Below are 144,179 nucleotides of genomic sequence, written 5' to 3'. Positions count from 1 at the left end.
GCCTTCGTTGTCTTGGCTTTTTGTGTCATCCCATGACATGGACCTTCTTGTGACGACTTCACCCTTTGGACCTTGGACTGAATCTCGACTTGGCTTATCTCTTCACTCCCAAACTCGGCTTGGCATCATTCTCATCTCCGTGGCTGTCTACTGTTGCTGACTGCTGGCTTCGTTCCTGACCCTGATGCTGTTTCCTTATCCCGACTTCGGACTGTCTTGACTTCGCTACAACTCTACGTTCCTTTAGCTCCTGGCCTGGTTTTCAACTCTGCAGCGGCTTGCCGCTAATTCCTCAGCATTTTCCAGTTTTGTTTGTTTGTGCTGTTTTCGGCGAAGAGCTTTTAGCCCGGTTTGGGTTTTCGCTTCAGTTTGGAATCGCTGCTGTACTCCTGGGTTTTGGGGAAAGTTTTGGGGCTTTGCAGTGATTTACCTTTGTTTGTTTTGCCATTTTAAGCCCATTTTGTGTCTTTGGGCTGAGTTCAAGAACTTTATGTTAAATCCGGATTATATCTCTGGTTAATCTGGATTATATGCCAGTTCATGTTTTTGGCGTTTTTTCTGTTTTGACTGCTTAATAACACTGAAGATTAAGTGTTTTAAGCCTGTGACAATTTACTGAGCTGTTTTTGAGTTGTTACTTAAATAAACTATATTTTGTTCTCAGTTGGCGTCTGACCTTTGACATGCGGTCTCCCCAAATTCAAACTGGCAACCTTCAGGTCAGCAACCCCACCTTCAGGTCAGCAGTCCTGCCAGAACAAGGGTTTAACCCATTGCACCATTGAGGGCTCACTATACATTTTCACTGTTTTCATCTCCTACAACTCTGGATGGATGTTTAAATTTAATAATTAACAAGGCGAACTGGTCACTCTTTTACCACACTGTTCAACACAGCTTCTTTCCCGAACAATGGTCGCTTTGAACCATGAGAACCCAAAAGGGACTTACAGGGCTTTAGATGGAAGGAAATACGTATATACTCGAAGATAAGCCGAGTTTTTCAGCCCTTATTTATGAGCTGAAAAAGCCTCCCCCGGCCTATATTCGGGTCAAGGTCAAACCAGCAGCAGAGCCTTGAGGCCACAGTACGTTTTCTTTTCCAAAACCTCCCTCCTCTGCTTCTCCTCCCAGTCTGGTTATCTTTTCTTTTCTTTTCTTTCTTTTTTTTTTTTTTTGAGATAGAGACAGAGAAGAAGTGAATGCTTTCAAAAGCGAAAGGAGAGTGTGAGAGAAACCCTTGCAAGCCAGATTGCATGAGTAAAAGGGGAAGAAAAAAAGATATTCTTGCAAATTTGCAGGATTCATTACTATTACTATTATTATTATTATTACTACTACTATTATTGCAAAAACATTTGAGTCCAAAGGGAGGGAAGGAGGGAAAAGAGAGCAACAGAAGGTGTGTATTTCTTTTTATTATTCCTAAGAAAACAAAAATGAGGTGGGCTTTTTTGGGAGGGGGAGAGAAGATTTAAAAAGCCTTTTCTGGCTACTTTTAGAGTTTGAAAAAGGGAGAAAGAAAAGAAGTGGGAAAGGGCGGGAGAAAAGAGGACAAAGTTGTTTTTAGGGGGGCTTTGCTTGCATTTCTTCCTTGGGTAAATGCATGCCCCAAAGCTTCTAAATATTTATATAGATGTTCCCCCTACAAATACATTAATATATGAATTTCCCCCTCATATGTTTACAGGTCTTTGCAAATCCTATGTAAATATAGAGGTTTCCATGTACCTGTATATCTGTTTCTATATGTATACATTAATTTTATATATGAATTTTATATGAATTTTACCCTCACATGTTTGCAAGTGCAGAGGGAAAATGCGCGTGCATGCGCGCGCACACACACACACAGATGTCTAGATAGATATAAACATTGATAAATCAGGCTTGCAAATATTGCAGGAGGAAAATGCACATAGAGAGAGGATTTGCAAAGGTTTCAGGGGGGAATACACATGTGAAATTAGTATATATAATGATAGATCTATATCTAGCTCTGCATTGTTTATGTAGGCATTATATGTTTGCCTGTTACTATGTTGGAAGCTGGCCTGAGTCCCCAGGGGGAGATAGATAGGGCAGAGTACAAATGAAGCTGTTGATGATGATGATGATGATTATAAAGTTATAGTTGCTTTTCCACTTATAGAGTTAGTTTACTGTTTTTCTTTGAAATACAGTAAATATTCAAAACATTTAACCCACTGATGCCTCAATTAATATAATTTTATTGGTATCAAATTTTATTTTTGAAATTTACCAGTAGCTGCTGCATTTCCCACCCTCGGCTTATACTCGAGTCAATAAGTTTTCCCAGTTTTTTGTGGTAAAATTAGGTGCCTCGGCTTATATTCGGGTCAGCTTATACTCAAGTATATACGGTATTCTCTAGAAACCTTTGTCTATGATAAAAGTTTGAATCATCTTGCTCTTTGTGAATTTTAGGTGAGGTTATTTTGCAGTCTTGCATAATTTGATTACATGTATTGGCCAGTCTGCATTTTATTGTGAGATTTTGTTGGAGATTTTTGAATGTTATTAAGATTATTTATTTTGCAATTGTATTGTGCAGTTTGTGATTTGTTATTTCCCCTTCCCTCTGTGTGTGTATGTCTATAGACAGCTTGTTTAGACTGCATGCCTTTGGCAGGATCTACTGTTTTTGGTTGTTTTACTATAAAGCACCATGTACATTTGATGGTACTATACAAAAGTGGTGGTGATGGTGGTGATGATGAGGTTAGTTTTAGTCAGCATTGAAGGAAATTTTATAAAGTAATTTGCATCTGTTCTCTGCCTATTTTGCTTACTTAAAAATAGCAATTCTGAATGGATTATTCTAGGAGTGGTGGAACAAAAAGGGAGAAAGTAGAATACTGGTTGCAATAAACACACATAGCTTGGATTCTTTAAAAAGGTCAAGACGTACAGTAACAGCTCTAGTGGGAATGAAGAGTGTTAAACATATGTTTCTACTGTGTCTGCATCAAGAGAGGGATGGGCTTGTCAAGAGCCTCAGGCGTTTTCTTTAAAGAGTTTATAGAGCAGACAATCTGTCACAGACTAAACCAAACCCTGTGTGGTGGGGGCATTTTAGCACTAGTTAACGAAAGAGGGAGGCACATATATGCAAGCAAATTAACCTTTAAGAGTTCCCCTGCCATTCCTGGTCTGTTGATAAAATTCAAGGTGGCTCTTTAGCTTTAAATGCAGCAGTATATTGCCCGAAACCAGAAGAGTTTCGTTGTTTTTATCCAACAGCCATGGCAACAGATTCCTATAACAAAATAAAACAGTCAAAATATTAACCTTTCCTTTAAAATGAAAGACAATTACGGCAATCTAGTTCACATTTGTTTTCATCAATGCTTTGGTAACCCCAGACAAAAAAAACCCCTCTTTAAACAAGTATAAGGAAACTTTGGCCTCTAATTTATTGGCCTAAATCCCACACAATTATTTGCTCTTAGGGATATCATTCTGTTTTGTCCTTGAATGCAAAGATAACTACTTATGGTAGTTATTTTCCCCCTGCTGCAGGAAAAAAACAGATACTCCAGTATTCTCCTTGTATTCAAATCCTGCAAAGTGTAGAGAAATGGTTCTCTCTGGGGAAAACAAAAATAAAATAGTCATTTTCTACAAAGAAAATGGGTTAGGTTGCACAAAAAAAGCATTTTTCTCCCAAGAATATTTCTACCGTAAAATGTAAATATCAGGAGGAAATTGCTCAAATCCCCTTCCGTTTTAATTAGTTTTCTGAACAATATTGCCTGTCAGGAAATCGCTCTGCAGTGTAGGAACCAATAATGAATATTCTTTCAGTTCCAAATTGACCTACTGGAGGAAGGTGATGGGGATTGTACACCACAACATCAGAAAGTTGCCTCAATACTAGCCATTTCTTCTTCTAGCATGCCATCAACTCACTATAGCAAGAGGAATAATTAGCAAAGAGAAAAATGGAAGGATCTTGTAGCAGAGTAAATACAGTAGAGTCTCACTTATCCAACATAAACGGGCCAGCAGAATGTTGGATAAGAAAATAGGTTGGATAATAAGGAAGGATTAAGGAAAAGCCTATTAAACATCAAATTAGGTTATGATTTTAGAAATTACGCAGCAAAACTTCATGTTATACAACAAATTTGACAGAAAAAGTAGTTCAATACGCAGTAATGCTATGTAGTAATTACTGTATTTACAAATTTAGCACCAAAATATCACGATGTATTGAAAACATTGACTACAAAAATGCGTTGGATAATCCAGAATGTTGGATAAGCGAGTGTTGGATAAGTGAGAATCTACTTACTAACAAATGTTATCCAACATAAGTTCCCGTGATGCAAACCACTTCTCTTCCCTTTCCAGCATGTCTGCCTGGCTATTTATTTAAAACGGGAGGACAAAGCAAAAGAAACCATGGGACCATTTTATCCTGCAGCCATGTGGACTTTTAAAAGCAAAGCAATCTCTAGTGGCAATCCCACAAAAAGAAAATATTTAGCTTTTGGTTCGGATGCCAGATGCAAAAGAGGACTGAGTTCCTGAAAAGGGGGTTACATCGGATGTTACTTGTCCTGCAAGTTGCACCAACTGAAAATTCACCTTATACACAACCATTCAAATGTTCATGAACTCTGTTCTGTTTTTCATTCGGCCATTCGTGACATGTTTTTAAAGGGGGCATTCAGAAATTGTGACATACTTTTGTGACAAAGTTCCAATTGTATGCATATAAACAAGAGGTTAAGATTAGAGTGAGAATATATTTGCAGGCTTTTAATTTAAAATGTACTTTATTTTACTTAAAATATGTAAAATGTTATTTTATATTTTCACAAAAATCAAAATGAGGCAAAGAGAAAAGCTTTGATAGTGGTTTCCTTTGCAATGATGGCTTTCTTTTATCTGTGTAAGTGTACATGGTGTACTTGGACTCTCTCACGTACAGAGGAGAGTATTTGTGGGACCCTTTCATAAAATACTGGCAGCAGAACATCACTGATACAACCATGATTTCCTGCAGCCAGTGCCAGCTTCCAAGTAAAGTGAATAACCTCCTTGGGAGAAACGATGGCGATGAGCAGAGGAATGGACAAGCTTCATTCTTGCTAACATTCCCAGAATGGTTTGAATGCTACAATAGAAAAGAATGTATGACCCCAATAATGGGACTTCATCCTTTTAAAGAGGTACTCTCCGTCTCAGGAATGTCAAAAGAAAAAATTAGATTTGTTCTTAGCAAGATGTAATGCTATATAAGAAAAGAAATTTTGAAAAAATTATTCTCAGTCTATATGCAAAAGGAGCCCCGGTGGTGAAGTGCATTAAAGCACTGAGCTGGAGACCGAAAGGTCACAGGTTCAAATCCCGGGAGTGGAGTGAGCGCCCGCTGTTGCTCCAGCTCCTGCCAACCTAGCAGTTCGAAAACATGCCAATGTGAGTAGATCAATAGGTACCGCTCTGGCGGGAAGGTAACAGCGCTCCATGCAGTCATGCCAGCCACATGACCTCGGAAGTGTCTACAGACAACACCAGCTCTTCGGCTTAGAAATGGAGATGAGCACCAACCCCCAGAGTCAGACATGACTGGACTTAACATCAGGAGAAACCTTTACCTTTACTATATGGAATGTAATCATCCAAACCATTTTCATTTTCTTTCTAGGTAATCTCGAAGGTTTTATCCTAGATATGTCACTATCAGCACTTTTTCTCTCTCAGATTTTCATATATAGGGCAAGATATAGATATTTAAATAGATAGATAAATTATAGGAAAATAGGAAGTTCCTTTCTCTGGGTTGTGTTACATCTTGGAGTGTTATATGACCAGCAACATATGTAATACTTGGAAGGAGTCTACATTTGATCCCTAAATCTAGAGTAATATATTGTTAAAACAGGAGGTCTTTTTTGTAGGCCAATTTGGGTTATCAACTTATAGCTACAATGTGGCTCAGGATATAATGGTCAGAAGAAACAATGTTAGTAATACTGAAATAGCAGCGGTGGGGAGGGGGTGAGAACTTGGAGAGGGAGAGTTTACCCTTCCCTTGTTCTCCACTATGGTCCAGCAGAGGCCTTCCATCTGGTACAAATACCAATTTTAGGGGGGCAAATTACACCTGGGCTATAGAGGGTGGTAAAGAGTTAATATTGCTGAGAAAACTCCAGAATGTGTGGGTTCTACTGGTTTGATCTGCAAAAGCCCTGCAACTTTCCCTTGCACTTGGGAAATCTTCCAGAGGAGGAGGAGGAGGAAATGATCTAGTATCTATTAATTGTATGCTGGATTTACATCTCTGAATTTGAATGGCTGTTTGCAAAACTGAACAGAGCATCTTGCCCCTTGAAGAGTTTAATCCCAGAGGGAATTTGTCTTGCAAACTACACTTGTTGAATTTCCCTTCTCTGTGCACCTTTTATGGGGCAGAAATTCTTCCTATTGTGTAACTAACTGCCTTATTACCTCTCTGCCTCTTACCATTTTGCTGCTGCCCCTGAAGTTTTGTATTTTAAAAATATCTGCATATTTACAATATCTATGCAGTTACCTTCATGTGTAGTTCAGTTTTAGTGAGCCTCAAGTGTACTCTCTCTTTGCACCCTTGAACGAAGCTCTCCCTATTAAGGATGCTTTTCCTTTCCCTGTGCAAGTCATGGGAGCTGTATTTACTGTACAGAGAGACTAGAAATAGAGTCAGCAGTCATAGAGAACAATAACATGACAGTTGTCCTATTATCGCCTTCTGCCCCACTAGCCAGACTCAACTGGGGCATCAGCTAATCCATCTACTTCCAGAACAAAACAAAATCCTCTTGTATTAATTCATCACCCCATCAGCTGACGCCCTGCTCTTTCTCCAATTGTTTGGCAGTGTGTACACATGTTCCCTCAGAACCCCTCCTTCTGTTAGAATCTCTTCAATTAAGACTAGAGAGTTCTGGGGCAACAGAGTGCATTTCAGCTAAAGCCCGTGAAAGATCTGTAGAGGCATGGAAATAAATGTCTGTATGCTGAACACTTCCAAAACCTATCAGCTTCTATAAATGTGGATGCCATTTCAGATTCCTTAATATAGACAGAACTAGACTACTTATTATCAGAGTATAGAAGGGTTTTTTTTCTACTACAGTACAGTTCCCATAATCTCTCAGTCAGCATTGCCAATAGCAACTGACCATTTTGGCTGGGGAAACCTGGAATTACAGTCTTAAAAAGGACTGTGATTCATACAGTTGCATGGCCACTTTTTGTTTATTTGTATACATCAGCTGATATCAAAAGTTTGACTTTCAAGTTGAAATAAACAGAAACCATGGCCAAATGACAAACAACACTGCAACCTTAGAGCCATTCTCATTTAAAAACAGCATAGAGATCAATAGTTTGACTCATTTCCCTTTTTGGTGGTTAGTCAGGATTTACTCCAGGTAAAGAAGTTTCTAACACATGTAAGTGGCTTTAAAACTGCTTTTGCAATAGAATTACACTTGAAGGGACAGTGCAGATAAGTCAGGAGGATCTGTGTTGGCAAATTAAAATTGATAAGAACTGTTAAATATAATCAAAGGAACTGAAAAAGTTTCTGTTGGCTTACTGAAGAAGAAAGTTTGGTTTGTATGAGGCAATAAGGCTCTTGAATGCATGACCATACAGATAGGCTAAAACCAATTAATATTAAAAAGAGTAAACCTTTACCTATTATACTAGACCAGCAGTTCTCAAAGTGTGCTCTGGGAGCCTTTGTGGCTCCACGAAGCATACTGAGTGGCTCCAGATGGCCTCTGGGGTTTCTGTTGTTGTTGTTGTTGTTGTTGTTACAAAGGCTGGATGGCCATCTGTTGGGGATACTTTGATTTTGCTTTTCCTGCATTGCAGGAGGGGGTTGGACTGGATGGCCCCTGGGGTCGTCCACTGAAATACTGTTAAGTTTATGTTGGTCAAAAAGTTTGCCCATGTCTGATATATATATTATATATATTAGAATATATAAACATTTATTGGGGCTCCACTAGAAACTTTTGCTTCAAAAAGGGCTCCGCAACTGAATAAATTTGAGAATCCCTGTACTAGACAATAACATTGAAACTTAACTCCTCAGTAAAAATAAAAAAATAGTTAAAATTAATACAGATTATAAATTACATATCTAGTACCAGACAATGTGGCAATTTTTTTATGAAAATCAGCATTTTATTAAGGACTTTCATAATAGACCTAATGCATATTTATGCTTTATAATATTCTGACCGATTTAATAATGCAATAATGTTTACTGTTAACATTTCAAATCTCTGCTTTTTCAGAAGAATGACTGACAGCTCAATATACGAATTACTGCATTGGTTATATGTATCTCCCAGGCCTCTGCTTAAAAAGGGACGTCCTCTTTCTCTCCTTCCCCTGTAGCCTCAATCTTTTAGAGAGACATGGGAGAAAGGATCCATGCCACTGCCAATCTCTATTCACTGTAAATTTTCAACAACCAAGTATGTTGATATACACGTTTCAAAAGATGAAATCAGAGAAGACACAGGAACAGTACTGAAAGAAAGGGAGAGCAAGTTCAACAATGCCAACTCAAAGCAATTCAATAAAATAAAGCATTTCCAAGTCATTCAGCAGGTAGTTCAGAAAACGATATGCTATGGAGCCATTATGATCAAGGTACAAATAAAACATGTTTGACTGCTAAAGTTAAGATACATGAATTAAAAACATTAGCTATTCCTTTTGGAATGGGATGGCTCAGAATTTCTTTTATATCCAAGAAAGCTTTGCTCATCATTGTTGATGATTGCCATCTTGAGCCCATTGGAGGGAAGGCAGGATTTACAATTTATTTGCCGTTTTTATTCAGACTAGATTCCAAAATTGTGGATTCTAAAAAATCCAATGCCCAGGATAACTAAGACATTTGAGGAATTATAGTCCTAAAACCTAATTTTCCCAAGTTTTGTTGAAGATTATTTATGATGTCTGATAGAAGATCCTTTGACTCAAACAGCTATGAACTTCCTCAATCATTCTTTGTGCACAGAATCCTGTCATGATGGAGTCTTTGAGTAATGATACTACTAGGTGCTCTAGAAGAAGAAGAAAGACTACTCGTGAGCAAGATTCCGATGAGGAGCAACAAAGGAAGTGGATCCGGGAAATACTTATGGAGCCTACTGATGATGACACATTTGAGGGCTTTGAGGGGGTTTGAGAATCAGGAGGATGGGATGACAAGTTCAGAGGATGAGGTAATGGACTGGACTAAGGTGCGGGAGATCCAGGACATCTTTAGAGAACCCACAAGTAGCAACACATTTGAGGGTTGGCACAGTGAGGATCCAGCTGGGTCTTGGGGAATTATGGGTTTGGATAAAAGATGGACTGGGTGGAGGGATCAGCAAGGGGCTTCAGCTGAAAGGAGGTCTGGTGGGGCGTTGTCTGATTCTAGCTCTGAGGAGGAATTGAGGCAACAGGCTGCAACTGCTAGCAGGGTGTTGGCTGATTCTAGTTCTGAGAATGAGTTGTGAATAAGAGTGGGTTTGGGAAATGGATCACCTTTGCAGTCGGCAAAGTGTTGTTGGGTGTTCGTGTGTTCATGTGAGCTGTTTGGGAAGACATGCCTTGGGAAGACTTCTGAGAACTTGCCGTGCTGCATTCTACGCTTTGGCTCTCTGTATGACCTGGACTGGATTTCGTATTGCGGACTTCTCCTTCTCTGACCTGGACTGGATTTCATATTGCTGAACCAGATTGGACTCAACGACGTCGACATTGTGTTTGGGTGACTTCAATAGACGTCTTCAGGCCCTGCTGGTCATCAATTCCTGCCTGCTTATGTCCTGCTGGGAATTGGAGTGCCTTCTTTGTTGTTTTACAAAGTTTGTTTTTAAACTGGATTATACTCCGGTTTAATCTGGGTTATTTTCCAGGGTCTGGGGTTTTGTGTTTTTTGCTGGGAATTCTGTGTTTCACACTGAAGATTAAGTGTTCTGAGCCTTTGAGTTTGTTTTTAGGCTCCTTTTGGTTGTGAACTAATAAACTGTATTTTTACTAACGTCTGGTCTGGTGCTTTAAGGAGTCTGTGTTGCAACAGAATCCACTTTTGCCATTCTCCTTGTTGAATTTAGCAAGGTGTATCTCCACCCGTCTTGATAGCTCTACTTAGTAAGAAATTGGTTGCCTTGAATATTATGGTGTCCATCAATATCAGATAAAGAGACAACTGATAGCCAGTGATCATAAGGCTGTCACTCATTGTGTGCCTAAGAGCTTGTTCAAAGTATTTTTAACTTGGGTCTTGGCATGGGCACTGAGGAATAATGCCACATATTTGGTGGGTAGTTGCAAGCAGGGGGTAGGTAGGATAAATTAAATCTAGTGAAGGGCAATTAGAGAGAGGCTGGATTGACAGTGCCATATAATCCAGTTTCAGAATGCAGATTAACTGCATTGAAGTTGATTATCTGAGTTTGCACTTCCATATAACCCAGTTCAAGCAGTTAATCTGCATTCTGAAACTGAATTATATGTCTGTGTAAATTCAGCCATGGAAATGAGCCTGATGGGGACCAGATAGGAACTCTGATTTAATGTGAGTTAAAAACATGGAAAGAATTCTGAGAAAAGTGTTGTTTTAGTTTAATTAAAATGCCATATTGCCATACATGTTTGGCCAGCATAACCCTAGATCAGGGGTCCTCAAACATTTTAAGCCGAGGGCCGGTCCACAATCCTTCAGACTGTTGAGGGGCCGGATTATCATTTGAAAAAAAATACAAACAAATTCCGATGCACACTGCAAATGTCTTATTTGTAGTGCAAAAACAACAACAACAACAGCAAGAACAATGAAAGAACAATACAATATTTAAAAATAAAAACAATTTTAACCAACATACATTTATCAGGATTTCAATGGGAAGTGTGGTCCTGCTTCTGGCCAATGAGATAGTCAAGTTAATTAGGGTTGTTGTTGTTGTTGTGTGCCTTCAAGTCATTTCAGACTTTGGGTGAGCCTGTCTAAAATTTATTATTTATTTATTTACTGCATTTATTTACTACATTTGTATCACACCCTTCTCACCCCAAAGAGGACTCAGAGTGGCTTACAAATTATATGTACATAGAATATATTATATTATTAGCATAGCACAATATTAGCATTATATATTACTATATTGAACTATAATAATAATAATAATAATAATAATAATAATAATAATAACTTTATTTTTATACCCCGCCCCATCTCCCCGAAGGGACTCGGGACGGCTTACATAGGGCCTGGCCCGATAAAACAAACAAATAACAGTAACAAAGCAATAAAACAACTATACCACTATACTGTAATATTATTAGTAATATTATATGTAATATAGAATATAATATTATTATATGGTATTATTATTAGTGTTATATTGTATTACATTATAATAATATTATCAGTATTATATGTATATACAATATATTATAAAACTGAGGGCGGGGGCCAGGTAAATAACCTCAGAGGGCCGCATCCGGCCCCCGGGCCTTAGTTTGGGGACCCCTGCCCTAGATGGTTAAATTATGTGTTTACAATAAATCTGCACTTCTTTATTTCCTAGATCTCTGTCTGGGTATATATTAATTTATTAATTAATCAATGGAATTGATTAATTCCACCAATTAACTCCACCAACATTCCTGCTTTTCAAGTGCAGTGACAACATTGGGGTCCAAGAGTAAAATCTGGAGAGGAATCTTAAGGGCAGAAGGACATTGTGGAGGAACTGTGTAGATTCCCAGAATCCATCACAACATAAAGAGATAGTTCATTTACTGTTTTGGCCTTTTAACACTTGAAATTGAGAATCTTCACTGCACAATATAATTTGCACGTTGCATTTTCATTTTGGCGGGAGTGGGGAGGTATTCTTGGCCTCTGGTGTGTCTGAGAATGTTTTTTCCCTCTCTGGTTTCTATATTCCTTCTAAGTGTGCTGAGAGTATAACACCCTCTATTTCCTTCTGTTATACTTCATCCTTTGCTTTGTCCCTTTCTGTGCCTCTCACATATGCTCTGTTTTCATTTTTGTGTTGATCCTTACAATGGAAATTGGCTGGAGTCTGAAGGTTTGTCAATGTAATCAAAGTACCCCCGTTTCTAAAGCCAGAAAATTCCCGTCTTTGCTGTTTTCAAACAGTCTCTTTGATTGTATCATTCATTTTCCTTTGGGGGACTCTGATCTCACACAGGTGTCAGATGTAGAGCATGTAACCCGATGAGATCATCATATCCATACATTAGCAAAAGATTCAGAAAACTTGTGTATATACTGTTCTACGATTATAAATTATATTAGCTTTCTAACATTGGCTAGAGTTCAATCCTGATGGCTCTTAAACAAACAACACATGATTTTCTGCCAACCTGTATAAGCAAGAATTTTAAATTTTGCAAAAAGATTCCAAGTGGGGTCTTTCCTTTATCCATGGTTTCAGATGGGCTGTGTGCATGCATGTGCACACATGGGAGTGATCTGAATTTCCCAGATGTCCTAAGGACTGAAATGCTGTGAGAACAAAGCATTTAGTTTGTGACAAAGGCATTTTGGATCCTTGCTAAGCAAATACAGTTCTGGATCATAAAGCTTTGGAGGCTTGTGCTTTTCTTTTTTCTGTGACTTTTCTAACGCTCAAGATCAAGAAAATAACTAGGTACGATCAAAAACTGTTACACTTTTTTAAAAAAATGAAGCCCACATGGGGTTTCTCATTTTCATGGGTCATCTCCAGGCAGGAATTAGGGTACACATTATCCAGTGTTGGTGATTTTCGCTCTAGGCAAAAGGAACGATATGCACAAATCTACAACTCTGCTAGTAGAGTAGGAGTTTGATACAAAAATGATACACTGAATTGCATGGCTGCTGCAACTTGCAAGGATTATCCAGAGGAAATATGTAAAAGTTTTCTCTTTCTCTCCTTGTTGTTTTGTTACCATTTTGTACTAAATCTGCCTCCTAGCCTAGAAGCAAGCAGGCCAAGTTAAATGCCCCTTATCCTGTCACCTTAAGCAAGTGAGAAGGGATAATCCATTCAAGTAGCAGGGATCTGTGAACAGCCCCTTTAGCTATTTCTTTATTTCCAAATTTCCAAACAGGAAAATGTTTTGCATGCAAGGAACGAAGTTGACACGTTGTGAGGAACTGTGATTGATACCTGAAACATAATACTTAATGACATAATTGGGACTATCCCAAAATCTTGGATTCTGATCCAGAAGCCTAACAGTCTGGGACAATCCTGAACTGGCAAACCCAAGAGAGTAATTGATAAGGAACCAAATTTGGCCTGACAAATTTAATACATTCTAGAATGAATGTGTCTTTTAAAAGAGGTGATGGTTGGTGCACAACATGAGCACAGTTTTGGAGAAGGCTTTCTTACAAAACCCTCCATACAATACTTTCCTTCTTCTAGTAAACCATTCTAGATTTCATTTCTTCTGCAGAAGTGAGGAAAAGCGGGGTGTTCCTTTTACAACTTGATCTTGTCATGGGCATTTTCAAGAGTTCTTAAAGGTGGTAAGATAATTTTGGAAACCTAAAGCTTTAAAATGTGGAATCCAGTTGTTGTGCAAGTTGATTGATGTTTAATCCACTGCCTATACAATAGTTCCTGGTCTAGGGATATGAATTTGCTAGTTTCTATCAACTTATATTATCTGTTTATCATGCCTATATCTTATTGGAGGGGGCGGGGAATCTTGTTCTTTCAGAGGCACCAAAATGCTATTTAAAAAACAAGCAAGAAAATAGAAGCATCCAACAGAACTCAGGTTTTAAACAAGGTGATTCTCAAAATTAACAGTTTTCTGCTGCAAAGGTACAATAATACACTAATTTGGGTGTTGTGGAGCCAGACTTCCAACTCACAATATCCAATGCACCTACTTTAGGACTATTGAATTGATTATGGATTATGTGATTTTAATGTTTAAATTAATATGTTTTTAACTTATGTTTTAATGTTATTGCATTTTTATTATTCAATCAATAGTTGTATTTTATTATTGTGTAGGCAATGAATTTTGTCATAATATGTTTGGAAACAGCTTTGAGTCCCCCATCCAGGGTGAGAAAAGCAGTATACAAGTGAAGTAAATAAATCAATAAATCGAAATTATCGAGCTTCTGTGTAACTAACATTACCCAGTTCCACATCTTTAATTCAGGGCAGAGGTAGAAATTATTTTAAATGTAGTAAGTGCAATAAGAGAATATGGAATAGTGCAATGACAATTTGGAATGGCCATGGACTATGATTTTGGATAACGTGATTTTAAATAAGTGGTTTTAAGGTTTGATTTGTTTTTTATGATAGTTTTAATGTATATGTTTATTTTACTATATATGTTTGTATGGCATCAAATCATTGCCTATATATGTAAGCTGCCTTGAGTCCCCTATGAGGTGAGAAAGACGGGGCATAAATATGGTAAATAAATAAATAGAAAATAAGAACTGATATTAAAAGCCTAACGTTTCCACTATGAGTATATTTAATGTATTTATTTCTGCAAGTAGCAGAACTACAGCACATTGATGTTTTTAAGACTGGTAGGGAGCAAGCTGCTCCATTGTCTTCAATGTGTGGTGAAAAGATGAAAATAAAACTGTTGGTTACTTCTTATGATTGCTGCTACCTTCCCGAAAAAGCATCACCCTAGAAAGCTCCACTGGTGAAGTTGTTTGCTCTGAGGTCAGAATGAGGAGTGGTGCAGAGGGTTAAATTGGCGAGCTGTGGAACTTGCTGACTGAGAGGTTGGCAGTTCAAATCCAGGGTGTGGGGTGAGTGCCTGCTGTTAGCTCCAGCTTCTGCCAACCTAGCAGCTCGAAAACATGCAAATGTGAGTAGATCAACAGGTACTGCTCGAGTGGGAAGGTAACAGCACTCCATGTAGTCATGCCGCCCACATGACCTTGGAGGTGTCTACGGACAATGCCAGCTCTTCATCTTAGAAATGGAGATGATCACCAAACCACAAAGTCGGACACGACTAGACTTAATGTCAGTATTGTAGCCCAGCCTCCATCTGAGCCGTCAGGTGAGCCTGAAGTTGGCCCCATTCAGCCTGTGATTGTCCCTGCACCTGCCTTGTCAGAGGTGCAGCTAGAGTTTGTTCCCCCACCTGCCTTGCCAGAGGACTCTGGGCTTGGGCCTAAATTTGGAGTCTTGTTCCTGCATTCCAGTGTACTTTTCCGTGTTTCCAGTTTGAATCATGCCTTGGAGTAATCCTTGAAACTCTTGTTTGGACTACAGTATTAGTGATTTCTTTCGTGGGACTTTCTTTGACATCCAGTTTGGACTATGTTCTTTGTGTGATTTTTATACTCTTGCTTCAAGTTTATTAAGTACAGTAGAGTCTCACTTATCCAACATTTTGGATTATCCAATGCATTTTTGTAGTCAATGTTTTCAATACATTGTGATATTTTGGTGCTGAATTCATAAATACAGTAATTACTACATAGCATTACTGCATATTGAACTACTTTTTCTGTCAAATTTGTTGTATAACATGATGTTTTGGTGCTTAATTTGTAAAATCATAACCTAATTTGATGTTTAATAGGCTTTTCCTTAATCCCTCATTATCCAACAAATTCACTTATCCAACGTTCTGCCAGCCCATTTATGTTGGATAAGTGAGACTCTACTGTACTTTGTTCTTATGGATTTAAACCTATTTTATTGACTCTGAACTTTAATGTGCTATTGCTTGCATATAATCTTCATTAAACAGCTTGCTTGCTCATATTCTGGGGCTCCAATGTGGTTTTGAGGTGCCTACACAGCCTAGGGGAGCAACAGTCAGGGAAAAACCTTTACCGTATTATCAATGATGGGCGGGGAGCTGGGATACTGGTCTGATGACAAAAATAGTCACACTGCAAACTGGGCTCTAGAGAGGTGTTTTGCCCTGGGAAGAAAGACACAACAAAGTGCTGCCAATTTAGATTTGGTGATTGGAACTGTATGGACAACAAGACTACTTCAGATTGCTTTATTGTTTGTGATGTGTCACAAGAGGTGAATCTGGGGCTGCTCCAGGGCAATATACTCTTTCTGCCCAGATAATATTTTTACTGCTCTAGACAAGCCATCTGTCTCCTACATGGTGATGCCCAGGCCCGTAGCCAGGATTTTGATTTGGGGGGTGCTGGGATTTTGCTTGGGGTGGGGGGGCTGAGTCTGGACAGAAGGAAATCTACCCTAGCAAACCTTTTGTATCGTTATCCCAATACCCCCATACATATGAGATATATTGAGCATGGTGATCAAATCATGATATGAATAAACATAACATAATAAATGTAAAGCCTTCTCGTGGACCACTCTCAGAATTGGGGGGGGGGGGGGGCTGAAGCCCCTCAAGCTACATGCCGGGTGATGCCAATAACTTCAATCTCCAAAAAAAATTATTGATATTTCATTGTAAGGAAAATGTTGAACTAGTCTCCATTATGGCATGTAGCTCAGTTCCAATTTGGATCCCCTTCTCCAGGGCAAATATTGAGGGGGGAGGGAGCATGTTAATAACATTCACACAATTGACTTTGCATTCTAGTCTGCCTGTCAGCTCCAGGATGAGATGGGAAACATTTCTCAGCTTAGTAGTGCTGTTATTTCTGAATTTTGTAACCACATAAATGGAGTTCTTTAATTCAAAAGCAAACCTTGTAATTTCCAACCCTGCCAAAATAAGACACAAATGAAAATAAACTCAAACAAACTTTGAAGTGCTGTTGAAGTGCTGTTATAGGGATGATCAACATTTGAGCCATCCTTATTGTCCTCTGAAGAGACAACAGTGATTCATCCGTTTTGTTTATATGCTGAATAATATGTGGTTAGGAGACTCTGAAGCGCAGAAGCAACATCAACCACTGTCTGCATCATTTGATCTTTGATGGGCTGAGGGAAAAAATCAGAAATAAAAGTTCAGAAGAATGTACACACAACTCTTTGTGTAAGTTTCTATTCTAAAAAAGAGATTGGCACATATTAGTAATGCCTTGATATCTTAAATAATGAGGTGAAACCATCACCGTACATTGCATAAAGCAATGTGGAAACTTTATAAACAAGAGAGGCTTTCAGCTACCAGTCAAGATGGGACATGTTTCTTTGTTTAGTAGTCCTATCAATTTGGCCCCAAATTGATCATTTCATCCTAGAAAGTTTCATGGTATAATGTTATTTGATGGGAGAGCACACATATGAAGGGTACAAAAGATCTTATAAAAGACTTTCTGATTTAAAAGGGTGACCTGCAAGGATGGAACATAGCTGATGCAATGCCCCCAGACCTGCCCAAACCTGGTGATGATCTAAAGCAAAATTGTAAGGTATGGTTTTAAAACTATTATATACTTGCAAAAAGATAGACCTCAGTTGCTTTAGTTGGGATAATCAGATATTTCTAGTGATAAACACAAATGATTTCTGCTGGGCAGTATGGTTGTTATTAAGAGCCATCAAACTAACTTCAATTTCTGGGGGTCCTATGAATGAGATACCTTCAAGTCACTATCACAGACACCCTCAAATTGCAGCCTGCCAGCTGTTTTGGCCTCCAACTCCCAGAAGCCCTAGGCAGCTTCTTCACTGGCCAGGAATTTTGGGTGTTGGAGACCCAAACAGCTGGAGGGCCGAAGTTTGAGGGTGCCTGCTCTGTGCAGATCCTGCAAACTCAGGGCCACAGCTTCTGTGACTGGCTCTATGCATATCTGAATCAAACATTATTGTCTTTTTTGTGAGCAATGCCTTCTCAGGATATGCCCAAAGCATGACAGGTTCAATGTAGTCATGCAAGCTTCTAAGGAGAGTTCAGGCTAAATTTTCTTCAGGAATCATTTATTTGTTTTTTAAGCAGTCCACGATAACTCCAGCACTACAGTTCAAAAGAGTTGATTTTTTTCCAATATCTTTCTTCACTGCCCAACTTTCACAATCATACATAGAAATCAGAAATACAATGGCATGTATTTCTTTAGAATTCAATTATATATCCTTACACTTCATGATCTTATTTAATTCCTTCATAGCCGATCTTCCAAATCCTTGTCTTCTAGGACCCTCCTTAAAATTAAAACTGTTTCAATGATGGGAGGGTTTCTGAGATTCCACACAGAAGGCTTTGATAGACTATAATTCTAATTTTTGAACTAAGGAAACACAGCAGGGTCATATCTGTTGCGGCATGAATCTTCTGGAATTATCTCCTTGTTTATTATTTTTTTATTTCAGATGAACTTTTCTTTTCTTTTGGCTCCTTTAGCTTTTTAAGAATGTTATCCCTTAGCTGTCTTTAAACATGGTTTTCAGCCTCTTGTTTGAGTTTCTTCAAGAACTTCTTGTTGGATAGATGCTTATATTATAGAAATAATAAATGATATTATTTAAAAGATAATGGAGCTGTCAATAATAATGTAGAACTGAATATAGTGCTATCAGGGAATTTTCTCATTCCACATTTTCTCATCACTGACATTTAGTGAAAATCTTAGATACATTCTTAATGTCAAGGAGGGTTATAATCCCCTCCACACACAATAATTATATCTTACAATGAACATATCCAACTGACCTTATGAACAGAACAAAATAAATTACCTTAGATATCAATCCTTACTTGAACCAGCAGAGTTGTTTGCCCATACTATTCATAGCCAATAACTTTAATTTGCTTGTTGTATATTTCAGTTCTTATACTGCCATCTAGTGCATAATCTGTAATAAGGGACTGAGGGATTTCAGACAGAATGCTGTTCTTTATCATTTAATCTGGCAACTGATCACAAGTGGACTATCAAAGCCAGGAATGTCAAACTCATTTTCATCTAGGGCCACATGAGCCTTATGGTTGAATCTGTGGTTATAGAGGGCCAACTATATTTTTATATAGTGGTCAGTGCTCTTGAGCTTTTACCAACTTTGGGTCCCCAGATGTTATTAAATGACAATTCCCATCTCTTTTGATTGTCTGCTATGCAGACTGGGAATCATGAGGATTACAACACAACAGCACTTGTGGCTCTGAGGTTGGGGAAAAGTTAAAGGGCATTTTAAAGTGAGACAACCACGACCGACCCTAGGTAATTTTCAAGTGTAAGCGAACAGAATTTTGTCGCCCCCCCCCCCCCCACACCAATAACTGAAAAATAAAAGCATTGGATAAGCTAAAATGTTGGATAATAAGGAGGGATTAAGGAAAAGCCTATTAAACATCAAATTACATCATGTTTTACAACAAATCAACAGAAAAAGCAGTTCAATACATGGTCATGTAATGTAGGAATTACTATATTTGCAAATTTAACACCAAACATTGAACTGGGATATAGGGCAGTGTCGACTCAGATAACCCAGTTCAAAGCAGATATTGTGGGTTATTCTGCCTTGATATTCTGGGTTATATGGCTGTGTTGAAGAGCACTGAGGGTCCTTCCACATATCCATATAACCCAGAATATCAAGGCAGATAATCCATAGTATCTGCTTTGAACTGGATTATATAGAAGTGTGGACTCAGATAACCCAGATCAAGGCAGATATTGTGGGTTATTCTGCTTTGATATTCTGGGTTATATGGCTGTGTGGAAGAGCACTGAGGGTCCTTAGGAATTCATAGGAATTAAAAGGCCACCAAAAGGGAATCTGGCCTCCAATATTAAAAAAAACCTCTAAAATCAAGACAGTAAATAAAGAACAAGACTCTGAAAACAGGGGAAATCCAGACAGGAAACAATCAGGGCCAGCCAACACCTCCCAACCAAGGATGCCTCCAGGGAGGAAACAACCAGGCTTTGAAGCTGCAAGGCCATTGCATGCTAATCAAGGTGGCCAATGGCAAAATCCACACCTGTCTCCAGCAGACAATAGTTCTTCCTTTTTCCCACCCTGGACATCATTCCATAGATATGTAACCCTCATCTCTATTCCAACAGACCTCACAACCTCTGAGGATGCCTGCCATAGGTGGGGTTAACCATCAGTAGAGAAAGCTTCTGGAACATGGCCTGGCAGCCCAGAGACCTGGCCTCGAGGAGGCGAAGGGCAGGCCACGGCCACGGAGGCAGCCCAGGCCGCAGCCGCTGAGACAGCCCAGGCCGCGGCTGTGGAGGCGGCGGGGACAAAGCAGCAGAAGGAGAGGAAGGCCATGCCTGGGTGGAGGGTGCTGCGGGTGGAGGACCAGGAGGGAGGCCCAGGCACGGCCTTCCTCTCCTTCCACTGCTTTGTCCCTACCAACCACAGTGGGAGATTCTATGAGTTTCCATCTAAAACGTAACTTTTGCAAACTCGGAGTTAGAACTGAAATTTTTTCTCCCTCTTTTCCCATATGAATGTGCTAAAATAACCCGGCCCAGACTATCTGCATTGAGTTCAGGCCTGCACAAGCATAACTGTATTTCTTCCCTCATTAGAAACTGACTTGTAATGTTATGGCATTCTTTTTGAGTTGCTAGGGAGCAGTGTACCAATTGCCACATCTTTATTTTTCTTTAAAAAATCCTGATGGCCAAAGGCCATGTTGGTAGACATGCCAAAGGCTATCAAGATTAAAACAAAAGTAAAGTACCCAGTGCTTTTTTTCAACCCTTAAGACTAATTGTATTATATCTTTGACATTAAAAGGGTTTTTTTTTTTAAAAAAAAACCCTGCCAGACTGTCACTTAAATGTGAAGGCAGGTCAAGCTGACTGGAAAAGGAGGTAGCAAGAAAAGGACATCAGTAGAGACTTTCTTGAGCTTGCCATATTGTTCATTCTTTGGTTATTTCAACAGTGTTTCCTGCCAAAGAGTCAATAAGCACATTCAGGGAGGCTTAAAAGGCCATGTTCTGTTCTCTGGGATAGCACCCAACTGATTCAACCTATGATGTCAGAAGACCTTTTCAAATCACTATCACATCACAGCAGTGTTTTTGGTTGTTTGGCACTTATTGTGTTAAGCCACAATATAAATTCTGCTCTAGATTTGCAATATAACAAGAATAATAATATTCATGTACAAGAGTTCTAAGAAGAAATTAGCCATTGGCCATGACGACTCGGGGAATCTGAGACATATAGTCCAAAAGGGTAACTTTCCCAAGAACTGATTTTATATACGATTCTATAACTGACTCTATATATTCTGTCTTGTATTTGCTATTGCTTTAAATCAAAACTTTTGCTACCTTTGTGACTTTTACAGTAAACAATATTGCCCACTCATTGCTAGTTTGTACAGTATATACTGAATTTGTAGAGACTTACTAGTAAATCCCACTTCTCCATTAGACAATGTGCCTGGATATGAAAACATTTTTGTAAGTAAAGTTACTTTTACGTTTTTCAAATACTAACTTTGTTCCCTTTTTTGTGAAATCTGGTGGGTTGGTAGACATCTGGGCTATTAATTCAGACAAACACACAGATCTGCTTTGCACTGAATCAGATTATCGATCCCGTTTATATCAGAGCTGTCATATGTTTGGCCCTCCAACTATATGGCTTTCCAATAAGTCCACCAAATGCCACTCACTTATCCATTCATTGTTATAAGGCCATTGCTGCCTGTCTCAAACTATCTGTCCATCTCCCTCCTTCATAGATCTAATGGACAGCAAAACACATATAATTTGTTATATGCCTTCAAATACTTTCCAACCTATGGTAACCCTACAATATATGTATGGAAAAGACATAGGGAAGGAGGATATTAATGGGGGTCAAATTGCAATGAAACATAGAAACGAAATAAATTTTTGAACACAAATAAAATAGTCTTGTGGCACCTTCACCTTAAAAACTAACCATCTTGGACTAGCAGAAAATTCTGTGGAATATCATCAAATGAAGTAGGTTACAGCCATGCCAAATCCTTTTTACTCTTTCAGTATCACAATCTTTTGTCTTTGTTGAAGAAGAGTCATGTTTCTTGGCAACTTGATCTTAAGCAAGTTACTGTCTTTTAGTTATACACAGGGATAAGACCCTCCCCCTCCCATATAGTGCTATTGAAAGGGCTTTTGAAATGCATAAAATGCTTTGAACATTCAGATATCTGTGTGTGGCAGCTGCTATAGGTATCTGATTCAAAGTGCCATGGAAAGGAATGGGAAAAAGGAGTTATGAAATTATTATTTTGCTGCTGGGAAAGTGAGTTGTGAAATCTTTGGCCTCAAGAGCCTAAACACTAAGCTGATTCTATTTGGGGAAGCTGGAATTTGTTTCTCCATCTTTGGTAGACAAATGTTTTGGGCCAGCCTTGGAAATTGGTGACAAGAAATAGAAACCTTTTAATTATGGTGCCCTGGAAAGATCTCTCATGGGAAACTCCCCTAACCCCAGTCACTACTTGACTATTAGCGAGATGACAGTGAACACTTGGGTCTTTATGAAGGCCTTTGAAATAGTCTCTTGTTGTATTGTAATGTTCTTTTATGTAAACATAGAGCATTGCTATGTTCTTTTACTGATACTACCATATTTTGAAAGTAATTGTAGTGTTTAAATATTTTGGGGGAAAGTACAGGGCAATGCAGTACAATACAGGTCCACACCAAAACAGCAGCAAGTAGTTCAGACAGGTTTAGCTGGGTATTGGCAAATAGCTAAAAGCTATTAAATCACATGGCTAAATTGTCCAATTTACGGAGATATTGGAAGAGTTGAACACATCTTTTATTGCCTCTTTATTCAATCAGAACAATGTGGATTCTGAAAATATTTCTGACCAATTAGGGTAGCACTGAGCAAAAAGATATACTAGTACCTTCCCAAAGGTGCAATTTGCTTTTTCTGATACATTCTCTCCAAACCTGTGCCAGTAGCCAAGTTAAATTCTTTTCTGTCTTGAACTGAGATTCAGGAAAGGACTGACACGTTTCTTGTGCTGTGGAACTTAACTTTTATCCTGTTTAGAATCTGTTCAGGAAATTACATAATAAGCACAACCATTTACCAAATCAACTCCGTTTCTCCACAGCAGACAACCACAATGACCAGCAGCTTGCGCTTGTCAGAAATGATATTGAATAATTCTGAGATGTGATCGTTCCCACATGCTTTGTAGCTTTTTAACCTGGAAACCTGGAAACCTACAGTGAAAACAGCTGTTAACAAGGGTTTTACTTAAAAGATGGCACTGAAATGTATAGAAATCTGCCACTGAAATGTAGAGTACAAGATAGACAAGGCTGCAGTTCTAGATATTTTAGAAATCGTAACTTAATTTTAGAGCAGACAATTTATGGTTTATATATTTACAGCATATGCTTACAATTTCAATCCATTAACATTTATAGGTAGGATTGGGTCTGAAATCCCAAACCTTCTAAATGTCCTGATTTGACAAGGACAGTTCCAATAAATTTTCTTCCACTTTTTGAATCTGTTTTTAAAATTCCTCAGTCTCGATTTCTTCCTTCCACTTTCCCTTTTGTCCTGGCTTACTTCAAAAGAAGCAAACTGAATTCAAAGTTTAAAATGATTTTGTATTTAGATAATTCAGCAGTGGTCGAAGGAACCAGCAGGATTAGACAAAAACTATCTGATGCAGCTTTTCCTAGCTCACATGTTCTTCCTCATTCATAATGCTATCATATTGGCCACATGTGTCCCAGTTTTCATCTCTGAAGTGTTTGTTGGTAAGTATAAAATCCCAGAATATCACTGCCAGTCAACTAGGCCCCTTCTACACTGCCATATAAAATCCAGATTATCTGATTTGAACTGGAGTATATGGCAGTGTAGACTCATATAATCCAGTTCAAAGCAGATCATGTGGATTTTATCTGCTGGATTATATGGCAGAGTAGAAGGGGCTTCAGTCAATCCTCTGACTCATTATTAAGCAGTTTCCTATGTACCTGGGAGCATGGAAAATATCTTGTATGAACTACAATTCCCAGAATTCTCTGTTATGTATGGTTTGACATAGAGCTAAAAGACGTAGTTATTCCAGTTATGTGCATGTCAGTTAGCATATTATATTATATCTTGCATATTAAATAAAAACTTATAAATGAGAGCACTGCTTCAAATATATTCTGAATCCAGAATTGAATGGGGTGTCTTTGAATTAAAACCAATATTTGAAATTAACTGAATTTCAAAGCTCCTGAAGACTGCTTATGCTCAGTGAGATAAAGACATAGAAAATATATCTCTAAAAACTGAAAATGTTTCTCCTTAAACTACACTTGCCAAAATGCCCTCTTCTACATAACCACTGATGGTCCAGGTATTGTCTTGTAGTCATGCTATGAAAATGATCCGTGATCCCTTCTAAGTGATTGCAGTCTGCAATCACATAGAAAGGAATGCTGTGCTCACTTAAAGTCAACATGTATTTCTCAAAATCACGTCATGCCAAACTAATCTTATCACTTTTTTGATAGAGTTACAAGCTTGGTAAATGCAGGGAATACTGTGGATGTGGCATATCTTGATTTCAGTAAGGGTTTTGACAAAATCCCCCATGGCCTTTTTACATGCAAACTAGTCAAACTAGTCCCCCTCGATGGATTGTCACCTTGCCGTGGTGAGGGGGCTTGCGTGTTCCGATGAACCTGTGGGCACTGGAGTGATGCACTCCCAGGAGTGGCCGCAGGGGAGGTTCCAGACCAAGCACAATCCGAAGACCCAAAGACCTCAACGGCGGAGCAGGCGGAGGATAACATGGTACATGTTACAACGGCTGTGAAGGCGGAAGAAGGCTGCAACAGACTGAGAAGCCACTGTCGTTGTGTTAACCACACCACTGCTGGAACCTCACTCTGTGAAGACTGTGTGTTGACCGGCCGTGCACCGACCTCCACACATTAAAAAAAATCACGCACAGGCGTCTTCCAACAAAAATAAAAACAAACCTACAAAAGTCCCATGGCGATCAGCGAGTGGCGACGGGGGCAGGACTGTGAAATCTGGAAGCCCCTAGTCACAGACTGGCACATGGGCGGTGGATATGGACTCAGTCGTTCTACCTCAAGGACCGAGGCAGTTGAGTAGTCCGGCAGCTGTATCCATGACTGAGCAGCCCTTTTTAGGATCCGCTCTGCTCACCCCACACGGGGAAGGGGCTAGAAAAGGTGCCCTAAACATAGTCTGCCTCTCCTACCCTGACTGGACTGCCGCGTCCAGAGGGGTCACCACTCTGCGGCCAAAAAAGAAAAATGAACTTTGGAACATGGAACGTACGGACATTGTTAGATAACACTGACAGCGAGCGCCCCGAACGCAGGACTGCTCTCATTGCAAGAGAGCTGGGACGCTTCAAGATCGACATAGCAGCCCTTCAGGAGACCCGGAGAGCAGGAGAGGGGCAGCTGAAGGAAGAAAAGGGAGGCTACACCTTCTTCTGGAAGGGACTACCTGAAGAAGAGCGAAGAAGAATACACGGAGTTGGCTTTGCTATCAGAAACGACCTGGTGAAGCACCTGACTGAAGCACCCACTGGCATCAACGAACGACTTTCAACCCTCCGAATTAACCTTGCCAAAAACCAACAGGCAACCATCATATGCGCCTATGCACCAACTCTAGATGCTGACGAAGACATCAAGGAAAAATTTTACTGTCAGCTGGATACCATCCTATCGGAGATACCTAAGGAGGACAAAATCATCCTCCTGGGGGACTTTAACGCAAGAGTCGGAAGGGACTCTGACCTGTGGCCAGGGATCATAGGAAAAGACGGGGTCGGAAACAGCAACTCGAATGGCATCTTGCTTCTCACCAAATGCGGAGAGCACAACCTTGTCATCACCAACACGCTCTTCCGCCAGAAAAACAAGCTCAAGACATCATGGAAGCACCCTCGGTCAAAGCATTGGCACCTCCTGGACTATGTTATCACACGTGCCAGAGACCGCCGCGATGTGCTTCTCACAAGAGCCATGACAGGTACTGATGACTGCTGGACAGACCACAGGCTAATCCGATCCACGATGGCTATCAAGATCGTCCCCAAACGCAGACTCCAAGGAAGAAAAACAAGGCGAAAAATGAACACCCAAGCCCTTCAGGAGCCCTCCAAACGAGCCCTTCTCCAAACAACACTCAAAGATCATCTACCCACAGAACACCCCGAAAATGTTGAGGAACATTGGAACAAACTGAAGACCTCCATCATCACAGCCTGCGAAGAAAGCATTGGATACCTAACTAAGAAACATCAAGACTGGTTTGATGATAACGACAAAGAGATCCAACAGCTGATTGATAACAAAAGGAAAGCCTTCCAAACATGGCAGAGAGACACCAACTGTGCTGCCAAGAAAAAGATCTATGCCAGTGCAAAAGCTGAGGTCCAAAGAAGGACCAGAGAACTCAAGAACATCTGGTGGACAAAGAAGGCTGAAGAAATCCAACACCTTGCAGATACCCATGACGCTCAGGGATTTTTCAAAGCCACAAAGATCATTTATGGACCAAGAAACCATGGCATACAGCCCCTACGCTCATCAGATGGAACCAAAATTCTGAAGGACAAAACATCAATTGCACTACGTTGGAAAGAGCACTACCAGAACCTGCTGAATCGCAGCTCCAATGTGGCCGAAGAGACCCTCTCACAAATCCCGCAACAACAAACCAGGGATGAGCTTGCAGCACTGCCTAGTTTGGAAGAAGTCAGCAATGCCATCAGCCAACAAAAAAACAACAAAGCTAGCGGACCTGATGGGATTCCCGCTGAAATCTTCAAAGAAGGTGGACCTGAGCTGATGCAACAACTCCACCAGCTCATTGAAAAGGTGTGGATGACCGAGAAAATCCCAGCAGACTTCAAGGATGCCACCATCATCACCCTTTTCAAGAAAGGGGACAGAACAGACTGCGGGAACTATCGTGGTATCTCCCTTCTAACCTCCGCCGGGAAAATCCTCGCAAGAATCCTTGCAAACCGCCTTCTCCCTGTCTCAGAAGACACCCTCCCAGAATCCCAGAATGGCTTCCGCCCCTCCAGAGGAACAGTGGACATGATCTTCACTGCTCGACAGCTCCAAGAAAAATGCAGGGAACAAAACCAACCTCTGTACATGGCATTCATTGACCTTGCAAAGGCATTCGACACAGTGAATCGCAGCGCTCTCTGGACCATCCTCCAAAAAATCGGGTGCCCTGACAAATTTGTGAACATCCTGCGGCTCCTCCATGATGACATGATGGCAACAGTCTTGGACAGCAACGGCTCCCAAAGTGACCCATTTAAGGTTGAATCAGGTGTCAAGCAGGGATGTGTTATTGCCCCCACCTTATTTTCCATCTTCATCGCTATGATACTTCACCTTGTTGATGGGAAGCTTCCCACCGGAGTGGAAATCATCTATCGGACAGATGGCAAGCTATTTAACCTCAGCAGACTGAGAGCCAAAACCAAGGTCACCACAACATCTGTTATAGAACTCCAATATGCTGATGACAACGTAGTCTGTGCGCGTTCAGAAGAAGACCTACAAGCCACTCTAAACACCTTCGCAGAAGCATACGAGAAGCTCGGCCTCTCACTGAACATCGAGAAAACCAAAGTGCTCTTCCAACAGGCACCAGCTAATCCCTCTGCAAAGCCAGGAATACAGCTTAACGGTGCAACATTAGAAAATGTTGACCATTTCCGCTACCTTGGTAGCCACCTCTCCACAAAAGTCAACATCGACACTGAAATACAACACCGCCTGAGCTCTGCGAGTGCAGCATTTTTCCGTATGAAGCAGAGAGTGTTCGATGACCGGGACATCCGTAGAGAGACCAAGGTGCTTGTTTATAAAGCCATTGTCCTCCCAACCCTGCTCTATGCCTGCGAAACGTGGACTGTGTACAGACGTCACACCAAACTCCTGGAGCGTTTCCATCAGCGTTGTCTCAGGAAAATCCTGCAAATCTCTTGGGAAGACAGGCGGACAAATGTCAGCGTGCTTGAGGAAGCAAAGACCACCAGCATTGAAGCGATGCTCTTACGCCATCAACTCCGTTGGACTGGCCACGTTGTCCGAATGCCCGATCACCGTCTCCCAAAGCAGCTCCTCTACTCTGAACTCAAGAATGGGAAACGGAATGTTGGAGGGCAGGAAAAGAGATTTAAAGATGGGCTCAAAGCCAACCTTAAAAACTGTGGCATAGACACTGAGAACTGGGAAGCCCTGGCCCTTGAGCGCTCTAATTGGAGGTCAGCTGTGACCAGCAGTGCTGCGGAGTTTGAAGAGGCACGAACGGAGGGCTTAAGGGAGAAACGTGCCAAGAGGAAGGAGCGTCAAGCTAACCCCGACCGGGACCGCCTTCCACCTGGAAACCGATGTCCTCACTGCGGGAGAATATGCGGGTCAAGAATCGGTCTCTTCAGTCACCTAAGAACACACGCCCAAGATACCAAGGTTGGAAGACCATCGTCCTCGAACGACGAGGGATCGCCTAAGTAAGTAAGTAAAGTAAGTAAGTCAAAGGTGGGTTAGGCAATGGTACTATTAGGTAGATCTGCAATTGGTTAAGCGACCAAACACAAAGACTGCTCACCAATGGTTCCTCTTCATCCTGGAAAGAAGTGACTAGTGGAGTGCCGCAGGGTTTGGTCCTGGGCCCAGTACTGTTCAACATCTTTATTAATGACATGGATGAAGGTTTAGAGGGCATGCGTATCATGTTTGCAGATGACATCAAATTAGGAGGGATTGTTAATACTCCAGAGGACAAAATCAGAATTTAAAATGAGCTTAACAAATTAGAAAGCTGGGCAAAGACTAACAAAATTAATTTCAACAAGGACAAATGTAAGATACTACACTTAGGCAGAAAAAAATCAGATGCAAAAATACAGGATGGGTGATGCCTGGTTTGACAACACTACATGTGAAAAAGATCTTGGAGTCTTTGTGGACAAGTTGAACATGAGCCAGCAGTGTGAATCAGCTGCTAAAAAATCCAATGGGATTTTGGGCTGCATCAAAAGGAGTATAGTGTCTAGATCAAGGTAAGTCATTGTGCCTTTGTATTCTGCTTTGGTCAGACCTCACCTGGAATACTGTGTTCAATTCTGAGCACCACAGTTCAAAAGAGATATTGACAAGCTGGAAGGTGTCCAGAGGAGAGCGACTAAAAATGATCAAAGGTCTGGAGACCATGAATCCCTATGAGGAGTGTCTTAAAGAACTGGGCATATTTTCCTGCAGAAGAGAAGATTAAGATGAGACATGATGAGGGCCATGTGTAAATATATGAAAGGATGCCATAAGGAAGAGGTAGAATGTTTGTTGTATGCTGACCTGGAAACTAGGACTTGGAGCAATGGGTTCAAATTACAGGAAAGGAGATTCCGCCTGATCATGAGGAAGAACTTCCTGACTAAGAGTTGTTGAACTCTCTGCCTCAGAGTGTGGTGGAAGCTCCTTCCTTGGAAGCTTTTAAACAGAGGCTGGATGACCATCTATCAGGGGTACTTTGTGCTTTTCCTGCATGACAAGGGGTTGAACTAGATGGCCCACATGGTCTCTTCCAGCTCTCTTATTCTATTATTCTACACTGCCATTTAATCCAGATTATCAAGGCAGATAATTCAAATTATGTACTTGGAACTGGATTATATGAGTTTACACTGCCATATCATCCAGTTCAAAGCATATAATCTGTATTATATATGACAGTGTAAAAGGAGCCTGTTTCTCATTCTCTAAAGCAGCTGACATTGGGGGGGAAAAATAATCTGAGACAGACAGAGGCTAGATAAAACACTGCATCACAAATTGTGATCTGTTTCACTTGTGCAAGCCATTATGCATATGATTCTTTCACTTGAAGGGGATTTAGATTATTTTGAGTTTATGTTCTCCTGATCGATGTAATACATAACAGCAACACTTGCTTTGTTACCTACAGGATTTTTCACTAGATGGTGCTATTATCCTAATGATTTAGCATGGCTAAATCATCACTGCCTCTTATAACATAGTCTGTGGTTCTAATGTAACCAGGAAAAACACTGAGCATTTCTATAATGTCTTATTCTTGACGCATTTATACAAGAAACATTAATTTTAGAGAGACAGTACAGTTTAATAGGTAAGAGTGCAAAGAGAAATGTAAGTTCAAATTCCTGTAGAGTCACAAACAATAAAGAGTTCAAAAGATTATGCAATACAGTGTTCCCTCACTACTTCGCGGTTCCCTTTTCACAGACTCACTGTTTCGCATTTTTTAATAAACACTAAAATATTATAAATCATAAAAATTATGATTTACAGTGGCGGTGGTCTCAGTCGGGTGCGGGTGGCGGGGCGGAGAAGGAGCCCAAATGGCAGTGGGAGGAGAAGGAGGCGGCACCATGTTCCCCTGCCTCTTTCTTCCCTTCTTCCCTTCCTTCCTCCCTCCCTTCCTCTTTCTACTTCCTTCCTAAGGAGAAGCCTAGTGTCCCTACTTCACAGATTTTCACTTATCGCAGGTGGTCCTGGAACATAACCCCCGCAATAAGTGAGGGAAAATTTATTTCCGATATTTCTACTCCGCCCTTCTCCCTGAGGGGACTCAGGGCGGCTTACACAACTGGCAGGATCACTACCAGTATATCATAATACAATAAAATAATACAACAATTAAAATAGTTAAATAACATAGTAAAATACAATATATAAAAGAAAACTGTATACCCGAGACAAGGAAAGATGGAAGAAACTGCTTGGAGGAAATCTGAGGCCCCTTCCACACAGCTGAATAAAATCCCACATTACCTGCTTTGAACTGGAATATATGGCAGTGTGGATTCAGATAACCCAGTTATTGTGGAATTTTCTGCCTTGATATTCTGAGTTATATGGCTGTGTGGAAAAGCCCTAAGACTCACAGGAAAAATCTACCTTACCTGTTTGTTCATCTATCCATTCATCCTCTCCTCATTTCTTCCTTTCTACATGGGGCCTCCCTATTTGGCTCTCATTTAGGGGAAAATGAAATTAAACTTAACATTTGTTTTTTGGAAAACCAGTAATAATTGGCATGATGGTTGCCACAAATGCAGAAGATTCCTTGGTGCCTTGAAAACATATTCTTTGGTTCTGTCATTTTCTTTCCACTGTATTCTGTGCCTATGTAAGAATTCGCCTGTGCTCTCTGCAAGCAACCTATGCTTAAATTGTAACATTAACCCAGCAGAGGGTCAATTTACATACCAATTAAACACCGAGGCATCATTCATTAGCAAACACGAAAAGGCTGAAGTAAGCACTTTCTTCACAAAACAATCGAGCTATATTTTCTGCCATCTAACCTTAAGGGCTAGATTATTTATTTATTTCCAGCATTTATACCCCGCCCTTTTCACCCGGGGGGACTCAGGGTGGCTTACAACAGTTGGCAACATTTAATGCCAAGAACATAATAATAAAACAAAAACAGTACATATAATCAATTAAAACTATAAAAATACATCATTAAAATACATTATAACAATTAAAACATATGTAAATTAGATTCATTTGTCTAAAAACCTCAAAAAATCTACATTTTTTTTAAAAAAAAGATAAAGCTTCAAGTTTGGGAGAGCTAACGGTCCAAGCAGGTACTAGGTAGACCAGAACTTTCCAAACCGTGTGTCGTGTGACATTAGTATGTCAGCTACAGTGTCTAGGTGTGACAAGTGAACACGAAGGTAGCGAGAAATGACAAATCTTAGAAATGTATGTTATCTTACAAATCATTTTTTTTTAAAAAACAAAAACAAATGAGAGGTTTTTCATGAGATATGTTGTGTCCCTATACATTTCCCTATTACAATTTATATGTGTGTCTAAATCTCTTATAAGGGGTTGGTTTAGTAAAAACTGAATTACAATGTTGTGAAATGATGCGTATCTTAAAAAGTGTGTCATAAGCATAAAATGTTTAGAAAGCTTTGAGAAACCGTTTAAAGTTCAGTTAGAGTCCAGCTATCTATTCATAGGACAGCTCTAGTTATAGAATACCCCAAACTCATATATAGAACACTATTATATAGAATTTTGTCATTTCAATAGATCAATAAAGTCTAATTTGTGTTTTCAGTGTGTCCATATAAGATGGTGTAGGCATACTTACCATGTTTTCCCGAAAATAAGACAGTGTCTTATATTAATTTTTGCTCCCAAAGATGTGCTAGGTCTTATTTTCAGGGGATGTCTTATTTTTCCATGAAGAAGAATTCACATTTATTGTTGAAGAAAAAAAATGAACATTTATTATATACTGTACAGTAGTTGTCATCACAAACCAGCATAACCAGACAAACTGTGAATCCTATCAAGAATTTCTTGTTACTACCATTATTTCCATGTAGAACTGGTATGTGCATTTACCAATCCTGCATGCTCTGGTGTTCTGTTTGGCAGACGCTGGGCATGCTTCCAAACAAAAACTTTGCTAGGTCTTACTTTCGAGGGTGGCCTTATATTTAGCAATTCAGCAAAATTTCTACTAGGTCTTATTTTTTGGGGATGTCTTATTTTCGGGGAAACAGGGTAAGAGCTTGGGTGGCTGCACTAGCCATTTATGGCTACTTCCAATAAATTATTACAGCTGTATTTTGGTGACCAGAGTCAGGGCCGGTTCAAGGCTATACGCAACTACGCGGCCACCGGTGGCGCTGTTGTCCCAGGGGTGCCAGAGGCGCCTGTGCGTGCGCATGCGCACGCGCGCACCCCTGCCTCCTCCTTCCAGCCAGGGTTTCAATCAGAAACCCCACACCAACATTCACGCACAGCACCATCGCCCAAAAGCGCCCTCCCTCTTCTCCCTCCCTCCTTCCTCTTTTACCTGGTCTCCCTTTCTGCCTTGAAGCCAGGCTTTGAGGCTGCGGAGTGGGCGGGGGCGGGGCCTAAGGGCACGGAGGGCAGGCACCTCCCAGGAGACCACGCCCCCTGCTTCCAAAGGAGTGCCTTGGAAGTGCCCTTCGGCCCCGCCCCCTCCGCAGCCCGCGCGTGGTCTGACCAAGATGGCGGTTCCCATGGGCAGTCTGGCCATGTTCCAAAAGCATTCTCTCCTGACGTTTTGCCTGCATCTATGGCAGGCACCCTCAGTGGTTGCGAGGTCTGTTGGAAACAAAGCAAGTGGGGTTTATATATCTGTGGAATGTTCAGGGTGGGGAAAAGAACTCTTGTCGGAGGCACGTGTGAATGTTGCAAATGGCCACCGTTATTAGCATTAAATATCCTTGCAGCTTCAAAGCCTGGCTGCTTTTTGCCTGGGGTAATCCTTTGTTGGGAGGTGTTAGCTTGCCCTGTTTGCGGATCCCCCTCTTCTTCCTGCCTCCCTCCCTCCCTCCTTCTTCTCTCAGTTGTTGTGAGGTCTCTTGGAAACTAGGCAAATGGGGTTTATATATCTGTGGAAGGTTCAGGGTGGGCAAAAGAACTCTTGTCTGAGGCATGTGTGAATGTTGCAAATGGCCACCTTTATTAGCATTAAATAGCCTTGCAGCCTCAAAGCCTGGTTGCTTTTTGCCTGGGGTAATCCTTTGTTGGGAGGTGTTAGCTTGCCCTGATTGAGGATCCCCTGGCACCGTCCCTCTTCTTCCTCCCTCCCTCCCTCCCTCCCTCCCTCCCTCCCTCCCTCCCTCCCTCCCTCCCTCCTCCTTCTCTCAGTTGTTGTGAGGTCTCTTGGAAACTAGGCAAATGGGGTTTATATATCTGTGGAATGTTCAGGGTTGGAAAAAGAACTCTTGTCTGAGGTACCTTGATTAGCATTAAATAGTCTTGCAGCTTCAAAACCTGGCTGCTTTCTGCCTGGGGTAATCTTTTGTTGGGAGGTGTTAGCTGGCCCTGATTGTTTCCTGTCTGGAATTCCTTTGTTTTCTGAGTGGTGTTCTTTATTTACTGTCCTGATTTTAGAGTTTTTAAAATACTGACGTTTCGCCCACACTTCAAGTAAATCACCCCAGCTTTGCCATCAGAGTTGTCAGAGATTGAAAAGAAGGTCTGCTCATCATTCTCCTGCTCAGCTGAGGACAAGTACCATAGTTATCATGCTGAGTATATTATCTAAAATGCCAAACCCTAGTTACTGTAGCCCTATTGAAGCTTCTATCTGAGTAAGAAGGCTAAAATTACCATATTTACATCAATCTCAGCCACACCTTTTTTGCCTAAATGACTATTCCAAAATAGAGGTGCACATTACATTTGTGTAATACAGTAAAGACAAGTGGGTTGCTGTGAGCTTTCTGGGCTGTATGGCCATGTTCCAGAAGCATTCTCCCCTGACATTTTGCCTGCATCTATGGCAGGCATCCTTAGAGGTTGGAAACTAATCAAGTGGGGTTTATATATCTGCGGAAAGTCCAGGGTGGGAGAAAGAAAGAACTCTTGTTTGTTGGAGGCAGGTATAAATGTTTCAGTTGCTTGGCTGCTTCCTGCCTGGGGGAATCCTTTGTTGGGATGATTTATTATTATTATTATTATTATTATTATTATTATTATTATTATTATTATTAGGCCTTGCTCCAGGGAAGGTTCTTCTGCTGTGGCTCCCTACCTACCTATCTATCTACCTTTCCACATATTTTCCACATTGTGTGTATGTGTATGTATATATAAGATGCACACACACACACACACATACAAACACATATGCAGGGACCATATGTGCCGTGTGTGTGTTCTATTCACCTCTACCTTCTACCTTTTATTTTTCAGTGATTGGTTTGTTGGGGGGGGGGGGGCACCAAAAATACTACTTGCTTACACTTGAAAATTTCCTAGGGCCGGCCCTGACCAGAGTTACCTTTTTGGGGATAGGGTGGGCTGAGTGGGATTTGAGGTGACACAATATGAACAGTCACTATTTTGTTTTCAAATAATAAACCCAACTGCAATGCCATAAATAATTCAGCATTAAGATTTTTTTTTAAAAAAAATTGCCATTTTATTTTGAAGGGTTGACACTTGTTGTGAGAAGTGGAAAAGTAATATTAACAATAGCACATGTCTTGCCACGATGAGGCAAAACATTACCTGCTGCCCTGTGCCTTTAAGATTCTAAAGGGGCGGAGCTTAGCCTTGGCTCCTGCCAGCCTGAAATTGCAGTTATTTTTTGTCAGTCAGATTTTGTCAGTTGTTGAAGCACTGGAAGGAAGTGTAGGAAGCAAAAAGGAGCACAGAAATTCACGTCACGTCGGTACTGTACTCAGATTAGATTAAAGAGCCATAGACTACAGCAATAAAGTCATGTCAACATTGTATTGAAGTCACCTCAAAGATACAAAGAATCCAGTCATGACAAGACTTCATACTGTGTGGCAATATCTATCCAGAACTGGACTTAAAGATTTCTTTCCTCACAAGAGACTTTGTAGTGGCAACAAGAGGAAAAGAGATCCATTTTGTCTATTAATAAAATATTTTGTTTTACCAAATACAGTCTCCGATCTGTCCTTCATGCTATGGTTCCTTCCAGTTCATATAGTTAAGCATGGAGGCAGAACAGCACATTAAATTTAATAGTTCTTTCTTTTCCATGTCAGGAGCAACCGGAGTTGCTTCTGGAGTGAGTATTGGCCATCTGCAAGGACGTTGCCCAGGGGACACCCGGATGTTTTGATGTTTTACCATCCTTGTGGGAGGCTTCTCTCATGTCCCCGCATGGAGCTGGAGCTGATAGAGGGAGCTCATCTGCGCTTTCCCCCGGTGGGATTCGAACCTGGCAGCCTTCAGGTCAGCAACCCAACCTTCAAGTCACAAGGCCACCGGAGGCTGATATCTAGCCTTCCCAAAATTACCACAGTATTACATATTTTAAAATTACTTTAGTTGTATTTTACTAGATCATCCAGGTGACAGCTTACTCCAATAGGAACATCTCTTAATGGAATTACATGTAATTTTGCTGTTTTACTTTTAATATTAAAATATGTCCCATCTGTACTGACTTGAAAGCATTGTTCTTATAACCTGAAGCTTTTTCTGCACTTTTAACTCCTTCACAACCTTCTTTTTGAGAGGCAGTAACTGGAACTGTACACAATATGAGAGGGACGTGGGTTTAGAAAAAGAATTTTCACATATACTAATGACTATAAGTCCCATATGTTTTGATTGACCTAAGTTGCAAAAGGCCTATGTTTGAGGAAGGCCTGCGCTTGAGAGAAAATGCTGGTGTTTGGGAAAAGAGTTGTTCCAGAGAAAAGAAGTTACTTTCAAATAATAACAATACATCAAGTCAGATGTTCCCATACGATTTGGAGCGTATACTTGCAACAAGTCAGGGTCAATAACATGAAAGCACCATTGTCTAAAGAATCACATGTTGTTACAGCATAGAAAACCAATGGGATTGCATGGTGGTTAAGATGCTTGTGACGTAGACAACATTAGACAAATGGGGTAAATGATCTTTGTAAGCCAATAAGGATATGCTTGCTAATTTCTGTGGAGGTGATAAAAACCCTTGCAACCATTTTGGAAATTCGGACAAATCCTTTGATTGCATGTATGCATGTATTTGTCACATTGCTATGGCCACGCAATAAATATTTATTTACAGCATTTATATTCTGCCTTTCTCACATACATAGGCTCCGAACGGGGCTCGAACTCATGACCTCCTGGTCAGAGTGATTCATTGCAGTTAATTGCAGCTGGCTTGCTCTCCCGTCTGCACCACAGCCCGGGCCTGTTCTTTTGCAGTTTGAAGATCCAACTTTTTGTGGTGTCTTTCCTCGCCCTCTCCACAGAAAAGGGGCCTCCTGCTTTTGACTTTGGATTAAGAGGAGTATTTTTTTTTTACATCTTTTACATCTTTGCCCCTTCAAATATACAAAATGTAGTAACAGCAGAGCTATGCATCAAGGCAGTACTCCAAAATGGTCCACATGAGTGGCTGAGATAGTGATACCTTTGGTTTCCAATAGATCAGTGTATACAAACAAATAGTGTTTGGTTTAATTCTATTTTAATGTTTATAGTCTTTAGTGTTAACATTGTATACTGCATTGTTTTAGCACTGTTTACTGCTTTGAGTCTTTTAAAGGAAAAAGTGGCATGCAAAGAAATATAATAGTCTCCCTTCATACACAAAATTATTAAAATATTATGTATAAAATTACCTTCAGGTTACGTGTATAACCTGCATTAATGAAACACAAAATGAATTTCACCTTCAAAAACAGCTTTAGCTAAAGATAGTGTGTCTCCTCTGAATGAATGCCTGGAGGGGGTAATGGGCTGGATGAGAAAAAACAGATTGAAACTGAATCCAGACAAAAGAGGTGTTTGTCATCAAGGGTCCTAATCTGAGGATGGAGGTGTGTCAACCAATCCAGGATGAGATTGCACTCCCCTGAAAGACTGTGTTCGCAGCTTGAGTCCTGAAGATGGTAGTGCATACACTGGTAACCTCAAGGTTAGACTTCTGCAATGAGCTTTACACTGGGCTACTTTTGTACCAAGTTCGGAAATTCCAATTAATTCAAAACACAACAGCCAGAGTAGTTGCAGGAACATCTAGAAGTGAGCACTCATACTACTGAGTTTCCTGCAAAATTACAAAATGTTGGTTTTGATTTTTAAAGTCTTGTATGGTTTGGGTCCAGGTTACCTTCGGGATCGCCTTCTCTGCCCGAACACTGAGGTACTCTGGGAGGCGGTGACCCCAGTCTGCCAGAGCCCCACTGGCAACAATTTCCATCAGCTGCTCCAAGACTGTGGAATGTCTTGTCAGAATGTAAGACACAAGTATCTCTTCCAGCAGGCCTACCCAGTCAATTTTAACTTGTGTACTTTAATCTTCATTTCATCTGTGAGCTTTAACTTGTATTTTAATTCTGTGTATTGTGCTGTACGTTTTAGGTGTTTTATTTCTTATTTTGATAATGTTGCATCCATCACAAGCCACAGGGAGAGATGGATAATACATGAATTATTATTATTATTTAGACTTGGGTTTTCCATCTCCAAGATTATTATATATGCAAGGGTTTAAAATTAAAAACAAAAAATCCAAAATACGGACCACGTCTTGTTGTTTATTTGTTCAGTCACTTCTGACTCCTCATGACCTCATAGACCAGCCCATGCCAGAGCTTCCTGTTGGCCATCGCCACCCCCAGCTCTTTCAAGGTCAAGCCAATCCCTTCAAGGATACCAACCATCCATTCATCTTGCCCTTGGTCGGCCCCTCTTCCTTTTTCCTTCCATTTTCCCCAGCATCATTATCTTCTCCAAGCTTTCCTGTCTTCTCATGATGTGGCCAAAATACTTCATCTTTGCCTCTAATATCCTTCCCTCCAGTGAGCAGTCGGGCATTATTTCCTGGAGTATGGACTGGTTGGATCTTCTTGCGGTTCAAGGCACTTTTCCTCCAACACCAAAGTTCGAAATCGTTGCAAAAGGCCTATGTTTGCGAAAGGCCTGTGCTTGAGAAAATGCTGATGTTTGGGAAAAGAGTTGTTCCAGAGAAAAAGAAGTTACTTTCAATAATAACAATACATCAAGTCAGAACCGGTTACCCACTACTCCCTAGGATTCCCATACGGTTTCGAACCTATACTTGCAACAAGGAGAAGATAAGGAGGTACTGAGATCAGGCTCAAAAACATGAAAGCACCATTGTCTAAAGAGTCACATGTTGTTACAGCATAGAAAACCAATGGAATTGCATGATGGTTAAGATGCTTGTGATGGAGCCAACATTAGGCGAATGGGGTAAATGATCTTTGTAAGCCAATAAGGATATGCTTACTATTTTCTGTAGAAGTGATAAAAACCCTTGCAACCATTTTGAAAGTGCGACAAATCCTTTTATTGATTGCATTGATGTATGCATGTTTTTGTCATTATTGCTAAGCTAGCAATAAATATTTCTTTTGCAGTTTGAAGATCCAACTTTCGTGGTGTCCTTCCTTGCCCTCTCCACAGAAAGGGGCCTCCTGCTTCTGACTCTGGATTAAGATGAGTATTTTAACGTATTTTTACATATTTTTACATCTTTGCCCCTTCACTACAGGGACTACCACTGTTTTAACTTTGTTGCCAGTGTGATGTCTCTACTCTTCACTATTTTATCAAGGTTGGTCATTGCTCTCCTCCCAAGAAGAAGACGTTATCTGATTTCCTGGCTGCAGTCTGCATCTGCAGTAATCTTCGTACTTAGAAATATAAAGTCTGTCACTGCCTCCACGTTTTCTCCCTCTATTTGCCCGTTATCAGTCAGTCTGGTTGTCATAATCTTGGTTTTCTTGATGTTTAACTGCAACCCAGCTTTTACACTTTCTTCTTTTACCTTGGTGATAAGGCTCCTCAGCTCCTCCTCACTTTCAGCCATCAGAGTGGTATCATCTGCGTATCTAAGGTTGTTAATGTTTCTTCCAGAAGTTTTAACTCCAGCCTTGGATTCATCAAAGTATGCATCCCCGCTGTATTCCTTTCCCAATTTTGAACCAGTTAGTTATTCTGTGGTCTGCTCTCACTGTTGCTGCTTGGTTGTTATGCAGATACCTCAGGAGACAGACAAGGTGACTTGGGGCCTTATCACACTTAAGCATTTATCCACTTTAAATTTGGTTTCTGCTTCCTGCAAAATTCTGGGGTTTGTAGTTTGGTGAGGTCCAGGAACCGTCTGGCAGAGCTGTTTAAGGGCTCCGCCCTAAAGTGGATTTAAAGTGGATACAAACTATAATGTGATGAAGTGGTTGGCATCCCCATACCACCAAGAACTTTCCATGAATTATTATTTTATTGTATTATTATTATTGAAGGCCCTGGTGGTGCAGTGGATTAAACTGCTGAGCTGCTGAACTTGCTGACCGAAAGATCGACAGTTCGAATCCGGGGAGTGGAGTGAGCTCCCATTGTTAGCCCCAGTTTTTGCCAACCTAGCAGTTCAAAAACATGAAAATGTGAGTTGATCAATAGGTACTGCTCCGGCGGGAAGGTAACGGTGCTCCATGCAGTCATGCCGACCACATGACCTTGGAGGTGTCTACGGACAACACCGGCTCTTCGGCTTAGAAATGGAGATGAGCACCAACCCCCGGAGTGGGACACGACTACATTTAATATCAGGGGAAAACCTTTACCTTTAACCTTTACTATTATTATTATTTAGACTTGGGTTCCACCTCCAAGATTATTGTATTATGTATATGCAAGGACTTCAAAAGTGGAAACAATTTTGTTTCCAAAATATGGACCAGTTTTGGTCCCAAGCATTTCAGGCCCCATCTAAACTGTCCTATATATAATGAAGGTTGAACCTGCAGTCAGTGTAGGCTCATATAACGCAGTTCAACAGTGTGTAGACCAGGGGTCCTCAAACTTTTAAAGCAGAGGGCTGGTCCACAATCCTTCAGACTGTGGAGGGGCTGAATTATCATTTGGGGGGGAAAAAACGAACAAATTCCTATGCACACTGCACATGTCTTATTTGTAGTGCAAAACAACAACAACAATGAAAGAAAAATACAATATTTAAAAAATGTAACCAGCATAAACCTATCAGGATTTCAATGGGAAGTGTGGCCCAGCTTCTGGCCAATGAGATAGTCAAGTGAATTAGGATTGTTGTTGTTGTGTGCCTAGACTTTGGGCGAGCCCAAGTCTAAAATTTATTTATTTATTCATTTACTACATTTATTTATTACATTTATATCCCGCCCTTCTCACCCAGAAGGGGACTCAGAGCAGCTGTATGTACATACAATATATTATATTATTAGCATAGCACAATATTAGTATTATATATTACTATATTGTACTATACCACTATACTGCAATATTATATGTAATATATATATCTATATATATAAAAGGATAAAGTTGCGGGCGCAGTGACTATAACAACAAAACTAAACATCCCAGAAATACGAAATTTGGCAACACAATGCAAAAGGCTTGCCTCCAGGTTACAACAACACAATCACACCACAAAACCACAATCCAGACCCACAACACTCACAACAACGCATCATGCGATAACAACACAACTAAACGCCCCAGAAATACAAAACTTGGCAACACAATGCAAAAGCCTTGCCTCCCAGTTGTAACAACACAACCACACCACAAAACCACACAGGACCCACAAAACTCACAACAACGCATCGTGACTATAACAACACAACTAAACGCCCCAGAAATACGAAACTTGGCAACACAACGCAAAAGCCTTCCCTCCAGGTTGTAACAACACAACCACACCACAAAACCACAATCCGGACCCATAAAACTCACAACAATGCATCGTGACTATAACAACACAACTAAACGTCCCAGAAATACGAAACTTGGCACACAACTAAATGCCCCAGAAATATAAAACTTGACAACACAACGCAAAAACCTTGCCTCCCGGTTGTAACAACACAACCACACCACAAAACCACAATCCGGACCCACAAAACTCACAACAATGCATTGTGACTATAACAACACAACTAAACGCCCCAGAAATACGAAACTTGGCACACAACTAAACGTCCCAGAAATACAAAACTTGACAACACAACACAAAAGCCTTTTCTCCCGATTGTAACAACACAACTACACCACAAAACCACAATCCGGACCCACAAAACTCACAACAACGCATCGTGACTATAACACAACAAAACGCCCCAGAAATACAAAATTTGACAACACAACGCAAAAGCCTTGCCTCCCAGTTGTAAGAACACAACCACAACACAAAACCACAATCCGGACCCACAAAACTCACAACAATGCATCATGACTATAACAACACAATAAACGCCCCAGAAATACAAAACTTGGCAAAACAATGCAAAAGCCTTGCCTCCCGGTTGTAACAACACAACCACACCACAAAACCACACCGGACCCACAAAACTCACAACAACGCATCATGACTATAACAACACAACTAAACGCCCCAGAAATACGAAACTTGGCAACACAACACAAAAGCATTCCCTCCCGATTGTAACAACACAACCACACCACCAAACCACAATCCGGACCCACAAAACTCACAACAATGCATCGTGACTATAACAACACAACTAAACCCCCCAGAAATACAAAACTTCGCAACACAACACAAAAGCCTTGCCTCTCAGTTGTAACAACACAACCACACCACCAAACCACAATCCGGACCCACAAAACTCACAACAATGCATCGTGACTATAACAACACAACTAAACGCCCCAGAAATACAAAACTTCGCAACACAACACAAAAGCCTTGCCTCTCAGTTGTAACAACACAACCACACCACCAAACCACAATCCAGACCCACAAAACTCACAACAACGCATTGTGACTATAACAAATACAACATTTGACAACACAACTCATCCACCTCCCCAATCCCTACATTCACACTTGGCCTCCAAAAAAACAATTACAATAATAACAATGACAACAACAACAACAACAATAAGAATCAACACCATCACAGGCAAGAAACAGCCAGGCACTGAGGCTGAGAGGCCAGTCAGTGCTAAACTGGGCCTCCAAAAAACAATACAGTAGCATCTAACTTATCCAACCTTCATAATCACTACAACAACAACAATAAACACCTACACAGGCAAAACAAAACAAAAAGACTATTGTACCACAATAAAAATATAAACCGCACTCAGCAGAATCAGACATTACAATTAACAACAAACCAAAGACAACAGGGATCTCAAGCAATTATCAATCAACACAAAAATTGAAGAAGGTAACAGACTTCAAATACTACTACTAATGTGAGTATAAAGAAGGGTGGAGGTCACAGCATCAATACAACCTAATGTAGACTGACCAACACCACCAGACTAAGCCACAGCAACGCGTGGCCGGGCACAGCTAGTCTATATATATAAAAGGGTAATGAAATTTTGGCCTAGGACAAAACAACAAAACTACACATCCCAGAAACACTAGACTTGGCAGCACAACCCCTCATCCATGCCTCTACGTGCATACAACAAAAAGAAAAGAAAAATAAAGTCCTAATTAGAGGGAGAGGAATAATTGTTTTTATCCAATTGCTGCCAGTTAGAAGGCTAAGCTCAGTCAGGGGAAAACCTTTACCCTTTACCTTAACTACCACCAATACCTCAATACTTTATTTCCCATACCACCATACTTCGCCACAACAATGCATGGCCGGGCACAGCTAGTAACATATAATTTATATTATTATATGGTATTAGTATTATATTGTTTAACATTATAATACTATTATCAATATTATATGTAAATACAATATATTATTTAAAATGATATAAAATATTATATTATAAAACTGAGGACGGGGGCCAGGAAAATGACCTTGGAGCATCCGGCCCCCGGGCCTTAGTTTGGGGACCCCTGGTGTACACTGACCATATAACGCAGATGCAAACTGCATTATACTGCAGTGTTAGATGGGACCCTGAATAAGAGATGTTCAACCTGCAAACTAGCTCTGACGTTCTTACTGTCCTGCGCAGAACAGTTATTTCGGAACTACAGTAGTCTCTCACTTATCCAACGTTCTGGATTATCCAACGCATTTTTGTAGTCAATGTTTTCAATGCATTGTGATATTTTGGTGCTAAATTTGTAAATACAGTAATTACTACATAGCATTAATGTGTAATGAACTACTTTTCTGTCAGATTTGCTGTATAACATGATGTTTTCGTGCTTAATTTGCCCAACGTTCTGCCGGCCCGTTTATGTTGGATAAGTGAGACTACTGTATCGCCTTTCTGGATTATTGCCGGGGCCTCTCGCTGCAGTGCGCCCTCCCTCCTGCGAGGGGAGCCTGTTCCCAAAACTCCAGCTCTCCTCTCGATCTGATTCCGGAAGACGCTCTGCCCTCTCGGGCGCTGCTGTTCCTGTCGCCGGCTGGTCTGTTCGTTGGTTGTCCCGCTAGGGGCCGCTCTAGCCGACGTCTCGGCGGCGATGCGAGGGAACTGCGCTGTTGCTGCTGCTGCTGCTGCTGCCGCGGCCCGCCCGCCGCCATATTGGAGCTCGCGCCGCAGCAGAAGCTCTTGCGCGTTTGTCAACGGCGCCTTCCTCCCCGCCCCGTCCGCCATGGCGACGAGGCGCCTGGACTGGCCCTGAAGGAAGCCTGCGGCCCTCGTCGCAGCAGGGAAGCCGGCCAGGCCCCGCGACACCTCCGCGCCGCGCCCAAAAGCCGCCTCCTCGGCCACAACATGGAGGCCGTGAAAGCCTTCAACGGCGAGGTTTGTGGCGGGGACAGAGGGAGGCTGTGTATGACGAGGGAAGGAGAGGCCTCCTCAGGCGCCCTCACTGAGAGCGGCCTTCCTGGGCCTCGCGGGGAGGGAGAGAGGTTTCCGTGGCCGTCTTTGTAGGGGTTGAAGAGGGCGGAGAAGCGCAGGTGGGGGCGAAATAAATTCCCGAGTTGGGGCGGGGAGGCGAGGAAACACCTATAGCTTTCCTTCCTGAGCCACGCAGGCTCGTCCGCTTGCTTCCTGTCCGCTTTGCCGCCCCCTCGCCTTCTTCACCTCGCCTTCGCTCCTTTTTAAACGCCGCCCTTTGCCTCGCTTGCTTCCTCCTCCTTCCCGGCCTTCATTATTGGGGGAAACGTATGAGATCGCCCCCTCCCCCATCCGTCCCCCCCCCCCCCCCAAAATCCCTCCTCTTCTTCGGTGTGTTCCTTCCTTCTGCAGTGAAAATTAAAATCCACTGTGCCAGTCTTTGCCTCGTAGGTTTGCATTTGGGATCTCGAAGCAGTCACACTGCGGATGGTGGAAGAGGCCTAATTGCAAGGCTGCATCTCTGATTATCTGTTAGCACCACAGCATCCTGCTCAGGAGAGGGTACCTAATCGGGAGATAACAACCCTATATTGCCAATGACAAAGGAACCGCCTGTGTCTCAGAGGGCCAGTGGAGCATGGGTTGTGCTCGTTTCATTTTGAAAAATACCTGGTGTGGGAAAGAGAAGATACAGCTGCTAATTGGGAACCTGCATGGCTATGACACCCTCATAGAATCATAGAATTGGAAGAGACCTCATGGGCCATCCAGTCCAACCCCCTGCCAAGAAGCAGGAAAATCGCATTCAAAGCACTCCCCACATTATTAGATTCAGAACGATCCCTTCCAAATTAGGAGGCTGTGTATGTTTGCACTATTCCTCTATACAACACAGTACAGAATATTACACATTATGACCCCCTTATATAATAATATAATAATAATAAATGCTATTTTTACCCCACTTCTCTGAGTCTCCCAAAAGGGCCTCAGGGCAGCTTACAGAGCACTCGTAATGTAACAATACACATGGTGCAATAAAATACAAATGCATTAAAATACTAAAGTTAAAAAATATAATTTACATAATCAATATATAAAACAATAACACAATAAAATCAATCAACCCTAAAGTAAACATTGATCAAACATCACGATAATTATGGACATAAAATAAATGGCAACCAAGCAATCATATCAAGTGCTTTCAGTGGAAAAATCACTGGGTCTACAAATTTTTAAACCTTTTGGGCTCTATACCTATAGAAAAGCTTGATTAAAGAGCCAAGTTTTTAGATTAGACCAGAAACATTGGAGGGTGGGGGCTAGCCTAATTTCTCCAAGGGGCCACGACCAAGAAGGCCCTCTCCCTCACCCCCACCAACCATACTTGTGACAGTGGTGGGACCAAGAGGAGGGCCTCCCCGGTGGACCTCAGAGTCCGCACAGTCACTAAGCTAGGCTGGACTCGAACCATGTAGGGCTTTGTAGGTAGTAACCTGCACTTTGAATTTGATAAGGATTTCATAGCCATCATCTACCCAGACTTAAAAAAATATTCTCATTCAAAAGCGTTTCTGGGTATCTTTAGGTCCTCCAGCCTTATCTTGTGGTAAACTTTCAGCCATCACACAATCAAATTAAAGGGTTTGCTATTATTTGCAGGTTTTCAGGTATCCTCAAGGGCCTTGAAACATATTCCCTGTAAATGTCGGGGTTGTGCTTTATAATGTATAATACAAAAATATGTTACTTTCTTTCTAATGGCAAACCAATTTTCCAAATAAAGAAAGTAATGAATTTCTTTTGTGTTACAATAGGAAAGGAAACAAAGCACTGTTGCTAGTGAACGAAGGAGTATGCTGCTGGTTTCCCAGAATGTATGTGGTTAAAGAGCAAACCCCTAAAAATTAATCATACCTGTTTCTGTGATTATTTCATTACCTGGTTGTATTTTCCCAGCTAGCATAAATTGCATTTGAATTAAGCTTTGACCTAAAAGGTTCACAAATGGCAGAAATTAAATGCTTCAGCCCTTTTTTTCCTGAATGAGGATTCCCTTACTTTGTTCTCAGAACTAGACACCCTTCATCTCTTGATGAATGTAATGTTTGAATGCTATGCTATAGAATTCTAACTATACACATGCTTCAAATGTTGAAAATACTTAACATGAATTCATCCTATACAAAGAGGAAGGCTGTATGTAAATAAAATACACACATAGGTAACAATGTAGTTGAGTTCATGTCTACCCAGAAATAAAATCCATTCTATTTCAGAGGAATCAATTCCAAGTATGCATGCATCTTAGGGCCCTCTACATCTGGAAATTGAGCTCCAGCCATTTTCAGGTTTGGAGCTTGAAGTAAGTACCATTAAACAGAATGGCATTTACTTCCCAGAAAACATGTCTATGATTATACCTAATTAAGACTCATTGAAACTAGTGGGATTACAGCCGCATAGGTTGCATAGGTTTGACTAACTGAATTTGTTTCTCACCTTTCCTGATAATGAGAACCATCCTGGTATTGTGATTTGAACATTAAACTACACTTTGAGAGACCAGGGTTTGAATACCCACCTAGCCTTGGAAACCCATTGGGTGACGTTAGGCGATTAACACTCTTTTCAGCCTTAGAAGAGGACAAAAGCACCTCCCACTCCCCATAGATCTTGCCAAGAAAACCGCTTAAAGTCGCCATAAATTGGACATGACTTGTAGGCACACAACTGCTGTAGAACTCACTTTGAGGCCTTCCTCAGTGTGCGTCGTCACACTATCGTGTTAACGTCTACTACAGTGTTACTAATAGTTGCCTATCTTAAAGGGTTGCTCCATGGAATATAATAACACCAAAATGTAAAGATTTCAATTTTGGAATGAAAACTTTTTACATAGATTTATACACCTCAGATCTAAAGTTCCAAAATTTAGCGTTCGTATATGAGTGTATAACAAAATAGTGCTTAATTTTAAAGTGCCTCTTTGAAATTAACAAATACCTTAAGAAGAGTGTAATAAATCAAGATCAAAATTATTTATGCATTAGAAAGATTTAAATGGAAAATTTCAGAGGCAATTCACATGTTGCTGCTTGATGTATTGGTGCAGCTATAGAGTAGGAATAAGGAACTGGGTAAGACCCATCATGGTGTAATAGGTTGAGCATTGAGCTAAGATTCTAGAGACAGCGTTTGAATCACCACTCAGTCATAACCTGAATCACATTGCATTTTCTTATCTTCAGAGTAAAGAAAAAGGAAAAACCCTCTCTGAACAAATCTTGCCAAGAAAATCTTAGGTTTGCCTAGAGATTACCATAAATCAGAAATGAGTTGAGGGCATAGGACAGCAGGAACTACTGTATGAGGCCTTGGACAGCCTGCATTTTCACACTTTCATGGACTTACACTATAGTGATATTTATAATTGCCTACTTTACAGAGTTGCTCCAAGGAGGATAATACAATCAGCCTTCACCGGAATTAAGAGCAAAAGATCCCCATAAAAGTGGGAAAAAATTACTTGATTGAACAGCTTTCTAACAATCTCTAGGTTCTCCAGTTTGACTCTGTGGTTAACATCAATTAACCTGTTAATCATAGATTTGTGCTGGAGGACCTAGAAATTCTTTGAAAGACCATATTGATCAAATCCATGAATAATAAGTTCTACAAAAGTGAAACAGGTGTGAAGGGCTGATTTAAAAAATGCCGGGGCATTTCAAAACCATATGTCATGGATGTTGATTTCAGTTTTGGAATAATAGAGCCTTTTACAGAGATACATTAAAGTCTTCAGGAGAAAATGTATGAATGAATGCATAACAAGAATGTCTCTTATGCTGCTTAATTTGAAAGTGTCTGTTTGAAATTCACAAATACCTTATATGACATTTGTTAAGACAAAGAGGCATTAGAAACGGGTCATTCTAGTTATAATCATATTTTGATTCTAATTTTTTAAAAATCATTCACATGTTGCTTCTAGGTGTATTGATACAGCTATAGAGTGGAGCGAGAGTCAGCATGATGTAGTGATTTGAGCATTGGACTACAACTCCAGAGACCAGAGTCCCTTCTCCATTGTAGGAATCCATTGGGTTATCTTGAGCAAGTCATACTCTGTCAGCTGTTGAGGAGAGCTGAAGCAAACCTGCTCTGAACAGATTTTGCCAAGAAAACCCTGTGATAGATTTTCTTTTAGTGTCACCATAAGTTAAATAACTTGAAGGTACACAACCATACAAAAACTTGGTGCTATCCAGATTCTTTGATACCATCTCTTATCCATCCAAATCAACATTGACTACCATAAGAGATTATGGCAGCTGGAGTCCAAAACATACGAAGGGTACATATTTATATATATTGATATTGAGACTTTTACATATGTTGTTCAAAGATTGAAAACAAGTGGTACGTTGCTAATTATACAAAGTTAATTTGCAGATAGATACCACAGGCTTTCTGCTGTTTATTGGTAGATAGGCACAAAATACCATTTACTTCAGAATAAATCGTTTTAATTTAATAGTCCAAAAATAGCCGCCCAAAAGTGGTCAGTATATTGCGCTGCAGTTGTATTTTTAAAAAGTCTTGGCAGTACAATTCATCTATATAAAACAATTGCTAGTTCACAGCTGTGTTTATTAGTGTACTGGTGGATGACAACAAAAACTGAGAACTTTGCCCTTTTTTGTAGCAGCTTACTGCTTTTTGGTTCATTCTAAAGAGGAAGGGTCTACTTTATTCATTATTCATGTGGCTTGCTTGGCTTCTGTGATAAATCCAGAGTAGGAACAGTATTCATCTTTCCTCAGCTAGCCTGCTCATTTCTCTTCATTCATTTCCTGTGGTCTTTGACTACTGGGCTGTTGTCACGTTACATTCTAGAGGAAGATGTAAAAATCCATCATTTTCCCTAGGAGTGGGAATCAAAATGGCTTTTAAAAATCAGAGCAGATACAGACAATAAAGGCTTATCAGTGAAAACATACAAAATTATAATGTGGTTAAATAGAACTAAGAACAAGTTCAAAAATATTCATTAAAGAGCAAGAAATAAAAACAGTACAGCTCATCTTTCCTTGTAAACAGCTACCTAAAGCATATTTAACAAAAATAGGACACAAAGGAGAGCCAGTTTAACCTCCCTAGAAAACAGTAACAAAGTTTAAAAGCAGCAATTTAAAAGGTTCTCCTGCATCTCTAGCAGCAATGCTCTTAAGGGTGGCAGGACTGAGAGAAGGACCTTCCCTCACTATCACAGAGTGGAATGGAATGATTCTTCTGCTAATCTGCTAGTACAAGACAGTGCTATGGAATTCGAAGAGGCACAAATGGAGGGCGAAATGGGGAAAAACGCCTCACAAGGAAGGCGTGTCAAGCCAAACCTGATTGGGACCGCCTTCTATCTGGTAACTGATGTCTTCAATGCGGAAGAACATGCGGGTCAAGAATGGGTCTCCACAGTCACCTACGGACCCACCGCCAAGAAGGCCATCCTACTTGGACACGTGTGATCGCCGATGATGTCAGTGCAAGACAGCAGTATGAAAGGAAGCTGTAAACATTTCACATGTGTTAGTCTCTTTTATAGAAGAAGATAACAGACAAGAAATAAGCGGTTTCTGATTATGATCCTTCCCCCTCCCCCCCAAATATGGTCCTTTAAAATCATCCAACCTTCCAAAGGATGGCATGCAGAACATTACATGGGGAAAGAAACATCATCACATAGTGGTCTATCCCACAAACTGAAACTTTTTGTTACTATAGTCACTTACAATGCAGAATAAATACTGTGATATTGTTGGATATAGCTAAGATATAGCTAAGGTCTTGATCCATAAACTAAGAAAAAAGTAGTTGTTCCCCTTAATCATAGTTTGGACCACTGGCATATAAACAAATTCTCATTGATTCCATCTTTGTCCAGGTGGCATTATTACTTTTGCAGCTGTGCCAGAAGAAATAAAATTGATGTAATGTTCTTTCAATTTTTTTCCAAACAATGGGAGATGACTCCGTTATTCTCATCAGTTTGTCTCCATACTGGATTTTTAACATCTTTTACTTGGATCACTGTGTGTCAGGCCAGAAAAGGACTAATGTGTATGTAGAGTTTTGCTACACATGATGGTTCTCACACATTACCTTTTCTTTCTATTTTTTAAAGATTATGTCTGTCCATAGCCTACACGTGGTTAACACAAATCAGGTTAATCAGTACTTGCAAATCTGCTTGAAACCTGCATTCTGGATAACGTAACAGGTGTGTTTAACATCAACCTTTTGAAAGATTGGTGCAAACACTGGCATTAATGATAGTTACTTGCCACAAAGGGAACCTAACAAGTACCCACCATTTTGAACCACTACCCCTCCCCCCTCAAATCTTTTCAATCAGGTCATACATTCTGATCACAAGAGTGCATCTTCATCTCCCATGGTAACTCCTAGTTGTGTTTTGATCTCACATCCCTCTTCTGAACTTTTAATCAAGATCAGAAATTAGTCAGTCATCTTCTAACATGTCTACTGCCGATTCCTTTGATATGAAGGCGACTTACTCTAAGTAGAGGAACTCTCGGTGGTGCAGCAGGTTAAACCGCTTAGCTGCTGAACTTGCTGACCAAAAGGTCAGCGGTTTAAATCCGGGGAGCAGGGTGAGGTCCTGCTGTTAGCCCCAGCTTTTGCCATCCTAGCAGTTCACAAACATGCAAATGTGAATAGATCAATAGGTACTGCTCTGGCGGGAAAGTAATGGCACTCCATGCAGTCATGTTGGTCACATGGAACTGACTCTTTGGCTTAAAAATGGAGATAAGCACTAACCCCCAGAGTTGAACATGACTAGACTTAATGACAGGGAAAAACCAACTAAGTAGATTTTTCCAAGTTAAGTAATTTTAATTGCAGCAAGGAAGGCTATCATTTGCAGCGGCAAATTTGGAAGATACAGTAGCAGTACAGACTCCAGAGTACCATAAAAGTACCCCATGACTTTTAAAATGAAAAACAAAAGGACCTGTAGCTTTTGAATTTTTAATAGACTGACATAATACAGGAGCCTATGCATCTTAACATGATGCTTTGTGGTTTCGTTTTGTTACTTTGTGTTTTTCTCACATATAAGCATGAGGCTCTGATATGGGCTCTTTTGCTTTATTTTAGGAATTCTGATAATTAGAGCATGATTGAATATTGTCCTCTATTCCAAAGAAATGAAAGAAATGTCAAATTAACACAATGCAGATCAAATAATTGTAGTGCAGCATCAAGGGTATTAAATTTTCTCATTAATTTAATTCTCAACAACGTATTTTGGGATAGGTAGGATTTAAGATGAAGCTGTGAATGCTGGATCCAGATAATTTTAATTACAGTAGAGTCTCACTTATCCAAGCCTCTGGATTATCCAAGCCATTTTTGTAGTCAATGTTTTCAATATATCGTGATATTTTGGTGCTAAATTCGTAAATATAGTAATTACAACATAACATTACTGCGTATTGAACTACTTTTTCTGTCAAATTTGTTGTAGAACATGATGTTTTCGTGCTTAATTTGCAAAATCATAACCTAATTTGATGTTTAATAGGCTTTTCCTTAATCCCTCCATATTATCCAAGATATTCGCTTATCCAAGCTTCTGCCGGCCCGTTTATCTTGGATAAGTGAGACTCTACTGTATATCAGGCATACATGATATAGCAAATAGAAGTGCATTGAAACTTTCCTTCTATTAATCATTCTGGTTTATTCTCGTTGCTGCTTCTGTACAATGCAACAACATTCAAAAGTACTTTTCACATTTCCATTTACTACAAGAAATTTATTTTTTCACGTTTTATAATAAAGTAATATGATTGTGGCTGGATCTTCACTGCCATATAATCCAATTCAAAGTAGATAATCTGGATTCAGAAACCGGATTGTACGGCAGTGTAGATGGGGCCTGAAATGGAAATGCCATGGAAGGTATCCCTATGCTTTTCTATTTTTTTCAGTGAAAGGAAACTAATTCACATAAATAAGATTGATATGTTTGCAGCACTTAATCAATGCTTGTATTTCTCTAAAACTTAAAATGCATTATTTAGGATATAACTAGCATCTAAAATGGTGCTTTTGGAGAAATTTACGGGGGGAAATGAATATTAAAATATTTTCTCAGCAATCTGTAGGGTGGAAACTTCACCAAAGCAGTTTACATAAAAGAATCCTGTGCGTGTTTATTCAGAAGTACAGTGAGCCTTCAGCATCCAGTGGGATTTGATTCAAGGATCCCCTATGGATTACAAAATCTGTTCATGCTCAAGTCGTATGTGTGTGTATATATATTGATGAATTTATTTTTACTATTCCTGAATATTTTTGAGTTGTGGTTGGTTGACTCTAGATCCATGGTTATCAGAACTGGTTTGTGTGTGAAAAATTCATTCTATTTCATTCATTTTATTCCAAGTGAACATGCATAGGATTTGAATTTACAAATATAAGTAACTTAAGCTCCTCACATAAGAAAATTATGAGTGTACCTGACATTAGAGAGAGACAACTGCAAACTCATTTCCGTTTCCATCGGCCTAATCACCTGTAGTTGTTCCTGTCTGAGAATACAGTAGAGTCTCACTTATCCAAGGTTCTGGATTATCCAAGGCATTTTTGTAGTCAATGTTTTCAATGTATCATGATATTTTGGTGCTAAATTTGTAAATACAGTGATTACAACATAACATTACTGCGTATTGAACTACTTTTTCTGTCAAATTTGTTGTACAACATGATGTTTTGGTGCTTAATTGTAAAATCATAACCTAATTTGATGTTTAATGGGCTTTTCCTTAATCCCTCCTTATTATCCAAGATATTCGCTTATGCAAGGTTCTGCGGGCCAGTTTAGCTTGGATAAATGAGACTCTACTATATTAAAAAATATACATTGAACATAAATTCCTCAGAGTAATTAAAAAGTTTATTACTACTTACACTTGAAATTCTCAACTTTTGTTCTTCCAGATGTTTTGACCTCAAATTCCCAGAAGTTCAAAATGATTTAGACCAAAGATTAAGAACTATAAAGATTTTCGATAAAAGCTGGCAACATATATTTATATAAATTTTATATCAACAGTGAAAACACTAAACAGTTTTGTAAAGTTTGTTTCCAAAAGTTACCAAATCCAAAAGAATTGAAAATTGGATTATAGGTGGCAGCACATTTTTGGCTAGGAGTAAAATATGCACACATCAAAACTAACAAAATGTAACAAATCACTTTGGTACAGGGCTTGGAAAACTGCATTTTATAGAAAAAGAATGCATATCAGCATTTTTTTCTTTCATGTAAATTTGTTCAGGTGGATTTGATGCCTTTAGAAATTTGAAAATTCTTCATTCTGTTCCCTTTTATTTAGATGCATTTTGCTCTTTTATATTCTCATCTAGATTTTTTTCTATCATTAAATATCTTGATCTTTAGTGAAGGTGAAGTAAACTGTTAGGATGTTTGTAGTACCTTTTTCTGCATAATCTTAAGATGCTGTGTGTTTGTTTACATTTGAGACCATTAGGTATGCTGAATGGTTGTTGGAAATCGTAGGCCAGAAATATATTGAGAGCTATAGCTACGTAGCCATCTTGAGGTGTTTAGGTATGGATGATATAGAAGCCAATTATTACTCCTGTGGCAAGCTGCTCTCCCCTCTAAAATGTAATTAAAAACAAAACGGTCAGTAGCTTCTGGTTTTTTTTATAGAACTGAAGTATTTTAAAAGTATCTATCTTTTCTGGATCACCATAGGAGTGATCATTTGTCTGTGAAAGAAGACTTTGAGGTATATCTGCAGTGCATAAAAAGCCATTTTAGTGGCTGCGTGTAACCCTATGTAGAACAGTCATCCCACTTCTAGTTTAGATAATTACTGGATTTTAGTCCACAAGAGCTGTTTAGTATTACATTTTATGTGTACTGGATAATGCAAGTTGTTTAATTTTCACCATTTTAAATGGAGGAAAATCTAATGATCAGTTGGTATATTTTATTTTTGTACATGCCCTTATACATTTGATATGTAGATATGCAACATACAAATTCTAGAGTATTGATGTCTAATAAGGAAAGCAGGGATTTGTGTTTTTTAACTCTAGTTATAAAGAAATAATAGAAATCTGAAAATTATCTTTTGAGATAATAGCGAATTGATTTTGCTCAGAAAATGCAACTTATTTCAATTGCAACCTTAGAAAGACCCCTGTTACCTCCATTACATTGGAGGTTGCTTTTAATTATTTCTGGAGCAATGTATGATATGACAAATTTAGGATCATTATTATTTCAGTTATAAAATGAACAGTGATGTTTTAGAAGCAACACTACTGGCAATGTGATTTTTACACACACATATGATTAATAGATTATATTGCAGAAATGGAAAAGTAAAGCACAGGTTGTATATTTTAGAAAATTGTAGATTTGTGTGAAGCCCACAGGAGTGGATCGAGAACAAATTGGATAGGATATTTGACTAATAGATTATATTAATAATATGTATGAAACTAATAAATGATAATGCTCGTACACTGGGAGCTGACTTGGTTAACTGGTCATCCAGTCTTCCCTGTTTTTTCTGATCATGTGGTAAACATAGTGTAATAATCTTAGCAGGTATTATCAAACTTTTATGCAGAAAGGAAAGTGTAAAGTTAATTTTCACTAATTTTTGACAATGTCTTAGTATAACAGAATAATGGCAGTTGATCCTATTTGTTTTGCAGTTTGAGAGGGGGGTGGCCCACTCTCTTAAGTATAGTTTGATTGCTGAATAACAACACTGTGTCAGATGGTGTTATTTCAGACATACATGGTTATACCTCCTTTGGCTTTGAAGCTCTGTCTGAGATATTTATTTATTTATTTATTTTACAGCATTTATATTCCGCCCTTCTCACCCCGAAGGGGACTCAGGGCGGATCACATTACACATATTAGGCAAACATTCAATGCCTTTTAACTAGGACAAAGACAAACAACAACATAGCTCCAAGCGGGCCTCAAACTTATGACCTCCTGGTCAGTGATCCATTGCAGTTAATTGCACTGGTTTGGTCTCCTGTCTGCGCCACAGCCCCGGTCTTCCTCCTTCAGTTTTTCTTCCTCTGAGTGCTGCCATCTCCTGCAGTCTCTCACAGCGGATGTTAATGAACCAAAGTACCCGCTATATTGTTAGTGTGTGTGATATTGACAGTTAATGAAACTACTCATTTCATATTCCATATACAAATACGTCCCATTCATGCTGCATGAAGATGGAATAAAAATTATTATGTAGCTACCTTGGAAGTATCTAATTATGGAATTTATAAAATATGCAAAGGTATGATTTATAAAATTATTATATTTTCAATTAATAAATACGCTCATTTTATTTGGTGCTCTTTCCACCTCAGTATATTTGTAGGCTCTTGTGATATTTGGGCTGATGGACATTGACAGTTTACTTCTCCTGCTTTTATGTAAACAAATTAGGTAGGCATAGCTTCATAGGACATCTGAACCTAGAATTATGGTGAAAAGAAATCCATTTTTATAAATCGGGTTTCGTTGGTACAGTATATGAAACCTTGTTCATTTCAGCACAGTAAGTCATAATCATGGGTTTAAATGTCATGCTAAGCTATTTCTGATTATATGTTCACCTCTTGTTCAAGCATTAAAGCTGGATCAGATCATTTATATGAGCTTCATTCAAATTGTGGTTTACCACGTCAGGATATCTGCCTTAATTGTTATTTATAAATATAGCATTAGTATACATGTGAATAGATTTTTGTACACAAATTTTGTATAAACCACTCTCTATGCCTTTCTGTTAGGATTGGCTAGAGACAATGTGGCAAATGTGTTACAGCATACCCTAATCATTACTTCTAGTGTTGCTTATCATGACTGACATTCACTTTATGAGTTAAAGAGATGTAAATCCAGTTCATGTCTGCTTAACTTACATGTTTAGTTGCTGAATAAGTTGTAAACCTCCGCTTTCATCATTCAGTGATCAAAACGTCTATAAACACAGTCTTTGCATATAATGTCTGGTGGTGAATGGGGGTGTCTAGGAAGTGTCAGGGAATTACCTTGTATTCAAATGCGTAATTATTACATCATTATCAAACTTTGGGAGAATCCCTGGGAGATCCAGGAGGATGCCTTCACTCTCATTCATCTGGCAAAGGGACATAGATAGATGCTTCTTGGGCATCCCTACTCTCTTATCAGCCACCACATGGCCATGTCAGGGTGGGCAGCATTCAAAAAATGGGGGAGAGATTGTGTAGTTCTGGATCATACAGGATCTTGGGCCAAAAATTCATTTTGACAGAAGTTGTTTTCGTGTATGATCAGTCTTTATATTGACTCTTTGAAATACAGTAGAGTCTCATTTATCCAAGACTTGCTTATCCAAGGTTCTGGATTATCCAAAGCATTTTTGTAGTCAGTGTTTTCAATATATCAAGATATTTTGGTGCTAAATTCGTAAATACAGTAATTACAACATAACATTACTGCGTATTGAACTACTTTCTCTGCCAAATTCGTTGTATAACATGATGTTTTGGTGCTTAATTTGTAAAATCATAACCTAATTTGATGTTTAATAGGCTTTTCCTTAATCCCTCCTTATTATCCAAGATATTCACTTATCCAAGGTTCTGCCGGCCGGTTTAGCTTGGATAAGTGAGACTCTACTATAACTGCTTGCAAAAGTGCCATCCAAACCACTGTTTTTTCAAAGCTAGTGATTAATGGCATCAGTTTGTATTGAGTAGAATATTATTGTGGTTGTTTTCCTCTGGACAGTATGCCTATCATATCCTTTTGAGGGTTCACAATAATGTGTTTTTGTTTTAATTTGGAAATAACTTTAGGCCACTTTTTTCTTTAAAAAAAGGTCTCAATTAATCAGAAGACATGTTCCTTCAGATGTATTTTCTTGTGGCTAGTGATAGGGCAAATAAATTAGTCTTGGGCCCTGTTTGTGAATTTGATGTATGTGTGTTTCTGCCTTAAACACTGGGTTTCCCAGTTCTATACGTGAAACCTTAATCCTAACCTTCTAGGAAAGGTAATAGGCTCCGTAGCCTAAAGCATGAGTTCCTCCAGCTATTTTGTATTTCAAGTTTCAGAATCCTCTCTAGCTTGGCCAGTGGTGACAAATTCTTGGAGCTGATGTCCAAAACATTTGGTGAATCAAGCTACTTAGATCATTGAGGGAAAGGCACATTGCACACTTTTATTGGCACATTGCACACTGCTATTCACTGTCATGGTAAAAAAAGTTATTTTTCTGTTGATGTAGAATGAATTGAAGGCTCGTTAGAATTTTACATCCTCAAGCCAACTCATATTGGTATTCTCCTTGGCTTAGTTTAGACATTCAGACCCCTTGGGATAGCCATTTGCTACTATTATGCTCCTGGCCAGAGTTTGCTTTAAATTTACATTTCTGAAAATACCAACATTTATTGGTTATTTTGAGCAAATGCTGTCAGATATAGCCAGTTTGGTATAACATTGCTTTACTACTACTACTACTACTACTAATAATAATAATAATAACAACAACAAGTTTATTTTTATACCCTGCCTCCATCTCCCCGAAGGGACTCGGGGCGGCTTACATGGGCGCAAGCCCGGGTAATTGCAATGGTCAGCAGATAAAAACATATCAAAATAAAATACAATTGTACACATTAAGCACAATAAAAATAAAAATAGAATCAAAGTATAATTAGACATAATTTAAAAAACCTGAGCAAGTTCATCAAAACGAACTGGGCCAAAGTGCACAGAGTGTATATTGGAAACTAGAGAGTAAGTAGATGACCAGGGTACTACAATTAATAGGAGACTTGGGATGAGGTAGACGCTGGAATTATTTCTAACTGATGGAATAGAATAAAGTGCATCAAATGTAGTAATGGTCACTGGAATGGGACCTGTCATGGGGGTGAATATGCATTCTCCAAAAGCCTGCTGGAAAAGCCAAGTTTTAAAGCTTTCCCTAAAGACTAACAGGGTGTGTGCTTGCCTGCTCTCCCTGGGGAGCGAGTTCCAGAGCCGGGGGGCCACCACAGAGAAAGCCCTCTCTCTCGTCCCCACAAGCCGTGAAAAGGGCCTTCCCCAATGATCGAAGAGATTGCGCAGATAGCAGTTTTCAGGAGTTAAAATGTACGTGTTAGCCCATTAGAGATTTCAGACGTATTTTGCATATAGGTGAGATTCAGTTTTAAAGGATAACAACAACAATAAATGCATTACCAGCCTCTCCCTGTGGCTTGAGGTGGGATACAACATCATTAAAACAACAGATAAAACACTGATAAAAGACATACAACAAGATACAGAGTTAAAATACAAGTTAAAATCTACTGATGAATTACATATTAAAATGGAAGCAGGGAGAAATCATCAAAGAAGAATTCAAACGAATAGCCAACTCCTGTAGGGAAAAGGTTTGCAAGACTAAAGCGCAAAATGAGCTCAGGACTTTTTTGCTTATGTTGGTAGAAAAAAGAAGAACAAGGAGGCGATAGGGCCTCTGCGAGGAGAAGATGGGGCGATAGTGGCAGGAGATAAGGAAAAGGCAGAACTACTTAATTTCTTCTTTGCCTCAGTCTTCTCACAAAAAGAAAGTCGTCCATAACCTCAGCAACATGGAGTGGACGAAGGATTAAGGGAAATCCAACCCCAAATAGGGAAAGAAATCATCCAGGAATACCTGGCCGCTCTAAACGAATTCAGGTCCCCAGAGCCAGATCAACTACATCCAAGAGTATTGAAGGAACTAGCGGAAGTTATTTCAGAACCACTGGCAATCTTTGAGAGTTCTTGGAGAATGGGAGAAGTTGCAGCAGATTGGAGGAGGGCGAATGTGGTCCCTATCTTCAAAAAGGGAAAAAAGGACAACCCAAACAATTACTGTCCAGTCAACCTCACGTCGATACCAGGCAAGATTCTGGAAAAGATGGCTTGAAAACTTGAACTTGAAGAAAACTTGAACACGCCTATCTGTATTTTATAATGCGTTTTATGAATGTCTTATGTAAGTTAATTTTTTAACTGATTTATAGTGTATTGTACAGGTTTTATACGTGTGTTTTATTGTAAGCCGCCCTGAGTCCCCTGTTGGGTGAGAAGGGCGGGATATAAATATTGTAATAAATAAATAAAGCCAGGTAGATGCAGGGAATGCCGTGGATGTAGCGTATCTGGATTTCAGTAAGGCCTTCGACAAGGTCCCCCATGACCTTCTGGTAAACAAACTAGTCAAATGTGGGCTAGGCAAAACTACAGTTAGGTGGATCTGTAATTGGCTAAGCGAACGAACCCAAAGGGTGCTCACCAATGTGTCTTCTTCATCCTGGAAAGAAGTCATGAGTGGAGTGCCGCAGGGTTCCTTCCTGGGCCCGGTTCTATTCAACATCTTTATTAATGACTTAGATGAAGGGTTAGAAGACACGATCATCAAGTTTGCAGATGACACCAAATTGGGAGGGATAGCCAATACTCCAGAAGACGGGAACAGAATTCATAATGATCTTAACAGGCTAGAGAGATGGGCCGAAACTAACAAAATGAAGTTCCACAGGGACAAATGTAAGGCAGAAAAAATGAAATACAAAGATACAAAATGGGGAATGCCTGGCTCGACAGCAGTACGTGTGAAGGAGTCCTCGTGGACAACAAGTTAAACATGAGCCAACAGTGTGATGCGGCAGCAAAAAAAGCCAATCGGATTTTGGCCTGCATAAATAGGAGTATAGTGTCTAGATCCAGGGAAGTCATGCTCCCCCTCTATTCCGCCTTGGTCAGACCACACCTGGAATACTGTGTCCAATTCTGGGCACCGCAATTGAAGGGAGATGTTGACAAGCTGGAAAGTGTCCAGAGGAGGGCAACTAAAATGATCAAGGGTTTTGAGAACAAGCCCTATGAGGAGCGGATTAAAGAGCTGAACATGTTTAGCCTGAAGAAGAGAAGGCTGAGAGGAGACATGATAGCCATGTATAAACATGTGAGGGGAAGTCATAGGGAGGACGGAGCAAGCTTGTTTTCTGCTGCCCTGGAGACTAGGACGTAGAACAATGGCTTCAAACTTTAGGAAAGGAGATTCCACTTTAACGTTAGAAAGAACTTCCTCACTGTGAGAGCTGTTCGGCAGTGGAACTCTACCGCAGTGTGGTGGAGGCTCCTTTTTTGGAGGCTTTTAAGCAGAGGCTGGATGGCCATCTGTCAGGGGTCCTTTGAATGCAATTTTCCTGCTTCTTAGCAGGGGATTGGACTGGATGGCCCGTGAGGTCTCTTCCAACTCTATGATTCGATGAAAATTTACAACTGAAAATTGTGAATTGTTACTACTCATAACTGTTTATTCTAGGAATCAGTTATTGCCCCTATTTGCCATCACAGTCTTCCTCAACTTTTGTTTCCTTAAGGAAAACTTTGGGAACGAAACATCAGGAGAGAATACTTTTGGAACATGGCCATACAGCCCAAAAAACTCAAAGCAACCCAACTTAATGTTTAGATTACAAGGGACACCTGCATAAAAGTATATGTTCAGCTCAAAAAAAGAAAGTCACCCTACCCCCACCCTACTTTAGCCACTCTTTTGCAGAACCCTGGTTGGGAAACCATGCTGTAAAGCAGTGGTTCTCAACCTTGGGTCCCCAGATGTTTTTGGCCTTCAACTCCAAGAAATCTTAACAGCTGGTGAACTGGCTGGGATTTCTGGGAGTTGTAGGTCAAAAATGATCTGAGGACCCCAGGTTGAGAACCACTGCTGTAAAGGATGTAGACATAATGACTTCCAAGTATCCTCTCCTGCAGTAATGAACCTGATCAGCTGTTTCTATCTTGCATTATATTTTGGTTTGTTGGTGGTTTTTGGGAAAAGGCACTAAAATACAGGTGGCACAAGGCTTGATTAGATATGACCAACATAGTTTATTTTCCAGACAATGGCCTATACAACCTTCGGCCCTCCAGATATTTGAGTCTTCACTCCCAGAAGCCCTAGTCAGCTTGTCCAATGCCAGGAATTCTGGGGACAAAAGTCCAAAACACCTGGAGAGCTGCAGGTTGTGCAAGCCTGATCTAGACTATATAGCAGCAGGGAGCTTTCTATGTAGACATTTTAATAGAATCATAGAACCATAGAACAATAGAGTTGGAAAAGACCACGTGGACCATCCAGTTCAACTCCCTGCCATGCAGGAAAAGCACAATCAAAGCACTTGAAACTGTACTGCATCTTTAAAATGAAATATACCCCCCTGCTGTGCTTTGAGTGGATTCATGGTTCCATGCTTGGACTGTATTCAATACAATATGAAAACAAGTCCTTGTCTCTCGAAAGCTTACAGTGGTGGGAACAAAAGTCTTGACTTGGTTTAATTCTTAAAAGACACTTAATAAATGTGTCGGGCACAGAAGTAAGCTCATGCCTTTACTACATCCCTTGAACATATAACTGGATGGGAAGATACATCTGCTTGCTCTGTCTTTGCACCTGGCAACTGTTTTCTGTACACATCAGATGCAGAAAAAAAACTCAAAGGATTCTGCATTTGCACCTGTAATGATAGCACTAATCAAATTTCACACTTCAGCCAGATCAGCCACCCCAAGACTATAGTGACCTCCAGAAAGAGATTTGACAGCTAAATCAGTTGTCAGAATTCAACACACAACTGAAGCCTATTATTCACTATCTCTTCTTGCAGCCCTATCTAATAACTTTTAACTTATGGATTTTAATCTGCATTTTCCTGGGCTTCAGGAAGAAGGTTAGGACATGGCTTTGTGCGCAAGCATTTAATGAATAAGTACTATATTAACATGGTTTGAACTTAGGTTTATGTGCAGTGCTTCCTTGAAAGAATGGTATTAAGTAACTATATGTTTTAAGCTTGACTAATGTATTTTATTGATTATTGTTAATGGTTTTTAATGTGTTACTGTTTTTATTGATCTGTTTGGCATTGAATTTTGCTGGTTGTTGTAAGCCGCCCTGAGTCCCCTCGGGTGAGAAGGGCGGGGTAGAGGTGTTGTAAATAAATAAAATAATAAATTTTATTGGTGTTTGTCTTGTTTATATCTTGATGTATGTATTTTAATAGTGTTGTGATTTATTTCCCTATTTTAACCATGTTGTACCACGCCTCAGCCTGCAAGAAGAGGCGGCTAAATAATTTTAATAATAGTGTATATATTCCTGCCTTAGCCAACTTAGCCACTGGCAATTGAGCCATGCCCTGCATTACCTAAGAAAAGCTACATAGATATTCTGTTTAAATGGTGAAATACGTTTCTGTGCTTGGTCATAGTAATCTTTTCCCTATTCTTTCAGTTGTACTCATTGAATGACTACAAACCTCCCATTTCAAAGGCAAAAATGACACAGATTACCAAGGCAGCAATCAAGGCCATCAAGGTAGGAAGCTGACTGTACTTTTTAAAAAATCCTAAGATTACATATATATAAATACTTGGTAGTTCTTGTTAATGCAGTGTAGTGTATATCATTTCCTGATCTTGACTTCAGTTTCAAAGTTTAATAATGTCAGAAACAAACAATTGTAATTACTGTGTAAAATTCATTAAATATTATGGATGAATTAGGAGAACCAACATGATGTAGAAGTTGGGGTGCTGGAGTAGAACCCTAGAGACAAGTGTTTGATACCTGTTTGGATATCTTGGGCAAGTTGCATTCTCTCATGTTTAAAGTAGGGCATTGGCAAAACTACTGAACAAATATTGCCAAGAAAACTCCACCATAATTCAGAAATGATTTGAAGACATGCAATAACCAGCAGATAAATTAGTTTGACATTCTGCAAACTCATTTACCCAAATTCCAGACACAAACAAAACTTGAACTGCTTTTGGAAATTTATAGAGTTCTATGCACATTCATGCAGCCTAGCACCTCTAGTTTGTTCATCCATTAAACTATTGTTTTGAGAGAGAGAAACCAAAATTGAGGCCTGTTTCCCCTTTTTCTCTTTTTTCAATGACCACACACATAATAAATATGGGGATTCTTTTATGTAGCACAAGGGAACATTAGAAGTATTACGAACATAATCAATTTAATCAATTTACATATGTTGTGTTCCTTGTGCTGTCTCCCTAAATCACCTGGATTTATTTTAACATTTGAGGAATGTAGAAAGGAATAAAATGCAGTCTTATGTTGAGCCTTGTAAATACAGGCCATCTCACAGCACAGTGCTGTATACATACTTGAATTAACTGAGGCTAGCATGTTTATATGGAAATTATAAAGATAAAGGGAATATTGTTTGTATTGCTATATTAAATATAAAAATTCCTTTTTTCTTTCTTTTAGTTCTACAAACATGTTGTACAAAGTGTTGAGAAATTCATTCAAAAGGTATGGTATGAAACAAATATAAATGTCAGATTGTGTCTTTCATATTTTAAGTATATATAAGTCTTATCCAACATAAACAGGCCAGCAGAACATTAGATAAGCGAAAATGTTGGATAATAAGGAGGGATTAAGGAAAAGCCTATTAAACGTCAGATTACGTTATGATTTTACAAAGCACAAAAACATGTTTTACAACAAATCGACCGAAAAAAGCAGTTCAATGCACAGTAACATTATGTAGTGATTACTGTATTTACGAACTTAGCACCAAAACATTGCAATATATTGAAAACATTGACTACAAAAACATTGGCTACTAACAAATTGACTACAAATAAAGATAGTATTGCATAAAATGAACGTACAGTAACAACATTGTCGGAAATTAAATGTGTAAAAAGTTCAGTCCTTGCTGCCTATTAAACAGCTGTGGATCCAGGCAGGAGGCAGACTGCGTTGGATAATCCAGAATATTAGATACGCAAATGTTGGATAAGTGAAACTCTACTGTATGTAAAGATACAAACAAGTGCATAAGAAAAATTTATACTGTTGAATTCATTCATAGAATATGTCTAGTATCATGATCTAAAGTCCTGTTACCTGCCATTTGAGTCCCTCATGACTATGATTTATATCCTGAGACCTGGATAGCACCTCATACTGTAGCTGAAGAAATAGGTTTATGTCTACAAATAATCATGCTAAAATAAAAACCATTTATATTTAAAAGTACTGCTGCATCCCCCTTTGCTTTCTGCTTTTTAATTGTCACAACAACTAAGAAATTTTTCATATTAAGATTGATATTAACTTTACTTTGAGTGTGAAATAAGACCTTATTTATTAATACTAAATATCTATGTACCACTTTTTGGATACAGCCGTCTCAGTTTGACTTCTGGCATTATCATTGTGCAATGTGTTAACAGTACAATATTATGTGAGGCACCTTAAGTCCACATAATTCTCCAACATCTTGTCAAATTTGTTGTGGGAAGCAGTTCTGTAGCAGATTTGCACAACATTTGAAAGGTAGATAAATGCTTGAATATATCAGCAAACTGGAATAAATGTTTGAATATATCAGCAAACTGGAAATCAGGAGAATGCAAATTTATTTTGGATAAGAGTGTGCTGGCTGCTTTATCCTGTTTGCAGCAGGAGAGGCTGAAATAACAAGACCTTGGGTCCATGATTTGCCTATTTTGGTGTGTGAAGCTGGGGAGAGTCACCTTTTTGGCTGCTCTCCCTCACATACCAGAAAATTAGTTCAGAATTTGTTCAGTGATTATTCAGCTTTTGGGGAGAAAAATAGTCTGGAAAGATAGACATGCCACTGTAAGCAGGTGCAGTAAGAGAGAAGTGAGTGTTCCTGGGTTTTTTGGCAGGGTTTCCTCATTGTCATGGCCTCATGTGTTGGTCAATGCAGCCATTATTTATTGATTGTGCTTATAGGTATTTTTACCATCAGAATGACAGTAAGCAAAACCAAGAAAGAGTGGCAGCATGTGTGCACTGAGCATGTTAAAGCATAGTTAAATGACACTTTCTCAGTAGTGACATAGGAGCTTCATTTCAGGAGTGGCTTTTTTGCATTGTAATTGTTGTCTTTTGCCTAGTCATACTACAGTCAGTGAAAAATATCTCACGTTGAATGATGATTGGATTTGTTGGAAGGCTTAAACTTCAATATTTCATGTCTTAAACTACGGTAGTTCATGCTATCTTTTCTTTCTTCATAGTGTAAACCAGAATACAAGGTTCCTGGTTTGTATGTCATTGACTCTATTGTTCGACAGTCTCGACATCAATTTGGGCAAGAAAAGGATGTGTTTGCTCCTAGATTTAGCAATAACATCATTAGCACTTTTCAGAACTTATATCGCTGCCCTGGGGATGACAAGGTATAGTATCTTCTATTTATTTTCTCAAAAGTAATAAATTATCTTGCTGAAATTCAGTTTATTTCACTTTGCTTTAATATAGTAGCACACAGATATAGGCATACATTTATACATGGAATATAATTTGTACATTTTACAAATGTAGGTGTATAACTTCTTTACATATTTATACCAGGGCCCCCAAACTAAGGTCTGTGGGCTGGATGCAGCCCTCCAAGGTCATTTCCCCAGCCCCCACCCTATACTTTAGACTTAGGTTCACCCAAGTCTGAAATGACTTGAAGGGACACACCAACAGCGATCCTAATTACCTTGACTATCTCATAAGCCAAAAGCAGGCCCACTCTTGAAATACTGGTAAATTTATGTTGGTTAAAATTGCTCTTCATTTTAAATGTTGTATTGATCTATCGTTTAAATAAAAATCATATCAAATAAAATATGTGCCGTGTGAATAGGAATTTATTCATGTTCTTTAAAACTATAGTCCAGCCCCCCAACAATCTGATGGACTGTGAATCGGCCCTCTGCTTAAAAAGTTTAAAGACCCCTTGATTTAGACACTTCATTATTTAATAAACATAGTTGATCATAGTAAAATGCTTGTGCTAATTGCTCAGCATTTAAATAGCATTAATTTCAGTAATGTTTCAGCAGTCATAGTAATATTCCCTTTTTTAAATTTGTTTTTATTGTTGTTTTGTCATTTTATCCCACTCCCACCCTCCCCTCCTTGTGCATACACTTTATACAGCAAACTACAGAAGTTACATTTGAAATATCAATCTCAATCTTAATTTTTCCACTCCACATCTTATTACGTTCTCTAAATAGTTCTCAACTGGTTCCCACATCCCCTTGATTATTGCAATATTTTCAATTTTATCTATATTATTCCATTTGCAATTTGTGATTTCTACATTTAACATATCAACTGTATACTTATACTAATTCGTCAGAGTCCATTTTGTTTTCTTTCCAACCTCTCACTAAAACAATTTGTGCACATGCTATTAATTTGTCAATCATTTTTTCTTTTTGTATATTCTTCACTTCCGTTATCCTTGCATGTAGTACATTTCTATTGACTATTACTATTAGTAGTTTTAGCATTCTATTGATTTCTCCTTCAATCATTCTCCAGTATTCTTGCACCCGATCGCACTCCCATATCATATGATTAAACACCCCTCTTTGTTCACAACCGTGCCAACACCTATCTTTCGTCCCTGGTAAAAAAAACGTGAAAGTTGTACAGGAGTTCTATACCATTTTTGTAACATTTTGCTTTTTCTTCGTGTACTCTGTGAATGCACACTAATGGAGAACGCTGCGCCTGCGCAGGCTCCAACGGATACTCTTCCAAGCTAAAGTTTGAAATTTGGCGGTAACCCCGCCCCTCTCCCCAGAGGGTATAAAGGGCGCCCTCCGCGCCCGCTCTCCAGTTCCTTTTTTTCCGCCGCAAAGCTCACTTCGGACTCTTCGTTCTTATGTCAACCACGCGTTTTAAGCGGTGCACTCAGTGTGCCGCTAAGATTCCAGATTCCGACGGACACGCTAAATGCCTTTTCTGTCTCGGCGAAAGCCACGTCGTTGGTACCTGCCGTTTTTGCCTGGCCTTTACAGCTCAGGCCCGAAGAAATAGAGCTGCAAGACTCCGCGCAGCTCTTTACAAAAAAACTCTTGTTCCTGAGGCTTCTACTTCCACCTCGGCCTCGATGGCGTCCAGGCCTGCTCCGTCGGTATCATCTAAAACCTCGAAAACTTCGAGACCGCGACCGACCAAACCGCCCTGCACGGTGACCACCGCTACGGTATCCACCCGGTCGGGCAAAATGGGCCCTTCATCAACTTCGAGTTCGGTGGCTTCGGCCATTTCCACTCGATCCCGCCTGGCTTCGCCGCCATCTTCTTCCGCCATGAAGATTGCCTTCAAGAGGGCTCAGGAGGAATCCAGACGGGCTCAATCTGACTCGGCAGCTGTGTGCCCGATCCCCCCGACGCCAGGAAAATCGCTGAGGGTCGCGTCGAAGCAACCCCCAGCAAAGAAACGAATGATCCAGAGGTCGTCCTCCTCAGCGTCTTCGAAGAAGGACGTCCCCTCCTCTGGGCCTTCCTCTAGGAGATCCTCTCCTATCCAACCAGCACAACGCCTCCGCTCCTCTTCCTCTCCTCATGGTCAGTCCTCGGATGCGGACGCTCAAGCCTCCCCCGACCGGTCGGTCAGGACAGTTATTAAGGCTCCCCAGCCGGCACCATCTCGTCTTCCGGCTCGACAAGAACTCTTTCCCCCGGCTCAAACACCTGAGAGGGGTAGACAGATGACGCGTTTAGCCCGTGCCGCCCAGGCCTCCGCGTCCAAGGGCGTTGCTCCACAGCCGGCTCCCGCTGCTCCTGAGGTGATACCTCATCAGGACTCTGTGCTTGTTTCTCCTCCCCGGTCCCCTCAAGGGCCCGAGGAGGATGACCCCGATATCGAACGCCCCGAGTCGATACTCTCCGCCTCCGTTGTCTCTCTCGGTCTCGACCTCTCCCCGCCTCACGACGCCTACGAGGTCGACCCACCTTCCCCGACGGATAATATTCGGGCTTTCTCCGACCAGATGGTCAGAATGGCAGACGCTCTGGGGATGGAAATTAAACAAACCTCAAAGGCTGTTACCGACCCCGTTTTCAAGAGGGTTCAAGCCCAAGCCCCGCCAGCCACCTTGCTGCCTTTTCTTCCATACCTCCTGGACGTAATCCAGGCATCTTGGAAGACTCCATCTTCGATACCTCCAACCTCTAAGAAAATAGAGGCCTGGTACCGAACCGATGACGAAGCCTTGGAATGGCTCAAGCATCACCCTGACCCAAACCCCATGGTGGTAAAGGCCTCCCAATCGTCGGGTCGACACTCCCAACTCCCCTGCCGACAGGGAGGGTAAACGATTCGATGCGGTAGGCCGCAAGCTGTACTCCGGCGCTCTCCTCCTTTGCCGTATGGCGAACTACGGGGCCTGCATGGGCGCTTATCAACAGATCCTCTGTGAGAAAGCCCAACCTTTCTTCGCCAAACTTTCTGACGAAGACCGGTCAGTCCTTTCGACCCTCCAACAGGAGGCGGACTCTCTCGCACACCACCAAATTCAAATGGCTAAGCATACCGGTGATACCGCCGGAAAAATGATTGCCCACGCAGTCGCGATCAGACGGCATGCATGGCTTCGGTCCTCAGGACTCTCTTCTTCCTCTCGACAGGTGATCGAAGACCTTCCTTTCGACACCCAGGGCCTTTTCAATTCTGGTACTGATGACAAACTGAAGTCCAATCATGACTTCAAGATTCTCGCAACAAAGTGCGGGATCGATCAGCCTCAGACTCAGCGGACCCGATGGTTCCCGCAACGGTACCGTCGCTACCCTCAGCCTTTTCGTCACCAGCCGTTTCGACGCTCGTCCAGCTCGAGTCACCACAGTCATCAGCAACAACCTCGCCGCCAGCACCAGGTCCCGAAAGGTCGGGGCAAGGGTGCTGCAGCTATGCCACAACCCCAGCGACGGGCCTGACGCCCACTTTCTCGGGGACTTTTCTACCTTCACTACTACTGCCACTGCCATGCCGTTCCTAGGCCCCGACCAGATCCTTCCTCTCTGCTCTTTCCTCGATCGCCTAGCTCCTTTCTACCGCGAATGGGAGTCTATAACCTCAAATGCCTGGGTTCTTCGCATTGTCAGAGACGGCTATGCCTTGGAATTCGAAACTTTGCCCCCCACGGGTCGCATTCTCCACACCGACCCTTCACCGGAAATATGCTCCGAGGTCGACTCCCTTCTGGCGAAGGGCGCAATCCAGCCTTCTCCTTCCGAGCAGGACACTCGAGGTTTCTTCTCGAGATACTTTACGGTTCCCAAACGGGGCGGAGGTCTTCGGCCTATCCTCGACCTGCGGGCCCTAAACCTCTTCATTCTGCCTTCAAAATTTCGAATGGTTTCGGTGGCCTCCATTCTCCCGATGCTCCGACACAGAGACTACTTTGCCTCTATAGACTTACGCGACGCGTATTTCCACGTCTCGGTGCGTCGATCCCACAGACGCTTCCTTTCCTTCAAGCTCCTGGGACAGTCTTACCAGTTCACAGTTCTCCCTTTCGGCCTCGTCACGGCCCCAAGGGTCTTTACAAAGGTGGTCGCCGTGGTGGCAGCGCACCTCAGAAAACAGGGCATAATGGTCTTTCCTTATCTGGACGATTGGATGATTGTCGCGTCCGACCTCTCATCCCTTCAAAACCACGTCTCTCAAGCTCTTTCTCTTCTGCAACGGCTGGGCCTTCAGTTGAATGTCTCAAAGTCTCAACTCCTCCCAACCACAGAGATCCGCTTCATCGGAGCTCTCTTCAACTCCATCACGGAAACCGCCTCCCTACCGAAGGACAGGTTCCTAGCCCTTCAACAACACCTTTCTCTCCTCCTCCGCAACCGCAGGATCCGAGCCCACTCTGTCCAAGTTCTTCTGGGTCACATGGCCTCCACGGTCATGGTTACTCCTTTCACCAGACTACGTCTCAGACCTCTCCAAAGATGGTTTATAGACTCTTTCAAACCCCATCGGCATCCGAGCTCAATGTTTCTCACGGTACCGAACCACGTTCGCCTCTCCCTTCGTTGGTGGCAGGACCCAGCGAACGTTTGTGTGGGACTTCCCTTCCATCCCTCCCTCCCGTCAGTCACCATCACGACCGACGCCTCCAATTTTGCGTGGGGAGCCCACATGTGAAACCTCACCGTCAGGGACCTTTGGTCCATCCAAGAAAAGTCTCACCACATAAACTTCCTAGAACTCTTATCAATCTTCAAAGCCCTCCGGGCATTTGCTCGCTTTCTTCCCCACAAGACTGTTCTGATACAAACAGACAACGTAGTAGCTATGTACTACATCAACAAACAAGGGGGTATGGGCTCGAGAAAACTGATGACTCTCTCGATGGACATTTGGCTGTGGTGCATAGCGAGACACATAACCCTGTCAGCGGTTCACCTTCCGGGGGCTCAAAACACCCTAGCAGACTCTTTAAGCAGAATGACAACCTCCGCCCACGAGTGGCGTCTCGATCCCAAAATCCTGAAATCCGTCTTCGACGATTGGGGCTGGCCAGCTCTGGACCTTTTTGCCTCCCCCTCGAACGCTCAACTTCCTCGCTTCGGAGCGAGACTACCTCCAAACTCGACTCCGGGCTGTCTCGGAGATGCGTTTCTCCTCGACTGGACCCTCGAGCCCGTCTATCTTTTTCCTCCCTTCCCTCTCATCTCGAGGGTAATAGAGAGACTCTATCTAACGCCGACATCGGCCATCCTGATCGCCCCTGCATGGCCACGCCAGCCGTGGTACCCAACTCTACTCCGGATGTGTGCGGACCCTCCCCGCACTCTCCCAATTCTCCCTCATCTACTATCTTCACAAAAGGGACAGGTCCTCCACCCCGACGTCCTGTCCCTACACCTGACTGCCTGGAGGATACTTCCTTAAATTCTCTCCACCCAGACCTGCAGGCGATCCTTCGTGCCGCCCATAAGTCGGCCACGTCAAGAGCCTATGCTTACAAGCTTTCAAAATTCCAAACTTTCCTTCGGGACCGACACGTCGATCCCGCCTCTACTTCGATCCCGCTGGTCCTGGACTTCCTACTTTCTCTTGCGGATCGTCAACTCTCTCTGGCCTCGATAAAATCCTATCTCGCTGCTCTCTCCTGGCATTTCCAGCGTCAGGGACAACCCTCTCTTTTTTCTAACAATCTCATTAAGACCTTTCTTCGAGGTTACAACAACCTGCACCCTCCAGTTCAACCTCCAACTCCCGGATGGAGCCTCGAACTCGTCCTTTCTCAACTAGCTTCAGCTCCCTTTGAACCTATGGCCTCGGCAGACCTTCACCTTCTCTCTTGGAAGACTGCCTTCCTAATCGCTATCACCTCTGCGCGCAGGCCTTCGGAACTGGCTGCTCTTCGGGTGGACGAACCCTACCTCCGTTTCCACCACGACAGGGCTGTTCTTCGCCCGGACATCACCTTCCTACCTAAGGTGGTCTCTGCTTTTCACCTGAACCAGGACATAATACTTCCTGCTTTCTTCCCTAATCCTTCCTCTTCTTTGGAACGGAAACTTCATCTCCTGGATGTCAGGAGAGCCCTCCTTTTCTACAAGGACAGGACTAAGGACATACGTAAGTCACCTAGATTGTTTGTGGCTTACGCTACCCATAAGCTGGGCGAACCGCTTTCTTCTCAAAGACTCTCACACTGGATTGCTCAGACTATCGAACTCGCTTACCAGCTGGCTAAACGCCAACCCCCCTCTTCGATCCGCCCTAGATCAACGAGGGGCCTTTCCACCTCTACGGCCTTCCTGAGGGGCGTCCCTCTCGACTCCATCTGTCGAGCGGCTATCTGGTCCACTCCATCCACCTTTGTTTCACACTACAGGATGGACTCAAAGAACCTCAAGGACTCGGCCTTTGCCAGGTCTATCCTTTCCTCCTGCCTTGCCTAATGTTGTTGCCTTACTCAAAACCAGTTTTTGTGGTTTATCCTTCTTACAAGCTGACCGCTGTCATCCACCCTTTATGTACTCGATGGGTTCAGGGGTTCAGTACTATACTTACCCACTGCACTGAAATTTATTTCATGAATACCTCTACCTCTGTTTTCAGGAAATGGGTCTATACTTACCTCTGTATTTTCTTACAGACTATCGCTCACATACAATGTTGTGATTGTGTTCTGGGTCCTAATAACAAGGATCAGGTTTTTTTGCACTATATGCTGTTGCATCGTCTTCTTTGACTGTTGCACTTGCTTGTTTTTGCACCTTGTGCTCAATAAATGTGTTGTTTGGACACTAGACTGGTTATCGGGTTTGCTATCCCACCTACCTACACCTCAGCTTGCTAGTCTCCATTAGTGTGCATTCACAGAGTACACGAAGAAAAAGGACAGGTTGCTTACCTGTAACCGTGTTTCTTCGAGTGTACTCTGTGAATTCACACAATCCCGCCCTTCCTTCCCCACATGCAAACCTCTCCCTTTCTCGCTGCCTTTGCGGCGTAGGAACTGGAGAGCGGGCGCGGAGGGCGCCCTTTATACCCTCTGGGGAGAGGGGCGGGGTTACCGCCAAATTTCAAACTTTAGCTTGGAAGAGTATCCGTTGGAGCCTGCGCAGGCGCAGCGTTCTCCATTAGTGTGAATTCACAGAGTACACTCGAAGAAACACGGTTACAGGTAAGCAACCTGTCCTTCTTGCTTCCCTTAATACATTGTACTTTTCTTTTGCTATATTACTTATTTCCCTTTGTATATCTTCCCTCTCAAGTTCCATTTTCATTCTCCATGTTTGGAAAGTTTCCTCTATTATTTCTTCTTTTACCGTTATAATTTGTTCATACAGATCTCCTGCCACCTTCTTTTCCTATAGTAATATTCCCAAGAAAATAAAACATACACCTATTTTAGGGAAGAGGTGAAATATTACATATAGTTGAGCTTGTCTCAAAAAATCTAACCATTTTGGATTTTAGTTTTAGTACAGTTTTCAACAGTATGCTAAAGCAAAGATGATCACATCTAGTTTTTGTTTTTCCTTCCTTGTTTAACTTGATAGCAACTTTGTGAATCTATGTCATTCCATTACAGGGAGAGAGAATGGGTATGGAGTGAAATCCTTTTGAGTATTAGCATGAGTCATGGGATTAAACTGAGGTATTATGGTCTAAATTGAGTAGTCCCTTAACTGTGCTACATGGTCTTAGAGTATATGACATTGCACAATTATGGCAGTTTGATCTCATTTTAACTTCTACAGTTCCATTATAGGAATCCTAGGACTTGGGATCCTGAAAATTCTGGGAAAGGCCCCTCCTTGACTATAATTATGTTCAGAGGCAGAACCTGATAAAATTTCACACGTGCATGCAACCCTCAGAGAGCACAAGGGACACTTCACTATTTTTCAAAAAATGATTGAGTGGAAGTACAGGAAAGATGTTCATCTCTCAAGTGTAGTAGGCAACTAATATGCCCTTCAGTGTTCAGGGGGTTGTTTTACTTCAATTCTTGATTTGAAGTGGGTTTTTTAAATGATGATTTTGAGATTAACCATATTGCCTGATACAAAGGTTGTGGCAGATAGTGAAAGCAGCCTTGAAATGGAGAAGGAAATTGATACTCAAGTGTATAAGAAGTAATGTAAAAGCTTTACAGCATATTCCCCATCACCCAGATGATGTTTTGGAAAGTCATTCAGATCAGGCCAGATTAGGTTTTGTAGCAATCTGCTTAATTGACAATAGTAGAGATTTGTATAAAACCAGTGATAAAATGGTTTTATATTTTCTTCCCTTTAGAGTAAAATTGTTCGAGTGCTGAATTTATGGCAGAAGAATAGTGTGTTCAAAAGTGAAATTATCCAGCCTCTACTTGATATGGCAGCAGGAATTCCTCCTCCAGTTGTGACGCCTGTCTTGCCTGGGACAACAGCTACTATGAGTAACAATACTCCAGGTGATAGAGAATTATATAACTCTGTTGAATGCCATAGCTTGAATTTAATAAGGGAAGATGTGCGACTTCTACTGAATATTGTTATTGCAGTTGTTCATTAAATCCTGGTACATCCAGGTAGATGCCTGCTTTATATTTAGAAGTGTTTTGCTTCTTGTACAGGAAGTACTTTGTCTAATATGTTTATATTTTACTATTGGTATTTTGATACAATCTTATGATTTGTTATTATTATAATATTAAATTAAGAGAAAAACAGATCACTCTCCAGTTTGTTAGTTAACTTATGTTGGTAGAAAATCTGTAAGCAGTTTCTCATAAGAAACTTAGTAGTAAAATAATTAATGAAAGTAGTGAAGCATTACACCATTTGTACATTAAATAAAATTTAGCAAATGTTTATGGGTTGTGATTTAGGGAAGAAACTGCATGTATTTATAGCAGAAACTGCCCCGAATCATTTTGATTTTTTTTTCAAAAATATATTGAGGGTTAGAAAGGCTTTGGGGCATTGATAAGGATTCAGGAGCCACGACCGAAAGATCCAGGAGCCTCATTTTGCCCATCCCTGTCCTAGGACAAAGGGACAGGAAAATAATATAGCCATCTTTCTTGATTGCTGAGTAAATATGCTATGTCCTAGGCAATATTCCTATGCCTCAAGATGTCGTTTTTTTTTTTAAACTAATTATATGATGTATTTTGGAATCTGTACACACTGTTATGTACATCTTCCAAACAATATTGTTATTTAGGTAGGCATTATTCCTTGCACTTTGAGGGGGATTTGATTCCTAATATTGGTTTCTGTTTATTCATGTGTTTGAAAGCATATTTGAGGATAGTATGGTTTTAAGCGTTCACTTTGCCTTTATTACAATACAGGATGATTTGTGAATTGGAATTATGTTCTGAGATTGTAGCTTCACTGTATATCGCAAAATAAGAGAAATATCATTCTCTTCTTTTTGAGAGGAACATAATATATAAGCGTTAGATTTTCTTGGAAAATGAGATACTCTTCTGCTGATGCTAGAATAATACACATGGTTTTCATTGTGCTTCTCCTTTGTCCTCTGCTCTTTGTCCTTATGAGGGGAATTAGCAATAGGAGTAGTTTGGCCACCTGTGGAAGGCCACAGAGAAATCATCCCAGATGTTGAATGTGGCCTTATCCTACTGGTTGCCCATATATAGCTTGAGGAAGACTAGTATATGTGGTTTATGCATGCAAGAAATATGTAGTAATAGTATACATATTTATACTTGTTAAGCATTCAATGACTTACAATGGTGAAATGCTCTTTCTGTCTTGTGGTTTTCTGGTTGTATGGGACTATTGGAATAGAGAATATGTTCCTCTGTTATTTGTTAACATTTTCAATAATCTTAGTATGTGTCTCATCTAGATTATTCTGTCAGCCAAACTGATGGGAATCCTGGTTTTTACATGCTTCGTTGAAAAAACTTTCTGAAATAGATGTAAATGATTTTTGTTTAATTGCCTTGTTACCATTTGCTGCTGTTGTCTAATGAAAAGTATGGAAAGAGACCTTACTGCTTTTCTCTTATTTTCAGGAACTCCAGTGACGCCAGCTACACCTGCCAATGTGATCCAGAGTTTACCTGATCCTTGGGTGTCTCAGATAACTAATACAGATACTCTTACTGCTGTTGCACAGATTCTACAGAGTCCACAAGGCCAGCAGGTAAAACAGGTTCAGCTCTCCCATGATCCCATATTAAATAATCATGCTCTTGTAGTGATACATATACTGTAGTTATAATTCATCAACGTAGGGAATAAGATAAATAAACATGTAAATATTTATTCTCTTTTTAGAACTGGATTTTATACTTGGCTTGTCAGAGGTTGATTTGTAAGATGAAAACTGAATAGAATTTTTTTTAACCTGCTCTCATTCCCCACAGATATGTCCAAAAGCACTTATGGATCTGTGTTTTGTTTCAACATGCACATGCGGCATACTTGAATCAGTCTTGATATCACTATCAGAATTTATTTTTAAACTCAAATAGTGTGTATTACATTTTAGAAAAAAATGTTTTCTTCTTCTCTCTTCTGCCTATTCTAGCTTCAGCAGTTAATACAAACATTACAAATGCAGCAGCAGAAACCACAGCCATCACTGCTTCAGGCACTGGATGCCGGACTTGTTGTTCAGTTGCAAGCCCTCACTGCGCAACTTACAGCTGCCGCCACTGCCAATACCCTTAATCCTCTAGAACAGAGTGTCTCTTTTAATAAGGTAGAATTTCATTTATCAAACTTGAAGATAACATTTTACTCTAGTTAGAAATTTCAATGTATATTTTCATGGATTTTGTCCCAACACATCCACAAGGAGACGATCAGTATTAACATCAGGTGTTTGGTTCTTCAATTGCAGTACTTGATCCATTGTTGGGATCTGAGTTCTGGATAGTTGGATTAATATTACCCTCAAATCCTGTCTTCTAGTTATTTTCATCAGCAAGCTGTATTATGAGGGTTTTTTCTTGCATCTCTGGGAGTTTATCATTTGGTCTAAGTAGACTACCTTATAAGATTTGCTCGAACTCCAAAACCAAACACAATTCTACTTACAGAAAGTTACATGTGTTTGGTACCATATTTAAATTGGTTCAGTGGTGCCTGTACATTAGTACCAGAGGAACATGGAACGTGCACAGGTAATGCACTTTAATTACATATTGTTAACAGGTTTGGTCTTCTTTCTATTTTTACATACATTGGAGCAGTTGAGCATCTAGAGGACAATACAGCCAACCATCCACATTTGGAAGGGTTAGAAACACAAGATCATTTCAAAAGTGGAAACATCGCCAATTACAAGACATATTTTTATCTGAAAGTACAGCTCTCTAGGAATCTATAGGTCCTCCAGGACAATTCTGTGGTCAACTTCCACCTATACATTCCTAGCAAAGTGTTCTCTCGGAATCTGTAGCTTCTCCAGCCCAATTCTCCGCCTTGAGTCCCCACGGGTGAGAAAGGCGGGGTAAGTAAATAAATAAATAAATAAATAAAATTTAGTTGTTAGCTTCTGATGGAGCTGAAAATAGAGTCACATTGGAGGATGTTAAGGTTCTTAGAGCATACTACTCAAATTCGTGAATAATCAAAACTGCAAATGTCAAATCTGTAAATGTGAAGGGCCAACTAAATTGTAACCATTTTTTGGGGGAAAATTTGCATTCTGAATTTTTTTTAGCATGTCAGGCATGTTTCCATACAGTGGCATCATTCCCCTAGTGAAGCTCAAAACCACTTGTCAAAATACAATTTTCATCTTCTTGCAAATTTCCTATAATTCTGCTTGCACAAATAGCTTTATGGCTCACTAAGAGTTCATTATGTTACTTGTGTTAATTTGCATACATTGATATACAGATTAGACATCAAAGGGAATGTATATTCCTTTATGTAATTTACCTTTTCCTGTCACAACAGGATTTCCTTAAAGATAAGGGCCTAAGCAGTCAGACTTGTAAGTTCAGCATATGTTTTCAATTTCAATCATGAAACGAGTAATTTATTTATTTACTTATTTATTTATTACAGTATTTGTATCCCGCCCTTCTCACCCAAATACAATATGATAGGTAAAGAAGAGTGTATGCTATGTAATATAGGCTTCTTTTATTACATTTCTAAATAAGTGTTGTACATGCTACCAAATCTGACAACTGCTGGAGAGCAGCATTGTCTCAGTGAATACACGCACACATATTGAATATCTCAAACATTAAAAGTATTGTTTCTTGTTCAGATATATTCAGCAAGTGTGCCTTCTCTTTGTTATTGATCTTGTCTTTGAAAGAATTACTTCAGTGGTGTATATCTGGCGCATTGCTAATGCAAGTTTTGATTTCTCCTAGAAGCTGATGGATAGGTTTGGGGATTTTAGAGAAGATGCTGATATTAATGAAGAACCTAAAAAAGAAACACCAACTTCTCAACTGTAAGATTTTGTTTGTTTTTAATTAAAAGCATTTTAATCAGCACTTCTAGACTTATCCTTTGAGTAGAGTTCTGAAAGGTGGGCAATTAGTCTGCCACCGGAGAACGTATAAGAAGCAGAAACCCTGTATACTCTTTCTGATGCAGCACCACGTCTAGCCTTTTTGAATGCTTGAATGTGGAAATGGTGGCTGGACCCCTGTGTCAACGTTGGCACTTTCCCCGCTGTGTAGAAAGACCCTTGACATATCCATGGATCATACAAAAATCCATCATTTTGATCCCCAAATCTCTTTCTTATTGTAACTTACACATATATAACGCTTTTTTCCTTCAAAAATTGCTGTAATTGTAATTTGTTTGAAAAACTGATTTGTTTGTTATTTAAAGTTTTATTGTATTTATATATACAGTCGAACCCCGGTAGTCCGAGTTAAACGGGTGGACCTCAGCTCGGCCAACCCGGATGACTCGGATTACCCCTCCGGATCCACGCTGCCTCCCAACGGAGGAGAGGCCTCTCCATTGGGAGGCAGCTTGGATCCGGAGGAGCTTGCAGCCCCTCCGAATCCACGCTGCCTCCCAACGAAGCCCTCCCCGTTCATCCACCTGCCCATCCGTGCCTCGACTCTTTCGTTACGCCAGGGGCCGGCAGCACCGGCGCCCGGCGTGTTGAAGGAGCCAGCTGTGCGGGTTGCTAGGTAGCTTGCTATCTACCTAGCAACACATACACTCGCTCGGATTGCACGGAGGCTTGGACGAGCGAGGCTTGGACGAGCGGGGTTTTACTGTACGTGGATGTATCTGCTTTCTACACTCAGCAGGATCACAAAAATAAAATAAAAATGTAATACAGTATCAATAAAATATACCAAATAAATTAATAACTACAATTATAGTAATAAGAACTATTACTCAAGGCAGTTTAAATGTATCACAGCCACAGACCAGTTGAAATGAGGCCTGTCTGAATAAAACATGTTTCTTATCTGTGAATGGACAAAAATGAAGTATCTAATTCGGGACTAGCAGACAGATCCACATCTCTCCAGTGGATCAAAAGATGGGTCTTAAATCCTGGAAAGACATATATGCAGACTTCAGAAGGAACTGGTCTCCAACTCTGAAAGACTTTATAGGTTGTAGCCAGCATTTTAAATTTTGCCTCAAAGCATATCATTAACCAGTGAAAATGTAAGAAAGAAGTTACATGTTTACTCGCGGAAGTCTTGCCATAGCGTTTCAGACACGAATTCCACAGCAAGTGAAGTATCTGGACATTTTTCTATAACAATTTTGTTCATCATAACTAGGATCTAAAGAACTGATTTGGATAGGTGCATTTTGAATAATTCAAATAATAAATAAATGAAAGAGTCATGATGTGTTCAGAGCATGTACTTGGATGTGATTAATGCTTCCCCCTGTCAAGTGGGCATATGGGCAGCATGAGGACTTGTAACAAAAATAGACCATATATGAGACTTCTTATAGTCTAACTCCCCCATTTCTTCCTAATTACTATACTGTAATATAAAAGCAGTCATGAAAGATAATATTTGGAAAATATGCTCTTTTACAAATAGATACAGTAGAGTCTCACTTATCCAACATAAACGGGCCGGCAGAATGTTGGATAAGTGAATATGTTGGATAATAAGGAGGCATTAAGTAAAAGCCTATTAAACATCAAATTAGGTTATGATTTTACAAATAAAGCATCAAAACATCATGTTAGACAACAAATTTGGCAAAAAAGTAGTTCAATATGCAGTAATACTATGTAGTAATTACTGTATTTATGAATTTAGCACCAAAATATCACACTATATTTAAAACATTGACTACAAAAATGCGTTGGATAATCCAGAACGTTGGATAAGCGAGTGTTGGATAAGTGAGACTCTACTGTATACTGCTATTTAGATAATTTAATAAGGCATTTTCTTAGTTGAAACAGTTTTTACACTCAGTTAACTTTCAGAATATATATATATATATGATTAGCACCATTGCAAGTCTTCAAAAACTTCAAATATCTTATATGCCCCCCAAAACTGTGCTTCTGCTTTTCAGTGTGGATAATATATGTAGAGATACAATGCCTCTTTAAGTGGATTGTATGTCAAATGTTGCATTTGATATTTTCCTTTGTCCTAGAGAATTTGGGAACTATTGAGAATAACGTGAGATCTGGATTAGAGAAGTTACTATAAGAGTGAAATTTTAGGGTCTACCTTTTAGGGAAATTAAGTTTCTTCAGCTCATTCAACAGCAGAACGTTGTTGTTTTTTGTTTTTTGCAGAACAGGGTTGTTATTGTAAAGTATAAAACCATTGTGACTGTTTTGATTATATATTTTAGGCCCCTTGTACCTGAATCTGTGAACAACTCACTTTTTCATCAACTTGCTGAACAATTACAGCAGCAAAACCTGGAACATCTTCGCCAGCAGCTTCTGGAGCAGCAGCCAACAAAGGTATAATGTTTGGATAATGGAGAAATGAGATACACAAGAAGTAATGCTACCTTTAAGCAGATTTCCATCTGCTTAAGTATCTAAACTGGAAATATCTAAACTCAAATATCTAAACTGGAAAGCAGTTCACATTAGTGAGCGTTTTTCTTTTGAGTTTTAGGTGTCTCTTTGTAGCATTAGGAGCAGAATTGTTTTTTAAAGAATATATTCCTTTCAGAAGTGAATTAATTTGTTCTTGAGGAAAGTGAATCTATATATTGGGAGAAATAACAAGATTTCAAAAAAGAAAGTAAATAAATAAATATACCATCAGTTGTGTATTGGTGAAAAACATTTAACACTTTCAACACAAGATTTTGGTAGGAAAAAACCATGAAAAAACCACACAGCAGAAATTAGGTAATATAGCAATATGGCTAATAATCAAAATTATGCATAAGAAGTGTACATTTAACCAAACCAAAAATGGCATTGCAAACTTTTAAATGAAAGGACAGAAAATCAGATAAAATGCATAGGATGGTAATATGAATAGGTGGTTTTGCATACACATACCTGTATTCTTTATTCTAATTCTGTATTTTAACTTCAAAAGACTTTTCTTGAGGCAAAACATAAGATGTACCACTAGATGTCCCTCAAGCATTTCTGTTTAAAGATAGTGCTAAAATGACATCAATCTAGCCTTTTTCTACATACAAAAGGAATATAATAATTATTTAGTTAATTTAGCAAATAGCACCATTGTTAATTTTTGACATGAACAGGTTTTTTTCGTTAATATATATATTTTAAAAAATTAACGTTTGAGTATGTCCCTAAAGGTCTATAAATCCATGCTGTTGTTTTGCAATCTATAATACGCTATCAGTCAATAAAAATATCAATAAAACACAGTGTTAGTGAGTTTAGTGTCCTCATAAATTGTTACTTCAATTTTATGTGCAAAATAATTGCTGCTTTTCAAGAATTAGATGAAAAGGACATGATATCCTGATTACTTCAGTAATACAGTGGGCCTGCAAAAGTGTGTGGTGGTGGTGGGGGGGATTAAGAAACAGTATTTTTTAAACCTGAGAGCATATTTCTCTAGGAATTTCTAGATCATTTTGCATGACATTGTGGTCAGATTCCACTAGACACAGACTATAAAATCATGCTGGGGTAACTACAAATGCCTGGGGGGGGGGGGTGTTCTCTTTGGGAATCTCTAGATCCTCCCGCACAACTAACTTAATTGTCAACTTCTACCTAAAACTGACAATAACATTGTACTGGGGGAGGGGGAGGGGATCTAGAGATTATTTGAAAGAACATATTAATAAAATGTGTGAATTATCACAGCCGTAGAAGTCAAACCTACAAATGTAAAGGACCAGCTGTATCTGTCATTTGGAATACTTGACAGCTTACTAATAGTATTTATTCAGTGGATGTCTGAATTCTGTTAAAAAAACTTAGGAAAATGAAAGTTCTGCCTAGTTTTTAAAAGCAGTGTCACAGGTGAAATTAGGTTACAAACATGTAAAATATTCTAATAAAATGTTGCAAATGATAGAGAACTATGTCCAATTACACTACTACGTGTGCTGTCTTTTATTTAGATTTTTGAAGTAATTTTGGTATATTTTTACTTTCCAGGCCAGCCCTGAGGAAACGCAAGAAGAAACATTTGGTTCTGAGCATTCAGCATCCCCTTCACAAGACAGCAGCCATCAGCAGTTTTTAGAAGTAGAACCAAATATTGATAGTTCAATGGATGTTCAACAACAGGTGAAAAATAATATTTATGATGTAATTGATGAAGGATGAACTTATTGGTTATAGGTCAGGGTCCTCATGAGTGGTGTTTTGCTCAGCCTAGGATTTCTCTTCCAGTCACTGAATAATACATAGATGATGCCATCAGTAATAACAGTCAGGATTTCTTGGAATGTAGCAGGCACAGTGCAGATGTTATGTATCTTCTTTTCTGTGTAATGCGGCATCAAAAATAGAAGTCATGTATGTGCAATCAATTTTTTTGCTTTTGCTAGATTAGAAGAACTATTTTTCTACATCCTTAAGCAAACGTTTCATTTTCTCTATTCAGGATATGGATATAGATGAAGGCCAAGAAGTTGTTGAACAGGAAGTTTTTGAGCAAGAGGAGAAGAAAGCAGCAGTTATTTCAAGATCAAGAACACGTTCAAGATCTCGTTCAAGGTTTTGTAACTTTGAGTTCAGTTAATATTTTGTGTTTAAAAATCCATAGGTTTTGGGTTTTCCTTGCTTGCTTGTAAGTTTTTCTTTATGCTGTTTCTTTGCTTCTCTATGAATGTTTAAAAAATGAAATGAAGCGAATTTTATGGGCCTATTTGCTCTTCTTCATAGCTGTATTAATTTACTTGTTTTACAGATCTCCAAGAAAAAGAAGGTCCAGATCACGTTCTGGATCTCGAAAGCGTAAGCATAGGAAGCGTTCACGCTCTAGATCAAGGGAAAGAAAAAGGAAGTCTTCGAGGTCATATTCAAGTGAAAGAAGAGCTAGAGAGAGAGAGAAAGAACGACAGAAAAAAGGATTGCCTCCTGTTCGATCCAAAACACTAAGTGGTAAATAAATACCAGCTCTTTGCAGTTTACAGTTTCCAAGAACAAAATACAAAAGAAACAGTTTGAACAATAGCTTGTGAGAGGACACATTTCATAATGTATTTTAATGGACTTTTTAAGGGCTTTGTGTGGATGGGGATTCTTATAACATAGAGGCTGCAAGGGAATGTATGAGCCCTTCAGGCTCCTTTCTGTTGTGAAAATAGAAAGTGGTTGTTTGTTTTGGGACCTTGAGGGCAACACTTGGAACTGGAGAGAAATAAAGCCACAAACCTGCTAATCGTGCCTCCTTCGCCCCCTTCATAAAGCGTATATATATATATATCTATATATATATATCTTTGTACCACTGTGACTGTACAGTATAGAGCAGGCATGGGAAAACTTTGGCCCTCTCTCTGTGTTTTGGACTTCATTTATGTAATTTGTCTTGACAGTCTGCAGTACCACACTTTGGGTTGGTCAGGTGGACAAGAAAGCTACACAGCAGGATTTAACCAATTTATTTGAAGAATTCGGACAAATCGAGTCTATTAATGTAAGTGAAATACTCTCTTTTAAAAATACTTTTTGAAATGGATATATACATGTTATGTAAATGTGTATTTATACACAACAATTACATTCAAAGTATTACAACTGTGAAATGTAATTTTCTTGGATTTGAAGAAGTGGGAGTGCAGATTTCCTTGCAAAACTGCTTGCTTCACCTTTTGAAATGCTATTTTTGATAGCAAATGGCCGTTTAAAAATTTATTGTGTAAATAAAAGGAAGTAAGACTTACTGTTCATGGCAGAAGTTCTCTGGATCAGAGTTAATCAGTTATCATTTTCTTTGTTTCTTGATTATATAGATGATCCCTCCCAGAGGTTGTGCTTATGTCTGTATGGTTCATAGACAAGATGCCTACCGTGCTCTTCAGAAACTAAGCTCTGGATCCTACAAGATCGGATCAAAAATTATCAAGGTACTGCTCATCTTCAGTATAAGAATTTTTTTAATATTACTTAACTGTATACTTTAATATTTTAGGAGAATATTATGAATATTGAAGGCTTGGATGTTGAGGGAAATGTTTTTGAACGATAATCCTATGAAAGAATTTTCCTTTCTTGACAGTGATTAGATTCAAATGTTGTAAATATCCAAATTGGGGGGGAAAAAACCTAAATTTTAAATAGTGGAACATACAAAATGTCAAGGAAAATAGCAAGTTTGTTATGAGGACTAAAATAAAACTAGTGGTTGTACAGTAAAGTAATTTCATCTATACCAAAGGCAAACACTGTTAGTGATGGGGACTCCTTTAATGCTTATGGCCATTGTCCATAAATGGCAGAACTTTTAGATCAGAACAATGGATGTATTTTAGTCCCCAATTTGGAGAGGATCTCTGAGACTACATTCTAATGATGAGAGATACTAAAAGTATATGTTAGATATGTGAGAACTTATTTAATGTGTATAGGGAGATTCAATTCTTAGTGATTTGGATATTCCAGTCAGGCATTTAATAGTTCAAATGCAGACCAAAATCCAGGTGATAGTTCTGATGAGAGTAGGCTTGTTGAATCAGTTGCTGAATGATAAGCCAGTGCTTACACTATTCATGTGGATGCAGTGTATCCGTTCTGTTCAGCACATAGGGCACAGTAATTTAACTGAAACTGGAGAAAATCGGAATGCTTTCTGCCTGCTTGTGGTAATTAGAATGGATATAATTATGAGAAGTAGAAGTATTCATTTGAATACCAGTTCTCAGAATATTTGACAACTAAATGTATGTGTGTGTGTATATCGTTCTGACTAATAATGCCATTTTTAGTGGTAGAGAATTACTGCTATATGACCAACTTTTAGATGAATACAAGACAATTTGATTGCTGCCCTGGTGTGAGATTAGATTAGATGGCTCATGAGTGCCTTTCACTTCCAACTCTATGACCATACCTCTCATAGTTCGAAAAAAGGATCGAAAAAGTTTTTTCTGCTCTGGTGGCTTGGCAGTCATCTATCTATATATAGAAAAGGGTAATGAAATTTCGGCCTAGGACAAAACAACAAAACTACACATCCCAGAAACACTAAACTTGGCAGCACAACCCCTCATCCATGACTCTGCGTTCATACAAAAAAAAGAAAAATAAAGCCCTAATTAGAGGGAGAGGAATAATTGTTTTTATCCAATTGCTGCCAGTTAGAAGGCTAAGCTCTGCTCACTTGGTCTTCTAGCAACCCACTCACCCCAGGGGACAGGCAGAGTTAGGCCTCTTCCACACTGCGTATAAAATACAGATTATCAGATTTTAACTGGATTATATGGCAGGGTAGACTCAAGGCCCTTCCACACAGCTATATAACCCATTTATAATCTTATATTATCTGCTTAGAACTGGATTATCTTGAGTCCACACTGCCATATAATCCACTTCAGTGTGCATTTTATCCAGCTGTGTAGAAGGGGCCTCATATAATCCAGTTCTAAGCAGATAATATAAGATTAGAAATATACAGTAGAGTCTCACTTATCCAACATAAATAGGCTGGCAGAACGTTGGATAAATGAATATGTTGGATAATAAGAAGGGATTCAGGAAAAGCTGATTAAACATCAAATTAGGTAATCATTATACAAATTAAGCACCAAAACGTCACGTCATACAACTATGTAGTAATTACTGTATTTACAAATTTACCACCAAAATGTCACAATGAATTTAAAACACTGACTACAAAAACATTAACTACTAAAAGGCAGACTGCGTTGGATAATTCAGAACATTGGATAAGCAAATGTTGGATAAGTGAGATTCTACTGTAATATGAAATAATTACTATGGTAGAATAATACAGAATAATATAATCGCTAAAACCAGGACAGTAAATAAAGAGCAACACTCTGAAAGCAGGGAAATTGGGAATTCCACAAAGGAAAAAATCAGGGCCAGCTAACACCTCCCAAGAAAGGATTCTTCCAGAAAGGAAGCTCAGAAAGGAGAGAAGCAGTGTATATTACCAAAGTCATTATTATTACTATAATTACTATTATTATTATTATTATTGTTGTTGTTGTGTCGCTGTGAACCGTGAAAATGAATACAATCCGGCTCCAAGTATTCAAAAACACTAAAATCAGAATATATAAAAAATACTGTGGTATAATAAAACAGAACAATACAATCTCTAAAATCAGAACACTAAATAAAGGACAACACTCTGAAAACAGGGGAATTCAACATAGGAAACAATCAGGGCCAGCTAACACCTCCCAACAAAGTATTCCCATCATCAAAGTCTGGCAAATCTTCTGTTTTCTGAGGGCCACAGACAGTAGAAACACATAAAATATCGCAAAGAACACCACTTGAAAACAAGGGAATTCCAGACAGGAAACAATCCGGGCCAGCTAACATCTCCCAACAAAAAATTCACTCAGGGAGGAAGCAGCCAGGCTTTAAAGCTGCAAGGCCATTACATGCTAATCATTTTGCCTAATTGCACATACATACCTGCCTCCAACAGACAAAAAAAAAATCAGAAATATTGTATATTCACAAGCTTCGGGAAATAAAATCCCCTGGTGGCGCAGCGTGTTAAAGCGCTGATCTGCTGAACTTCTGGATTGAAAGGTCGCAGGTTTGAATTGGGGAAGCGGAGAGAGCCCCCTCTGTTAGCCCCAGCTTCTGCCAACCCTAAACTTCAAAAACATGCAAATGAGAGTAGATGAATAGGTACTGCTCCGGCGGGAAGGTAACGGTGCTCCATGCAGTCATGCCACATGACCTTGGAGGAGTCTACGGACAACACCAGCTCTTCGGCTTAGAAATGGAGATGAGCACCAACCCCCAGAGTCGGACACGACTGGACTTAATGTCAGGGAAAAACCTTTACCCTTTACCTTAACTACCACCAATTCCTCAATGCTTTATTTCCTATACCACCATACTTCACCACAGCAACACATGGCCGGGCACAGCTAGTATGATATATTTTACTACCACTAAATTTTATTTTATTTTCAGATTGCATGGGCATTAAATAAAGGAGTGAAAACTGAATATAAACAGTTTTGGGATGTGGATCTTGGAGTTTCATACATACCTTGGGAAAAAGTTAAATTGGATGATTTGGAGGGCTTTGCAGAAGGAGGCATGATTGATCAGGAAACAGTAAATAATGGTAAGAATGACTAAAATTAAGTTTATTTCCATTTTTGTGTGTGTAACTGAAGAATGTTTTTCAGTGGTATGAAATGACAGGTGTTTTCTTTTTGAATGAATTAAAAATAGGCATTTTGTTGCCGGTCAGGTTAAGTGATGACGTTCCAGTTTCTGGGTGAGATTTGTAGAAAATTTCGATCTTCAGTTGTTTTTGTTGGGCTGACTATTGTTGTAAACTCATTCACTGGGAGGTAGTATATATACAGTAGAGTCTCACTTATCCAACATAAACGGGCCAGCAGAACATTGGATAAGCAAATATGTTGGATAATAAGGAGGGATTAATGAAAATCCTATTAAACATCAAATTACATTATGATTTTACGAATTAAGCACCAAAACATCATGTCATACAACAAATTTGACAGAAAAAGTAGTTCAAAACGCAGTAATGCTATGTAGTAATTACTGTATTTAGGAATTTAGCACCAAAACATCACAATGTATTAAAAACATTGACTACAAAAATGCTTTGGTTAATCCAGAACGTTGGATAAGCGAGACTCTACAGTACTTGTGTATAAGTCAACATCATGTATAAGTCAAGGGCTTATCTATGACCAGACTTACATATTTTACTATGACCCATGGATAAGTTGAGGGACCTTCTGCAAAGAGAGAAACTGCACCAATATTAGTTCAGGGTCAACTGCCCTTGGCTGCTCCTGCCACCATTTTCCTTCTCATGCATTTAAAAAGGCCAAAAGCTGTGCTGTGGCAGAGAGAATGGAGGTGGGTCAATGTTTTTTTGGTTCTCCCAGGATGGAATAAGTGCTGAACTTTTCTCACTCAGAGTAAATGATTTATTTTTTTATAAGAGTTAAGGTGCACTAATTACATTGACATGTGGATAAGTCAACCCAGATTTTTTTAGGTCTATTTTCGCCTTAAATCTAGACATACTGTACATGAGTGTGTGTGTGTGTGTGTGTCATATACAGTCTAGATTTAAGGCTAGTAAAGGCCACCTAGTAATACCTCTTTTAATTGCTCTGTAATTCTTCCCATATAGACTTTGTAGGCTTGCTAAAATTAGGAATACTAGATAATACTGTTCATCAAACTATGTTTTTTCATATTCTTCCAAAATTATAATAGCAGCATTGAGTAATAACAGAATTGGAATTGGATATGGACAAACAAGATTGTTGTGGTATTGAGGAGTCAAAAATGGGGGGGGGGGTTCCTGTCAAAGAAAATACATGCATTTTTTTGATTGGGTAGAAAAGAATCTTACTCTATTTGCTTGATTTTTGTAGCATTTTGAAATGGGTTTGATAATCATCATGCCGAATAATAATTCCGTAACTGAACTGTCTGTACAAACATTTGTCATAAGTAGCCTTTAGATTTATTACATGCTCTAAATAAATTATAACATTTCTACTCTATTCTAGTAGGTTTTTTCTTTTCATACATACATAAAAGAATTTGTGATTGGCTGCTTATGGATAGTTAGACATTTCTGAATGTGTTTCCTCACCTTTCAATCTTTATGAATATTTATGTTTTCAGCATAGTAATTTTAAAGTGCTTATTACAAAATAATGATAACATCTCGTCATTCTGTATCCTTAGAATGGGAAACTACAAGAAGCACAGAGACTGTAAAGGAACCTGTACCAACAACGCAGAGTACAACTGTTGAAAAGACCTCTGTTGTAACAACACAAACAGAAACATTCACACAGTCTGTCGCTATGTTACAGGTTAGTATTACTTTCTGTTAATTACCTCAGAGATTAAATGAGTTATCATACATGTTTTATAGCAAAAGGCACGGCTTCGGAATAAATCTAGTTGAATTATTTCCAAGGAAATTAAATTTTCTGATCTAATTAATGCCTTGCTTCTGTAAAGTAACGAAATTATGTAAATGTTGTAGGTAACTGAATGTGCTTTCTTTTTTATTCTCCCTCTCAACAGCTTCCTGTAGCACCAGCTGTGCCAGCTGTGAGTTTAGTTCCACCAGCATTTCCTGTTGCAATGCCTGTACCTCCTCCTGGCTATAGTTCAATTCCGCCCCCTCCCTTCTTGAGAGCAAGCTTCAATCCTTCACAGCCACCTCCTGGTAAGTTACTTTTTAATTTAAAATATGAATGTTATTGTTATTATATTAATGTCAGTATTTGTTAAATATCTGTTTAAATAATATGCTTATTTTCCTTGCATGTCATTTTAAAGTTTAGTTAAGGCCAGACCTACAAAACCTGCAGGTCTCCCAAGTGTTTTGAACTTCAGCTCCCAGAATTCCTGACAACTGGACAAGCTGGCTAAGGCTTCTGGGAGTTGGGAGTCCCAAACTCTTGGGGGGGGGGGCACAGTTGAACAGGTCTAGTTTAGGCTATAATCCTTGCATAATGGAAGTATGATCAATTGGATAATGTTTCTGCTAGTGACTCATGTCCCCTTTGTAATCTCTTTTGTTCTCTGAAAACTTGCTCTGAAGTGTTAGAGGACAGAACATGCTTTGTGGTGCTGTGAAAGTGGAAGAGGAAGAAAAAAGTATTATAACTGTCCAGTGACGTTGGAAGCTTTAAACATACATTGCATTGGATTGTTCCAGCATCTGAACAGTGTTTAAACTATAACATTTATCTTGCTTGAAGACTGCTGCTTAATCATATTTAAAATTCAGTCATTACTTTAGTACTTGCTGATTTTCTGTCTTCATATAGTTTGATGTATACATAATATACAGTAAACTTCCTTTGATAGTCATTTTGATATTACTTATACTGGATTAGCCATTTATTGTTACTATTTGTTTTTCTAGGTTATATGCCTCCTCCAGTTCCACCACCTGGTCCTCCACCTGTAGTTCCAACATGTAAGTTTTTTTCCTTACCTAATGATCAATACTGTCTGTGGCCATGTTACAGAAACTAAAATTTGGGGTTTTCTTCTGAGTAGGCTTATTTCTTATTTGTTTCATGATAAGCAGGTTTGTTGAGGATTTTTTTTTCTACAAATGAAATTCAACACTTCGCTAATCAAACTTTAGTTGTTTATTATTTATTTATTTACGATATTTATATCCTGCCTTTCTCAACCCCTGGGGGGGACTCAAGGTGGCTTACAAACGGCACTTCATGGTGCCTACATCATAAAACATGAAAAGGTTACATTAAAATTAAAATAAGCATACATAAAACATATTTAAATACAATCCAAAATTAAGACACGGCATCCAAAAAGCAAGATCTAAGACCAATCCAGAGTCAATTGAATGGTTGTTGATGCTTCCTCATGAAAAAAAACAGTGGCAGTATTGCACTTGCACTATATATATAAAAAGCTTTTGACCATTTTTACCTTAAAGTAAACAAAGAAACTACAACACCCAGAACCACGAAAATTAACAACACAACACAACGCTCTTGTGGCTGGGTTTAAATGACTAAACCAACATTCGGATACACAACCATGGCCCACACAACCCCACAAACACAAAAAAATAAATAAATCTGCGCTTGCGCGGACCACTCACCGGCGCCCACCCTTGCAAGCGTGCGACCCTCACCAAGTGCCAGCAGGAGGGAAGGAGAACGGCGAAAGTGGCGGTTTTTTCTATGCTTACTCTGGAGGAGACCACGCACTACCTTTTCAGCCTTCAGATCGCACAAACGGCCGAGAGCGAGGTGGGTTTCCCACCTCCGGACTTATCAGCCCTGGGGGGGGGGGGAGTTGCCGGCTGGGCCTGTAACAACCGAGGAAACAACTTACGGCACAAAACAGCGGCGACGGAGCTCCCCCGCAAGGGGGAATGGGCAGTACCGCCATGAGGGAGTTTTAAAACCGCTGCGCTGCTGCCGCCCACTGCTTTCCCCCCCGAAATAAAGGACACAAAGCACACCTCACCACACTAACGAAGGGAAGGAAAGTATGTGGCGGGGCCAAGAGGGGAACGCCCTCCCAAAACCTGCCCCTATGAATCAAACCACTACTCACAGATGGCCATCCAACATCACCATAATTATAAGAATCGCAACAAAGAATCATACAGTTACCACAAACCCCTAAAGACTATCCAGTCCAACCCATTTCTGCCATGGAGGACACAATCCAACCACTCCAAACAAAAGCACATCCACCCTCTAAATAATAATAACACTCATAATATCATAAAATCCTAACATTTAGACAGAAAATGCCCATCCACCCTCTCCATAATAATTATGATGATGGCGATGATGATGATGATGATGATGATGATGATGATGATGATGATGATGATGATGATAATAATAATAATAATAATAATAATATAGAACCATAGAATCCATGACTTTAGAAACACCCCAAAGGGCCAGCCAGTCAAACCCTTCTACCATACAAGACATAATCCAAACAGTCTAGAGAGATGTCCAGCAACTCTCAACATAATAATAATCATCAACATACAATCATAAAATCCGACGAGACCCCTAATGACCATCCAGCCCAACCCTTGGTACTATGCACCAGGGAAGAATCAGCCAGACTTTTAGACTACAAGGCCATTACATGCTAATCAACATGGCCAATAGATTAAGCCACAGCAAAGTGTGGCTTGGCACAGCTAGTATAATTATAAGAAGCACAGCAGTTATCTTTCACCTACTTGTGAAGAGTTTCGAACATTATGGAATTTCCCAGTAAATAGCATTGTTATTATACTGTTTTCAAGGAGGTGCTCGTTTAAGTTATGAAGACGATGTTTGCTGTGTGGTTTATTAAACTAAAAAAGGCTGGGAAGTAGTGACCAGTATTTGTTCTATCTGCATTGAACTAGATGTAGATAATAGTTTTCTATCCTTATTGTTTTCATATGCTATACAAATAACTTGTTCATGTGAAGTACTTGCAGGGGATAGGTGATTGTTCAGTTGTACTATATGAAAAAAATCACATTCCTTTGCTCGCAAAGTAGTTACCTACCTGATTGGGAACCTGTTGGATCAGGAAGCAGATGACAGATTGTCTCAACCTAGCCCTCTACGAGTGGGAATTGTGATGAAGTCCTGCTTCTGCCTATTGCACCGGGAATCGTTCACAGTCAGCTGCTTTGCACTTGACAAGGGAACAAACCCCATCACTTGCAGTGGCTATTCCCTTTGGAATTGAAGTGTGTATGGGGAGGATCGGGATGAAATTCACTACATAGCACCATGACTCTTTTGTTTACACATATATACATCTCCAATAGGACTCCACCATTAGTTTTGAATGGCTTTCCCCTATTTTGCTGATGAAATTCAATTCAAATTGTTGTAGCATGGTAGTGGTGGAAATTGGCAACTACCAGCAACAGGGAAATATTAAATTTAGCTGCTGGTTTTTATAACACATTCACCATGTTTTTCGGTTTGTGAATTTTAATAGCTCATACGTAATTCATAAATATTTAATTTAATTAGTAAATAAAAAGATATATTTTGACCAGCTGTTACTACCTACTTTCATTTGAGTAGTTTGCATACAATTGTTATGTAGGAAGCCCTTAAATGATTGTAAGTTATGCATTGCTTATTTTTCAGCTCTTGTACAGCCTTCACTACCAATTGCTCAAGAGTCACTGAAAGATTTTAACAGCCTTGTTCTACCAGTGGTTACTGTCTCAAGTAGTCTTACCACCCCAACATTGTCTGCTGGAAGTGTCTTCACTCCTCTTTCAAGTAATTGCTCTGATGTGGATGAGAAAGGATCTCACCTTGCAGACGTTCAGATCTCATCTAGTGAAAACAGAGCCAGTAAGTAGTACAGTAAGATGATTATCCTCCATTCGCTTACCTGAAAGTAAGCCCAATGAAAATTACATCTGACTAAAACATGGTTGTAGTGTTAAAGTAATAGCTCCAATGTGGATGCTCAAAACACATGTATAAAGCACAGTGTCTCAGTCTTTTGACTTTTAAGATCAAGACAGCATTTATTTTTGGCTGTGTGCGTGTGGATTCTAATATGGATTCTCTCAAAATAATCACAAAAGTCAGTTTCAGCAGACATTCATGATATGTCTGTTGCTGAACTGAGATGTTTGAATACTGCACATATATTACCTCCTTCCCATTCAGAAACAGCAGGGGAGGAAGCTAAATTATGTACCAGATTTTTTTTTGAAATGAGATGCTATTCAGTGATTGAATTGTAGAAATACTTGTTTCAAGCTGAGTGCAATGTAGCTGGTGCAGTAAAAGAAGATAGACACTGATTATCTGCATTTTAGTAGAAGAAACCCTAAGGCTGACTCTTAATGTGAACAGATAATATTGTAAAATTTAATTAGCATTCAACCTTTATTGGTTTAATCTAATTCTATTCTTGATCAGAACTGAAAGATTTGTGTTAAAATTCAAAGCATTACATGAAGGGAAAATTGTTTCATAATAAATACATTTTTATTTTTAATTTTATATTGTTTTGTTTGCATTTCAGTGCAAGATGATGTTTCAAGTAGTTCTGGACTCATTGGAGGAGCTCAGCTACCTAGTGTTTCAACCACTTCTGGACTTGGAGGAGGAATCCGGCCACCAAATGTCTCAAGTAGTTCTGGGCTTGTGCAGCCGCCCAGTGTCTCAAGCAGCTCTGGACTTCTAACAAGACTGCAGCCATCCATTGCATCAAACAGTTCTGGGCTTCTGACTGGTGTTCAGCCTCCAAGTGTGTCAAGCAGCTCTGCAATGTTGCCAGGACTCCAGCCCATGAGTGTCTCAAGCAGCTCCAACCTTCTAATGGGACTTCAGCCACCAATAGTGTCAAGTAACTCTGGACTTTTGTCAGGAGGCCAGCCACCCATGGTATCAAGTACTTCTGGGCTTTTGACAGCACTTCAACCACCGATTGTATCAAGCAACTCTGGCCTTCTGGGATTACCTCCACCAATTGTCTCAAGTGGTTCTGGACTGCTAGGATTACCACCACCAAATATTGCCAGTGGTTCTGGACTATTAGGGCTGCAGCCACCCACTGGAATTCAAACTGTGCCCCATTTAACTCTTGCTAGTCAACGGTTGCCTGGAATGCCTCTAGTCGATATCCGCTCAGGATTAATGGCACAGCCACCTGGGCCAAGATTTCCATTGCTACAGCCTGGAATGCCACCACAGCGTAGCATTCCTCCTCCAGCTATCCTTGACCCATCACTTCCTCCACCCAGAAGTTCTTTCCTTTCAGGAGACCTTTTTACTCAGACAGAGAGACCATTTGGCAATTGTGGTAGGCAAAGTATTGACAACCTTTCTAATCCAGATAAAAGGTTGCCACTTGGAGATGACAGCATTCAACAAGAGGGAGATAGAGATTACCGCTTTCCTCCAGTGGAAAATAGAGAGAACCTTAATCGGTCATCACAAGGAGATATTAGGGAGTCTGTTGGCAGGCCACCATTGGATCCCAGAGAGGGTCTTGGAAGACCTCCAGTAGATGGAAGAGAACATCTTGCCAGGCCACACCTAGATTTAAGGGAGAACTTTGGAAGGCCAGGTATGGATAACCTCAGTAGGAGAGACTATTTTCCTTTCAATTCAGATAAGCATTGGGGACAAAGAGGAGATTATGATGAAAGAGAGCGTCGTGTTTTTCCTGCTTATGGTGGTCTTAAACCTTTCCAGGAAGACAGAGAGAGGTTTCGACAAACCAATTTCAGATTTGAACCTCGAGGTGGTCCTAGCTGGAACAGAGGACCTGAACAAGATACTCACAGAGACTTTGATGACCGCCGCAGACCATGGGAAAGACAAAGGGATAGGGATGACAGAGATTTTAATTTTGGTAGAGAAATTAATGGAAACAGATTTGGGAGAGAAAGAATACAGAACAACTGGATACCCCCTCCACATCCACGGGTATTTGAATATTTTGAAGGTGGCACTTCTCAAGGAAAAGCTGACAATATGCCCCAAATTAATGGTGAAAACACAGAGACAGAAAGTCAACCATCTGGTGTGGAAGTACAGGATGAATCGGAACTGTTTGAAAAGCTGACACCTTCAGGTGACACAAAAAAAGAGAAGAGTGACACAGAAGCTGAATTAGAAAGTGAACCAGTGGTAGAAAGCACAGAAACTGAGGGGACATAATCATCACTCAGTAGGTAAAAAGATACCTTTTGTAAAGTTGTCATCTCTCTCTGTAATAGATGAATGGCTGACTGGACCTTAGTAGTTCACTTTTGTCTGCCAGAATTAAGTTATCTGATGTTCATCTTTCACTTAAATAGCTGTACGACTGACTTGTATAGAATATTGTTCTTAATTTGAACATGGTAGGTAACCTTTCTTTTCTTTTTAAAATTTTCTGACAAACTTACCCTACTTGCTTTTATTTCACAAGGATAAACAACAGCTTGTCAAACAAAAACTTCCTATGGAAGAAATGGAAATTTTTAGATCTTGCTATTAGGTTGGCCATAGAAATACTTGAAGAAAGGTGCTGGTGTATCTTGTCCAGATTTTTAGGCTGCTCTAAAATTTTAAAGCATAGGTAGAGTTGTGATCCTATATGTCCCTGCAGTTTTGGCCAATGACCAAAAACAAATCAAAATGGGAAAAAGGAGCATAAATAATACAGAGATGGTGTTTTTCTTGAAATTTCTGCATTATAGTCTCTGTTTTTCAAAAGTAAGTGTCTGTGATTTGTTCCTCGTACTGCAGTGGGTTAAAAAAATGAAAATTAACATACGTTTTAATGTTTTTTTAGATGCCAATAAAGCATTATTTGTTTGATAAGCATTCTAGGTATTGTATTTTTTATATACAATCTATAAAATCCTGGATGAATTGTGCTTTAGCTAATTGTTGCAAAAGGTTTATAGTACTCCTGTAAGACCAGTGCAACAATTACAATATGCTACGAAAGCATATGCCTTTCTATAATAACAGAAAAAAGAAAAATCATGGAATTACATTAGTTTATGTATGACATGTATGTAAATATTTGTGTAAAACTGTATGTAGATACCACTGTTTTCTGTGTGTGATAGTGTATGTGCACACACTCACAGAATAATGTAGACAGTTAAATAAAGTTGGAATGGAATTAGGTTATAAAATGAAATTTTGTCATTCACCTTCTTCAGGCAGCAAGTAAACTAGAGGTTAATATGAATGGTTAAATCAAATTAATATTTGGCCTTATGCTTTAGAAGGTGGGGTCTTGTATGCTCTAAAGAGTATACAGAAAGGCTTTAGGGCTGTCAGATTTTTAAGTGTGAATATGTATGAAGTGAAAATTGAAGCAAATGTTTGAATTATTCTTTTTTTGTAATACTTCTGGTGTTCTGAATAGAAAGTGGTAGCATTAAAATACTTTGTGATTATTTGCTTGCAGTGAATATCTGGTCCATAGTTACTGTCCAAACCATATTGAGTCATTTGATCAACAGAATATTTTGCCTTAAAACTAACAGCTGACCATTAAAATGGTCAGAAATTTACAGTACTTGGGCTGTATTTCTGTACTGGCTTACTGGACAGTAAGTTCCATTGAGCTCAGTAATAGTTATTTCAGAGTATACACGCATAGGTTTCCTTTGTTATAGAAATGAATTAGTTGTACAATTAACACAATTCTGCTTGCTCTATTTTGATTTTTTATTTGTTTCATACCAAGATTGAAACATTCTTGAGAAAAAAAAGTTGCCAAAGCCCCTATTTCTGGTGCTGGCATCTTGGAATTCATAATTTTGTGTTGTGCAGTTTATTTATTTATTATAAAATTGGTAGAGCTAGTTAAATCTTGACCCTTTGTGATAAAAATCGAGGTCCTATTTAACTTGTTGGCATCATGCTGTCATTTGGACCTTTCTTTTTCAAAAGAAAAAGTTATTGATGCATTTTTCTTAATGCAAGTTGGTTAAAAAAAATCTAATAATAGTAGAGTATATGCTCTGAAAAGTAACATTATTTAGGAATATCTTTTTGGTATTCAAAGAAAAATTATACTGGTATTTTACTTCAAAAACCAGAAGTCTGTTAGGTTGAAAGTTAATTTCTTTCATAAGTTGAAATATTTGAAGAGTCCCGGAGAGTCCATGTTTAACGATGTATATAGCCAGCAATATCAAGATACTTTATACTGCAGCGAAATTTAGTAATCGGTGTTTGAAAGCAAGTCCCAGTTTACAATTACCTTACTCCTTGATTTGTTTGATACCTGTGTGCTTCATTCTTAAACAGTTCTTGGTGCATTATTGCCTATTGGTAAGGATAAAACAATATGAAGCAAATTATGATAACGGTCTGGCTGTTTCAGGGGATTCAGATAAATAGTTCATCTTCAAATTATAGCAGAATAACTGAGTCATATCAACGTTCTGTATTTTTCAGTGGGATACAGTCATACTTGGATTTAAAATGGACTCATTGTATGCAATGTAATAGGCTGAATATATTTGAATAGCTCAATTAGAAGGAGAGAGTGGTTATATAATTTAATTAGAAGTGATGTTCTTCAGATCTGTTAAATATTTGTGCTTAGTTGCATTGTTGGTAAAAAGTTTGGTTAAAGTAACTGTGTTAAGCAGTTCTGCGAGTCTCCAACTTCTGCAGCAGTTAAGATAATGCCTGCTGGTATCATTATTTTATGGAAGATCCATTCTTGTAACTGTAGAATTTTCACATGGTTTATTTTTAAAGCATGTTCAAATAATACAATTTCATACATAATGGAATATTTTGGATACGAACAAATTCCTGTATCTTCCACATTGGGGTGGTGGTGAGATGGGTATTGTAAATGCAGCAGTATCCCAGCTCCTACTATTATCATTACCATTTCTGGGATATAAGAATGACACCCTTAAATGGCATGAGTTCGCTAACCCGTAGGAACTCCATTCCTCTTAGAAAAGGCTAGATTACGATTTTTGGCTATGCATGCAAGGAGTTTGCATAGATTTTTTCCCCCATATATACCTCCAAGATTGGTGTTTGAGGAAGAGCTACCAGGATTAAAAACTTGGCTAAGTATCGTCCTTTTCAATATATGAACTTTTTACCCTAACCAACCTAAGATGAGGAATAAGAGTAATTCGTGCTTCCCTTATTGGATTTAGGATTACATTGTAAGAAACTACCCTTTCTTAGCCATAAAGAACGCTTCATATGGGTCAAAGGAAGCTGGATTGTTGTACACTCTTAAAACTGGATTGAAAATGTAGGATCAGAGTCTGCTGCACCTTCTGCCAACATGTTTTTTATTCCGCTGGAATTGATAATAGGAGGAGTTGATAATTCAATCACAACTTGAGTAGCAAACTATAATATATTCATGTATAAGTCTATTTAGTCAAATAACTGACTCAGACAAACTACGTCAACTTATCCGTGGGTCAATGTGAGTACTGTACCGTCACATAAGAAAAGAATCCTCTCCTTCTCTGAGCAAAATTGTGAAAAGCAAGAGTGTAGTCTGTCCTAGAAAAATCTAAAAGAATCACGCCGTCCTCTTATCTCACTAGCATGGAGTCATTTCTGGCCTTTTTGAATGCCGGGGCTGGGAAATGTGGTGATTGGCTAAGCTCCTAGGATAGAATTGGTTGTTTTGTCTTTCTGCAGAATGACCCTTGACTTATGCACAGGTCATATCAAAATCCATAATTATGGCCCCAAACCTGTCTTCCATTTATATCGGAAATCAGCTTTCCGATATAAAGGTATATATGGTAGAAATTACACCCAGATTAGGTAATATAGTAAATTTTACTGGAGGTGTTTTTGTTTCTGTCCTGCATTTTGTGAAAAAGAAACATTTTGTTATTTTCCTAACAACTAGCAGTTTTATTTTAAAATGCAAAATATCTGCTAAGAGTTTAGTTCTAGCTACTGAAACCATAGGCATTTCAAGCTGCTTGCAGTGCTCACTTGAACATTAAAATTCGGTATTATCCATTGCTGTTATAAGAGTTAGTGGTAATGCATTAAAATTTTGGTTGGGATATATTACTCTATCAGGAAATACATAACAGACTCCCAAATTTTAAACTAGTATCCTATACAAGCTTAATTCATAAATTATTGTGCTGTTAATTCAACGTAATAGTAGCCCTATCTGAAGATCCATTACATGTTATGTTTTATCAGCATGTTCAAGAAAACCTAACTGATGACCATGGATATGAATTGTGTATAAAATATTCTGCATTTCCTTAGCAAATGAATTGATCATTGAAATTATCTTACTTAGAAATGTTCTAACTAGAGATGAGAAGGCCTGGCAAAAAACTGGAAAAATTGGGGGAAAGAAACAGGTTTTTTTTCCCCTGAAGCCATTTTTCCTGGAAAAATGGGGAGGGGGAAGAGTATGTATCAAACAAAAACTACCAGAAATCTTTCATTAAGGTCTTCATGTTATATAGTTTGAATAACATGTCATAGATATATTTTTTATCATTGGAAAATAAGAACATTTTTTACACACTCTTCAATTTTTCCGGGAAAAAAACAAACCCAAACACATTTTTTGTTTTTTTCCCCCTAGGCCTTCCCATTTCTAGTTCTAACCACATGTCCACATACCTCAGGCATCTTACTGTCAGATTTGATTAATCTGTAAATTACCAGAAGCAACAGTGTAGATTTCCTATAATTCATATAAAATCATAAGTACTTGTAAATACTTTTCTGAATAATATAGATTTTCAAAGTGTATGCTTTACTGTGAAAATCTGAAATCAACTTAAAATTGACTTAAAATATTTATTTGATTTTAGGATGCTAAATTGATTAATTCACAAATCTCATTATTTATGCAGAATTATTTAAATATGAATCCAGTGAGTTCATCAGGACATATATAGAAATACAGCCTTGAAATACAGTGTGTAGAGTATAGAGTATAGAAATTGTGCTCATTTGCTTTTTAATCAAGCCATTTTTGTTTTGTTTGTTAAGAGCTCTTGACAAGTTTTTGCAGCTATTTAAGTGATTCTCAAAAATGAATGTATCCAGAAATTTTAAAAATGATATTTTGTTGTAAATACTTATGTGCCGTTTCTCAAGTGAGGAGAACTGTAATTGAGTAATCCCTGCCACTCCATTACTTGCAAGTTTTTTAAAGTTATGTTATTCTGCTTTAATTTTTTCTAATTTAGTCTTATTTACTTCCTTTATATCCTTTCTGTGTGCTCTAAAAAGTTTAAAATACAAGAGCTATATTGTCTGTATAATCTTATAGATTCAGTGCTAAGAAGTTTAATACATGCATTTAAGATCTTCTGACTATTTCACTTAACAAAATGTGAATCTTGCATTCTTCCCCACCCCCCATTAAGTTAGTCAAATCATTTGGCGTAATTATATAAGTGTTGTGCAACCAAGTGTTGTAAATTATGTCCATCCATGAAAGAATTAAAAGTGGAAAGAATCTAACATGACAGCATTCTCATGTTGGCATCAAACATCCTATGACTGTTTGTACTTGGTTTTTCTTGTCACACTTCAATCCGTTTGTCCTACTACAAGACTTGAGATTGGAATCTTCCTGTATCATGGATGGATGAAATTGTCACAGTTCAATGCTAGAATTAAAGCTGGTCTCAACACATTAATGCCATGTTTTGCATTTCACTTTGGCTAAAAGGAATGTTTAGAACAGTCAAACATCTGAACATATGGCAGGAGAGTGATATGGCAGGAGAACATGGAGAGGAAAAGTGCAACACACTCTTTGTATCACCTGATCCTGGACTTTTAGAAATTCATGCTGATGGTCCTTTCCCTGATGAATCATTTCCAGGAGATTTGTGTACTGGAGTCGAGAAATGTTGCTTCCACCACACAAGGCTGCACATGATGAGAGTATGGAATACTGAATGAATAAGGACTGCTTTGATCTGATGTTTTACTAACCTTTCGAGTGACCTGGATAAACATTTCTGTCATCAACTGTAATGTAATAGTACTGTCATAAATTGAATGTTTTTGCAAAGAGGCTTCCATCTTTGCAGTTAACCACCATTTATCGACTGAAAGTGAGGAGCATTAAAAGACAGATGTGATAAGGAGAGTGCATATAAATTTTATTTCTAAGCTGCGAAATGTATTATTGTATTGCAAAAAAATAGAAAGTTAAAAGTTCTGTTATGACAATAGTAATAGTTTTATTTCTTGCCCTTTCTTCCTCACGACTCGTTACAGCATTACTAAAACATAAACACATAATCATTATAAAACAATCTGTAAAATAAACATATTAAAACATATATCCATAAATTATGTAACAAAATACACAAAACAAAAACCAGGCATACAGTGCAGTTTAAAATTCACCATTAAAACTGTCTGGCTATATCTGCCGGAAGAGATAGATCTTCGCTTGTATCTTAAATTCCGACAATTGATCTAGCTGTTGGAACTCTACCGGCAGGTCGTTCCACAGCCAATAAAAAGATCCTCTGGGTAGTGGTTGCCAATCAGGTTTTGGCTAGTTGGAGTAACTGACCCCCGAGGATCTAAGTGTGTGCAGCAGATTGTATGGGAGAAGGCGATCCTTTAGGTAACCTGGACCCAAACCATGTAGGGTTGTAAAGGTCAAAACCAACACCTTGTACTTTCCCCAGAAACTAATTGGCAGGCAGTGGAGTGACTTTAGGATAGGTGTAATATGCTCACTCATAGATGTTCCCGTAACCAGCCTGGCTTCTGTATTTTGAACCAGCTGGAGTTTCTGAACTTAGTACAATGGTAGCCCAATGTAGAGCATGTTGCAGATCCATATAGGGAAAAGGAAAAAAATAGTTAACAATGTATATTAAAATATATGTTTAAGGATATTTTTTTGCTTTTGATAAATTATCAGTTATTGCATTTTTAAAAGCAAAATCTTAAAAGTTACTAAGTTCATTGTGTTAAATGGGGATATTATGTAGTACATTCTAGATAAGTAGCTATTACTAGATTTGGACTAGAGAAATCAGTTTGTCAGTTGTAGTATCTCCAAAAATGTGACTCCCAACATTTAGAATAATTTTTCAAAAATAGTCTGGAATATTCTTGTTGTTATCAAAAGTGTTAGTACTAAAAGCCATTGGAAATAATGTAGTGATCATTTTTTTATTTTCCTTTAAAAATTTAATGTGAATGACAGCAGTCCTCTTCCACAGTACTTTATACCTTTATGCTTTCTGCACGACAAGGAAGCCTTCAATGGGAGGGCGTACAAAATATTATTCTGAAAAAAAGTTATGAGATGTTTGTTAAAATAGTGAGCTCATTTCTTGCTACAAATATAATGTACATTTGTTCTTAGTGGTGTACTAAGAGTGTAATTAAGGGAGGCACAAAATGAAGACATTTTGAACCTCCTATAAACATTCTCCTCACCCCCATATAATTTTGCTTCAGTACCCAAATTTGTAGTCATTTAAAACTTTATTATTGCCATCTAAAACTTCACTTGAACATTTAGAAATGCAGTTTAATCATCCAAAGAAAAGATAAAAATGTTACCAAGGGACAGCAAATATTGGCATACAAACATCTGACTTATAAACAACTCATAGTTAAAAACGGGGTTGAGACAACAAGAAGTGAGAGAAATCTACCACTAGGAAGGAAAATTCACTCCTGGAAGAATTATGGGGAAAAGGGGTCTTCACTGAAGGTTTATCACCAATCCTTGTTCTCACAATAAGCCATTGTTTTCAAAATCCAGTTATCACAGGGATAGAAAGTGAGGTGAAAACTTCTGAACAGGGGCACAGATAGCTAAACAAATTCCACAGGGTGTTAACCATTCCCTATGCTATCAAAAGCTAAGAAATATATATATTTATGGTTGGAGTTAGACTTTAAAAAGATATCGATTCTGACTTGCATACAGATTCATCTTAAGAACAAACCTATTGAACCTATCTTGTTCGTAACTTGGGGACTGCCTATATATGAATTCTCTTTGGAGACTGCAAGAAAAATTCAATGTCCAAAGCCACATCCTCAAAGAGCACAAGAGGCATGACCCCCTCTCAAAATAATTTAGTTGTATTATGATGAAAAATAATTCAGTCATCCCTGAAAAAGGTCTTGTTAATATATAAACATATAGTTTGGGGTGGAAATAAGAAGGTTGTTCTAAACAAGTCCAAGAAATGTTGTGCGACCTTCAACCACCCAAAATTAACTGAGATTGAAAAGATACACTCCTGTTCTACATAACCTCAGATATCAACCTCATTTCCCTTTTCTATATCTCAACACTTTACAGGTGGCACAATCCTTTTATCTCCATCATCATAGATAGACTTGTTTCTTCCCCTTATCTCCAAAAAAGTGTTAATTGACTTCTAGGAGTTTAATATGTTTTTCAGTGATTTGAAGAGCTATTTTTGATAAACATGTTCATAATCACTGGAAAGCAATGCGGATCTGAAAAGGAAATGTGTGATCAGTGTCATGTTGAAGTTCTCTGTGCACTAACAGGTAAAAAGGTTAAAAATACAGAAATCCAAACTCTTACCTATACCTTTTCATCTAACATAGTTCATAGAGAGTGGCTCTTTTTTTAAAAAAGTTGAATGTTAAGTGAATTCCTGTGAATTGGAAATATGTAACCACTAATGCATACTCCTTAAACGTGTATAAAGAACATATCCTTCTAGTTGCTTAAATTTATCATTAACACTATTAATACTATGTATGCCTAATTATAACTTAGCTCCATTGAAGCTTACACTGAAGTAAATGGATAGAGGATTGTAGCTTAAAGCCACCAGGGATTACTGCAATCTATTTTTTGTTTCTCAGTTGCACTATTAATATCTGTCTGCAATTTTTATTTTATGAAAGTAGGAATCTACCACTTTCCCCAGTTACAGTGTATCTCCAGTCCTTAACAGAGATAACTGTAAGCAATGTAGAATTAGAACTCAGACTTGCAAATGGGTCTGGAGTTGATTTCAGATGGAAATATTGGTATTTTCTTTACCTTTGCTCTTGTGTATGTAGTGTAAAATCTCCTGTTAAAATAGTCTTTACCTGTCAATGGAAGAACATCAGGGAGGGAAAGCCTTTCCTTGCTCGTGAAGTTTGTTAGGTTCATGTAGTAGAATACAATACTTAAGAGAGAGCCTGCCTCAAGTTGTAGAGCAGGGTTCCTCAAACTTTTAAAGCAGAGGGCCGGTCCACAATCCTTCAGACTGTTGAGGGGCTGAATTATCATTTGGGGGGGAAAAAAATCCTATGCACACTGCACATATCTTATTAGTGGTGCAAAACAACAACAATAACAATGAAAGAACAATACAATATTTAAAAATGAAAATAATTTTAACCAACATAAACCTATCAGGATTTCAATAGGAAGTGTGGGCCTGCTTCTGGCCAATGAGATAGTCAGGTTAATTAGGATTGTTGTTGTTGTGTGTCTTCAAGTCATTTCAGACTTTGGGCGAGCTTAAGTCCAAAATTATTTATTTATTCATTTACTACATTTATTTACTACATTTATATCCCACCCTTTTCACCCCGAAGGGAACTCAGAGTAGCTATATGTACATACAGTATATTATATTATTAGCATAGCACAGTATTAGCATTATATATTACTATATTGAACTATATCACTATACTGTAATATTGTATGTAATATATAACATATAATTAATATTATATGGTATTATTAGTATTATATTGTATAAAATAATATTATTATCAATATAATATGTATATACAATATATTATATTATTTTTAATATATTATATTATTAAAACAGATATAAAAATATTATATTATAAATGAGGGTGGGGGCCAGGTAAATGACCTTGGAGGGCCGCATCCGGCCCCCGGGCCTTAGTTTGGGGACCCCTGTTGTAGAGGGTTCTGTAGTTCATATAGGGTTCCAAACTGGAGCCTTATAGCATTGTTGAGAGCTCACAAAAATCTTGTTTCTTGACTTCTTACAATAATCCTTTGCATTCATGCCATATCATTTGGAACGGGATAATATGACATGGTGTGTGTCCTTCCAATCATGTTGATCATGTGTTAACACTATGCTGTTAAAATTACATAATTCACCTACCACCCATTTAATTGCTTGGTTTGCATTGTTGGTCGAGCTTTTCGTTTTTTAGATCCTATTATTTTCTTTCTTGGACCCATAAAAATAATTAAGATATCCACATTTTGGTGTATAGCAGTGATGGAGACATAAATCTATGTTCCTTACAGCGGCAACAAATTAAGAATACAGTAGAGTCTCACTTATCCAACGTTCTGGATTATCCAACACATTTTTGTAGTCAATGTTTTCAATACATCGTGATATTTTGGTGGTAAATTCGTAAATACAGTAATTACTACATAGCATTACTGCGTATTGAACTACTTTTTTTGTCAAATTTGTTGTATAACATGAAGTTTTGGTGCTTAATTTGTAAAATCATAACCTAATTTGATGTTTAATAGGCGTTTCCTTAATCCCTCCTTATTATTCAACATATTCGCTTATCCAACGTACTGCCGGCCCATTTATGTTGGATAAGTGAGACTCTACTGTAGTAGCGAAGACCAACATTCCTGCCCTATGACCTGAGACGTGAGCCTTGTGTACAATAAGAGTCGTTTAGTATTTTCTTATCTGTGTGACAGCATTGTCTGGACCTTGGAAACGTAGCACTGCTTTTTTAAGTTTATCATCTGCAAATAGATACACTTCTTAATACCTAGGAAATCTGCCCAAGAAGATGGAAAGGACTACTTTATTCTTCGGGTGGCTCTATTTAGGTTTTGGACCACCCAAATTCAATTAGAGAGATAATAAGATATTTGAATTACTTCTAATTAATGCCTCCCTCTCTCCATCTGTAGTAGTAAAAAGTGATAGTATAGATTTTGCATGACCTGTTTGGTAGTGGTGGGGTGGGGGGTAACATTGCAGTGAATAGTATGTGAATTTCCAAATGCTGTGCAGTTAGAGAAGTGCTAGGATGTTGTGGGAAATAACACAATAATCAAAAGACATATTTGAATCCAAATTACTATCTCCTAAAGGACATTATCTCTGTCTGCAAAATTCACTTTTCCAACAATTTCTGCACAATCATCTTTTTCAGTGGGAGGGTATTTCTGTCCCTTTTCAGACATGTATGTCTGGATTGTTCAGTCACTTCTAATATTAATGTTCTGCAGAGGAACCGATCTTCCAAGGAAGGTAACGTGTCGCATATGTACAAACCATAAATGTGGCCTTGTTTCCTGATTAGCCTGTTGGAATTGTGGAAGGCACTTCATAATGAATCATGAAAACTGATTGATCTAAACACAATATTGTCTGTCAATCATATTGCTACTTGGAGTGTTCTATAAACCACTGCCAGTCTTGAGTATTCTAAGGAGGTTTCCAGGAAAGGAAGGAAGGAAGAATGGAAGGAAGGAAAAAACAATTCTAGCCAGTGGTAGAAATGTAGGGAAGCACTGGTCCACCTTGACTCTCAGTAGCTTGCCACACTCTCCAAATAGGTATGCATCATGTTATAGTCTGTCTTGGACTTTAATTTTGAGACTTCAAGAACTGAACAAGATTATTTTTGCTTGTAGAGATTGTGCTTTACTGCTGATGCACAAGTTTTCAGTATGCATTTTCAGTATGAAATGCATATTTCAGTATGGTTCTGTGAAATATGCAGAACTGTGTCTTGGGCTTTTGAGTTATGGGGCATATTCCAGCTCTTAGAAAATCTAAAAACAAGTCTTTTAGATGTGCCTCAGCTCTCAGATGTTTGGAAAACGTTTATCTTCTCACATGTAGGGACAATGCATTACAGAGGAATTGTCATTGCCTCTAAAGATTGCCAAGAAACGTGGAACAATGATTCAAGCACGATTCAGGAAAATGAGACACAATTGTATAATCTATTTTACTATCTGATCATGACAAATGACTAATAGGATTTGTTCAAATTGTTGGAAAGGTGCATGCTACAGAAGTGGGTTGATAATATTAATGTATCATTGGTAATTTAACAAAACGTACTTATACATTCCCTTTATTTCTGTATATGCCTCTTTTCAGACAGCTGTGTGCATCTGCAGTGATATCAAGGGCAGTCTTTGTTTCTGATAATTTCTTTACTGGGACATGCCCCATCAGTCTCCATTGCAAAACATTTGTCATAATTTTCAGTAATTAATGTAGGTAGTCATTGGGACTGAACAGAAGTACAGCACAGTTTGCAAATATTTTCATCAGCAATTGAAATAAGCCCTCTTTCAGTGTCTACAGAAGCAATAATAGAAAAGGCAACTAATGTGCTCATTTCTTCAGGAAATACTGCCTTAAATCCCGTTTATTTTGCCTCAGTGATGTCACCATTTCACTATGTGATCTCTGATTCACTAGGTTCACCTAAGTGACTGCCCGTACCATACCTTTATTTGCTCACATCATGATGCTATGTAGGCAGTTAGTCAAAACCGACTATATAGAAGTTTATTTCATGATCCCTAATTGACTAGGATCATTTGAATAAGTTAGAAATGCTGCAGTAGCAGATAAAGAAAATAAATGGCAATAAATTACATCAATATCAGTGAACAGAAAAAATGTACACACATACACCTCCAGCACTTTTTACATTGCAAAAACGGAATTATGGAAAATATTTATTATAGCTCTATTTTGGCACACTGAAAAAGAGATCACCTCTCAAAAATACTGAGAAGCAATACAGGATTTCAAAATAATAATAAAAACAACAACGAGAAACCTATGTTTGGTTGCAGAAGAAAACACAGATATTTATATCCTAATTGTTTTATAATATAAATGCTGTTCTCAATAATATAATTTCACCTTCATGGAATATGGTATTTTATGTTTTTCTTTCAAAAAGAAATTAATCTTCGTGGTTGTGTTTTTTTAATACCTTACATCTTGAACACATAAAATCTAGCAAAACTATCCTATTTTTAGAACGCCAGCATAGTGTAGTGATTTGGCCACTGGAGGCCAGAATTTAAATTACTTACTCTCAGACTCTGAAGGAGGGAACCCCCCCCCCCCCATACACACACACACACATCACAAGAAAACATTGTGATAATTTTACCTTAGGAGTTCCATAAGTCAAAAGACATACAACAATGAATAATACTTTCGATAAATTAAATCATACAGTCTGAAAACTACTGCATTTGAGCTCCCTGTGAGTGGCAAAAAGGCAATCACAGTAGTTGTCCTCCCCCCCCCCCCCCCCCGCCCCCAAAGTATTGACAATTTTATTAAGTCATTAATAAACAAGGTCTGCATTACACAGCAGCTACCATGTAATGTAAAGGCAATGCTAACTGCAATCATGTGTGAAAGTTTCACATAATTACACTTGCAACATTTTCACTTTAGATTGGATCCAGTCTAGTCATTCTACTAATGGAACTACCGGTGTCATCATCCAGGAGGTGGAGGGGGCTAGGAAATTCTCCATAGCAGATCTTCGGACAACATAGAATTCTGTTGTACATCTCGTCATGCTATTGGGCATCAACTATTGCAATGTTGTGTTTAGGCTAATGTGAAATATTGGAGCCATAATATTAATATTAATACTGTCATGGTTAATATTCTTTAGAATATGATTAACTGTAATTCCTGATCAACTGCCTTCATAAAGGGAAATAATTAGAAAAAAAACTCAATTTGTTTTACAGCTTTATCCCAGTCCCTTAAAAACAGCATAACTAGCTTTTGAAGTTCAAATTCACTATGTGTGGTTCAGCCCAATTTCTGCAGTACATTAAGTATATTAAGGATAGCTGCTTTACCTCTTGTTTGTGTTCTCTTTGTTGAGGCACTCTTCTTCCACTGGTAGTTTCGTTTGGAAATAGGAGGGACTTTCCTTTGAATATCTTCCAGTAAATTGGCTGTTCTGGAGGCGGAGAAAGTGCTTATAATCCAGCAGGTCCTGGCTTTCCCTTCTTACATTAGATCTTAAGTAGGGATTATGCTCCCTTTCAGATACTGAACTGCAGTTCCCACCAGCCCCAGCCAATATAGCGAATAGGGGCAGTGATTGGAGTTGTGGTACAACATCTGAAGGACTGTGATTTTCACCCCTGGGTTACTCAGAGATAAGCTTTATGTGCTCATCTAGACCCTGAAAAGAAAGTCTGGGAGGTTGGGGTCCTTTTGGAACAGTTTAGAGATGCAGCTGAAAAGGGGAATTGAAGGAAATGACTCCTTGTATGAGTGGAAGTAGCTTTTATGAATGGAGGAGACATCTGATTCTGCCATAAATACCTAAAATTTGGATGCAGGTTTTTTTGCATAAATTTCATTTCAAAAATTCTGATAGTCTATCACAGTGGCATACACTGTACCTCACCTCCTCCATTCCCCTAATTTGGAAGGTGATTATGAAAAGCTAGAATATTTTCACAGAACTACACTTTTGCAGTTGGGATTGGTACGGTGTTACATAGCTAACCGTAGGTGATTGTTAAACCTAGTAAGACAGCAGAGGAACATGGATGCCCCTTTTTTCTTTTTACAGTTTATATTTTTGAACTATGGTTTGTGATTATTCTCACTATTCTCACCCATTCTTTCTGGTCCTGATAATTTCTAATAAAACATTGTTTTAAAATACCTCGTGTTGTTGTTTCTTATTGAAGCATGTTGCATGTTAGATAAATGATGCAGTTCATGAAGCTTCTAAGAAGAGGGGAGAGTGTTTCCTTGGTTTTGTTACTATTACAAGTATCTCCAAAGATGGATGTGGCAAATATCAAATTGGACCAAGATCTAATTAGAAGATCCAAAATGTAGTCCTGGGAATGCTAGTGCTAATGCTAGTGGTGGTGTCATAGTAGTTAATGAGTGAGTGAGTGAAATAGTAGAAGAGGAGAACATTGAAAGCAATTATCTGTACACATGAGAGGCTTTTTCAATTTACCACTTCTAAATACAGTGTTAAGTGAAGACTGCTATTTAATTTCCCTCAGCCCAGTTTTTTTTTAAAAAATCCAAAGACAGTACAGTGTTCCCTCACTTATCGCAAGGGTTATGTTCCAGGACCACCCACAAAAAGTGAAAATCCGCAAACTAGGGTCACTATATTTGTGTTGTTTACAATCTCGCTGGCAAATAGTGTCTCTGTCTCCTCCTTGCGCTCCCGCCGCTGCCGTTGCCTTGTGAAGCGAAAACAAAGCTGCTTCAGCCTCCTTTTCTCTCCCTTTGGCATCTCCCTTCCTCCCTCCCTCCCTTCCTTTGGCTTCTCCTTAAGAAGGAAGTAGAAGGATTTATAATATTATTTTATGATTTATACTATTATTTTAGTGTTTATTAAAAAACAGCGAGTCAGCAAAAAGCGAACCGCGAGGTAGTGAGGGAACACTGTAAAAGCATTTTTTGAAAAAGGCTTAAGAATAGAACCAAAGTGTTCTTTTTAAAAAAGCCCCTTTGAGAGCACCAAAGATCATAGAAATAATAGAGACCTGACATCTCGCTAGAAGTTTAATAGAAATCATGTAAAACTGACTTATACTGGATTCTACAATTGAGATGCTACTACAGAGAGGCATGGTTTTATGTATTCAGCAACTTACGACCTCTTCACACTGGCTGCCCGAATTGCCACGCATCGTAGCAAATCTGGCAACCACCATTGGGCATGGAGAACCTGTCGCCCCATGCCCCGAATTGCCCGGCTAGCAGGGCGAACCCACAGCAGGACACGTCAACCATCCAGCTTCCCCCCCCCCCCCATTGCACCATGGCAGCACAGGAAGCGTCCCATGTTGCCACCATAGCGACATGTTCCACTTTGCTGCCCCTTTAAGCACAGAGCCCCACTGGATATAGTAGCATATTGTGTAATGGGAGTCAGTAGGCTCTGTACTTAAAGTGGCAGTGACGTGGAGCATGCTGCCAATTCTCCCCTCGTCTGATGAGGTCACTAGCATGAGAATTTCAGATTCTGGGTAGGCTCATATAAAAAGGCAATTTTTCAGATATGAAACCAAGCCATTTAGGGCTTTGGATGTCAAATTCAGCACCTTGAGCTGAAATTTAAGGAAATTTTGGACCCATTTCGTAAGCTCCCTTGAGTAGCATTGCAGGAGAATATCAGGTTGTATATAAAATAAAAAGCTGCTGCAACTGGTACATAACCAATGGTATGGGGTATCTAAAGCTCACACTGAAGAACATAAATGCATGGTCTGAAATAATCATAGGAGACAAATGCAATCAGATAGATTCATTTTATACTTGCTATCACTTGTAAACACTTCAAGGTGAGCCCCATGTAGGAAATTTTACAATATTAACAGTTTATGGACACTTGAAGTGTGAATTAAAAGTGGTAAAATACTCCTTTGAGAAATTGGAAATACAGTATATGCAGGAGTTGTATATCAACCCATACATCCATATACAGCTCATTCCACTTCCCAAAATTCTTCTTAAATTTAGAGAGTTCTCTGCGTCATGTTTGAAGTTGTACAAGCGAGAGAGGAAAATGTGCATTGGGCAACTGTGATAAGGGCTAGGGAAATTGCCTGAACCCAAATCATACTATTGATCCATGTAGCTCATCATTAACATGCTGGTGGACAGATTCAGGATTTCAGAGAGTGGCTTTACTCAAATCTGCTTAAGAGATTTCAAGGGTGCATGTATATTAAAATCCTTTTTCTGAAGGTGCATGTATCAAAATTCTTCCTCATTACGTATACTATGTATACCATTAGGAGGTTTAGATGTCATTGGTTCAGAATTCTTCAGATATGATCGTCAGATAAAGGCTTTTGAAAGCCATGCATCCATATAATGGTAATAGAATAATAGCTTTATTGTCATTGGGCTATTTCACAATGAAATGAAATGCTTTCCCCAACACACACCACAAAATAACACACCCATCCCTCCACACCCCAACCACCATAATAAGTTATAGCAGATCACTGGAAGCTTGAACTGACCTCTAAATTTTATGTACTGGCTGAGGAATGAACGCCTACTCTTAATATATTGTTTTTCATATGATATTTTACCTCACATAGCTTTCCACATGATATTCCACCTCACCTAGTAAATTAAACCAATCCCTATATAGTTCAGTATTTGTATAGTCTCACAGTTTTGGTGGCTTCTCAATTCCTGATATTTGTGGATAAAAATAATTTGGATCTACCTCTTGTGTACTTTAATTATAAGATTTGATATAATTGCATTCTTTTCCTTTGCCTACTTTATCTGTTTCAAACTTAGTCCCTCTGAATTGTTACTGCATATAGTGTGGCAGTGATGGTTGCTAATGTCCACTGAGACCTTGAATTCGCTTTGTAATAAGAAAATATTTTGCATCATCCAAATGACAATTTAATAATTTAAAACATTAAGCTTTGTCATATTATTTGTGGATGTGTGAAATTATATTGACATGTGAGACTTGAAAATTATGGTTCATATTTTTAAAATAGGTATCTCAAAATGGCCACACTATTTTTTATTTTGAAAAATACATCCCACTAATTCTGGAAATACTACATATTTTACTACTACCTTCTTACCTTTCCCTATGAAAACAAATAGTAACATTTTGGAAGAATGTTAAAGCCAAAGTTTTTCATTATGTGCATTGTATAGAAATGGTTGAAACCCAAAACTTGCCATTTTGATGACAAAATTGTCATCAATTGCTGTGGTGCTTTGAAAATTAATTAGGTTATTGTGATATTTTGTGATTTATTGCAAGTAGGCTCTTGCTTATAAAATCTCACAGGGCAGTGTATTTGTTGCAGTTCAGTTGTAGGCATATTCATTTGGAGTTCATTGAAGTTTGCGTTCTACAAAGTGCCTTTTAAGATTTTAGTCATAGTTTTGTGGTCCCAAAGACTTGCTTCTGCAATAAAATAATATTTATTATTCTAGACTTTCATTAAGCAGCCCTCCTAACCAGGCATTCTGCACCCATAGTTCTGCCTGGCTGGGTTTTTGAATAGGGTACAGGAAGCTCTTTTAGGCATATAGATTTTCTTAAATATAACTCTCATTACACCTCTCCTTATACAGATCTCAGGAAACCCAGACTCCAGCTGCGTGAAATTCACAGAACAAGATTATTCATAGTTCAGGGAGCTTTTCTACACAAAATTTAGTCATAGCCTTTTTACATAGAAAAATGCTATTTTCTTTGCAGGAAATGTTTTTGGCACAGAATTATGTTCTGTACAGAAAAATACTTTTCTACACAAAATATTCTGCAAAATTGCATATGGTTATTTTGTTCAGAAAAACAATGTGTTGTAAAAGATTATTTTCACCTCAAAACAAAAATGTGCAAATTGTGTGCAGAATCCCAAATTGTGAATAGTAGTCAAAAACCACCAGTTTCAAAAAACCTCCTTCTAAAAGGAAGGACATTGCTGAAATTACTTGTTGCTATATCCAAGGAAATTACATCAACCTAGATGCAGTAGTGGTTACAAAACTACAATATGTAGATAGATTCAAAGTTTGACTCATAGTGTTCTTTTAAGTGCTCTCTCTATGTGTCATATGGGGCTGCAAGAGCAAAAGACATGTTCTCGTGAGATTGTACTCTGCCCTTCATAAATAAACCAAAAAACCCCACACTGAGCATATTCCAAGAAATACGTTAAGAGTTTGTTATGATTACCATTGGTTTTTGACAACAAGAGATAGAAGGATTAAAGAGAGTGGATGAATTTATTTTGTGAAAAGACTACAAGGCAGGGCTGCCAGGATATCTACTGCAGGGACAGTTAAGCCGCTCGGGATTTTACTACCACTCCTCCTGCAGTTGTTCCTAGTTGCAACAGAATTGTTAGTGATGATCATTTGGTAAAAAGCCAAAGGTGATATGCTTCCCCTGTAGCACTGCTGCCCCCCCCCCAAGGGCAAAAAACAAACAATGATTAAAGGACTTGACTGTAAGGCCCACTACTTCGTGAAACTTGGATTTCCGTAATTGCTTTTCAGATAAATGCTTCCAGGTAGTTTACTGCTTTTTTTGCTACTTGTCATTATAAAAAACTTGTATAAACATTTCACAATAGCCACAGCTTTATTTTTAATGCAAAGGAGATAAGCTCCCTTCCTACAAATATATTAGTTTAAGAATTGCAAAGTCAGGTAAAAAACAGATTCCATCATTATGAACCACAAATAATGTATATTCTCTATTCAGGGTTGTACACACATCTGTGTATAATGTGTTATGTGTATGTGCAACTGTTACAGACATTTACAGTGTAATCCTATGCATGTCTACTCAGAAATTGTGGTCAGTGAGACTTCCTTCTAGATGAGCATGTATAGGATTCCATCTTAATGGCATTTGCTTATATTCTACCATTTTTATTGTAACTGCCTTCAAACAACCAGTTTCTCTTTCCAGTTCATCATTACATTAACATGTATTCTCTGCATTTTGTTAATCCTATGATGGATCTATTAATAATAATAAATAATAATAAACTTTATTTATACCCTGCCCCCTCTCCTTGAAGGGACTTGAGGCGGCTTACAACAAACTACATATACAGAAAATAATATAAGCAATAGATAAAGACAACAATAAACAATTATCATTACATAAAATTAAAATTACATACTAATAAACACATTAATAAATAAGAGTTTAAAAGCAATTTGCCCTATATGAACCAAATTTCAGCTCTAGTATTTTTCCGTGTTGCACACAATAACTGAACATTGAGGCTAAAGCAGCAAATAAACAAGTATACCTGTCCTTAACGTTCATATGGAAGTTCATTACTCTTCCAATCCTGGAGGAAGTCCTCTATTTGATATTAAAGCGGAAGAAAAATGCTCCAAATTCATAAAGACCACTCTGCTTTGGTTAGACAGGAAGGAACAAAAAGAGAAAATATGGAGAATAGACCAAGAGCTTAGAGGCATAAGCATTTCCAGGAAGCAGAAAGTTCAGCCATCCTATTTTCTTTGTATGTACGAGCTTGATTTTTCCAGCTGAAATTGTTAGCCCTCCTAGTTCTGGTTTGCCAGTGTCAAACCTTATGCAACTTTTAAAATCTGCTTTAATTTGTCCTTGACTATATACAGATTCTTCTTCAGCTGCATGAAATTCATAAAACCACAGAATCTTAGCGCTGTAAGGGATCACAACGACCATCTAGCCCAGTCCCTACAATGCAGGAATACACACCCAAAGCCCATTTCTTTGGCCTGTTTCTTTGCAATAGGTTATACCTTTCCATTATTATGTTACTGCCATGTGATTCATCCCAGTAGGCATTAGTTGTGTGTATTAAATAATAAGAATTGGACCTTGTTCTCTCTGCATCCCTTTAATAGGCGTGGAATAAATTAACACATTTAAGACATCATCCTTCAAAAGTAGTTAGCATAATCTTTTTTATCATAAACATCATAACCATCAGCTTTTTCCATAATATCATTGTTTCTCTCATTGTAAGGCTTAGAGCTAATGTGCACACTATTACTACTATAGGCGATCACTTCTGGCCGAGTATGATTGTCTTCCAAAGATAGAGTCTTGGCAATGGGTCCATAAATGACAGTAGAGACTTACTATGGATCCGCATGGTCTTTCACAATTTTGACATAGATTTCTTGGTGGAAAGTGCTCTCAACAAGGGGTTGCTTTTTTTAAATATTAATTTTATTTACATACATTAATAACTTACAGTGAAACAGAACACAAAACAGTGAACAGTTTACAAACAACAACCCCACCACCAAGGCCTGAACAAGTATCATTTCATTTACCATAAAATTTATAATTCAACCATTAAACCAATGTCATATCCAAAATTCCTGATCAACATGGTTGTATTGTTTTCCTTTTTCACTTTCTAGAACATATTTAATAAAAACTGACCAGTATAAATCAAAATCAGATCTATTAATTTCCCCCCTGAACACCCTCATTTTCATTCATCATTGATAATTTAAAGCAGGGGTCCCCAAACTAAGGCCCGGGGGCCGGATGCGGCCCTCCAAGGTCATTTACTTGGCCCCCAACCTCAGTTTTATAATGTAATATTTTTATATCATTTTTAATAATATAATATATTGTATATACATATAATATTGATAATAATATTATAATGTTATACAATATAATACTAATAATAATACCATATAATAATATTAATTATACATTATATATTATATATAATATTACAGTATAGTGGTATAGTTCAATATAGTAATATAGAATGCTAATATTGTGCTACACTAATAATATAGCAATAATATAATATATTGTATGTACATACAGCTTCTCTGAGTCCTCTTCAGGGTGAGAAGGGCGGGATATAAATGTAATAAATAAATGTAGTAAATGAATAAATAAATAATTTTAGACTTAGGCTCGCCCAAAGTCTGTAATGATTTGAAGGCACACAACAACAACAATCCTAATTAACTTGACTATCTCATTGGCCAGAAGCAGGCCCACACTTCCCATTGAAATCCTGATAGGTTTATGTTGGTTACAATTGTTTTCATTTTTAAACATTGTATTGTTCTTTCATTGTTGTTGTTTTGCACTACAAATAAGACATGTGCAGTGTGCACAGGAATTTGTTCGTTTTTTTTCCAAATGATAATTCGGCCTCTCCACAGTCTGAAGGATTGTGGACCAGCCCTCTCCTTTATAAGTTTGAACACCCCTGATTTAGAGCTACATTCCATACCTCCCCATACCATGCTTCCAGTGTGAGATTGGTTTATACCTTCCAGTTCCTTGTAATTATAAGGGTTTGCTTGACACATCTTCCTTCTGGCACATTTCCCCCTTTCACCCTACATTTGTGCCTCTTCAAAACCCATAGCACTGTTGGTAACTGCTGACCTCCAGTTGGAATGCTCAAGTGCCAAGGCTTCCCAGTTCTTAGCGTTTATTTCACATTTGAAGGCTAGCTTTAAGCCTATCTTTAAATCTCTTCTGCTGTTTTATGTTCTTGAGCTGAGAGTAAAGTAACTGCTTGGTGAGAGAGTGAGAGGGCATTAGGACAGTGTAGCCAGTCCAGCGAACTTGATGGTGGAGGATCATCACTTCAGTTCTGGTGGTCTTTGCTTCCTCCAGAATGCTGACATGTGCGATATTTTTCAGAGGCAACACTGATGAAATCATTCGAGAGTAACGTTTGTAGATAGTCTATATTTTGCAGGTGTATAATAGGGTTAGAAGCACAATAGCTTAATAAACAAGCATTTTGGTATCCCTACAAATGTCTCAATCCTTCAACACTCTGTTTCTTTAAAAAAAATACTGTGCTCGCAGAGCTCAGGCAGACTTAGATTTCGGCTGCAATGTCAATTGTTGTGAAACAGTAGCTGCCTAGGCAGTCGAAATGGTACACATTTTCTAGCATTTTTAATGTACAATTGGCCTTCTGTATCCACAGAGTCTGTATTCATGGATTCAGCTAGCTATGGCTTGAAAATATTACCCCCGTCCAAAAACAGCAAACCTTAATTTTGCTATTTTATGTAAAAGAAACCATTTTACTATGTTACTTTGTATAATGAGACTTGAGCATCCACAGATTTTGGTATCCATAGGGGGGTTTGGAACCTATAAACACCAAGAGCCTACTGTACTCACCCAGAGAGTTCATTTTAATCTGTATTTCCTTTTTTGATTACAAGCATGCAGGCTCTGTTTTATCATATTTACCTTCCAGTGCATATTTCACCATTTCTCCAGACTGAAAAGTGAAATCATTTTTCATTATCCTGAGTGATACAGACACACACTCTTACAAAGCTAACTGCTTAAATAAGTTATTATGGTCTGCATTCTATAGGATACCAGGTTATATTCTACACTTTTATGTTATATGAGCAGGCAGAGAGTTAACAACTGAATATTTGGCATCTAACATGTAGTTATCCTGTAAAATGTATAGGGTATTGAAATATGTTGGTTCCTTGACATGCTGGTGACATAGGTACCTGCAATCCCCAAATTATGAACAAGATAGATCCTGTAGGTTTGGTCTTGAGTTGAATTTGTATGTAAGTCAGAACAAGTACATTTTTAAGTGTAATGCCAGCCAGAAATATCTATTTTAACTTTGGATAGAATGGGGAAGGGTTAACACCCCTGTGGTGTTTGTTTCGCTGTCTATGCCCCTGTTCAGAAGATTTCACCTAACTTTCTGACCCTATGATAAGTGGATTTTGAAAAAATAAGCTTGTTTTGGAAACACGGATTTATGATAAAGCTTCAGTAGAGACACCTTTTCCCCATGATAATAACTCTCCCAGGAGTAAATTTCCCTTCCTAGGAGTAGATTTCCTCTCACTTTCTATTGTCTCATCCCTGTTGGTAATTAGGAGTTGTATGTAAGTTGTATGTTTGTAACTTGGGGACTACCTATACAGGAGAAAACCTTCCTGGTGGATACTCCCAGTTTCTGGAACTCCCTTCTCAGTGAGCGTGGAGTGGTGCTATCCTTACTATCCTTCCACAGGATGGTGAAGGCATTATATCAGACTACATAGAGAAGCCATTGAAATCCACAAGCACTTGGACAATTTCAACAGAAAGGAGATAATCATGAAGATGAACAAAATCTGCTTACCGGCATTAAAAACACACCAGATTCAAGACATTAAATAATGAGCACCACTCAGAAATAGGAGAACGCCAGACAAGAAGCAATCAAGGGCCAGCTAACACCTCCTAAACAAGGATGCCTCTAGGCAACAAAGGCCAGGCTATCTCTATGCAGATACCCTCACTGATTGACTTTGCAAACTTCATGGCTACTCAAATGCTAATTCAAACTTACAAATTCCAAAGTTCACACTTTCTTTAAACAGATAAGGGTTCTTTCTCCCACCCTTTACATTCCACAGGTATATATATTCTCCACATGGCTCACTACAAACAGAACCTCCGAAGATGCCAGCCACAGATGCAGGTGAAACCTTAGGAGAGAATGCTACTGGAACATGGCCATAGAGCCCAAAAATCTCACAGCAACCCAGTGATTCCAACCTTGAAAGCCTTCAACAATATGATGAGGCAGCTCTTTGGTTGTGGATGGCTTTTGATTTTATCTGCAAGACCAATTCACAATTACTTGCATTATTTGCATTATTATCTAAAGCTCATGAAAACTCACAGTTGGTTAGAGGTATTTAGCAAGTGCATATGTTGCTTTTCATTCATAATTATTTAAGGTATTTTATTCTGTCCTTTAGTCTTACAGAACAATTAAAAAGCCAAGCCAACTCTTACTCTCAGAATTTATAATTGAAAAGACAGCACAAAAGGAAGGAGCAAAGAAAAAAGACATAAATTCATGGAAACAAAAGTCTGCAGGAATACAAAAATACACTGCAGGGTGGTACAAAAAAGTTGATCTCGGAAGAGATAGAGCTCTTCCTCCTTTCTCTTACGTTTTGTTTTCTCTCTGCTATAATGTTATGTAATAGCAGCTAAGTGACATCAGAAGTTAATGAAGAGGCAAAGGTTGATGGTTTCCAAACAACGTTGGCATGTACAATGGTTCTCAACCTGTGGGTCCCCAGGCCTACAACTCTCAGAAATGCAAAGTGCAGGTAATTACCTATAAATGCTTCAGGTCCAACCTATCTTTGAGACCGCATCTCCTTCTATGAACCGGCGCTGGCATTGACATCTCCTGAGGAGGCCCTTCTCTCTTTCCCACCACTATCTCAAATATGGTTGGTGCTGGTGCCCCAGCTCTGGAATGCCCTCCATAGAGAGATCAGGCATAGAGCGCGTTACAATAGTCTAATCTGGATGTGACTGTGTATTACCATGGCCAGATCAGGCTTTTCAAGGTACGGACACAGCTGTCGCACAAGCTTTAACTGTGCGAAGGCCCTCCCAGCCACCACGGACACCTGGGCCTTCAAGGTCAGCATTGAGTCCAGGAGAACCCCAAGACTGCAAACCTGTGCCTTCAGGGGGCGCATGACTCCATCAGCACAGGTTGCAGCCCAATACCCTGTTCAGCCCTACAAATGACCTCATCCAGACCATATGGAACTGGACATCATGTGGGACTCAAACCAAGGATAAAAACAAACTCTATTGAAATAAATAACTTCTGGTCCAAGAATACTTTGGGGTTGTGCTGGAGGACCTAGATAAATGTAACCATAGATGCTGGTCCCAGAGATACGGAAGTCATACTGTATTACTTCAATATTTTCCATAGGTTTCTGCCCCAGGTGTCAAAAAGAAAGGGACAGATAACAAGAATGAACCTTAAAGGTTGCAACCCTATAAACACCTTCTTAGAAGTTGCATTTACTGCAGTGAAATTTATTCTGAGGAACCATAACAGTAAACTCTTAAAGAAATATTTGAATTTTATTATTATTTCAAGAAATATATTTTATCAATATCCAGGCTGGTTCCAAGTTATAAATATCCAACTTATATCCAATTCTTAGTTACTAATGGGGTGAGACAACAGGAAGTGAGAAGAAATCTATCCCTAGGAAGGAAAATTCACTCCTTTAAGAATTATCAAGGGCTCAAAGGTATCTCCATGTAAGCTTTATCACCAATCCTTGTTTCCATGAAAACTCAAAAAAAAATCAAAAATCCATTCATCACAGGCACAGAAAGTGAAGTGAAATTTTCTGAGCAGGGACACAGACAGCAAAAGAAACTTTACAGGGTTATTAACCCTTCCCTATGCTATCCAAAACAAAAAAATGTTCCTGTTCTGACTTACTGTACTTACAAATTCAACCAAAAAAAAAAAAGGAAAGGAAGGAAAACTGAATTTCTAGATGTTCTAGTCATCCACAAACCCAATCAACAATTGGGCCACACAGAAAACCTACATACATGGATAGATACCTTCATAAAAACTCCAACCAACCCAAGTCAAAAAAGAAGCACAGTCAAAGCCCTGACAGACCGTGCGAACCTCACCTCCTCCTAGGTGAACTAAACCACCTAAACTGGGCTCTACAGGCCAATGAATACTCCACCGTGGACAAGAACAAGCCATGAGAGTAAAGACAAAGATCCACTCAGAGGAAAGGTGTTCTTACCATACATCAAAGGAACCACTGACCACATAGGCAAACTGATGAAGAAACACAACCTACAAACTATCTACAGACCCACTAAGAAAATCCAACAAATGCTACGATCAGAGAAGGACAAGAGGGATCCTCTTACCTCTGCAGGAGTCTACCGTATACCATGCAGCTATGGACAAGTCTACATATGGACCACAAAACGCAGCACCCAAATACGAGTAAAAGAACATGAAGGGCACTGCAGATTAATTCAACTAGAGAAATCAGCCATAGTAGAGCACTTGATGAACCAACCTGGACACAGTGTATTATTTGAGACCACAAAAATGCTGGACCACTCCAACAACTACCATGTCAGACTACACAGAGAAGCCATTGAAATCCACAAGCATGTGGACAAGTTCAACAGAAAGGAGGAAACCATGAAAATGAACAAAATCTGGCTACCAGTATTAAAAAAACTCTAAAATCAGAACAGTAAATAAGGAACAACACTCTAAAACCACAAGAATTCCAGACATGAATCAATCAGGGACAGCTAATGACTCTGAACAAAGGATTCCCCCAGGCCAAGAGGTGAAGCTGGGAAGGCTATTTAATGCTAATTAAGGTGATTAATTACAACATTCACACTGGCCTCCAACAGACAAGAGTTCTTTTCCCCACTCAGGATCTTCCACAGATATATAAACCTTCCTTGCTTAGTTTCTCCATATACCTCTGAGGATGCCTGCCATAGATGTGGGCAAAAAAAAAATTAGGAGAGAATACTTATGGAACATGGCCATACTGTCCGGAAAACACACAACAACCCGACTTTGCCAGTCTTATACCTCAATATCACTTAGTGTTAATTTTTTTCCTAATAGTTCATTTGTCTTGAAAAAATCCGGAGTGTTTCCCAAGCAAGACTTCCAGATGTAGTGATCTTAGTCCACCTTCAATATTCCGGTACGAGACTTGAAGACACTGAAAAATCACAATACTTTTAGAATTTGAGGGTTTTTTTTAATGCTGGACTAATCTCACATTTCGAATGCTGGGATTGTTAACTCAAATGTAGATAAACTGTAAATGTTATATAATAATAATAATAATAATAATAATAATAATAATAATAATAATAATAATAATAATAATAATAATAATATTTGTACCCCACCCTATTTCCCCAGGGGGACTCAGAGCGGTTTCCAATAAAAGAGGTAAACATTCAATGCCAATAACACACAAACAACAGATAAACTCAAAAACAATAAATCATCACAGTATAAAACTTATAATCTCAAAGGAATGAAAAATTATCAAAGTAATGACTTAAGCAAACTGATTATGATACATCACAAACATTTACCACATAAATTAACTAACAGCTTAAAACATTAAAACATGACTTTCTGCAACCAACAGGTAGGATTCCAGTATGTAAACACGGATATGTGTGAAGATGTACTATTCTTCCTCCTCCTCTCCATAAGCCAAAGTGTATAAGTAGGGTTTTTTTTAAAAAAAGGAGAGGAGAGAGGGAGCTGTTTTTAGTTCTTTAGAGAGGGAGTTCCAGAGACGGTGAGCGATCACGGAGAAGGCCCCATCTTTCATCTCCATCAGCCATGCTTGAGACGGGGGTGGGATTGAGAACAGGGCCTTGTCTGCTAACCGCAGTGCCCATGCTGGTTTGTAAACGGAGATGCGGTTTTGCAAATACTGTAGTCTGGGTCCGAACTGTTTAGAGCTTTATAGGTAATAACCAGAACTTTGTATTTAGTCCAGAAGCGGACCAGCAGCTAGTGGAGCTGCCACAACATGGGAGTCATTATCTCACGATACTGCGGTCTAGTTAGTAACTTGGCTGAACCTCTGAACCAGTTGCAGCTTCCATACTCTTCAAAGGCAGCCCCATGTAGAGAGCATTTCAGTAATTCAAACGAGAGGTGACTAAGGCATGGGCTACCATGGCCAGTTCTGGTGTGACAATGTATGGGTGTAGCTGGCACACAAGTTTTAATTGTTCAAAGGTGCTTCTAACCACAGCCGACACCTGGGGTTCCAGGGTCAGCGGTGAGTCCAGGATCACCCCCAGATAGCAAACCTGTGTCTTCAGGGAGAGTGTGACCCCATCCAACACAGGCTGATCCACCTTCCAACTGACCAGGAGTACTTCTGTTTTATCTGAATTTACCTTCAACTTATTAGCCCTCATCCAGTCCATTACTGCTGACAGGCACTGGTTTAGGGGCTGGATGGCATCCTTGGTTTTTAGTGGAAAGGAGTAATAGATTTGGGTGTCATCAGCCTAAATTTGACACCAAACTCCAAAACTGTGTATGATCTCTCCCAGTGGTTTCATGTAGATATAAAACAGCATGTGCGACAGAATGGATCCCCGTCACTGTAAAACAGTGCCTCCCAATCCCATTCTGGCAAGGTGGCCCAGAAGGATACCAGGAGAACGGTCCAGGAGAACTAGTAAGGACATATTCCCCCTATCTAGCTCTCTTCATAGATCATCTACCAGGGCAAACAATACCGTCTCTGTCCTGTAGCCCGACCTGAGACCAGTTTGGAATGGATCCAGATAATTGATTTCATCCAAGAAACTCTGGAGTTGTGGGGCTTTCTTCTTTCTTTAGTATGTTGAGGATCAGGTGCCTGGGATGGCATGGCTTAGTAGCAATGACGTGAACTGCATGCCTTAGAGCCCCTGCTTCACTTCAGAGTGATATTTCTGAATGAGTTTAGGTGTGCTTCTTCCCCTGCTCACTCTCGATTTCATCTGCTATATGAGAATAATGCCAATCTAGTATACAGGGGTGTAGTACACATTTCTGATATAGAATACAGTATAAGAAGGACTTAGGGAAAGGGAAAGGTTTTCCCCTGACATTAAATCTAGTTGTGTCTGACTCTGGGGGTTGGTGTTCATCCCCATTTCTAAACCAAATAGTCGGCGTTGTCTGTAGATGCCTCCAAGGTCATGTGGCTGACATGACTGCATAGAGCACCATTACCTTCCCACCGGAGCAGTACCTATTAATCCACTCACATTTGCATGTTTTCGAACTGGTAGGTTGGCAGAAGCTGGGCCTAACAGCGGGAGCTCACCCCGCTTCCCAGATTCAAACCGCCAACCTTTCAGTCAGCAAGTTCAGCAGCTCAGCGGTTTAACTCGCTGTGCCATCAGGAGCTCAAGAAGGACTTAGCATTGGCTATATAAATGTGAAAAATAGGCTATATAAATGTGAAATGTTCTTTGTATTACATATAGTAGAGATTCCCACTGAATTTGCTATGATTTTTATTACTCTATGTATTTATGCATAAGTCTAGAAAATTTAGTCAAAAAAGCAACCCAATCCCCCAATGGGGTTAATTTCCATGAGTCAATGTGAATAATTTACCTTTACTTTAATAAGAACATTCCCTTCCCTTTTCTCTGCTCTTAATTGTGCTATGTTTATAATTGTATTGTGTCATATTTTCTGTTACCCACTTAAAATCCCTTTATCGGGAGAAAGGTGAGGTCAAAATAAAGTAAATAAACTAGAGAGTTGAAAAGCAAGAGCTTCCCTCCTGGGGGAATATAAAAAGAAGCACTGAGTCCCACTACTTTCTCTGCCATGGCATTACTTGTGATCTCTTTGAATGCCAGGGTAGGAAAATAATGATAGTGACCAGGGATCTCCGAAATACCATTGGTGGGTGTGTTCACTTCTCTGTGGAATGTCTCTTGGTGTGCCATATAAAAATTTGTAATTTTGGCCCCAAAACTGTCCATTAACTTAAACATGTATATGGTACACTGCAAAACTAAACAATAGAATCATGTAGCTTAAGACAGCTACTGAGTTCAGCTTCTAACCAACATTCTCGTTTTAGCCTATAGAAACACACACACACATACACATATATTAATTATATAACCAAGATTCAAATGAATAGCCTTCAGCAAGGTTATTTATCAAAAACTGGGCCAATATCTTCCCTTTTTTCTACTTGCATGTGGTGTTGTTTTTACTTTGATGTAGGTCTTAAAATGTAATTGGGCAAAGTATTCTAGTCCCGATCCTTATATTTTTCAGAACAATTTATAATTGGCTTGAATTAAATCTATAGTTTATGAGACAAAGAAGCGGACTTTAAAAAGAACAAATATAAAATCTTACCAAAAAAAATTGGATTTGTGGACATTTGAAAAAGATTTAACAGAATGGGTCTATTTATCATTTACTTTCCTTTTACATTAATCTTGAAGCTGTAATATTTCTTTCTGTAAAGTGTCTGTATGATACTCCTTGCCTAAAAATAAAGTTTTAACTATATGGCCAATGTGTTGTCTCGATAAAACTCGAGTTCAAATGTTGAAACAGATAATCTGTTCTTTTCTACTATCTATATAAACAGCATTATGAAGTGGAAAGTTGTGCTAGCACACAATACAAAAAGAAACTCTCAATTGTACCCATTACTATTAATATTTCCTAGTAATTCAGCACTTGCAGTACACTTAGTGCTTTTGACTTCATAGCTTGATCCTACTCAGAGCGTAATCCTATGTGTAACTATTCAGGGAGAAGATCTATTGAGCAAGGTGCAATTTATTTCTAATAAAACGTGCATAGGTAGAAGCACATGTTTTATGAATTTATTTGAGACTTATTTCCAAATAAAGTCAGCAGAGTACTATAGAATAAGTATACTGTTTTGTACTCTTAAGCATTTTCCTATTAAATTTATCGCTGTTCAATGATGCTTACTCTAAGTGCTGTTGTGGTGTTAGTCCCAGCATTCTTCACCATTGACTATGCCATTTAGAACTGCTGGGACTTGGAAGTATTTTAGGAATTTACTTGATTAATCATACTAACAAATGCATAAATATAAATATACGATCAGAGCCCTAATGCTATTACTCTGCGTTGAAGCTTAGTCACCTCTGTAGACTTACTTTAGTGGTCACCAACTCAAAGTTCTATCACTGTGTTATCAAAAATTGTATTACAGTTGTAACATTGTATTACAAAAGTAACATTGTCATAATGTTACTTTAGTGCTTGGCAGCAGTGCATTGGCTCTGTAGATGGAGAAAACTGTCGGCGGGGATGATGGGTAGCAGAGTGAAATCCAAAAAATTCACCATCCCGGTTCACCTCCTTCTCTCCAGACTGTTTCCCCGTGTGGAAAACAGCACTGGATAAACTCACTCCAGCAGATGAAGGGTTCAGTTGGTAGTCCAACGGCAAACAACTTTATTTACATGATCTATTTACAGATAGAGCAAATTCAGTCCTTTCTCCATCATGAGTGCTTGCCGAAAGCACCAAGCACACACACACAGCACATTGCTCATCGCTGTTCTCCGCTCTACACAGGAAAACCTTACTCCCTCGCATTCCACAGGAACCAAGATAGTACGTCCCGGTCAAAACACACTTGACCCCATTGGTCCTGTGATACATCAATCATAGCAGACTCTCATTAACTCCATAATTGCTGAATCCAGATTGATTTTAACATTTCACAATACACAATACCCTGACAATTCCCCTCCGAAATGTTCAAATCAATTCTCTACATATACTTTAACACTCTACACATTTGATCAATCTCTCTTGAACTTCCACAAGATAAAAACATGTATACATACAGTCATTTTCAATCACATGTAAATTGTTTTGATCACAATACATCAACTCTCTTCTTGCATCTTTATTAACACAATCGATGCCAGAACCATAACCTAATACACTGATGCTTCACTTCATTAATCAATAGTTTTCCCAACCTCTGAAAACTTAATTCATTGTGCCACATAGATTCATTAGATGCTGCCAGACTATATTACAACCACTGCTGGCTTAACCATGGATTTCAATTTCTCTTAAAATCCAATTTCTTAAAACCAATTCATTACATAATCAAACTTCGCCCAAAAAACTCTAGAGAGTTCTTTCTCTCACTCTCTATCTCTTTTACATCTTTATTTTTCATCACAATTATTCACAAAACTGATTTAACTCTCTCTGAACATATATACATATTTCAACTTCCGTTCAGACTAATAAACAGGCACAATGTTTTTGCATCTCTGGCGCTTTGGCAACACCTGTGCCAATTGACAAGTTGGAGACCACTGATCAACTGATTCAATCTCGGTCTCAAGAAGAGATATATCTTCACTTTTTTCTGTCACCTGCTCTTCACTCTCAAGCTTAGGTGATTTTTCCCTTTACCCCCTCTCTTCTGTCTCTTCTGGGGAGTCTGTACTTCCCCATGTTTCACTGGAGTAACCATCTCCTCCTTAATGGTTCATTGCATATCTTTTTCAACAACAGAACCCCCTCCACCTGAAGCTTTCTGTACCTCCGCTTCCTTGGTGGAATTGTTATTAAACAACATCTCTTTGTTCAAATGCAACCTGTCCCAGCCTTCATCCTTCTCAAAGAATGCCCTCTTTGAGAAAATAAGCCTCCCAAGACCACTGTGAAATTTAAGCTTGTCTTGGTAGTAGCCTAAGAACTGCATCCTCCTCCACTTAGGCTCACCCTTTTTCCTTTGGTTGGCTGGAACTAATACATTAGCATTTTGACCATATACTTTTAGATATCCTATATTTGGGGGTTTTTTGTACATTCTCCGAAATGGGATGTCATCCAATTCCTCATCCCATAACCTGTTCAAAATGTAATTACTTGTGTGTGAACACTCTGGCCAATTCTTAGTTGAGCTTTTGGAATCTCTAATTAAACACTCATTCATGTGAAGAATTTGCTTCATCCTATTTTGAGCCACGCCTTCTTCATTTGACTTATTTGATTTTACATTTTTAAATCCTATATTCCTTTCACTCAACATTTTCTTCATCTCTTCATTACACATGTTAACTCCTTTGTCAAAAACTATTTGACCTACATGCTGTTCATAGACCCTTTGAACCATGTCTATCTAATTAGACACCTTTATAACAGCTTCCTTCAAATCCTTAAGGAAGTAAATATATCCAAATCTCGTGTGTCTATCTACTAACAGCAAAGTAAATTGAGAACCTCCCTGGCTTTTTACATCAGAATCTGTTACATATAGATGGACCATTTCAAACATTTCCTGGGTCTTAATTCCAGATCTTTTTGGATGCTCTTTTGATTCAATTCCCATCTCTGAACAAACTGCACAGTCTAATAAATTTTCACATTTCTCACACTCAAAATCTGTGCATATTTCTAAAGTCTTTCTGAGCACCTCTACACGTGCATGACCCATCGCTCTGTGAAGATGATGGATACACCTGTCATGCATAATCTTCTGTTTCACACAATAGACTTGTGCCCCATCTGGAAAGTTATTTTTGTCAAACATCATATACATTTTGTTTCTTTTTACACCTTTTGCTTCTACTCGTCCATCTCTCTGTATATAACAATAGATTCCGCTAAAAATGACTCTATATCCGTTCTCAGTTAAGGTAGCCACACTTAACAAATTAGAACTTAATTCTGGGATGTAGAGTACATTTTCCCAATCCACATTCAAGCAAGGGATGAATACAGTGCCACATTTGTTGAACTTCCTCTCAGTTCCATCAGCCAAAGTCACTGCTGTTCCAGACACATCCCTTCTGTTTTTCAAAAGTTTAAGATTTGTAACAACATGGTGTGTACAACCTGAGTCCAAATACCACTTGTTCTTTTCGGTGATCCTTCCATTCACCGCAGCCATAAACACTTGGGGCTTGGTTGTTGTTGACAAATTCCTTGCCCCTCTGTTCCCACGAGAACTTCTAGCCTTGTTGTTTGGGCAACTCCTGGCAAAATGCCCCGGCTTGTTGCAGACAAAACACCGCTGTGTTTTGACCTGATGTACTGCAATCTCCTCACGATTCCCAGGAACACCATCAGGATCAAAGCCGGCCACTTGCGCCCCCTCCTGGTCGCACTGCGCCATCGTCTGCTTCTGGGCTTGTTCAAATGCCCTCCGGTCCACTTCTTGTTGGATTCTCCCACACACTGAATCCAAAGTTAAATCCTGGACTCTCACATTCTGGAAAGAATGTACCAGAAAGTCCCAGTCCTCAGACAAGCTGCACAGCACCAGATAACACTTCTGTGCTTCAGAATATTGTAGGCCTCTTTCCTCAGCTCCAATCAATAATTGCTTTACATTGTCCAAATGTTTTCTGACATCTTGGCCCTGAACAAGTTTTGCTGAAAACAGCTTCTTAGTCCAAATCATTTGAGACATGCAAGTCTCTCTCTGATGGACATTTCTTAAAGCTTGCCAAATCTCCTCAGGAGTGTCCTTATTTCTCACATGGACAAGTTGGTTTGGTTGGAGGCACAGTATCAAATATGCTTTGGCTTTCCTTCTGTGCTCAGCATTTTGATCTGAACCATCGAGTGTATTATGCAAATCCTGTGCTTCGAGTAAAGACCGCATCATTACAGACCACAATGCATAATTTTCATCAGATAGCTTTTCCATGCTGGAAATGAAGCTTTTCCCAGCCATCTCAGCCATCAAGATTCAACACCCCAAGCTCCCGGTGAATCAGCTGCCTCCGTGACCCTCGGTCCCCGAGATTAAGCCGTACTGCCACTTACTCAAGTGCAGACTCAGGCGGTCACAATCTTCTCCTGCAGCTTCACTGGAGCTCTCTTTCGGGTCCCCTCCATCTCTGGAATCCTTCTCACGGCCGCACAGTTGCTGAAAGCTCACCAGCCATCAGCATCTCCATCTACTGCGCAGCAGGAAGCATGGAGGCCTGGGCCCATAACCCAATGTCAGCGGGGATGATGGGTAGCAGAGTGAAATCCAAAAAATTCACCATCCCGGTTCACCTCCTTCTCTCCAGACTGTTTCCCCGTGTGGAAAACAGCACTGGATAAACTCACTCCAGCAGATGAAGGGTTCAGTTGGTAGTCCAACGGCAAACAACTTTATTTACATGATCTATTTACAGATAGAGCAAATTCAGTCCTTTCTCCATCATGAGTGCTTGCCGAAAGCACCATGCACACACACACAGCACATTGCTCATCGCTGTTCTCCGCTCTACACAGGAAAACCTTACTCCCTCGCATTCCACAGGAACCAAGATAGTACGTCCCGGTCAAAACACACTTGACCCCATTGGTCCTGTGATACATCAATCATAGCAGACTCTCATTAACTCCATAATTGCTGAATCCAGATTGATTTTAACATTTCACAATACGCAATACCCTGACAAAAACAACATATAGGCTTGAGATGGTAATACTTGTTGGTAACTCACATTTTGCTGTATTACACATGTCATCAACATCTTGAAGCCCTGATCCAGTTATCCTCACAATTTAAGCTGCACATCTTTGGGAAAAAGCAACTTGTTTTCAAATATCATTTAATCATAAGAAAGTGTGCAATTGTATCAATTCTTGATGAATGTAGGGGGTGTCTCTGAGGAGGAGGTCAGTTTGGAGCTACAGAATCCGATCAAAAATGAAGGGGAACAGGAACAAGAACAACAGGGTCAGGTCTCAGGAGACCTGCAGAGAACCTTACAGGAAAGTGACCATGTCATTCATCGCAGGAGACGGGAGCTGGTAATAGGGGACTCCAGAAGCAGTGGTTTGCAAATGTGATAGGATTTCTCGAGAAGTATTCTGTCTCTCTGAGGCAAAAATCCATCATATAAATGTCTGGCTGATAAAACTCATCAAACCCAACCCTTTCCTGTTGGTTTATGTAGGAATCAATGAAACTGCAAGGCATTGTCTTCAAGAGATCAGAAAGGATCCTTTGAAGCTCTTGGAAAAAAGCTAAAAGATCTTAGTGTACAAGTTGTCTTTTCATCTCTCCTCCAGAATCATATGCATTATAATCACAAACACTACTCATCTGCTTATGCTTCACAGGATCCTAGAGTTGGAAGAGACTTCCTGGGCCATCCAGTCCAAACTTCAGGCTCCCAGGAATGCACAGAGCACTCCCAACATATTATTATCCTGATCCTATTTAATAACTTCCAAAAAGGAGACTCCACTACATTCCAAGGCAGCATATTCCACTGCTTCCTTCAGCTAGTGGTACACTTGCTGGAGTAACTTACTTGGCCAAAGTTCCTGACTTAAGCAATGCTGGGCTCCTATCCCCAGAGCAAAAGTAAAGGAATACCATTCATTGTTCTTATAGTTTTCCTTTTTATTTTTTCTTTCTCTACTTCTTTTATTCCATTTTTATTGTTTTCCTTTCCACTATAAGCAGTAACCTAGTCCAACATTTTTCCGAGAGAGGGGTTGGAGAGCTGGGGGTGCAATTATAGCATTCCCAGGCAAATACATGCCCCTGATCTGCGCAGTTTTCTTTAAAAATAATAATGGGGCAGCGAGATCTGAGAGTGAGAAATATAGTAAATAAATAAATAATAAATCTTTCCTTCTGGGTCAGAACCCTGGAGAAAAATCCTGGGACACTCCTAGGATTTCAGTCTTTGCTTCGTACAATTACATTGAACAGTTATTAAAATATTAAAAAGTCAATTCTTAATACACAAAGATTCATATGAAGTACCTTTTAAAATAATGTTTCAACATTCTTTGAGGATTTCAAATGAGAAACTCAGAGAAATTTGAAAATAAGGACATCAGAATATCCACCTTCTCAGCACATCCTTTTTAGATACTTTTCTTCCTTATGCTTTATGTCCTTTTCATTCTTTGAACCCAGTATTGATATCCCACTTTATCCTTCAAAAAAGATACCCAAAGCAGTTCACAGTACTAAATAGAATATACAATTTAAAACCTAAAAACTTACAAACAATAAAATAGGAATAAAAATCAAAACCATTAAAAATAAAGAGTTAAAACTACTAAAACCATTAAAACCGAAAAAATACCTAAAAACACTGTATAGATCACTCTTAAAAACTTTCTTCTTTAAAACACTGCCTGAATAAAAAGGTTGTAGCCTGTTGCCAGATGGACAGCAGGGAGGGGGCCATTCTGGTATCCCTAGGAAGGGTGTTCCATAGTCAAGGGGCAACCTCTCTTGCATCCACACCAACTGAGCTCTCGATAGTGGTGGGACTGGCAGAGGGGCCTTTCCTGATGATCTCTGGGCCTGGGCAGATTGGTACTGGAATATATAATATGCCAAATATGCTGCACCAAGTCTTTGAATTGTGTCAGGAAACAAACACAATCTGTGGAGGGGTTATGTGCTCCCTGTTTAGATGGGGCCTGAGATACACTACTCTTGTCCAGTCTTCTGCATAGGTCATCCACCAAGGTTCCCAAACTAGTCTGTTCCATAGTAAGGCTAGAAACCAGACTGAAATTAATCTAGACAAACTATTTCATCCAGAACCCCTTGGAGTTAGGAGACCACCACACACACCAATACCTTTCCCCAAAATGGAAGTTTGGCTGATAATGATCAATTATAGAGGATTTTTTTCCCAACAGAAATATGGCAACTGCCTTCCAATATTGCCTTGTTGTAAGAAAGCATTGACTAACCCCTTCACATACTCAGCCAGTCCGCCTCTGATCTGATAGATAAACCAGGAAAGGTAAAGATCTCTAACACATGTAGCAGCTATCATCTCTCCAAGGATGCTGTCCACGTTCTCAGACTGCACAAACCGAAAAGTATCCAATAACACTGGATAAACAGGAGCCAAGATTATATTCACTGGAACTGTGTCAGCTACAGCACCCACTTTTCATCATTCTCTCTCCACTAAATACTTGTTTGCATTTATTTGGTATCCCTCTTATATTCTTCCCTAAAACACAAGGCAGTTAATGATAGTGGCGGCAATAGCAACAAGGACCAACCATTAAATAAAAATATAAAGATCCTTGGAATCCTGTTGGATCTCTCTGCACCAAACATACTTGCACAAAGATACAAAAGCCTAAACAAATGAAAGTGTTTACAGGTGGCGTCTGAATGACTGCTGTGGGAAAAGACTAGTGTCCGCAGAAAGAGAGTTCCATAAACAGTGCTGTTGCAGTTTTCTCTTACCACCTGTCTTGCTGCTTCTTTAGATGGTCCAGAATAGTTGGTAGGAGAGGAATAGCAAGCTTGGGTACCTAGGCCCAAATTATTTAATGTTCTAAATGCCAATGTCAAGGCTTTCAGTTGGGTGCAGTACCTCAAAGAAAACCAACACATTTAGGATAAGAGCATTTTGATTTCTTATAACTGCTCCTATATCTTTGAAACAGATTGTATTGTACAGCCTAGTTATCTATTGGGGAATGTCACTAAAGCATAGGTAATTGAAATCAAATAATGCTGATCTTCAGTCTTGGTTTATTAGCCTTCAACTTAATTGGTTTTCTTCCAGCCTATTTCTTCTTTAAAATATTGGGCTTGAAGCTTGCATAACCTCTCATTCATATAGAACGAAGAGATAGAGCTACATGTCATCATCATCATCATCACCTCACTTTTTCTCCCTAAAAAAGAGACTCAAGGCGGCTTTCAGTAAAACCAATACAATTTAAAACCCAAAAATATATGAACATTAAAATAGAATTGAATCTTGACAGTGATAAAAATAAGCAGTTAAGAATGATTAAAAACCTAGTTTTGCTTTACCACTACAAAATATAGAGCTAATAAAATTATTTCATTGAGAATCTGCATTGACAAGCCTCCATAAAAGTAAAGAAAGATTAACAGTATGACTACAAATATCATTTATTGCTGAAGCAATTTATAGGCTTTACATTTATATTTTAGCATTACTGGATTACTTTGTTTTTGTTTTTGTTTAAACCACTCACATTTTTCCCCAAACAGATTCCTCTGAAGAATATATTTTGGCACATGCAGGAGATGTGTTGGGTATAGAAACATTAAGCTGATAGGAACACTTGAAAGGCTGTTTCATTCTTTAAGAAGCAATGACAAATCTCAATGAGTTGTTTTCAAGAGGATTGCCTGCTAGAGATGTCAATCTCTATTTGCTTTGCTTCCCCAGACAAGAACCATAGTTTTATTCAGTGCAAACATGTGGGTTTTATGTAAATGTGGAAAAATATCATTGCATACAACTAGTTCTTAAGAATTAACATCATTATGTCAAAACACCTTTTGTGCTTGTTTACTTGTATTTTTAGTAATATTTACATTCCTGTTATCTACAGATAACATTTTCAACAATTTTACCATAATTAAGCACATTTGCTCTGTCACAAAAAATAGTGAAACCTATGGTGTGCAGCACATAGTGCTGAAGCTCAATGGGCCATATCTAATTAATGCTTGGATGGGTGACTTCCTGAAAACCAAAATTGTTCCCCTTTAATATTGCTTAGCTAAACAGGACATGGGTTTAATTATTAAAAAATTGTAACTATATTGTGCTCCAAACAGAAAACCTATATGAATAAACTATGATTATCTCTGGTTGGTCTATCTGGAGCAAAAGTTAATAAACCAAAACAGAGAAACTCCATCTCTCCACCAAACCCCATAAGAGCCACTATTCAGTTTTACTTAAAGAAGGTTTCTATCCAGGACAGAGGAATAGAGGAAACTGCAAGTGCACATTAGCCTAGAACAGTAATTTATTGTGTACCCAAGGAATGATAAAAAAAGGCTGTGGTTCTAAACATATTTTTTATGAAAGTAACTCCAACAAGGGTAGAACCAGCCTGAAAACTCAGGCTGGTTCTACACTGATTAGTGTAGAACCTGATTAGTGGTATAATGCAGTTCAATAAAGTTCAAACTGTATTATATGGTCAGTATAGGACCAGCTTTTGCAAATCTTACATTGGAGTAAATATCGTAAGATTTTACTTCAAATTCCATTAAATATTTGTCACCAGTTTCTACAACAATTAAGACTTTGCTTCCACAATTGTTTCATACAGATTGTTTCAAAATATTGTGGTCTAAAGCTTTGAAATCACAGAATTTGTGCTGAAGACTGCAGTCCTACGGTCCTACGCTTAGTTGGATTTACTTTCATTAACATGATAAATTTCCAATTGGAAGATGTAAGAAGGGACACAGAGGGGAGATGGGTAATGATAAAAGGAGAAATAGAAAAAATAGAATTACTTTGGTGTGTATATATGCCCCAAACCAAAATCGAAAAAGAGATTTGTATTATCTCAAATGAAGCCTGATGGTCCGGGAGCAGGTAGAATCAGAGCCAAAATCATGGAAGCTTTTAGTCGTGGTCTATTTTTTACCCATATACCAGTGAATTCATATTCAGATAAAATGCCTTCAACTCATGAATTTGTAGAGAAGTTCTGTTTGCAACACGATGGCTTTTACTGCTTTTAAACTGCAGTCACCTTAGGCTGGATCTACACTGCCATATAATGCAGTAGCTTCAGCTCTCTTCCCTTTTGGTAGCATTCTCATCTGATGTAAAGTCTAAGTTCATAAACTGAAATAACAAGTTCCACAGGCACCACCAATTCACAACAGGGATTTATAGAACTATATATTCAAATAATCGTGCATAACAAATAATTGAAAAGTAATCCACTAGTAAAGTAATTTCCTGCTTATCAACCACCAAAAGACTCACTTCCCAAAAGGATTGTTATCATTCTTGGAAGATATGCAGACCTGAGGAAGGAAGTCAGCTTCTAAAAAGCAGCAGTAGCAGTCAAGCATATCTAAGCCTACTACAAAACAAGCACCATGCAGAATCTGCTCTCAGCTTAACATAAGGATTACAATAAAACAGGAAAAGCCTATCTCTGCAATATTTGGCCCTCATGGGTTTTTGTTCAAATTCTGCAGCTGTGATTAATGACTTCCTCTTTCTCCCAGTGATTTTAAGTGGAAGTGCTATATAACGCCATAAAGCTTATTTCATAAGTCAGGCTGCAGGATAATAACAGCTTTATTGGTCAACACAAGCTTGATAATATTTTACAATAAACAACTAACCTAGTAAACAGAGATTGGATAGCCATCACTTAGAAATGCTTTAGCTGCAAACTCTTACACTTGGAGTATTGGAAAAGGTGACCTTTCAGTTCTATATATTTTTAAAAGTCATATACTGTATATTGTTGAATTTTTCATACTGAAGTAGGAAATATTTATGCTTTTTTACATTATTTGATGCTTCTATGGAATAATAACAACAACTTTATTTATATCTCGCCACCATCTCCTGGAAGGGACTTGGGTCGGTTTACATAACAGCACAAATGCAATACAGAGTATAAAAAAATAAAACAAAAGTTAGCCCAAATCAATGAGCAACATCAAGTATAATAAAATAACAACTTACAGTAATTGGCAAAATACAACTCGAATTCAAATAAAAATAACTGGTGACAACACAACAATATATTGAATTTAAAAACGAGCTATACAAACCAATAATGTTTCAGCCACAACCCAGGTTAAAAATCAACATTACAATGACAGGGTAAAACTTTGTTTTGTTTAGGTCATCCAATTTAGATGATGCCTTAGCCATTATCGAAGACCTGCTTGAATAGCCATGTCTTCAGCTTCCTCCAAAAGGATTGAATAGTGGGGGTTTGTCTGATTTCCCTTGGGAAGGCGTTCCAAAGCCGGGGAGCCACAATCGAGAAGGCCCTCTCCCTCGTCTCCACCAACCGTGTTTGAGATGGTGGCGGGACTGAGAGATCTTAGAGCTCACATAGGTTCTTGGGGGGGGGGGGTGCAGTCACGTAGATAGGCTGGACCTGAACCGTATAGAGCTTTTTAGGTAATTACTTGCATTTTGAATTAGGACCGGAAACTTATAGCCAGCCATTGGAGCTGCTTTAATAGGGGTGTGGTGTGCTCCCTATACTTACTTTACTTACTATTTTCATAGTGGTGTGGTGTGCTCTCTATAGCTAGCCCCAGTCAGTAGTCTGGCTGCTGATCTTTGCACTAGTTGTCATTTTTGGGCCATCTTCAAAGGCAGCACCATGTAGAGTGTATTGCAGTAATTCATCTGAGATGGACCAAGGCATGGACCACCATGGCCAAGTCTGACTTTTTGAGGTATGGTGCACAAGTTTTAACTGTGTGAAGGCCCTCCCAGCCACTGCTGACACCTGAACTTCAAGTGTCAGTGCTGAATCCAGGGGGACCTCCAGATTGCGGACCTGTGTCCTCGAAGGGAGTGTGACCCCGTCCAGCACAGGTTGCTACCCTATATTCCTATTGGCTTTGGGACTGACCAGGAGGACCTCCGTTTTGTCTGGATTAAGCTTCAGTTTGTTAGCCCTCATCCAGTCCGTCACAGCAGCCAGGCACTGAACTTGACCAGGACTACAACTACACTGAGCATTTAATGTGGCAACCAGACAACAAACTCCCACAAAAGAAAATGAAAGAAATACCTTTATGCACATTAGTGCTCTATGATTGGTTGTTACCATCCAGGCCTCAAACCGCTTCCAGAATTTTCTTTCTGTAATCATTGCACAGCTAAACCACATTCTTCAATACCAGTTTGAAACTGCATTAAATGGTCAGCGTAAATGGGGCTTAATCAAGCTATCAATAGCTTATGTTTTATGTATAGAGGTATATGATAGCTAAGCATATGCTAAAAGATAATTGACAAATGCCGTTTTTGGAAAATCTTCCATACTTCTTAATTTCAGTGGGAATTCATTTCACAGTCATAAATTGGTTCTGTAGTAATTGGAATTATCCAGTCATATAATAAATGAGAGTCTAAGGTTGCAATCATATATTTATTTAAATGGGAATGACTCCAGAACACAATGCAACTATTCCTAGGTACTTCTGACTTATATCTTAATTGCATTCCATTTGCATGACTGTAACATGCTTTGTGTGCCTCTATCACTGAAAAATGTTTGGAAACTTCAGTTGGTCCAAGTTTGTACAGTTAGATGGCTGCACAGGATGGTTACAGGGAGCATGCAATTCCCTTGTAAACCAGAAACTCCATGATAGCTGTAATACACAGTCATGATATGATTGTGGCAGGTACTACCTAGTTCTTAATTATTCAACAACAAAATACATTGAACAATGAGAAATGCTCTTAATATTTATTGAATATTTATGATTTTGTGTACTTATTGGTGGAGAGTAGCGGGCTGCTGTTATATTTATGTACTGTTATTGAATATGTATTGTTCCTATAGGCCTTTATTTGGCCACTGTGAACAGAATGTTGGGGTCCCTTATATTATGAGCAGAGCTTTTCTTAAGTCAATGTTTCTCAAACCCTGCTCCTCCAGATGTTTTGGACTTCAGCTCCCACAATTCTTAACAGCTGGTAAACTGGCTGTATTTCTGGGAGCTAATGTCCAAAACAGCTGGAGGAACAGAGTTTGAGAAACACTGACCTAAGTGTTAATGAATATATAGACATGTCCATTAGGAATCACAAGAAAAACTGAGCAGCTACAAAACAAAAAACAAAAAAAAACCCTAATCTTTAAACATCAGAGGCACTGAAAACTAACCTTGAACTAACCTTGTAGCTGGTTCAATTATCTCTGACACAGTGATGCTACAGAGAGAATACCAGAATAGCTTTAAAACCATGATAAAAAGAAGAGGGAAATTATAATGTTAGTAGGTGCCCCTTTGCTAAAATTAGCAGTTGCATACATATAGAAATATGAAGAAATAAAGGGGCTGACCCAAGCATTTTAGAGCAGGATTTACTGAGCCAAGCAAGACCGTAAGCTGTCATTATGGAACAATTTTTCTGAACAGGAAATTAACCAAAATATTTTAATATGCTGTGCAGCATTCCTTTTCAGCATTATAAGTGCATGGATTTTAATAGATCTTAATTTTTTTTGAAAACCAGCAGATTGCTGTTGATTTAAGCATATTCTCTAGATTAGGTTTCATATACTTTAAACTTCCTGAGGGGATTCAGTCACCATTTATTTCTTCCTCAGTCTTGCAGTATTTCTTCAAAATGCTTCTTTGGCTGTTTTGCTGTAAACCGGTAAAACTCTTAGGCTGAACATTAAAGGCGTTCCAGGTTGTATTTGTGCTGTGTTCCTGGATATATGTATATATTGGTGTATTTTACTATGCCTAGTTCTGAGGGTTGAGTTCAAACTGCATTATTTTAAAAGACAGCAGTTAATCCATGGATTTTGTAACCTGTCAAATCAGCAGAGTATGTAATTTAAGAAATGCTGTGCTCTCCAGCAACACAGAAATGGATGGCGAGAAAGGAGGCTGGGTTGTACTGCCTGAAAGATATGTTTTAGGGAAATTTGGTCTGTACAAAAAATGAATCCTGATGGCATGAGTCAGACTTGTGCTACAGTAATTCATTACTAAAATGCTAACCAATAGGTCAGACAGAGATTTTGATGGTTAAATTTCCACAAGTTGGCACGTTATTAACCTTCAGTTTTGTAGTCCCATTCCCCTTGCCCCACCAAAACTGTGTTTGGAATGCCTTCTATGAAATATATATTTATAGTTTGTAAAGTATGGATGAGAACATTTCTCATATGACTGGTCCACCTGAAATATAAAGATGGAACCTTTTATATATATATAAAGGTGTGCACATTTTTCAAACTCGCTTGCCATCACTGGATTACCTACATATGGCCAAAAGCTTCCTTCCAAACATCACCATGCATGGAATTCACATGTTTGACCTAAAACTAAGTTTTGTGAGTTATCACAGAATTTCATAACAGGACTTTCAGGTGTTTTAACTAAAGTATAACATTGAAGGCACTAATAGCAATCTTGGGGAGGGAGGGCATGCCTCCCTTCTCTAGTTGTGCAAACATGATTTTCCTCTCAATTGCATTGACCTAGGATTTCAGTGGGCCAGTGTAAAATTGTGCCATAGATAGTGTAGAACTTGGCTGTGAATCTGCTAGATGAATAATACATGAATCCTTCTCCCCAAATGCAGACATTTCTTGAATGGCACCGAGTGCTATGAGCTTAGTAAATAATGAATTGCTAGTCCGATTGTTTGTGTTACAAAGTGATTCTTCCTGCTAATCCTTCCCAGCAATTTTGGGACAGGTAAAAAACCTCAAGTATTTTTTGTTCAACGTGAACTGTAATTTTAATTTTGGGTGCATCCTGTGCATAAGGCAAAGCAGTAATGTTAATTTAAAACAAATATATTTTATAATGAGTTAATACAGTGCTTAGACAAAGCATTAATATGTAATGGCATAATTATGAGAATGTATAGGAAGAATGTATTAGGAATGTTTAGAAGTTCTGGTACTGTTCCATTATCTGGGCAGAGACCAAAATGGGGCACTAGACAGGATAGTCCATTTTACGGGGAGATGGGGGGTTTGAAGTAGTAAAACTATTTACCCCACTCATGTCGCCGTTATGAAAGCAACTATCATGTATGACATGAGAAGTGAGGAGGGAATAACCAGGGAAAACGGGGAAAATTGTTTTCCTCCTTCAACTCCCCCCCCCCCCTAAAATGGAGTATCCTTCTTTTTCTAGCACCTTTTTTGGCCTCTGACTGGATAATGGAACAGTACCAAAGTTTCTTGGACACATCTCTTGATCTGGTGGTGTTTATAATCATATGCATATGACGGGGAGGGGGGGCTATGGAAAGTGTATGGCAATCCTTTAGCTGTTGCCAACAGTTAAAATTGATCAGTGAGAGGAAGCAAAGATAATCTGCCAATGGCAGAATTAATTGTTAAACATCCGAAATTGTTATTGACACTCCGAAAGCTTGAGATTACTCTAGAGATGCTCTATGCTTGCATTTGAATTTTGGCATTTTCATCTTTCAGGAATTGATTTTGAAACTCAGCACATGTTCAGTTATGACTAGTAATTATTCCTTTTGTCAACAGGCAATATAATGAAGGATGTTGTGGCAGCATACCATGTGCTGGGCTCGGCCGAGTTAAATGAGAACCACATCAGTGTTCTAATGGGCGTCACATCGGATCTTGGTTGTGAAGTATTAGAAGGAAGGAATCTGGCGTTTCATACTGGAGGCATTGTATATCAGTACACACTGTCTGATAAAACCCAGGGACTATGAACTCATCCACCAGTATTACCTGTCTGGAGCAGGTTTAATTTTATAAATTGAAAGCAATAAACTCTATGAGTTTTTTAATGCATTTTTTTCTGCGTTTGGGGGATGATCTGCTCAAATGAACAGTTTTGCATCCAGTACAGAGAGAGGCTCTTCTGCACGACTAGAAGATGACACTGGACTGTAAATTTTGGCTAACACTCACTCCTATCTTCTAAAAGGTCAGGTTGCATGGGAAGAGAGACTTAGGTGGAAAAGCTGTTTCTTTTCAACGATTAAGACACTTGAAATTGTGTAGACCACGTATTGTGGCTGATGCCCTAAATTCTAGGCATTTGCCTTGAGAGAGATAGAGTGTCAGAAAAACATCATGTCTTGTGATCTGCCAATGGCATCAATTCTTAAGTGCTTAAACTGTGGCACAGGAAGACTGGAGGTTGAGTTTTGAGGTCTTGGAAAGACCTGAACTCAGAGTTTCAGAAAAATTGGAAATGGAAAATCTCAAGCCAAGTCACTGGGCCAGACATGTCCTTCAGCACTCATTTTAAAGCATAGAAAGCTAATTATCTAAGAGTGGAAAATAAAATTGGTTAATTAAAATCAATTAATTTTTAAATGTAATCAGTAGAGAAGAGTCTACTTATTCCTAAATTAAACCAGTATTCTCTCTGAGTTTCCAAAGAAAATCTATGCTTTTAAAGTTTAAATCTATGGACTTAAGTTCAACTACAAAGGGAAGAGAGAGAAGAAGAAACATGACCACACATCATATATGAAAATGTTATTTCTGTCTATCCTCTATTTATATTTTGTTCTCTCAAAGGTAAAGGGCCAGACACTTGGAATGTAGTAGTTTATGGTCTCTTGAAATCAGATCATTCCCTTTATGCTGTATCTGCATGGTGACCATGGTGACTACAGCTTTGGACTTGTGTAACAATAAATGAAAAAGAAAGTGGGGGGAAAGCTTTGATGCATTCTTCTTTTTGTTTAACCAAGCTCTTTGTTTTGTACACTATACCTTTTAAATCTGACCTGATTGAGCCTTCCATAACACATACAAAACCATACATATTTGGAACAATCCTTATTGGTGCATTTCCTTCTTGGAGTGAAGAACATTTAGGTTGTATTTATAACTTTATACTCCTTGATCTTATTTACTGATTTCCAGCTTACAGTATATCATTTTAAATATGCTATTCTCCTAAACCAGATGCAATTTGAATTTTCCATGTTATATCTGTTTGGCATTTTTTTTCCTGTGTATCAGAACAAACAAATATAAAAAGTTTTTATTTGCCAGTTTCAGGAGTGATGAATTGTTAGTTACAAATTTTTGCAAGCAGCCTGATGTTAGTTTTTGTATCAAAAACTATAGATTAGAAAATAATCCATTTATAGTCCAAATATCTCATTCACATGCAAAATCCATGTTTGTAACATGGAATGAGAAGGAGACCACATATAATCCCCCAGTTATCATTATAGAAGTAAGAAGTGTTACAAAATATATAATAAAATAAAATTGCACAGCCATTAACACTATTAATACACTTAACATTGCATTAAATGTGTACTCAAATCCTATAAGCAAAATGTGGATTTTAAAGTCTTGTGAAAATTTGCCACTATAAGACTACAGGAATCCCCTTCTAGCAAGCAAAACTTTTTGGAGAGACTTAAACATGTGCATCATCCAAAGGAATTACAATTGCCTCTTTTTGTCTGGCTAATACTCAATGTTTTCTTTACACAAATTATTTTCTGCATTTATACAATATCTGAAATATCTGTTCCAGTTCTTACTGTGGCTATCCCATTATGTCATGATTTTCAACAGGGAACAATTCTCCATAGTAGCAAAATGGAGACTCCATCTGTTGAGAGAAAGAAAGAGATTGAATTCCATGGCATTTGAACAAGGACATAGTTTGGAAGTTTTTGTTCTCAAGCTAAATCTGCTTTTGAAAAGCCTTTGCTCCTAAGCATCTGGACAAGCCTGTCATTGTGAAGGTACATGAATATTTACTAGATCTGCCTGCTGTCTTTTCCTGTCCAACATTTCAAAGGCAAGCATTTAGATGTCATTGTCCTCTGAGGCCTTCAGATATTTTGATGCAAGGCAGAGCATGCTTCCTACATAATATATCTGACTCTGAATTAATTTATCACCTACACAGTTGGATCAATATTGTGTTCATATTCAGATAAGATGGGTGACATTTGATAAGTTATTTAATTGGCAAAATGAAAAGGACATCTGTTTTGGCATAAATTTACACTTGATCTGAATTAAGCCACCTAGTTGATTCCAAATTGTTTAGAAAATGGATGTATTGTATCTGTAGCTGAATCTACACTGCCATATAATGCAGTTTGAAACTGCATCATATGGCAGTGTAGATCCAGCCCATGTTTAGGTCTAATGTCTAAAAAATCAATGATACTTTCAGAAGAATTGACTACTGCAAACATAAGGTCAGTACTGGCACTTGTTGCTAACCAAGCACATCTATTTGCCCCTTCTCATTTTTAATTGCTGTGAAAGCAAATAGCAATCCTGGAATCCTCTCGCATTTTAATGTAGTCTCAGATAATGTTATGTCTTCTCTGTGATGACTCAGACCATCTGTCCCAATTCATAATTCCAATTTTCTGACAAAAATAATCAATGGCAAGTGGCAAGGGCTGGCTATGTGTTGATTTTAATAGACAGACAATACATAACAGGGAAGTATATAGAAAACTGGATTATACTATAAGTGAAGTAGAAATTTAAAAGACTTCA

The 144,179-nt window shown here is 39.0% G+C and overlaps 1 protein-coding gene across 2 annotated transcripts; it reads left to right on the top strand.

Annotated features, from left to right (window-relative positions):
- Positions 1 to 43,725: 43,725 nt before the first annotated feature.
- Positions 43,726 to 142,348, top strand: scaf8 (SR-related CTD associated factor 8). Of its 2 annotated transcripts, none has more exons than XM_062976973.1 (21): positions 43,726 to 44,181; positions 62,646 to 62,729; positions 63,651 to 63,695; positions 65,441 to 65,602; positions 73,977 to 74,133; positions 75,712 to 75,842; positions 76,230 to 76,403; positions 78,040 to 78,119; positions 80,483 to 80,597; positions 82,239 to 82,370; positions 82,690 to 82,802; positions 82,996 to 83,189; positions 83,627 to 83,727; positions 84,044 to 84,157; positions 87,213 to 87,369; positions 88,989 to 89,119; positions 89,337 to 89,481; positions 90,187 to 90,240; positions 92,930 to 93,142; positions 93,828 to 95,484; positions 141,198 to 142,348. In XM_062976973.1, exons 1-20 carry the CDS (start codon positions 44,152 to 44,154, stop codon positions 95,468 to 95,470), a joined length of 3,975 nt encoding a protein of 1,324 aa, XP_062833043.1. In that variant the 5' UTR covers positions 43,726 to 44,151; the 3' UTR covers positions 95,471 to 95,484; positions 141,198 to 142,348. The 2 variants fall into 2 exon arrangements, with proteins under 2 accessions (XP_062833043.1, XP_062833041.1); XM_062976971.1 differs by having other exon boundaries at positions 78,037 to 78,119.
- The last annotated feature ends 1,831 nt before the right edge of the window (positions 142,349 to 144,179 follow it).

The sequence above is a fragment of the Anolis carolinensis genome, chromosome 1, assembly GCF_035594765.1.
Source record: "Anolis carolinensis isolate JA03-04 chromosome 1, rAnoCar3.1.pri, whole genome shotgun sequence".
NCBI classification, from domain to species: domain Eukaryota; kingdom Metazoa; phylum Chordata; class Lepidosauria; order Squamata; family Dactyloidae; genus Anolis; species Anolis carolinensis.
This window is presented reverse-complemented; position numbering and strand designations above follow the sequence as displayed.

Coding starts and splice junctions, on each gene's coding strand:
- scaf8 (XM_062976971.1), top strand. CDS start 44,152: ATGGAGGCCGTGAAAGCCTTCAACGGCGAG. Junction 76,404..78,036: donor AGAGTGTCTCTTTTAATAAG/GTAGAATTTCAT, acceptor GATTTCTCCTAG/AAGCTGATGGATAGGTTTGG. Junction 90,241..92,929: donor TCCACCTGTAGTTCCAACAT/GTAAGTTTTTTT, acceptor CTTATTTTTCAG/CTCTTGTACAGCCTTCACTA.